The sequence below is a fragment of the Salvelinus alpinus genome, chromosome 2, assembly GCF_045679555.1.
Source record: "Salvelinus alpinus chromosome 2, SLU_Salpinus.1, whole genome shotgun sequence".
In the NCBI taxonomy this organism is placed as follows: Eukaryota; Metazoa; Chordata; class Actinopteri; order Salmoniformes; family Salmonidae; genus Salvelinus; species Salvelinus alpinus.
This window is the reverse complement of record NC_092087.1, coordinates 71,635,445-71,778,350: the sequence shown is the minus strand read 5'-3', so window position 1 is coordinate 71,778,350 and position 142,906 is coordinate 71,635,445. Positions and strand designations below refer to the sequence as shown.

Genomic DNA, 142,906 nt, shown 5'->3' with positions numbered 1-142,906 from the left:
AGCACAAGTACATTAGAGTGTCTAGTTAGAGTTACAGACGCCTCACAAGTCCTCAACTGGCAGCTTCATTAAATAGTACCCACAAAACACCAGTCTCAACGTCAACAGTGAAGAGGGCTCTGGGAGTTCCTCTGTCCAGTGTCTGTGTTCTTTTGCCCACCTTAATCTTTTCTTTTTATTTGCCAGTCTGAGATATGGCTTTTTCTTTGCAACTCTGCCTAGAAGGCCAGCATCCCAGAGTCGCCTCTTCACTGTTGACATTGAGAATGGATTTTTGCGGTTTTCTGCTGTGCTAACATAATTGCAAAAGGGTTTTCTAATGATCAATTAGCCTTTTAAAATGACAAACTTGGATTAGCTAACACAACATGCCATTGGAACACAGGAGTGATGGTTGCTTATAATGGGCCTCTGTACGCTTATGTGGATATTCCATAAAAAATCTGCCATTTCCAGCTACAATAGTCATTTACAACATTAACAATGTCTACAGTGTATTTCTGATCAATTTGATGTTATTTTAATAGACAAAAAAAATTGCTTTTCTTTCAAAAACAAGGACATTTCTAAGTGACCCCAAACTTTTGAACGGTAGTGTATATACGGTCACTGTGGGGACGTCGTCGTTGATGCACTTATTAATGATTCTGGTGACTGATGTGGTATACTCCTCAATGTCACCGGATGAATCCAGGAACAAAATTCCAGTCTGTGTGTGAAACAGTCCTGTAGCCTAGCAACTGCTTCATCGGACCACTTCCATATTAAGAGCGACACTGGTACTTCCAGTTGGAGTTTTTGCTTGTCTTTTTTATTACATTTTTAAAACATTACTGCGTGTGTTTATTTAATGAAAGTAACTGTAAATATTTTCTCTAATTTATTTCCCTGAGCCTCAATTTACTTTAAAATGATTCAAACCAAATCGAAACTGTGTAGAAATGACAATGGACCTAAATACATTCATACAGTTTATTGACTGTGTCTAGCTTGCTAATCATCACCGAAATGAAAGCTAGACAGTCAGGGATCATGGAAAATTCCCCAAACTCAAATGTAACCCATTTTCAGTGCGGCCCTCCGGACCTCGTTGAAAATCGAATGTTGCCCCTGGGGCAAAATGTGTTTTACACCACAGCTCTAGAGCCTACCCCGCTTGCCCCTTCAACGTAGGAGGACACATGGAAATAAAAGATGACTGGTCATTGGTCAGAATAATCAGATCAGCTCTTGATGTCATACTGTGGGACAGAAACTCCATCCCACCTAAACAGGCTGAAATTCCAGCAGTTTGTTTTTTTAACAAAAACTGAAAGGGTGTTTTCATAATTTTTCACAATTTCTGTGTTATTTCGACCTCATAGTGTGGAAATATGATGGGGAAAAACTGGAAAATCACCTTTTTTACTGCACTACCCCTTTAACATATAAAATAGTGAGCTTCCCCTTTAATACAGTATGTTCCCTCTCCTTTCCTATCCTAGGTGAGAAGCCCCATGCGTGCCAGGTGTGTGGCAAAGCCTTCAGCCAGAGCTCCAACCTCATCACTCGCAGCCGTCAGCACAGTGGCAATCAACCTTACCACTGACCTCGCTGCATCTTTGGCTTCAAACGCTAACTGGACCTGAGACAGCACCAGGAGAACCACTGCACATAGACTTTCAGGAAAATACCCTGCTACCAGCTGATCTCAGATCAATTTTAATAAGCAAGAGAACTCAGAGACTCTCACATGGTCGCACATTTTTTCATTCTTAGTCTGATCATTGTTTTATTCTTTTAGGTGATCAAACTCCCTTGATTGTCAGTGATTTACCTGTCAGGGGGTAGTTAAAGATATGTCCCTTTAAGATAAAATAAGAAGAACCTACGCCCACGTAGGTTCTCCGGAACAGAATCCTCCTCTTCAGTTCTCTGGAACATAAACATTTACCTGGAATGGATTGGGCCGAGAACTCACCACCCACCCTCCCTCCCTCTGTCAGCCCCTACCCTTTACAATATTGATTAATTGAAACCGTTATATCATATCGTGGAACACAATCTTCAAAAAGTAACCTCAGCAGGCGCTTACTTGTAGAATGTGCAATGACATAGCCTTTTTTTGTTAATTTAGCTAACAAGACACTCTTATTTCCTGAGCCCTTATCATAGTCAAGACACCTATTTTATAGTAAAAAATATATATAAATATATATGTAATATAACAGAATATTTTTCCAAATGAAAAATGTTTGTAGTATGAAGAGATGTGCAACTCATGTCTGGAACAGTTATTCTCATAGTGCTAATTTGAAACGGCTCAATTTGGCGAGTTGAACCACCATTTTTTCACGGTTCCAAACCAAAATCTGTCTTCTTTTCCATATACAGACCTTCGATGTAGTTGATTCTGTTGTGTTGAATTTTCTAAATGGACAATTCCACATTGAACACTGCATGGTGATGAATTACGGCCACAACATCTGTTTGTTGAACACAACAATTATTCCAAAACTGCAGCTTGTTGTTGGAACACATATTTCCTTACTTCAATCAACCAGTTCATTCTGAATTTGTGATAAAACTGTCTTAATTTGCTTGTGTGCGTACTTGGGATGCATGTGTAGAGGGAGTGGTAGAATGCAGTTGAGTGAGTGAGACATGGATGGAAAAGGGAATTTAGGGAGAAGGTCTGAGTGATGCTTTATGTCTATGTCCTGGGAAATGTTCTTGTTACTTACAACCTCGCATAAGCCTACGTTAGCTCAACCGGTAGGCTTATGCGAGGTTGTAAGTACTGGAAGGGAGGAGTTATGTATGATATAAGGTCTGAATACTTTCCGAATGCACTGTATTACAAAAGTATCGATTTAAGTGTGCATTAAAAACATGTTTTTTTTATGTTACCCACTTTCAGATTTGCATAACAACAATACTCATATTATGAATGAACAGTGTTTTATTTCAGTGATCAAAGTCTTTAATGATTTACTTGTGGCGATGGTTATAAAGATAAAATAAGTTCCTCAACCCTATCCACCCACCTGCTAATCGGATTTCACCAATAGTGTAACATGAAGAAACACGTTCATTCACACAGGTGAGTCAACATGTATTCTATGGGAATAGAGGTCTTTGTCATGGTCACAGTCTAAATGTTTTAGTAACTTTCAGTTAGGCTGTACCATAACAAGGTTATTATAGTAAAGGAACATTGTAACTAAAATTCTAATAAAAATTGGAATTAGATTTAGTGATATAAAATAAACATTGAAACATTTGAATAACTAAAACTATACTGAAGCTTATCTTTGACTGCAAAACAAAATTAAATTAAAACCATCATAAATGATGTTTAGTTTTTGTTTTTTTTCTGAATCTGGCGGGTAGATGCCCATGTTTCAAATAGGGCTATTTTGTGTATCACGATCTAGTGATAATTTACATTTGGTTGAGTTTTCAATTAATGTGAATTCAATGTGGAATCAACAAAAAATGTCATCCTGTCACTGGATTTAGGTTCAAAGGTGGGTGAAAAAAAGACAAATTCCCTTAAATTGATGACTTTTTTTCAAATCCAATCAGATTTCCAAGTTGATTCAACGTCTTCATTTAAATGTTTCAGTTGAAATGACGTGGAAATAGCAATGATTAAAATAGTTTTAGCCCGGTGGGTAGCTAACAGGGAAGAAATCTGAGGGTGAGCACAGAGCATGACTGGGACAAGATAGATCATATGGGGAAGTTGCTGGAGCCATTCGCAATCCACACTGACCAACTTAAAACTGACAGCCAGTTGCTGTCTAATGTGGTGCCATGCCGTCTCAACCTTGAGCAGCAGGACCCCAGGTAGATGCCAGCACAATGAATCCAGCAAACATCTCGACCACAGTGCTTCAGAAATATAGCTTCCTCGCATCAAAGATTCTCTGAGGTCACTGACCAGCTGGAGGGTCAACCTGGCAGGGAATTAAGTGGCCTGTGTGAGCTGCAGAAATACCTGGAAGAAGTAAAGGGGAGCATGTTTACAGAGTCACCTCTCCAGTTCTGGAAAGCAAGGATGGCTGTTTATCCAAAACTGTGCCCTTTGGCACTGGATCTGGTTTCTGCCCCTGCATCCCAAGTGTTCGTGAACAGAATATTAAAATCAAATCTAATGTTATTTCTCACATGCGCCAAATATAACAGATGTAGACCTTCCCGTGAAATGCTTACTTACGAGCCCTTAACCAACAATTCAGAGTTTGTAAAAAAGTAAATAAGAAAAATGTGCTAAATAAGCTGAAGGAAAAATAGTTACACAATAAAATAACAATAACGAGGCTATATACACGGGGGTAAAGGTACCGAGTCAATGTTCAGGGCTACGAGTTAGTTGAGGTAATTGAGGTAATATGTAAATGTTGTTAGTGCTAAAGTGACTATGCATAGATAATAAACAAAGAGTAGCAGCATATGTGAGTGTGTGTGTGTTTGTGGCGTCAATATGCGTGTGTGTGTGTGTGTTTTGGAGAGTCAGTGTAGTATGTGTGAAGTTGGAGTCCAGTGAGAGTACATCAAGCCTGTGCAAGAGAGTCAGTGCAAAAAGTATAATAAATATGAATAAAATAAGGGGTTCAATGCAAATAATCCAGGTATCCATTTGATTAACTGTTCAGGAGTAGAAGCTCTTAAGGTGCCTTTTGGTCCCAGACTTGGTGCTCCAGTACTGCTTGCCGTGTGGTAGCAGCGAGAACAGTCTATGACTTGGTTGGCTGGAGTCTTTCATCATTTTTAGGGCCTTCCTCTGACACCGCCTGGTATAGAGGTCCTGGATGGCAACGAGCCTGGCCCCAGTGATGTACTGGGCCGTAAGTACCACCCTCTGTAGCGCCTTGCGGTCGGATGCCAAGCAGTTACCATACCAAGCGGTGATGCAACCAGTCAGGATGCTCTCAATGCTGTAGAACTTTTATAGCATCTGAGGTCCCATGCCAAATCTTTTAAGCCTCCTGAAAATAGCCGTTGTCGTGCCTTCTTAACAACTATGTTGGTGTGTTTGGACCATGATAAGTCCTTACTGATGTGGACACCAAGGAACTTGAAGTTCTCAACCCGCTCCACTTCAGCCCCCTCGATGTGAATGGGGGCGTGCTCTGCCCTCCTTTTCCTGTAGTCCCCAATCAGCAGCTCCTTTGTCTTGCTTACGTTGAGGGAGAGGTTGCTGTCCTGGCACCACACTGCCAGGTCTCTGACCTCTTCCCTATAGACTGTATCATCATCCGTCTGTGATCAGGCCTACCACCGTTGTGTCGTCAGCAAACTTAAGGATGGTGTTCGAGTCGTGCGTGGCCAAGCAGTCGTGGGTGAACAGGAAGGGACTAAGCACACACCTCTGAGGGGTCCCCCGTGTTGAGGGTCAGCATTGCAGATGTGTTGTTGCCTACACCTCCTCACCTGGGGGTGGCCTGTCAGGAAGTCCAGGATCCAGTTGCAGAGGGAAGTGTTCAGAGGGAGGTGTTCAGCACTATGGTGAGAGGTATTCAGTACTATGGTGTTGAACTCTGAGCTGTAGTCAATGAACGAAATTCTCACTTTGGTGCTCCTTTTGTACAGTTGGGAAAGGGCAGTGTGGAGTGCAATAGAGAATGCGTCTTCTGTGGATCTGTTGAAGAAACTGAAGATCTCGTACAACGCTGTGTACTACTCCCTTCACAGAACAGCACAAACTGGCCCCAACCAGAATAGAAAGAGTGGGAGGCCCCGGTGCACAACTGAGCAAGAGCACAAGTACATTAGAGTGTCTAGTTAGAGTTACAGACGCCTCACAAGTCCTCAACTGGCAGCTTCATTAAATAGTACCCACAAAACACCAGTCTCAACGTCAACAGTGAAGAGGGCTCTGGGAGTTCCTCTGTCCAGTGTCTGTGTTCTTTTGCCCACCTTAATCTTTTCTTTTTATTTGCCAGTCTGAGATATGGCTTTTTCTTTGCAACTCTGCCTAGAAGGCCAGCATCCCAGAGTCGCCTCTTCACTGTTGACATTGAGAATGGATTTTTGCGGTTTTCTGCTGTGCTAACATAATTGCAAAAGGGTTTTCTAATGATCAATTAGCCTTTTAAAATGACAAACTTGGATTAGCTAACACAACATGCCATTGGAACACAGGAGTGATGGTTGCTTATAATGGGCCTCTGTACGCTTATGTGGATATTCCATAAAAAATCTGCCATTTCCAGCTACAATAGTCATTTACAACATTAACAATGTCTACAGTGTATTTCTGATCAATTTGATGTTATTTTAATAGACAAAAAAAATTGCTTTTCTTTCAAAAACAAGGACATTTCTAAGTGACCCCAAACTTTTGAACGGTAGTGTATATACGGTCACTGTGGGGACGTCGTCGTTGATGCACTTATTAATGATTCTGGTGACTGATGTGGTATACTCCTCAATGTCACCGGATGAATCCCGGAACAAAATTCCAGTCTGTGTGTGAAACAGTCCTGTAGCCTAGCAACTGCTTCATCGGACCACTTCCATATTAAGAGCGACACTGGTACTTCCAGTTGGAGTTTTTGCTTGTCTTTTTTATTACATTTTTAAAACATTACTGCGTGTGTTTATTTAATGAAAGTAACTGTAAATATTTTCTCTAATTTATTTCCCTGAGCCTCAATTTACTTTAAAATGATTCAAACCAAATCGAAACTGTGTAGAAATGACAATGGACCTAAATACATTCATACAGTTTATTGACTGTGTCTAGCTTGCTAATCATCACCGAAATGAAAGCTAGACAGTCAGGGATCATGGAAAATTCCCCAAACTCAAATGTAACCCATTTTCAGTGCGGCCCTCCGGACCTCGTTGAAAACCGAATGTTGCCCCTGGGGCAAAATGTGTTTTACACCACAGCTCTAGAGCCTACCCCGCTTGCCCCTTCAACGTAGGAGGACACATGGAAATAAAAGATGACTGGTCATTGGTCAGAATAATCAGATCAGCTCTTGATGTCATACTGTGGGACAGAAACTCCATCCCACCTAAACAGGCTGAAATTCCAGCAGTTTGTTTTTTTAACAAAAACTGAAAGGGTGTTTTCATAATTTTTCACAATTTCTGTGTTATTTCGACCTCATAGTGTGGAAATATGATGGGGAAAAACTGGAAAATCACCTTTTTTACTGCACTACCCCTTTAACATATAAAATAGTGAGCTTCCCCTTTAATACAGTATGTTCCCTCTCCTTTCCTATCCTAGGTGAGAAGCCCCATGCGTGCCAGGTGTGTGGCAAAGCCTTCAGCCAGAGCTCCAACCTCATCACTCGCAGCCGTCAGCACAGTGGCAATCAACCTTACCACTGACCTCGCTGCATCTTTGGCTTCAAACGCTAACTGGACCTGAGACAGCACCAGGAGAACCACTGCACATAGACTTTCAGGAAAATACCCTGCTACCAGCTGATCTCAGATCAATTTTAATAAGCAAGAGAACTCAGAGACTCTCACATGGTCGCACATTTTTTCATTCTTAGTCTGATCATTGTTTTATTCTTTTAGGTGATCAAACTCCCTTGATTGTCAGTGATTTACCTGTCAGGGGGTAGTTAAAGATATGTCCCTTTAAGATAAAATAAGAAGAACCTACGCCCACGTAGGTTCTCCGGAACAGAATCCTCCTCTTCAGTTCTCTGGAACATAAACATTTACCTGGAATGGATTGGGCCGAGAACTCACCACCCACCCTCCCTCCCTCTGTCAGCCCCTACCCTTTACAATATTGATTAATTGAAACCGTTATATCATATCGTGGAACACAATCTTCAAAAAGTAACCTCAGCAGGCGCTTACTTGTAGAATGTGCAATGACATAGCCTTTTTTTGTTAATTTAGCTAACAAGACACTCTTATTTCCTGAGCCCTTATCATAGTCAAGACACCTATTTTATAGTAAAAAATATATATAAATATATATGTAATATAACAGAATATTTTTCCAAATGAAAAATGTTTGTAGTATGAAGAGATGTGCAACTCATGTCTGGAACAGTTATTCTCATAGTGCTAATTTGAAACGGCTCAATTTGGCGAGTTGAACCACCATTTTTTCACGGTTCCAAACCAAAATCTGTCTTCTTTTCCATATACAGACCTTCGATGTAGTTGATTCTGTTGTGTTGAATTTTCTAAATGGACAATTCCACATTGAACACTGCATGGTGATGAATTACGGCCACAACATCTGTTTGTTGAACACAACAATTATTCCAAAACTGCAGCTTGTTGTTGGAACACATATTTCCTTACTTCAATCAACCAGTTCATTCTGAATTTGTGATAAAACTGTCTTAATTTGCTTGTGTGCGTACTTGGGATGCATGTGTAGAGGGAGTGGTAGAATGCAGTTGAGTGAGTGAGACATGGATGGAAAAGGGAATTTAGGGAGAAGGTCTGAGTGATGCTTTATGTCTATGTCCTGGGAAATGTTCTTGTTACTTACAACCTCGCATAAGCCTACGTTAGCTCAACCGGTAGGCTTATGCGAGGTTGTAAGTACTGGAAGGGAGGAGTTATGTATGATATAAGGTCTGAATACTTTCCGAATGCACTGTATTACAAAAGTATCGATTTAAGTGTGCATTAAAAACATGTTTTTTTTATGTTACCCACTTTCAGATTTGCATAACAACAATACTCATATTATGAATGAACAGTGTTTTATTTCAGTGATCAAAGTCTTTAATGATTTACTTGTGGCGATGGTTATAAAGATAAAATAAGTTCCTCAACCCTATCCACCCACCTGCTAATCGGATTTCACCAATAGTGTAACATGAAGAAACACGTTCATTCACACAGGTGAGTCAACATGTATTCTATGGGAATAGAGGTCTTTGTCATGGTCACAGTCTAAATGTTTTAGTAACTTTCAGTTAGGCTGTACCATAACAAGGTTATTATAGTAAAGGAACATTGTAACTAAAATTCTAATAAAAATTGGAATTAGATTTAGTGATATAAAATAAACATTGAAACATTTGAATAACTAAAACTATACTGAAGCTTATCTTTGACTGCAAAACAAAATTAAATTAAAACCATCATAAATGATGTTTAGTTTTAGTTTTTTTTCTGAATCTGGCGGGTAGATGCCCATGTTTCAAATAGGGCTATTTTGTGTATCACGATCTAGTGATAATTTACATTTGGTTGAGTTTTCAATTAATGTGAATTCAATGTGGAATCAACAAAAAATGTCATCCTGTCACTGGATTTAGGTTCAAAGGTGGGTGAAAAAAAGACAAATTCCCTTAAATTGATGACTTTTTTTCAAATCCAATCAGATTTCCAAGTTGATTCAACATCTTCATTTAAATGTTTCAGTTGAAATGACGTGGAAATAGCAATGATTAAAATAGTTTTAGCCCGGTGGGTAGCTAACAGGGAAGAAATCTGAGGGTGAGCACAGAGCATGACTGGGACAAGATAGATCATATGGGGAAGTTGCTGGAGCCATTCGCAATCCACACTGACCAACTTAAAACTGACAGCCAGTTGCTGTCTAATGTGGTGCCATGCCGTCTCAACCTTGAGCAGCAGGACCCCAGGTAGATGCCAGCACAATGAATCCAGCAAACATCTCGACCACAGTGCTTCAGAAATATAGCTTCCTCGCATCAAAGATTCTCTGAGGTCACTGACCAGCTGGAGGGTCAACCTGGCAGGGAATTAAGTGGCCTGTGTGAGCTGCAGAAATACCTGGAAGAAGTAAAGGGGAGCATGTTTACAGAGTCACCTCTCCAGTTCTGGAAAGCAAGGATGGCTGTTTATCCAAAACTGTGCCCTTTGGCACTGGATCTGGTTTCTGCCCCTGCATCCCAAGTGTTCGTGAACAGAATATTAAAATCAAATCTAATGTTATTTCTCACATGCGCCAAATATAACAGATGTAGACCTTCCCGTGAAATGCTTACTTACGAGCCCTTAACCAACAATTCAGAGTTTGTAAAAAAGTAAATAAGAAAAATGTGCTAAATAAACTGAAGGAAAAATAGTTACACAATAAAATAACAATAACGAGGCTATATACACGGGGGTAAAGGTACCGAGTCAATGTTCAGGGCTACGAGTTAGTTGAGGTAATTGAGGTAATATGTAAATGTTGTTAGTGCTAAAGTGACTATGCATAGATAATAAACAAAGAGTAGCAGCATATGTGAGTGTGTGTGTGTTTGTGGCGTCAATATGCGTGTGTGTGTGTGTGTTTTGGAGAGTCAGTGTAGTATGTGTGAAGTTGGAGTCCAGTGAGAGTACATCAAGCCTGTGCAAGAGAGTCAGTGCAAAAAGTATAATAAATATGAATAAAATAAGGGGTTCAATGCAAATAATCCAGGTGTCCATTTGATTAACTGTTCAGGAGTAGAAGCTCTTAAGGTGCCTTTTGGTCCCAGACTTGGTGCTCCAGTACTGCTTGCCGTGTGGTAGCAGCGAGAACAGTCTATGACTTGGTTGGCTGGAGTCTTTCATCATTTTTAGGGCCTTCCTCTGACACCGCCTGGTATAGAGGTCCTGGATGGCAACGAGCCTGGCCCCAGTGATGTACTGGGCCGTAAGTACCACCCTCTGTAGCGCCTTGCGGTCGGATGCCAAGCAGTTACCATACCAAGCGGTGATGCAACCAGTCAGGATGCTCTCAATGCTGTAGAACTTTTATAGCATCTGAGGTCCCATGCCAAATCTTTTAAGCCTCCTGAAAATAGCCGTTGTCGTGCCTTCTTAACAACTATGTTGGTGTGTTTGGACCATGATAAGTCCTTACTGATGTGGACACCAAGGAACTTGAAGTTCTCAACCCGCTCCACTTCAGCCCCCTCGATGTGAATGGGGGCGTGCTCTGCCCTCCTTTTCCTGTAGTCCCCAATCAGCAGCTCCTTTGTCTTGCTTACGTTGAGGGAGAGGTTGCTGTCCTGGCACCACACTGCCAGGTCTCTGACCTCTTCCCTATAGACTGTATCATCATCCGTCTGTGATCAGGCCTACCACCGTTGTGTCGTCGGCAAACTTAAGGATGGTGTTCGAGTCGTGCGTGGCCAAGCAGTCGTGGGTGAACAGGAAGGGACTAAGCACACACCTCTGAGGGGTCCCCCGTGTTGAGGGTCAGCATTGCAGATGTGTTGTTGCCTACACCTCCTCACCTGGGGGTGGCCTGTCAGGAAGTCCAGGATCCAGTTGCAGAGGGAAGTGTTCAGTGGGAGGTGTTCAGCACTATGGTGAGAGGTATTCAGTACTATGGTGTTGAACTCTGAGCTGTAGTCAATGAACGAAATTCTCACTTTGGTGCTCCTTTTGTACAGTTGGGAAAGGGCAGTGTGGAGTGCAATAGAGAATGCGTCTTCTGTGGATCTGTTGAAGAAACTGAAGATCTCGTACAACGCTGTGTACTACTCCCTTCACAGAACAGCACAAACTGGCCCCAACCAGAATAGAAAGAGTGGGAGGCCCCGGTGCACAACTGAGCAAGAGCACAAGTACATTAGAGTGTCTAGTTAGAGTTACAGACGCCTCACAAGTCCTCAACTGGCAGCTTCATTAAATAGTACCCACAAAACACCAGTCTCAACGTCAACAGTGAAGAGGGCTCTGGGAGTTCCTCTGTCCAGTGTCTGTGTTCTTTTGCCCACCTTAATCTTTTCTTTTTATTTGCCAGTCTGAGATATGGCTTTTTCTTTGCAACTCTGCCTAGAAGGCCAGCATCCCAGAGTTGCCTCTTCACTGTTGACATTGAGAATGGATTTTTGCGGTTTTCTGCTGTGCTAACATAATTGCAAAAGGGTTTTCTAATGATCAATTAGCCTTTTAAAATGACAAACTTGGATTAGCTAACACAACATGCCATTGGAACACAGGAGTGATGGTTGCTTATAATGGGCCTCTGTACGCTTATGTGGATATTCCATAAAAAATCTGCCATTTCCAGCTACAATAGTCATTTACAACATTAACAATGTCTACAGTGTATTTCTGATCAATTTGATGTTATTTTAATAGACAAAAAAAATTGCTTTTCTTTCAAAAACAAGGACATTTCTAAGTGACCCCAAACTTTTGAACGGTAGTGTATATACGGTCACTGTGGGGACGTCGTCGTCGATGCACTTATTAATGATTCTGGTGACTGATGTGGTATACTCCTCAATGTCACCGGATGAATCCCGGAACAAAATTCCAGTCTGTGTGTGAAACAGTCCTGTAGCCTAGCAACTGCTTCATCGGACCACTTCCATATTAAGAGCGACACTGGTACTTCCAGTTGGAGTTTTTGCTTGTCTTTTTTATTACATTTTTAAAACATTACTGCGTGTGTTTATTTAATGAAAGTAACTGTAAATATTTTCTCTAATTTATTTCCCTGAGCCTCAATTTACTTTAAAATGATTCAAACCAAATCGAAACTGTGTAGAAATGACAATGGACCTAAATACATTCATACAGTTTATTGACTGTGTCTAGCTTGCTAATCATCACCGAAATGAAAGCTAGACAGTCAGGGATCATGGAAAATTCCCCAAACTCAAATGTAACCCATTTTCAGTGCGGCCCTCCGGACCTCGTTGAAAACCGAATGTTGCCCCTGGGGCAAAATGTGTTTGACACCACAGCTCTAGAGCCTACCCCGCTTGCCCCTTCAACGTAGGAGGACACATGGAAATAAAAGATGACTGGTCATTGGTCAGAATAATCAGATCAGCTCTTGATGTCATACTGTGGGACAGAAACTCCATCCCACCTAAACAGGCTGAAATTCCAGCAGTTTGTTTTTTTAACAAAAACTGAAAGGGTGTTTTCATAATTTTTCACAATTTCTGTGTTATTTCGACCTCATAGTGTGGAAATATGATGGGGAAAAACTGGAAAATCACCTTTTTTACTGCACTACCCCTTTAACATATAAAATAGTGAGCTTCCCCTTTAATACAGTATGTTCCCTCTCCTTTCCTATCCTAGGTGAGAAGCCCCATGCGTGCCAGGTGTGTGGCAAAGCCTTCAGCCAGAGCTCCAACCTCATCACTCGCAGCCGTCAGCACAGTGGCAATCAACCTTACCACTGACCTCGCTGCATCTTTGGCTTCAAACGCTAACTGGACCTGAGACAGCACCAGGAGAACCACTGCACATAGACTTTCAGGAAAATAGCCTGCTACCAGCTGATCTCAGATCAATTTTAATAAGCAAGAGAACTCAGAGACTCTCACATGGTCGCACATTGTTTCATTCTTAGTCTGATCATTGTTTTATTCTTTTAGGTGATCAAACTCCCTTGATTGTCAGTGATTTACCTGTCAGGGGGTAGTTAAAGATATGTCCCTTTAAGATAAAATAAGAAGAACCTACGCCCACGTAGGTTCTCCGGAACAGAATCCTCCTCTTCAGTTCTCTGGAACATAAACATTTACCTGGAATGGATTGGGCCGAGAACTCACCACCCACCCTCCCTCCCTCTGTCAGCCCCTACCCTATACAATATTGATTAATTGAAACCGTTATATCATATCGTGGAACACAATCTTCAAAAAGTAACCTCAGCAGGCGCTTACTTGTAGAATGTGCAATGACATAGCCTTTTTTTGTTAATTTAGCTAACAAGACACTCTTATTTCCTGAGCCCTTATCATAGTCAAGACACCTATTTTATAGTAATAAATATATATAAATATATATGTAATATAACAGAATATTTTTCCAAATGAAAAATGTTTGCAGTATGAAGAGATGTGCAACTCATGTCTGGAACAGTTATTCTCATAGTGCTAATTTGAAACGGCTCAATTTGGCGAGTTGAACCACCAATTTTTCACGGTTGCAAACCAAAATCTGTCTTCTTTTCCATATACAGACCTTCGATGTAGTTGATTCTGTTGTGTTGAATTTTCTAAATGGACAATTCCACATTGAACACTGCATGGTGATGAATTACGGCCACACCATCTGTTTGTTGAACACAACAATTATTCCAAAACTGCAGCTTGTTGTTGGAACACATATTTCCTTACTTCAATCAACCAGTTCATTCTGAATTTGTGATAAAACTGTCTTAATTTGCTTGTGTGCGTACTTGGGATGCATGTGTAGAGGGAGTGGTAGAACGCAGTTGAGTGAGTGAGACATGGATGGGAAAGGGAATTTAGGGAGAAGGTCTGAGTGATGCTTTATGTCTATGTCCTGGGAAATGTTCTTGTTACTTACAACCTCGCATAAGCCTACGTTAGCTCAACCGGTAGGCTTATGCGAGGTTGTAAGTACAACATAGCTGGAAGGGAGGAGTTATGTATGATATAAGGTCTGAATACTTTCCGAATGCACTGTATTACAAAAGTATCGATTTAAGTGTGCATTAAAAACATGTTTTTTTTATGTTACCCACTTTCAGATTTGCATAACAGCAATACTCATATTATGAATGAACAGTGTTTTATTTCAGTGATCAAAGTCTTTAATGATTTACTTGTGGCGATGGTTATAAAGATAAAATAAGTTAAACAGTGTGCAACGCCCACGTAGGTTCTCTGGAACTGAATCATTATCTTCTTTCTCTTGAACAGAAACATTTTCCTGGATTTAAATACCTGTGGTGGGCTGAGAATCCACCCACCCTCTGTCAGCAGTACCCTATTAAAGCAGAGCCATCTCTCCACTCTGCACTAGAACACCTGATCCCTACAACCTTCAAGCCCTCCACTGCACCACAAAAGAAGAACACAGACAACAGGTAAATACATGATTTAAAATACATGCTTTAGGTTTAGGTTTTAAATCACTACTGGCCTCTTTGTATCCTCATACCTAGGCTGAATTGCTACAGAGAGAGTCAGCTGGGGACAAGATTAGCCTCATGGTGACATACATGGATGAGTAAGGGACCTTAGAGATATGTTGTGTGTATGGGTTACAGTGCATATATGGGATAGTTGCAATAATAGTTGTTAATATGATTTTTTAACAACTATTATTGCACACAGAGTAAGTCTATGCAACTTGTTTGATTTATGAATTAAATGTTTTTCCCTGAACTAATTTCAGCTCTTATCGAACATTTGTCTAAGACATTTTATCACTTTGACATTATGGAGTATTTTGTGTAGTTTTTCTGAGTACTTTTTTTGAGTATTTTTCAAAGTCAGTAATTTACTTCTACTTGAGTAAAATTTCATTAAATGAACAGTACTTTTACTTGAGTGGGATATTTCAGTACTCTTTCCACCCCTTGTTGTGACTGACAGTGTTAAATTAAAAAGACATCTTTGCTCTGTGAATTTGGTGGACAGTGTTTAATTACATTTATTTTAATTGAATCCTTTAGTTTAACCCATAATTTGTATTTTAGTATCTTAAATGCATGTTGTACCCTGCTTTACATTTACATTTGGAGCATCTCATTCTCTCTCTTCCTCTCACCATCTTTCTCTCCTCTCTCTATAGTAGCAGCAATGGGAAACCACAGCAGCACTGGCAATATTACCGTTGGCAATGTGTCCCGGAGCATCAGTCATACCGGTATGTATACCAGTCCAGCATGAGGGACTGTATAAATAAATTTATTAATTAATTAATATTTTATTGTTTTGCCATGTGGCCCATTCCACATGGGATTATAAAACACATTGATGTTAGACATTTCAAAGCATAAAGCAATTACATGTTCATATACATACACATTTAACAGCTCAGTTCCAGCACCAGCGTAAAAATACATAAAAATAAAGAATTATTTATTGTTGATCATAGCAGTGTTCTATGATCAGCAAACTCCTAATACTGACAACTGCATTTCTTTCAGCACTGTCCAATGACTCTCGCTCTCTTTCTCTTAGCTCAAGCAATAACTGTCGTACCCAGCATCACCATAGCCAACGCTACATGTGGGAAAGTGTGTCTCTACTACAAGGCAGAGAAGATGGCTCTCAGTGACCTCATCGAGGGGAGTCAACTCAAGAAGGGCGACTCCATCCTCATCCTGGAAGGCACCTTTGAGAAGACCCCCCTCACTCAGAACGTCTATGTCACTGGCTTTCAAGTAGAAAGTGGCAATGTACATAGCTGCCCTGAGAAATCCCCAATGAATGGGCTGAACAACCTCCTGGCAGAGCATGCTGAGGGTCACCCCAAGTCCTACATCCTCACTGTTGACAAAAAGGTGAAGTTCGCCAAGACCGGAGAGATCTGGGTGGATGAGGACGGGGTGGATCACACCCCCAAAAAGTAAAGCCACAAGGGAACCTCCTGTATCTTAACACCCTTTACTAAATCAAAGATTAAACTAGATAAAAATGATTACAGATACAAATTCAAGAGTGATTAAATCACTGATAAATTCAATAGGGTCTTCTTACTGCTGATGCTTCCAGATTCACTCTAATTGTATGGTAGAAATCAGCAATGAAATCACTTTACTTTTTGACAAATAAATAAAATGTTACCAAACTGAGAAGTGAGTATGTTCTCTGTAAGATGTAATTTTGACAAGTAACTCAACGTGTTTGTGTTTGTGTAAATACATTACATGATTGGGGTTGCCACCAGATATCCTACATACTGATACTTATTTAAAAAAAGGGTCAACAACACAAGATTGTAATCAAGTTGTATTTTAAAGTTGTAGTCATGTTATTTCAAGCATACACAGTGATGGTTTAAGAAACTAACAGGGTGCATAAATAGGTCAGAAACATGTTATGGAAAATCATGTGAACAAGAATGTTAGATAAATGCAGTGTTTCCCAACTAAAGGTTTGATGAGTTGAATCAAGTGTGTTAGTGCTAGGGCAAAAACAAAAATGTGCACCCCTTTGGGTCACCGGGACCAGGATTGAGAAACACTATATTTTAATGCATTAGTGGTGTTCTCATCCGCATGAGTGGACATTATCTAGTCCCATATTGAAGGCCACTAATCCTCCTGAAAATATAAACACAACAGGCTGTATCCACGTAACTTATGCAGTTCCATACTATACCTAACTTTGTATTCAATGAATGACTCATCTCTATCAAACTCTTGGCAAGAAAGGGTGAGGGAAGTGGTACCTTTCAGCTGCTGCTTGTGGTACATGAAGGGAATTTTCTACCATATCAATTCAGACAAAACACCACGTATTCTTTCAACCATTTTAGAAAGTACATGAGAATACATTGCCTCTTGGCAATAGGCTCTGCAGCTTCAGGGTAGCTCATTGCCATATCAAAGCGAAATCATTACCATACCACTGGTTGGATCAACGTTGTTTCCATGTCATTTCAACAAGAAAATGTGATAACGTTGAATCAATGTGGAATATGTTCAGAGATTCCGCCAAAAACATCGACGAGCTAACCACCTCCGTCACTGGCTTCATTAGAAAATGCATCAGCAACTTGGCCCACAGTGAAGGTTCACTGCTTCTCCAATCAAAAGCTCTGGATTAACAACAAGATTGGCACTAAGCTAAAGGAGAGGGCTACCACACACAGGGCTATTGCCGACAACACTGAGGCTGCGGCTGAGAACAGGAACAAGTACAAGAAGTCCCGCTATGACCTCTGCAGTGTCATCAAACAAGGAAAAGGAAAATATAGGAATAAGGTGGAATCATATTACACATGCGTCGACGACCGCCGCATGTGGCAGGGGCTACAGTCCATTACGGATTACAAAAGAAGACCCAGCCGTGATCTGCCCAACGATGCCTCTCTACCATACGAACTCAATGCATTTCTCGCACACTTCGACAATAACAACATCCTGCCAGGTATGAGTGCCCCCACCAACCTAGAGGACAAGGGGATCTCGCTCTCTGAGGCAGACGTGAGTCAGGTCTTTAATCAGATGAATATTCGCAAGGTCGGGGGGCCTGACAGTATCTGTGTGTGGAGTAAAGGTAGTCTCGAGTTTTTTTCCTCTGGTTGCACATTTAACATGCTGATAGAAATGAGGTAAAACTGATTTAAGTTTCCCTGCATTAAAGTCCCATCACTAGGAGCGCCGCCTCTGGATGCTTATGGCGGTATACAGCTCATTGAGTGCGGTTTTAGTGCCAGCATCGGTCTGTGGTGGTATGTAGACAGCAAAGAAAATAACAGATGAAAACTCTAGGTAGATAGTGTGGTCTACAGCTTATCATGAGATACTCTACCTCAGGCGAGCAAAACCTAGAGACTTCCTTAGATATCGTGTACCAGCTGTTGTTTACAAATATGCATAGGCCCCCGCCCCGTGTCCTACCAGAGGCAGGTGTTCTATCCTGCCGATAGAGTGTACAACCCGCCAGCTGTATGTTATATCGTCATTCAGCCAGGACTCAGTGAAACACAAGATACTACAGGTTTTAATGTCCCGTTGGTAGGATATACAGTTGAAGTCAGAAGTTTACATACACTTAGGTTGGAGTCATTAAAACTCATTTTTCAACAACTCCACAAATTTTTTATTAACAAACTATAGTTTTGGTAAGTCGGTTAGGACAGCTACTTTGTGCATGACACAAGTAATTCTTTCAACAATTGTTTACAGACAGATTATTTCACTTATAATTCACTGTATCACAATTCCAGTGGGTCAGAAGTTTACATGCACTAAGTTGACTGTGCCTTTAAACAGCTTGAAAAATTCCAGAAAATCATGTTATGGCTTTAGAAGCTTCTGATAGGCTAATTGATATCATTTGAGTCAATTGGAGGTGTACCTGTGGATGTATTTCAAGGCCTACCTTCAAACTCAGTGCCTCTTTACTTGACATCATGGGAAAATCAAAAGAAATCAGCCAAGACCTCAGAAAAACAATTGTAGACCTCCACAAGTCTGGTTCATCCTTGGGAGCAATTTCCAAACGGTACCATGTTCGTCTGTACAAACAATAGTACGCAAGTATAAACCCCATGGGACCACGCAGCCGTCATACCACTCAGGAAGGAGACGTGTTCTGTCTCCTAGAGATGAATGTTCTTTGGTGCGAAAAGTGCAAATCAATCCCAGAACAACAGCAAAGGACCGTGTGAAGATGCTGGAGGAAACAGGTACAAAAGCATCTATATCCACAGTAAAACGAGTCCTATATCGACATAACCTGAAAGTCCCCTCAGCAAAGAAGAAGCCACTGCTCCAAAACCACCATAAAAAGCCAGACTACGGTTTGCAACTGCACATGGGGACAAAGATCGTACTTTTTGGAGAAATGTCCTCTGGTCTGATGAAACAAAAATAGAACTGTTTGGCCATAATGACCATCGTTATGTTTGGAGGAAAAAGGGGGATTCTTGCTAGCCGAAGAACACAATCCCAACCGTGAAGCACGGGGTGGCAGCATTATGTTGTGGGGGTGCTTTGCTGCAGGAGGGACTGGTGCACTTCACAAAATAGATGGAATCATGAGGGAGAAAAATGATGTAGATATATTGAAGCAACATCTCAAGACATCAGTCAGGAAGTTAAAGCTTGGTCACAAATGGGTCTTCCAAATGGACAATGACTCCAAGCATACTTCCAAAGTTGTGGCAAAACGGCTTAAGGACAACAAAGTCAAGGTATTGGAGTGGCCATCACAAAGCCCTGACCTCAAACCTATAGAACATTTGTTGTTACGATGAGCGAAGGGGGGGAACCCAAGAGCGGACTCAGAAGAGGAAGCTGGGATGAATGCACAAAAAGGTTAATTGATTACAGAGAAATGGGGAGTGCAGAACCGGAGTAGCTCAGATGAGTTGCAAAAACCAGGAGTGTAGAGTGAGGTTGGAGTTGGCTGAGTAGAACTGGGGAACAGGTTCTGAGGGGAATCCAAGGTAATGGTGGTGAGTGATATCCAGAGCAAGGTGGTGAGATGAGGAACAGGAGACAGGAGCCAGAGATAGAGCGGTAACTGCAAGGAGAGGACAAAAATGGTGTAAGACAGGAAAACGAGCAAAGCAGAGCAACAGGATCTTGAGAAGAGACAAAAGGCTAGACTGATACTGACTGAGCAGAGATTACGATCTGGCAGAGTGGAGGTGGCAGGAAAGGGTATATGATTTATGGGACGATTTGCAGCTGGTAGGGATCTGCTCTGACTCCAGCACACCTGTCTCCAACCACACAATCACACCAAGAGAGAGAGAGAGAGTATACAGGGGGAGAACTGCAAGTTAGGATGACACCGGATGGACACCAGAGGGCGTAGTGGGAGCAGATGTGACATTTGTGGGCAGAACTGAAAAAGCGTGTGCGAGCAAGGAGACCTACAAACCTGACCCAGTTACACCAGCTCTGTCAGGAGGAATGGGCCAGAATTCACACAACTCATTGTGGGAAGCTTGTGGAAGGCTACCCGAAACATTTGACCGAAGTTAACAATTTAAAGGCAATGCCACCAAATACTAATTGAGTGTATGTAAACTTCTGACCCACTGGGAATGTGATGAAAGAAATAAAAGCTGAAATAAATCACTCTCTCTACTATTATTCTGACATTTCACACTCTTAAAATGAAGTGGGGATCCTAACTGACCTAAGACAGGAGCTTTTTACTTGGATTAAATGTCATGAATTGTGAAAATTTAGTTTAAGCTGCAAGCCCGGTGTCGTTACACATATGACAACAGCCAGTCCAAGTGCAGGGCGCGAAATTCAAAAGATATTGTTTTGAAATATTTAACTTTCACACATTAACAAGTCCAATACAGCAAATGAAAGATAAACATCTTGTGAATCCAGCCAACATGTCCGATTTTTTTAATGTTTTACAGCGAAAACACCACGTATATTTATGTTAGCTCACCACCAAATACAAAAAAGCACAGACATTTTTCACAGCACAGGTAGCTTGCACAAAACCAACCAAACTAACCAAGAACCAACCAAACTAACCAAGAAACAACTTCATCAGATGACAGTCTTATAACATGTTATACAATAAATCTATGTTTTGTTCGAAAAATGTGAATATTTGAGGTATAAATCATAGTTTTACATTGCAGCTACAATCGGAAATAGCACCGAAGCAGCTAGAACAATTACAGAGACCAAATTGAAATACCTAAATACTCATCATAAAACATTTATGAAAAATACATGGTGTACAGCAAATGAAAGACAAACATCTTGTGAATCCAGCCAATATTTCCGATTCTTTAAGTGTTTTACAGCGAAAACACAATATAGCATTATATTAGCTTACTACAATAGCCAACCACACAACAGCATTGATTCAAGGCAACAGTAGCGATAGCGACAAAACCAGCAAAAGATATTAATTATTTCACTAACCTTCATAAACTTCATCAGATGACAGTCCTATAACATCATATTACACAATACATATATGGTTTGTTCGAAAATGTGCATATTTAGAGCTGAAATACGTGGTTATACATTGTGAAAACGTAGCAAATATTTTCCAGAATCTCCGGATATATTTCTGACACTCACCTATTCTGACCAAATAACTCATCATAAACATTACTAAAAAATACTTGTTGTACAGCAAATGATAGATACACTAGTTCTTAATGCAATCGCCGTGTTAGAATTCTAAAAATAACTTTAGTACGACATGCAGCTTACGTTATAGCGAGACAGCGCCAAAAATCAAGGCGGAAAACACAACAACACATTTTCGACAGAAATAGGAAATAACATCATAAATGGGTCCTACTTTAGTTGAGCTTCCATCAGAATCTTGCACAAGGGGTCCTTCGTCCAGAACAATCGTTGTTTGGTTTGAGAATGTCCTTTTTCCCTCTCGAATTAGCAAGCAAAACTTGCCAAGTGGCGCGAAGCTGTCCGTCGTGAACAAACGCAGAGAACGGAACACGCCAAAACTCCCGAAAAAATTGCAATAATCTGATAAAACTATATCGAAAAAACATACTTTACGATGATATTGTCACATTTATCAAATAAAATCAAAGCCGGAGATATTAGCCATCTATAACAAAAGCTTTTCAGAAGCCAATGCTGATGTACTTCCTGCGCCTTCCTGAACAAAGGAATTTGGGGTCATGCCATTCCAAGCTCTCTCTTTTGACCATAGAAATAGCTATACACTCCATTTCACCTCTCACAGCCTATTGACATCTAGTGGAAGGCGTATGAAGTGCATGTATATTAATAGATTTCAAGCAAATGATTAGGGAGGCCCTGGAACAGAGCCTCGATTTCAGATTTTTCACTTTCTGACAGGAAGTTTGCTGCAAAATGAGTTCTGTTTTACTCACAGATATAATTCAAACGGTTTTAGAAACTTGAGAGTGTTTTCTATCCAATAGTAATAATAATATGCATATTGTACGAGCAAGAATTGAGTACGAGGCCGTTTGAAATGGGCACCTTTCATCCAAGCTACTCAATACTGCCCCTGCAGCCATAAAAAAGTTAAATGTATTTGGCTTATTTGTATGTAAACTTCCGACTTCAACTGTATGTCAATTAGATATTTATGGATTTAATTTTCAATACATTTGCAAAAATATGTTTTCCCTTTGTCATTATCGGGTATTGTGTGTCAATGGGTGAGAAAAAAAATCTATTTAATACATTTTGAATTCATTCTGAACACAACAAAATGTGGAATTAATCAAGGGGTATGAATACTTTCTGAAAGCATTGTAACCTCAGTTTCACCACCAGAAGAATCACTGCACATAATAGACCTTCAGGCTACGAACCTGCTACCAGCTGATCTGAGATCAGTTTCTACCACAAGGAACACTACTGCTGATAGGCTCACAAATGCTGAGTTCAGTTTTAATTTATCATTGGCCCAATGATTCTCTCATTACTGCTCTGTTTGGCACTAGCTGAACATTTTAACTTCTGTGGTGTTTTGGACTTTAATAATACCAGCATCGTGTTTTCCAGATTTTATCTCTGGCATATTGAGATGACCTGATCAATGGAGATATACTCAGAAATAGGTGATACTGTCAGTCTTGGCTCAATATGATACCACATATTATGAGACCAGTATCTAGAGTCATTATTATTGATAATTTGTTTTCTTCTTTTTGCTTACTAAGTTTCATAATAACCTGCCCAAACATATACAGTACCAGTCAAAAGTTTGGACACATCTACTCATTCAAGGGTTTTTCTTTATTTTTACTATTTTCTACATTGTAGAATAATAGTGAAGACATCAAATGGAATCATGTAGTAACCAAAAAAGTGTTAAACAAATCTGGTTGAGAGAATGCCAAGAGTGTGTAAAGCTGTCATCAAGGCAATCGATGGCTACTTTAAAGAATCTCAAACATAAAATATATTTTGATTTGTTTAACACTTTTTTGGTTACTATTCCTTGTGTAATTTCATAGTTTTGATGTCTTCATTATTATTCTACAATGTAGAAAATAGTAAAAATGTATAAAAACCCTGGAATGAGTAGCTGTGTGCAAACTTTTGATTGGTAAAGTATGTCTTAATGTAATGGATATCATAAGGTGAATGCACCAATTTGTAAGTCGCTCTGGATAAGAGCGTCTGCTAAATGACTTAAATGTAAATGTAAAATGATGTTATAGCCTATTTTGTAAGGTTGTTTTCTCCCCACTGGTTAGAAGACCAGTAAATGCATTGATTTCATACATTTTTATTTTATAAAAAAAAAAAAAAATGTTATCCCCTTTTCTCCCCAATTTTCGTGGTATCCAATTGCTAGTAATTACTATCTTGTCTCATCACTACAACTCCCATACGGGCTCGGGAGAGACGAAGGTCGAAAGCCACGCGTCCTCCGAAGCACAACCCAACCAAGCCACACTGCTTCTTAACACAGCGCACCTCCAACCCGGAAGCCAGCCGCACCAATGTGTCGGAGGAAACACCGTGCACCGTTGGTTAGCGCGCACTGCACCCGGCCCGCCACAGGAGTCGCTGGAGCACGATGAGACAAGGATATCCCTACCGGCCAAACCCTCCCTAACCCGGACGATGCTAGCCCAATTGTGCGTCGCCCCACGGACCTCCTGGTCGCGGCCGGCTGCGACAGAGCCTGGGCGCGAACCCAGAGACTCTGGTGGCGCAGCTAGCACTGCGATGCAGTGCCCTAGACCACTGCGCCACCCGGGAGGCCCTGATTTCATACATTTTAATTCATTATTTAAAAAATCTGTAAATATCCCAGAGTGGGCCTTTAAATTATGAAGGATGTGACACACCAGGTTTTTGTCATCTGTTCCTTTCAAGGGGCCAGGGTTCCGGTCTAGACAGTCATGGGTGGAAACTCTCCAGTTCACTTGAAAGGCAAGGCACTCTGGGAAATAAGCAAATAAGGCTTTACACTAAGCAGTCTGTTAATTTAACACTGAAAAGTGTGGACCCGTATGGACACCGGACCAGTGTTAAATGTAACACTCAGTGTTAAACCCCAAGCTTATTTACAAAGGTTATGGCTCCATAAACCAATGCAAAGTCCAGTCATATCAAAACTGAAAACAAAGTGATGATTTAAAGGTGCCATCCGGAATCTTAACAAATCCGTTACATATTGCACAAATTGGATTAGTAGCGTATCACACGAATTGCAAAATTTGGTTGATATATAAACAGCAAAATTCGTAACATTTCACACAAAATGGAAGACAGTACACAATTGGATGATGTAGTACACAAAAAAGGGGACCACTTTTGGCTCGTAAGCACCACTTTTAAAACTACTGGCTGAAATTATCCAAAAGTTAGACAGTGCGTCTTTAGTGGACTATGGCATAGGCTGAACACATTCTTATCTAAACCTTAACTGCTGCCTCATTTTAAAATAACAATAAAGGCTAGCCCACAGCAGGAAGAAACCAGATGTCATTGTTTTCTATAGCCCTTTATATACCTGGCACTAACATTCATCCTGATCTTGTCCACATACATTGTGCCCACATTTAGATAGGTGTAGACTATTAAAAGACCAGTTGTGAACTAATTGTGATCAGATCCACCTGACCAGCTCCAGAGGTGGTCCGTGACACATTGTATCTGGATATCTTACAAGTGCAAACAGATCTGGATGGTCAAACCATTTAAATCATCATTATAGCGCCTTCTAAATCGATTGATGGCACAATTGACTTAAGGCATCAGTTATTGTCTAAACATGTTTTTAAGTAATTCTTTTGAAACAATATCTTTCAAATAATTTGAATGTGTGAAGGGACCAGGAAATCTGGTCACAATGTGGACACAGTAGACGAATAAGAGACACATTTTAAAACCATGTGTTGTATCGTGGAATATTCTAATCAATAATGAGGAGAGACAAGGTCAATCACCAATCAGGATATTACTTTATTCAAAACGTATTAATAAGGCAAGCAAGTGCTCTGCAATAATGAGGCTGGTCGACCCAACACTCTTGAGCGTTGGGCTGAGAGCCTAACCTTTACAGAGGAATCCTGGTTCTTATATAGCTAACACTAAGGATGCTTAGTCATGGCTGGTTCCACCTCTCCCATACAGGTCGGGGGGAATCATAAGCCACCTTGGGTTCATCTTGTGGTTATCTGCACCTGGTGTTGTTTTAACCCCTAACCCGGCTTAGTCTCCCAGATGCAAGGATGATTAGACACAATTAAGGGTTTTTGTTCTACTCCTCCAGGCTATCTCTGTCTCGGGTCACACGCACCACATATTGTCTATGGAATGCAAGCTGTAGCCATCATAAATGGATTGTCAGCTCAAGCTCCAGAGGGCCAAATCAGTCCCACAGACACAGATGACAGAGTACTCATCAAAGCTATTCGGTGCATAAACAATATTATAACATAATCTTGTATTTTTCTTCCATAGTAGACATGATAAACCTGATCAGATAGTGATTTGATCATCTTGATCAGATCATATTTGTATATCTGACATTACATGAATATGAATATTTGTATATCTGACATAACATAGGATAAAATAACTCTTCTACCCTAGGTGGGAAGCCCAACATGTGTCTGGTGTGTGGAAAAACCTTCAGCCAGAGCTCCAACCTCAGTTTTCGCAACCAGGAGAATCACAGCACAGACCTTCAGGCTAAGAGCCTGGCTAAGAGCTGATCTGATCTACCACCACGAACACTACTACAGATAGCCTCCAAATGGCTACAGCTGCTGACCTCAATTCAGATTTAATTTATCAGTAGCCCAAAGATTGGTGCCTGTTTGGTGCCTGTTTGGCACCAGCTGAACCTTTTAACTTCAATTGTGTCTTGGATTTGTGCACTGGTTTGTGTCAAGAACTGCAACGCTGCTGGGTTTTTCACGCTCAACAGTTTCCCGTTTGTATCAAGAATTGTCCACCACCCAAAGGACATCCAGCCAACTTGACACAACTGTGGGAAGCATTGGAGTCAACATGGTCCAGCATCCCTGTGGAACGCTTTCTACACCTTGTAGTCCATGCCCGACTAATTGAGGCTGCTCTGAGGGCAAAAGGGGGTGCAACTCAATATTATGAAAGTGTTCTTAATGTTTTGTACATTCAGAGTATATTTTAGTGTAATGATGTTATTGGCTATGTAAGGTTGTTTTTCTTCAGTGATTGGAAGGTCCGTGTATGCATGTAAGTGATATTCTTCAAGAATCAATGGGTAGCCTATATTTATTCATTTGATTTATTAAAAAAAAAATGGCTGCAAATATCAGATTGGGACTTTAAATTATGGATGACGTGACACACCAGGTTTTTAATCGTCTTTTGTTCCTTGCACAGCTCAGATATATATATAAAAAAAACAGGATGGGTGTACTTGACGAGGGATTGTTTCTGGACAGAGCCGTGATTTCCTGGAAATCAAGCATACTAGTGGACACAATAGCTTGACTATATGAAAGAAAGCAGAGCTGCGTCTGTGTGAGGTTGAAGTCAGTGACTAACAGTCACATTTTCTTACAGCCTTTTGCAAAAAAACTCCCAGCTAGTTAAAAGCTATTATTTACAATCTAACAATAGATAGGACCTTTATTTGAACCCAGGTTTCCTGGAGACATAATATTCAAATGGTCGGGACCTGCTGGAGTGATCTTGACCTGATAGACTGATCACCTGCAGAGATGGAGCATCTTATGGTTGCTCCATCTCTGCAGGTGATCAGTCTATCAGGTCAAGATCACTCCAGCAGGTCCCGACCATTTGAATATTATGTCTCCAGGAAACCTGGGTTCAAATAAAGGTCCTATCTATTGTTAGATTGTAAATAATAGCTTTTGTGTTATTAAGGAGAAGTAGAATGAGGAGATATTTTTCTATTGTATGGTTATAGTGAAAGTAGACAAAATGTTTATTGTATACTAGGGTGGGTATGGTTTTTGGGAACTGGCTGTTAGAAGGATTTTTTCTGCCTGAATTTTTGTGCCACAACTCTTAACGGTATTGCGTGTTTTCTTGTAGGGAAACATGCACAGACAGAGACGAAAGCTACAAATCATTCCAAGCAAACAGTTTGAAGCACACTAATTAAATCTTCCTTGATCAAAATTATACTAAAAAGTTTATTTAATTTTCACGCCTTATCAGAATGTCTTTGATATCACGGGTAGAGGCTGAAGTAGCCTAACGGTGGTTCTGTTTAGAAAAAGTTCAATTGTGAAAGCAAGATGTGTTTACAGTCATAACATACAAACACAGTACACAGTACACAGACACACACACACACACAGCTTTACCGCAAGATCTAAGTGAGTGGTGTTTCACTTGTGCTGGCCAAGGTGATATTTCAGTGGCTGGCCCAGCACTCCAGTGGGTTGAGATGTGTTGGCTCTCCAGATTTGATTTCTAGGAAACCATTCCTTTGTCTGATCTTCCCTGTTTTTGTTTTGCTTAACTTTGAGGTTTGCTTCCTGTCTTTAAGTTTGGTGTGGGATTTTCTTTTGTTTGCCTCTTTTTGGGCAAATTTTGTGGGCACTCATGGTGGGTGTCTATTAGGTCCCAGTTGTTGTTGCTAGTCAACTTTCAGTGGACAACCCCATGAATGTCTTTCAGAACCCCTCCTAAATCCTCACCTGTTTAGTTTTATTTGTTAGTTCCCCCTTCTGTTTGAGCGAGAGAAAAAAATTTGGTTGTCTTGCTAGGGAACTTAACAGTGAGCTTGATATATTTTTAAAAAGATCATTAACCCAGTGTGATGACCATTGCACACCATACGATGCCCATATTATGCCATCTTAATATATGGGTTAAAATAATTCGTAATTCTATATTACAGTGAAACTTGAGCTAACATAAATATATTTTAACACAGTAAAAATGGATGGTAAACATTTTCTCACATCTGCCACTACAACATCACTAATCGATTATCATTAACATTGCACACCGTTGCTTCCTTGTGATCTTGGGGGAGAAGTTGAAGAAGATGAGATGAGAGGAGGATGTACACCATTGAAGCCAAGGAATAGAAGAGGAGCAGGAGACTCCAACCTGACTGCTGAAAGAGAAACCCAACATGGTGAGGAAAGGACACACACACCAATTCTCTGTAGCCTCTTGCATGGTGTTCATTTCAATACTTGCCCCCTGGTACTTTACTCCAGAGTGGCGCAGCGGTCTAAGGCACTGCATCTCAGTGCTAGAGGCGTCACTACAGACCCTGGTTTGATCCCGGGCTGTATCACAACCGGCCGTGATTGGGAGTCCCATAGGGCGGCGCACAATTGGCCCAGCATCGTCCGGGTTAGGGGAGGGTTTGGCCGGGGTAGGCCGTTATTGTAAATAAGAATTTGTTCTTAATCTTAACTGGCTTGCCTAGTTAAATAAAGGTTAAATAAATAAATAAAAAATAACTGTGCCTAAGATGAACATCTCTTGTCTCTCTATTTCCCTTACAGGTTTCTGAGGGGAACTATGGGGCGCAAACACAAGAGAGAGGCATCAGGCGGATGACAGGATAAAAGAGATGGAGGGCCCCCTACAGTCCTGAGCTGAGGACACACACACACTTTAGTTATTTTTTTATTTATCTTTGTACAGTGTGGTAGAGTTCTTAAGCTATGTAGAATAGTATCACATTACAATCTGACTCTCTGAACAAAGGTACTAAGGCAATTTGCCTACTAATGTCAAAAGTGTTGGAAGACACAGCTGGTGAGTACGGTTCACTAACAGGCACAGCAGGAACGGAGGCTAGCCTCGCTGTCTCTGCCTCCAGTTCCATCTGGCGCATTATGAACTCCAACTGCCGCTGTTCTCTTTCTGCCTCAAGTTTACACATTTCCAACTGCCGCTGTTCTCTTTCTGCCTCAAGTTTACACATTTCCAACTGCCGCTGTTCTCTTTCTGCCTCAAGTTTACACATTTCCAACTGCCGCTGTTCTCTTTCTGCCTCAAGTGTACACATTTCCAACTGCCGCTGTTCTCTTTCCTTTTCTGCCTCAAGTTTACACATTTCCAACTGGAGATTTTCTCACCTAATTTGGGCTCTCTCTTCCGCCTCCAGTTGGAGTCGTGTTGCACGGACATCCCTCATGGCATCACCGTTTGACAGTGGGGAGAGTGGATCAAAACGGGGCAATGTGGCTGGAGCTTTAGCCTCGCCCTCGTTCTCAGACACCAACGGGCTTACAGGAGCAGCAACATCCCCTACATGGGTAGTAGGCTCAGGCAGCGGTAACACAAGCACCTGCTCTTCCAACAAAACATTTAACACCAGTTGTTTAACCTCCGCTTTAACTAAACTCTGCGGAATAGATACAGAATAATGGTCAGCCATGGTCAGTAAATCAATTCTACAACATTTGTCAAAAACCTCCCACGTAGGGTTATCCAAAAAGGATTTCAAATCAAAACTAGCCATTTTAAACTACCACTAATACACAAGAGCCAACAAATAGCAAACTCTAATGCTACATCAGCTATTCCCAGCGGTGACGCTCAACATTGAACTAGACCACCACAATAATTTGTACGAGCGGCATGAGTGTCAGTAAAGACATATCCCGGATGAGCCCCCACTTATGTTAAAAGAAAGAGGTATTATGTAGTCACAAACCCAGTGTACTTGACTTCTGTAATAAAACATACGCACCGTTCCAAATCAAACCCAAGTGTAGATTAGTGTAGTTCCAAACACCCTTGCAAAAAAGACTAAGTAAATCATCAAAATACTGAGCTATATTGTATGTATGTGCCTTATTGTATTATAATATTTTACACTAATACAGTTTAACAGAGAAAGATATTTAGTTTAATAAATTATTAATTTATCTATCAAAAAGATATGGAGCAAAATGATTGCCACCCGTTTTCAATACTCCGGCACACTCCACTTGTGAGGATAACAGCACAGCCTTTTTATAAAATGTTTTATGAGGTTGGAGAACACATTGGGAACAATCTCAAGACTATTCCTCCATACAGGATTTTTCCAGATCCTTGATATCCTTCTGTCTGCTCTTATGGACTGCTCTCTTCAATTCTAACCACTGGTTTGAAATAAAGTCAGGAGACTGAGAATGTAGATGAGGTGAATTAATCGTTGCTTTATCAAGGATGCAAAGTATTTCAGACTTGGCTACATAAGTGAACTAGAGAAGATATACTTTAAGTAGGTGTCCATTTGGAATAGAGCAAGAGTCATGGTTATAAGCACATATCCCACCCACTCCTCCCTCCATTTCCTTCTCCAAGTACAAAGTTAAAATATATTTTTTTATGCAACAATACACTTATACAAATATAGGCATAAAAACCTCGTAAGCCTTTTGAAATCACCTATACTAATTTCTGGTGGAAATCCACCAAGTAACATTCTTTAAAAAGACTGAAATTAAGTCAGACCAAAAAATATATCATATTCACGCACAGTATACATGTATATCGTAATTCTTACGATTGTGTATTTGGATAGTAAGCAAGCATAAAACATCACAGGAAAGGTATAGACGGCTCTAACACGTGTGTCCTCAGATCAGGAGTGCAGGGGGCTGGTCCGGGCACGTGTCTTTAGCCCCTGGGCAACACCTCTTCTCTGTTTGTCCTCCCCTCCCTCTTTTTTTTGATAAGGCACGAAAATGAAATAAACTATATTGTATAATTGTGATTATGGAATATTGAATAAGTGTGCTTCAAACTGTTTACTTGAAATTATTTGTAGCTATCGTCTCTATCTGTGCATGGGACTGCATTCGACTCAGTATCCCTACCAGAAACACGCGATACCGTAAAGTGTTGTGTATTCGTGCACAGAAATTCAGGCGGAAACTAATGAGGTTTTGCAAAAGCTCCCGGCTCGGCTCAGTTTAACATTTTGAGGATCCTCCAATTTCAAGAATTTCAAGAGAAAACATCAACATGGGTGAGATTTCAAATAGTGTACTTGTGTTTAGTAGTTGGAAAATATTTTGTAAATAAAATATGTTGTTTTTTGGCATAGGCCTATTACCCTACAACAGGAAGTTCACCTCAGCTTGTGTTTGTCTTGTTGAGATAGGAATCTTTGGGTCAAAGTATGGAGACATTATGAAAGTTTAAACTAATGGTGCCTCTAAGGAGACAGCCGATGCTGACGGACATGCTAGAGCTATGTGGTCTATGCAACTACAGAACCTACATAATCAATACTTATCCATCTCATTGACAAAAAACATTGAAAACACATTTACTTTACAAAATGTTATAAAGGGGTGCGTGCATCTGAGAGAATGGCAGAGTATGACAAGGATGGCATAAAGAGGTACATTGACATCATCAAAGAGGTGGGGAATGAGTATAAAATAGCCCCAGCTCTCATCTGTGGCATCACCTCAAGAGAGACCAGAGGTGGGAGAGCAATCTGTAACCCGTCCCCAACAATCATCCCAGCCCAAGGCTGGGGGGACTCTGGAAATGGCTTTGGGCTAATGCAGGTAGGCACTCATAATTTCTTTCAGGGACACTGATGGCAAAATAATTAAATATCTATGTCTGAACTCTGAAACCCAGCCACTGTTTCTTTAACACAATCTGAGCTCGTTGACAATGCAATGTTACCACCATGTCGGCTCAATTGGAAATTACCTGTAAATGTCAATCTTGCCATAGGTTTCAGATTAAATACTGGCCAGTGTCTAGTATATTTGTATGGACTACTCAAATCTGAGCCTCGCTACTACAGTAAACTACATTTTTCTTCTCTTATATTAAAGTCGATGATTTGACCGAGATTGTCAGAATCTATACCAACATTGTGATTTATAAATCTTGAACTTGACATGATAATATGCAATTTACAAAAATTGTGCATATTATGTACACAACTTAGTGTGTATAGACATTTAAAAGCCTGTTTTATAAATGAGGCCCCTGGTTCGCAGGTGGGAAGAATGAAAACCAGCAAGGTGGTAGACCCTTAGACCTGGATTTGAGAGTAAGGCCAGGATTCAATCTGATCCCATGTTATAGGCACTGCGGCTTTTAAAGGCAATTTCAGATTAGCCGTCATATGCAGTGTTTGCCGTGAATGGGTTCGGTTTGCCCCTAGCAGAAGTCGGCTAGGCGAAGTAAACATATATGCTCGCATATTCCCTTAAAATACCTTCGCTTGAAAAATGAGGGAAATTAAAAAATACAAATAAATAATTCAACAATATTACTGTTTGCCCCTCTTGAGACGCCGTAACCAGTACACTTCCTCAAAAGTCTGAATGAGTCTAAGATAAAATGAATTACAGATTTCTTGAGTTGACGTTTTTGCAGAGGTCTTAGTCGCTCAATTTTACATATAACTAAGATATTTGGTGCAGTATTTCTCAAGTGAAAAATGTTGCTATAAAACTAGTCGTCTGTCGTTGAATGACAACAAACACTACATTAAAGAATCCCTACTGTTGACCAATCACTGACGTTGGGACGTAGACTTCGGCTTCCGAACTTGGACAAGCCTCAAGAAAAAGAATGGTGCTCTCGAACAGCCGAAAAAACATCACAATATATGCGTAAACTGTTTTGACTGTGACACACACATATGGTACGCTTTAGTAGCCTAGCACGAGTAAGCCAGAACAGCATATATCCTGTGTCTGTAGTATGAGGTAGGCTGATGTAAAAGTACACCCCCTGAACAGGATGTTAGTTTATCACATGGTCTTACCCCCAATCTATCTCCTTAATGCTGAGTGCCAATCAGAGAGGAATTCTTACAATTTTTATTATGACTCAACCGGGGATCAAACTTGCAACCTTCTAATCTCAGGGCAGAAACTCTAACCACAACGCCACTGAGTTGGTATCTGGATTTGTGAAGGGGGCTGTTCATGGAGTTTATACAGATTCATAAAGACATTGAATCGATTTGTGTTTCCATTACCTTTACGGTTTGATGCTGAATGACATGTTTGAATGGCATTACAACATAAGTGAAGTACTGTCCATTGATTTCCATAATATATTTCCTAGGTTGATATTAACCCAAATGGCGACAACCACAAGAGAAGGGGTGAATGGGACAGTAAGGAACATCTTGAACAAGACACTGGGATTCTAATTCGTTTCATCAAAAGAATCAAAAACAAGTTTCCTGAATGTACCAAGGAGCAGCAGCTTAAAGGTACAAAGTCTGATAGTTGATAGATGCTTGCTGTGAGTGGGGGATATGGGGGTGGGGGGAATACAAGGCAAAGAATTCTAACGAAATCATCTGCACTGCATGCCTGGTTGTTTATCTGGCCATGATTGTTACTTTTCAGGGGGAATAGCTGCCTACAACAAGGGGGATGGAGCGATCAGTTCGCTATAGGAAGTGAATAAGAACACCACTGGAAAGGACTATTCCAATGATGTTGTTGCCAGGGCTCAACGGTATCACACCAACTTGGTCTGAGTGTAAATAAACCAGAACATTACATTGTGTGGTTCACAGTTTTATCCAAAATATTCTCAGACGTTGAGTCTTTAAATTATTCTGATGTGTTAGCCTTGCAATTCAGCAAGAGACATACACATTTGGCAAAAACTTTTAGTCAAAGAAAATACACAGTTAAAGGGGCAATCTGCAGTTGCTATATCATGGAATGTCAGTCCTTGCAAATCAAATCAAATTGTATTGGTCACATACACATATTTAGCCGATGTTATTGCGGGTGTAGCGAAATGCTTGTGCATCCATAGCTCTGTCTAGGAATTTAGTGGTTACATTTCTCCAGCCCCATCCCTCAGCTTTTTACCTAAACAGTGCCGGCGAGAACGTTTTGTTATTGTTTCATCTAATGATTGCCCCTTTAAAGTAGGCTAACTGTAATCAATACTACAAACGCTCAATACTACAAACTCTGGTGATTGATTTATAAAACTGCATAGCTAATAGCTAAAACTTTTTCTTCTTCTTCTTCTTCTTCAGTTCATATCATGAAAGAGATAGTAGCTTTTGGACTCCCTATCATTGACCAGCATCCAGACCATGGAATGACAGAGGATCCGATAGGTTACATTGTGTAGTTCAACTCTTTTAAACTTCCTCAGGTGTTGGACCATTCAGTAACCTGCTATGATGATTAATGATACATTCACAATATGTTATACACAATGTAATATGAAGGTTTAGTTTGACGCATTTGTCTAACATTGTAATTGCAACGGTTTCTTTTCTAGTTCAGTAGTCTGGTTTTTCCAATCAACATGAAGATCAATGTAATGAGGAATGTGTAATCGTTAACATTGTGTTAAAAAAATAATATTATAATGTTATGTTTGAGTCATAAGAGGCAGGCAGGCATCAGGCAATAAAGCCTCATGTAACAACTTTTGGGATTTTTCTTTCTTTATTATATTTTTAAGTGTTTGAAAAATATTTTTAAAATCCTGAGCTATTCACAATATAATGGTATTTATTCTGTTTGAAATATTGAGGAAATGAGACAGGGAAATGAAAGACAACAAAAAGCAGCGAGACAGTAGCTGTGTAGATTGATACAACTGTCAGAACAAACCCTTTGAGTCATCCATATATGCAATACAAAAAGCATTGGATTTGAAAAAGTACACCATTTCCCCCTTGCAATAGAGCAAGTCATGCAATACTGCATTTAGAAACCCTAGGGAACACAAGCAAATGATTCTCTACCAAAACATTTTAAAACAGGGGTTCCACCTTGCTACAGAGTGCAGATTAAATACGAGTCCACTTCGGCATGTATTACTATTTCAGTCATAATATGCTTAAAACGTTGACTGCTAGTGTGTTTCATGAGAACAATTCATTACTTATTGTGTTTTAAAACCAATCCAAGTCTCAAATAATAGGAGCTAATTAAAGTGGTTGTTAGTATAGCACTATATCTCTAACACACCACCTACGCCTAAACGAACAAACACCTGCTCTCACCGTCAGGAAAACAGTGCCTGACAGGCGGGGGCAAAGGACACTGTCTACCAATGTACAGCTAGCTAGCTACCAGCTCCTTCTTCTGTGGGGTTTATTGGCAGCTGGCATCCAACGGTTTCGTGCATTAACGCCACCTACTACTGGAGCACCCCCGTCTTCCACCTGTCCTAGCTTAAAAATTTACCAATGGGAAGGCTTTATGGGAAGGCTTTCCACTAGATGTTGGAACATTGCTGCGGGGACTTGCTTCCATTCAGCCACAAGAGCATTAGTGAGATTGGGCTCTGATGTTGGATGATTAGGCTTGGCTTGCAGTCGGCGTTCCAATTCATCCCAAAGGTGTTCGATGGGTTTGAGGTCAGGGCTCTGTGCAGGCCAGTTAAGTTCTTCCACACTGACGTCAACAAACCATTTCTGTATGCATCTCGCACTGTGCAGGGGGCATTGTCATGCTGAAACAGGAAAGGGCCTTCTCCAAACTTTTGCCACAAAATTGGAATCACAGAATCATCTAGAATGTCATTGTATGCTGTAGCGTTAAGGTTTCCCTTCACTGGAACTAAGGGGCCTAGCCCGAACCAGGAAAAACAGCCCCAGACCATTATTCCTCCTCCACCAAACTTTACAGTTGGCACTATGCATTCAGACAGGTAACGTTCTCTTGGCATCCGCCAAACCCAGATTTGTCTGTTGGACTGCCAGATGGTGAAGCGCGATTCATCACTCCAGAGAATGCATTTCCACTGCTCCAGAGTCCAATTGCGGCGAGCTTTACACCACTCCAGCCAACATTTGGCATTGCACTTGATCTTAGGCTTGTGTGCGGCTGCTCGGCAATGGAAACCCATTTCATTAAGCTCCTGACGAACGGTTCTTGTGCTGACGTTGCTTACAGAGGCACTTTGGTAGTGTCCGTTAATTTGAAGGGGTGTCCACATACATTTGTATATATAGTGTATAAAGAGCCCACATGCAGGGAAGCCCTGAATTGCAGGCCGCAATTGCACGCATCTCTTCTGGAAGGTCTAGACAAGTCACTACTGACTGAGAGCCAATAGTGAGCAATAGCCTAGTTTTCCAATGCTTTTGTAGTTGTGTGTGTGTGTGTGTGACAATGGCAGAGGCTGCAGCAGGAATTATCAAGGAGGATGTAGTGGCTAATTTGTTAGCATCACCCTTTTTAAGACTAACTTTCAATCAGAAGTTAAATGTTGTAATTTTATTTAGAAATTTTTATTAGGATCCCCATTAACTAACGCCATAATGCTAGCTAATCTTCCGGGGGACCAACACCAATTAACAAGACATTACAAACAACCACAATCAAGACTTCACAAACATTCAACAAGTAGACAATACAGATAATTACAATACCTGACAGGAAACACATTTAATATTCAGTTGATGCTTTCTATTTCCTGTCCAGTCATATGGTCTATCGCATTAGATCTTTTTTTTCTTTTTTTTCTTGAAGGTGGATTTACTTTTTGCCTGAGAAATACAGATTGGTAAAAAGTTCCATTCAGCTATGGCTCTATATAAAACTGTAGATTTTTTGTCAATTTGTCCCTGGCTTGAGTTGTTTTAGCTGCCCTGAATTTGCCTGTCTGGTTTGGTGGTTATGCGTGTTGCTAGTATGTACTAATTGGACTTGAAAAATACTGTGTTTTTTGAAAAATATAACATTCCTAAAGAAAATCAGAAGACTAGATAGTAATTTGTTTTTAACGTGAAGCCATGAGAGATTCTGATGCATTTGGATAATATTCATTTGGTTAGAGCAATGAAGAGATAGTCTGGCAGCCCTGTTTTGAGCCATGGAGCTTTTTTATATACACTGCTCAAAAAAATAAAGGGAACACTTAAACAACACAATGTAACTCCAAGTCAATCACACTTCTGTGAAATCAAACTGTGGCTCTGTCCATGGAACTGGGCATACATGTCTTTTGTGCTTTTACTTGTGGCCATGTACATGTTGCTGAACGGGGTGTCCTTCAGCCACATTTATGCCCATGCCTCTCATGGCTCCCAGTCCAGTTCCAGAGATGTCTGTTTGGACGACGAAAAGCCGGGAACTTTAGCAAATTTTCAACTACTTACTACTTTTTAGTTACTTTTGAACTACTTAGCATGTTAGCTAACCCTTCCTCTAACCCTAACCTTACCCTTTTAGCTAACTCTTCCCCTAACCATAACCCTTTTAGCTAACCCTTCCCTTAACCCTAACCCTAGCCTAGCTAACGTTAGCCAGCTAGCAAAAATTCATAACATATCATATGTTTTCCAATTGTAACATATTGTAAGATTCAGATTGGTGGATATAACTGAGGCTTCAGTTTCAGGGAGAAAGACTAGGTGCGACTGTGTGAGGAGGAAGTCAGTAACTAACGGTTACATTTTTGCGACAGATTCTTGCAAAAGCTCCTGGCTGCACTTAGTGTATAGTTTTGAGTGTCCTCCAGTTTCAAGAATTTTAAGAGAAAACACAAAAATAGATAAGCTTTATTCAGTGCTGTCAAATGGTGTACAGTGGGGCAAAAAAGTATTTAGTCAGCCACCAATTGTGCAAGTTCTCCCACTTAAAAAGATGAGAGAGGCCTGTAATTTTCAACATAGGTACACTTCAACTATGACAGACAAAATGAGAAGGAAAAAAAAGCATGATGTTTCCACCCCCATGCTTCAAAGTAGGTATGGTGTTCTTTGGATGCAACTCAGCATTCTTTGTCCTCCAAACACGACGAGTTGAGTTTTTACCAAAAAAGTTCTATTTTGGTTTCATCTGACCATATGACATTCTCCCAATCTTCTTCTGGATCATCTAAATGCTCTCTAGTAGACTTCAGACGGGCCTGGACATGTACTGGCCTAAGCAGGGGAACACGTCTGGCACTGCAGGATTTGAGTCCCTGGCGGCGTAGTGTGTTACTGATGGTAGGCTTTGTTACTTTGGTCCCAGCTCTCTGCAGGTCATTCACTAGGTCCCCCCGTGTGGTTCTGGGATTTCTGCTCACCGTTCTTGTGATCATTTTGACCCCACGGGGTGAGATCTTGCGTGGAGCCCCAGATCGAGGGAGATTATCAGTGGTCTTGTATGTCTTCCATTTCCTAATAATTGCTCCCACAGTTGATTTCTTCAAACCAAGCTGCTTACCTATTGCAGATTCATTCTTCCCAGCCTGGTGCAGGTCTACAATTTTGTTTCCGGTGTCCTTTGACAGCTCTTTGGTCTTGGCCATAGTGGAGTTTGGAGTGTGACTGTTTGAGGTTGTGGACAGGTGTCTTTTATACTGATAACAAGTTCAAACAGGTGCCATTAATACAGGTAATGAGTGGAGGACAGAGGAGCCTCTTAAAGAATAAGTTACAGGTCTGTGAGAGCCAGAAATCTTGCTTGTTTGTAGGTGACCAAATACTTATTTTCCACCATAATTTGCTAATAAATTCATAACAAATCCTACAATGTGATTTTCTGGATTTTTTTTTCTCATTTTGTCTGTCATAGTTGAAGTGTACCTATGATGAAAATTACAGGCCTCTCTCATCTTTTTAAGTGGGAGAACTTGCACAATTGGTGGCTGACTAAATACTTTTTTGCCCCACTGTAACTGTGTTTAATATTTGTAAAACATCTTTAATAAATTTATTTCGTGATATCTCAATTGGCCCAAGGGGGTCGCTGCATCATTCGTGGGGGATGACATGTTTACTGTTGCCTTGTTTCTTTACAATCTCTGTCAATTTATATAAAGTGATAGGTTTGGTTTCTGAGCTTTAACTATTATTAATCATTAGTTATAAAATAGACATGAGGGGTGCCATAATGAAGCTTGGGAGGGGCTGAGGGCAGGGGAAACAATCACATGTGGCAGTACTGATAAAGAGACGAACCGTTTAAGGCCCAGATCACTTAGCTCCCTGCCTAGCAATAATGATGCAATGTTTAGCGATAAGGAGGAGACTCCACCCAAAGTGGGGTATGTATACTACCATGGGTGAAACCATGTCTTTGTCTAATGCAGCTGTATTGACCCTCTGGGTAGAATAAACCTGGTTTAAGCTTTCATAGTGTCCGGTGAGTTTTTACTCTGAGAATTAGAACCTAACAAAGGGATGCATGCATCTGAGAGAATGTCTGACGATGATAAGAATGACGTAATGAAGTACAAGGCCATTATCAAAAAGGTGGGGGAAAAGTATGACATAGACCCAGCTATCATCTGTGGCATCATCTCAAGAGTCCAGAGGTGGGAGAGCAATACTGGACAAGAATGGCTGGGGGGAACCATGGAAAGTCCTTTGGGCTTATGCAGATAGGCACTCAGACTATAATTAATTGATTGAAGTCGCTGATTGCCCAAACAATTCCAGTCACTTGGGTCGTATTCATAAGGGCAGGCAACACAAAGCATTTCGGAAAACCAAAAAAAGGCAGCTTTCTTATTGGACAAATCCAGGTAGTCCCTCTGTTTTCTTCCGCTTGTTGCCTAATGAATACATCCCTGGTGTCCAAGGTATGAATCAGGCCCTCGAAGCCCAGATTTGAGAGCTATGAATGGAATTTATAGCTTAATAAAGTTGTTAATCTTATTTCTGTTTCCATTACCTTAGTTTGATGCTGAGTGCCATGTTTGAATGAGATTACAGTGGAGGCTGGTGGGAGGAACTATAGGAGGACTGGCTCATATTAATGGCTGGAATGGAGTTAATGGAACAGTGTCAAACATATGGAAACCACATTTGGCTCTGTTCCATTAATTCCATTCTAGCCATTACAATGAGCCCGTCCTCCTATAGGTCCTCCCACCAGCCTCCACTGTAATCTCATTCAAACATGGCACTCAGCATCAAACTAAGGTAATGGACCACCATCCTCTTCTGATTACAATATAAGTGAAATGCTGTTCATTGATTTCCATCCTATATTTCCTAGGTTGATGTTACTCCAAACGGTGGCAACCACACTACAAAGGGAGAATGGGGAGGTCAGGAACATCTCAAACAAGGCACTTAGATTGTCATCAATTTCAACATAAAGATCAAGAGAAAGTTTCCTGACTGTACCAAGGAGCAGCAGCTGAAAGGTACGTTTGATAGTTGATACTTCCTGGACTAACCAAATTTGTGGCCTTTGTCAAGAACATTTTAGCCTCTTATGGAAAGCATTGCTAATACCTACCTTGTTTTTACCCTCGGATGACAAGTGTTATTTTGACTAATATTATTGTACTGCCAAATCTCATGAGAGAATGGACGGCTACACTACACGGAAGGACTATTCCGTGATGTTGCATAAACTTAATACATTGCATAATGGTTATTAAAAGTAAACTGTGGGACCTACCATCCTTTTGAGCCAGACCATTCTAATGACATGTCCTCTGCGGTCTGAGTAGCCTAAATGTATCTGGAGGTTAGGCCATACAGACTTAAACTGTTAACAAGATGTCTTTTTTGGTGAAGCAAGGAAACAAATCAAAAAGTTAGCTTTGTAAAAAATACTATACCAACCTTAGTTCATCCTCACTACATATTAGAAATGTTTCTATGATCTCAGTTGCCAAGACCCCATTTGTGTCAAAAGTAGAATAGAGTCAACAGGGGTATCCATTAAACAGTAAATCAACGTTGTTTGGCCTTAGGTTGCATTTTAGTTTAGTTTAGTTTATTAATTCGGCCATTTAAAAAACCAAGCATACATAAAACTTAAAAGCCATACATGCACAATAAAATCATCGAGGATAACACACAATAAAGTCTGGGACTTATTTCCATTGTGGTCCTCTTGAGACAAGATAGCTATACAAGATCGAACACAGTATGGCGGTGAAATAATAAAACAAAAACATAAAAGAAGAACATCTATCTCATCATTCCAGTTACATCATAGGGGTTATTCATATGGGCACGGAGGACATCAATTATATTTTTACTTTATTTTTAAAGCTGTCCAGAGAGAACGTTGTTTTTATAGGCAGAGGCAACTCATTCCATTCTGAGGCTCCAGTATACAAGAAAGTACCTTTCCCAGCATTACTCCTGAACCTGTATAAGCACACATCAGCAACACCTGATCTGGTGCTGTGATTGTGTGCATCCCTAACACGAGGAAAGTAATCACTTAAATATCTGGGCGCAGGACCATAAATACTCCTGTAAACCAAACCTAGTCCAATCTGGGACACCCTAGCCTCAACAGGCAGCCAGTTTAGTTCCTGAAAGCAGCTCCTGCCTATGTGAGTACGTGGACTCACCTTCAATACTACCCGGATCAACTTATTCTGGGCTATCTGGAGCTTCCCCTTCATAAGTTTAGATAAGCCCCCAAATCAGGAAGTACTAGCATAGTCAAAATGGCATTGAATGAGGGCAGTAGCTAGCACTTTCATGGAGTCCTTATCAAGCAGCTTGGACTTTCTAGCCAAAAACTTAGTCCTGGCATTAACCTTCCCAAGCACCTTATTGGCCATGCTCACACCTCCCAAGCTTCCATCAAGGATACACCCCAAGTAGCTAACAGAGGTTTTAGTAGTCAGCACCTCACCCCCTAACTCCACTCTGATTTCAGACAACCTACACAATTTAGGTCTGGATCCAAAAATAATTGCTTCAGTTTTCCGTAAGTGCAGAGATAGCTTATTATCTCCAAGCCATTTGCTAATGTTAGTAAGCTAAGTATGCTCTCCAACATAGTTTTACTTTTGTGAGACACCAGAAGTGTAGAGTCATCCGCATAAAGAAAAAGACGGCAAGAACAATCATCTTTCATATCATTAATATACAATTAAAACAGCAGAGGCCCAAGCACGCTCCCCTGCGGAACGCCACAACTCATTGGTTTTGCCTGAGACAGTTAACCTCTACTACTTGCTCCCTTCCTGATAAATAGGACTTTACCCAGCCTAGAGGGATACTGCTTAACCCCAGTGCCTCCAGTTTGGAGATCAGGAGACAGTGGTTAACTGTATCAAAGGCCTTCTGTAGGTCAAGCAGTACCAATCCACACAGATTTCCCTCATCAACCTCTTTCCTGATGAAGTCAGTCAAGTAAAGTAGACATGAATCAGTGGAGTATGTTTTTCTAAAACCCGACTGATAACCATACATTAGACCCTGTTTGTTAACATATTCATACATTTGCTCTTGTACAATTCTCACCAGGATCTTTGATGTTACACAGAGGATAGATACAGGCCTATAATTCCCAAGGTCAGACTTTATCCCCTTCTTATACAGAGGTATAACTTTAGCTTGTTTCATGTCCCTGGGAAAGGTGCCTTGTTCAAGAGAGAGATTAACAATATGCGTATTACAAGGGCCAATTTGCTCAGCAGAATCTATTAGAAACCTTGCAGGAATATTATCCAGGCCTGTGGCTTTGGAGCATTTAAGCTCTGCCAGCATACTGACTATTTTGGCTGTTGCTACCTTTGCAAAAGAAAAAGAGTTTGGCTGAACCCCTAACTCTACATAATACTTCTTGATTTGGTTGCTTCCATACAAACCAGAACTGGTGGGCAGCTTGCTAACCAGCTTGCTGGCAACAGAAGTAAAAAAAGAGTTAAATTAATTGGCAACCTCTGCTTTTTCATATACCATCTCCCCTTTGATGTTCAGTCCAATACTGTTTAGTTTGTTTTTGGTAGTACTACTACAGCCTAGTTCCTTAAATGATTTCCAAAGCTTTTTAGGGTCATTTTTGTTTTCAATTATTTTCTCAGCAAAGTAACCCCTCTTAGCTTCATCCATCCTGCTCTGTGCTTAATTTCTGTGATGTTTATATAGGACAAAATCATGCTGCTCTTAAGAGTTCTTACATTTCTTAAAGGCTTTATTTCTTGCTTGGATAGATTCTAGAATCTCATGATTAAACCACGGGCTAGGTCTCTGCTTTACCCTGACCCGTCTAATGGGAGCCATCACATTCACCACATCAAGGAATCTACATTTAAAGGCTTCCCAGGCACTGTCTACCCCTACACTATCTAGCACAGGTGACCAGTCAATTTTACCCACTTCCTCACTAAACTTTTCTACACAGTATTTTTTTTGTCCTCTGATTCTAACAGTTTTGTGACACTTAAATATATCTTTAAAAATACTCCTTGTGCAAAATGTAATAAAATAATCACTGATTCCATAGACTATTACTCCACTCTGCGATATTTTAGATTTATCAGACACTAATATTAAGTCAATTGTACTTTGCACTGTTTCACATATCCTGGTGGGATCTTTTATAATTTGGGTCAGAGCAAGTGATCTACAAAAGTGCATAAATACATTGTGGGTTGGGCTATTCTTTTTGCAGACATCAGTATTGAAATCGCCTAACAAAATGATTTCCTTCAACAGCGAATCATTACAGTTTGACACCATTTCAAGACCTTCATAGAATGCATTCTACTTGGGCGGCCTATAACACACCCCCAACAAAATCGGCTTGGTTTTGGGAAGGCAGATATCCAGCCAGACAATCTCCAGATCAGCGTTTAAATCTGATCTGACGTTAAAAGCAATGTCTGATCTTACAAACACACATATTCCCCCACTGTTCCGATTCCGATCCTTCCAGACAACAGAGTAATTACCTATCTCAATTTCTGAGTCACAAACAGATGAATCCAACCACATCTCAGTAAAACACAAGACACCCACCTCTGATTAGCAAACCAACAGGCGTATCTCATCGATCTTCGGTAGTAGGCTTCGGACGTTTAAGTGCAGAAAATGTAAGCCCTTCTTCCCAAAGGCCTCATTGAATTCCCGATCCACTTGTAACTCGCCTCCCACTGCCCTGCCTCCGGTGGCCTCTCTGTCGCCATGGAGCACCCCTCCCCAGGTGCCACTCCATCGTCCTCACCACCATGTCCCCCGTCACTCGCCTCTGGTTGCCTCCGCTCCGCACTCTCCACCCTCGTGAAGTCCTCTGATACCACTCCACCTTCAATGCTCACACACCCCGTGGGTACAGCACACTGACAGCAACGGTAAGCTTCATTGACCCCATGTCCAAAGCTAGAGTCACTGTGTTTTTTCAGTAGCTCGATCTCATGATCAATGTTAAATTCACAAAATGTTATGAAGGTTTAATTAAATGCATTTGTCTAACATTCTAGTTGTTTTCAATTGACACGAAGATCATGTAATAAGGAATGTTTCATGCTTCACAAAAAGTACAGCTTTTCCCAATCTATTTGTAGGACTCCTACTGAAAATACAGCAATATGCTTAAGCTTTATAAAACTAACATTGTTTGAGTCAAGAGGCAGGCAGGCTTCAGGCAATAAAGACTCATGTAACACATCTCAGCAACTTTTATTTTCTTTATTTGATTTGTCTCCAAAAAAATCCTGAGGTATTCACAATATAATGGCATTTATTCTGTTTGATATAGAGGAAATGAAACGGAAAATGAAAAGACAGCGAAAAGCAGAGTGAGACAGTAGCTGTGTAGATTGATACAACTGTCAGAACAAACCCTTTGAGTTATACATACAAAAAGCCATGGAATTGCAATGGATGGAAAAAGTACACAATTTTCCACTTTCATATCGAGCAAGTCATGCAATACCGTATTTAGAAACCCTAGGGAACAAGCAAATTATTATTCACCAACATTTTAAAACAGTTTCCACCTCGCTACAGAGTGCAGGTTAAATACGAGCCAATCAGTCCACTTCAGTCAGTATGCATAAAACGTTGACTGCTAGTCTGTTTCAGGAGGACAATTCATTACTTGTGTAAAACCAATCCAAGTTTCAAACAATAGGAGCTAACTTAAGTGGTTGTTAGCATAGCACTCTCTTTAATACCACCCATGTTGTAAATGTTAAGATTTAAACCATAACCTGTTTGGCTTGACTGAGCAGGATTTCAATGAAATGAGTGCACACACACTAAAGTATACAAACATGAAGACAGACATCCTACAGCTCAGACAAGCCAGTACTAAAAGAGCATACACCATCTAGACTTTAAACCACTCCATTATAATAGCAATGTTTCCTGTGGGTTAGTGTGGTTTGATATTTGGCTTTTGTATCAACGGCAAGGCCAATGACAGACAGACAATTCTCTCTACCATGTGTCTTGTTTGGCTTAAAATATATAAAAACAGACTAATAAATAAATAGTGAAAATACATACATTTGTTGAAATCAGTTTTTTTTTCTGCCAGTCGCAGGTCTGTGATTGGTCAAACTGGACGTCTGCAACCCGAAAGAGCTCCTAACGACTCCTCCCCACCCGACTCAAAAGCTGCCCAAGTGCAAACGCCATTCATGACAATTTCAGCATTAATAAGACGCTCTCTCATTGGCTTCGTCTCAAATGGCACCCCATTCCCGATGTAGTGCACTACTTTAGTTGCACCATTTAGGGAATAGGGTGCCATTTCAAATGTAGTCAAATTAGTTTGACCATACAGTTTAATACAGCATCAGAGAACCACAAAAACAAAGTGGGGCTTCTGGGTAGAAATAAAAAAATTAAATAGCACACAAAAGATTTAAACCAAGAAACATCAATCGCGATATTTTGATCATGGAAAGACATAAAACAAATTGAGTTAAGAGGATATCGGAGGACCAAGGTTTCACAGCGACACAGGGTGAAGAAGTGGCTAAACGGAGCAGTGAACGTGATCGCTCCGCTTTGCGAGAAAAAGACACCTTTGACCCTGGCGTTCCGGAACGACAGAAAGAAGACTTCTCCAACTACACTGTCACACTCTCGTCATCTCAACCGCTCTCTAGGATCATCTGGAAATGTATTTATTCAATTTGGTGTCATCTTTTCCCTGAATATAATAAAAGTTGTAAAAAAATATTATTTTTTAAAACAATGGACAAAAAAGGTAAATAATAATCATAGACTTTTGGTAGACAAAAAACTTCCAAGACACAGATCTTGCCCTCCATCCATCCTCACTCACAGCTAATTGAAAGAAAGACACACGGCACATTTAGGAACGGACAAAAAAAAAAAAAAAAAAAAGTCTGCTGCTAAGATCTACACAAATGACAACTCACTTTCGCCATGAAACCAACTAAATGACAATACAAGTAAAAATGCGTATTGCAAATAGCAGATTGAAAACAAGTCAAAAGAACATAAAGGCAAAAGTGTGTCTTTTCCTAAGTACACAATTAAACATTTCGCGAAAAAAATGTAAAAATATAAATAAAGAGTTTTGTGCCCCCCCAAACATAATCTAAAATCAATAGCAGTTACATCAGCGACAATAACATGCAATTGATATACTTACAGCATTGGACTAGCAACTCCCAAACTACAAACCTCATTTAACCCACCCCAAAAACTACAACCCGACAGCCCCACCCCAACCCCAATACAATCCTTAAATAGTCAGCTCACTCAAAAACAAATCTCGCTTTACTCATTTTCCCTCTGGACTAGCTGAAGGCATGATTTCAACCATACTAGGGAGAAGATCTCATATTGTCACCAAGTCCAGTTTCATCCCCATATGTTTATATACAGGAGGACTCCCTAACGTACAGCAAGCTGACGGATTTGAATGACTGCATAGTGAAAATGATATTTGGTTTTACTTACAGATGGGGCGATGACACACCCTCCCACCCCCAAGGTACAGCGCAGCAGCAGCAGACTACTATGTGCATCCAAAATGGCACCCTAGTCACTACATTGTGCACTACTTTTGACCAGGGTCTTATGAGCCCTGGTGATAAAGTAATGCACTACATAGGGTGTGATTTCAGAGGCACCCTACCAGAGTACATCTTTAACAGCGCTGGCTTTGCCACTGCCTGCTAAGAACACACAAAGCCACTAAACGGCAGTCAATCAGCATCACTGTGGACATACCGTCAGTAGCCTACATTTGGTGTGTGTGTGGCGCGCCACCGCTGTCCTTGGCAATGGGTTAGAATTAGTATTCAAACTTTTTTATTATTATACATTTTACAAACACACACTAAAACACCCAAGTCATTCGGTTTTGGACTAAACAAAACAAAAAAGTTCCTACCGTTTTCAGAAAGGTGAAGTGTGGCACAGTCACCTGTCAGGTGTTTTCAAACCACGTACAGACCACGTGTGTGTGCTTGTAAACAGACAACAGCAAAACAAAAGAGAAAGTTGACAGTGGGAGACTGGGTCTGACACAGCACTGGACAGCCAAGACTGGGGGAATAGGGTGCACTTTGAGTAGAGTGCACTTTCTAGTGATTTTGGACAACCCAAGGTGTAGAGAGCATGTAAATAGTACTAATAGAAGTACATAAAGTCAGTATTTTAAAACTTTGTTTGAGCAAGTGGGCCAGGCAGCCTAGATTGTATAATAATGTGTCTGTCATTACTACCCGATTGCCTATAGAAAGTAGGCACATTACTATCTGATTGGTTCAAAGTAGGTACATGATGATTTGTGGCGGGGCAACAACAAACAGAACGTTGCAGACTGAAACATTCCTCAAAGAACCAACACTGTTCTCTATTCCACAACGATAAGAGAACCATGTATATTCTACCTGCAACACAGCCAATCTCCTGAACTCTCCCAAGACTTGGTGATGGTGAGCAGTGGCTTATTACAGTACCAGTTTACACAGTAAATAGGTCTGTCTGGCTGAGTGGGTGTGATTGCTGTGCCCAGGCTTTGTCGGAGTACAAGTCTCTCCCTGTATTCTACACACACAGGCATTGCTACCCCTAAAGCGCCCCCTCCCCCTATCCCTCACTAGCTACAGAGAAACTCTGAATATATCGTAGTCCTAGTAATCAATTAGAAAATCAATAACTCGTTTTCGTTGATGACACCTTTGGTGTGTAACGTCAAGGGTCGAGCTTGCAGGAGGCCCACGGACAGACAGACAGACGGACAGGTAGACAGACCAGTCTAAATCAGGGTGACCCTGGACGACAATGTCCAAGGTCAGGGAGCAAAAGGTCAAGGTTCACAGGTCAGGACGGACAGACGGACACTCCTTCACTAATAACGACTAGACTTTGTAGTGCGATATAATTGTGACTACAACATACTATTACATTGTTAGATACAGGTGAGATGTACATCATTTGTGTGGATTAGTTTTGTGACGTTAACCTATGCTACTCATCTATGGGTTTAGCTCTCGATCAGTGTTCCCTCACACCATTCCCCATCATCAGACTTGCTTTTCTGTATTTGGTAAATGTAAAGACATTGCATTACTTCACTTATTTGGTTTAAAAGATAAGTATTTGTCCTTTGGGGAACAATTATCGACAGCAGAGTCTAAAGCAAAAATTTAGCAGCAGTAGTAGCAATGTAATAAATAATTAAATATATTTTGAAAGATACAATAATGAATAGAACAGCAAACAATCAAAACACAAATCCTAATTCACTCTAAAAATCATAAATCGGTATATTGGTGCAACACCATTGAAAGATTTTACAATGTCCAGCTAGGTTCAACATCTGATCCATAGCCTGCCTATGGCTGAAATCAGGGCTCCAAGATCTCTCTCCTTTACATCTCTCCGTTATCAAAACACTCACTTCTCTGCTCAGTCACTCCTCCCTCACTAGCTCGAGACGGCCCTTAACTTTCTGTCTCGTACCCCTCTTGACCTTCTGTCTCACTTTCTTATCCTTTTCTTCCTCCGCTCCTTTTCACCTCATCCCTTCATCCCAAATACCTTTTTATCCAACTCTTTCCTCGTCTTGCTTCTCTCTAGCGCTTCTTCTGCACATATTCATAGTCGACGTTTCCGGTTCCCACTCTTCATTTCTCTGACATACCGTTGATCTCTCTCTCTTATCATGTCTGTGTCTAGCAGGGATTTGGCTTGGTGTGTGTTGGGGAAGTCTGATCCCAGATCTGTCAGTGCCATCTTGCAACCTCCTAATGCTGGGGGGGGGGGGTAGTCTTCTCTACCTGGCTTTGGCTCTGGCCCTGCAGGAGGGGAAGCAACAGTCAGGAGCAACGAGAGGGCCTTGTGTGACACCCTCAACTGGCAACTACCACCTTTGGTTTGACAAAACTGTGGAGCCTCTAAAAGATGGAACAGCAGAAAGAATGAAAGAAAGAAGAGGGTGAGTGGCTGAGTGCCATTGAGAAAGAGCAGAGAGGGGGGGTTGAAATGCTCCACAGCCAAAAATATGTTATTGTATTATTTTAAAGGGCAAGCTCCTCTCTCTTGCCTATTTCTTAACAAAAATAACTCACGCCTCCCCTCCAAACTGTTTTTTTTTGGTAACACCTCTATTCAACAATAAGCAACACGGCTTTAAACCTAATCTACCTGGCAGTACAGTTTCCCTGACTGAGTTTCACCACAGCAGCTGGGGTAAATGCAGTAAACCAAGTCCGATAAAAGGCAGACTTTTGTCCTCTCCCCTCATCCCTTTCTCCTCCTCTGTATCCCTCCACCTGTTATCCAGTTCCACTCAAAACCATCCTGAACTCGAAATAAATAAATACAAAACACCTTTTCTACAGCGCTACGCATAACCCTACTTTTTTTGTATTTTTTGCAGTTTTTCCCAATTCAAAGCTGCAAGAACATGTACTTGTTGATATTCTCTCTAAGCATTTGAATCAAAGTTAATGTTTCTGTCATCTACAGTATTTTCAAAACTATGGTTAAAAACCAGACTGAAACAAATACAGCGGGTCTAGTTGGTCTGTTAGAGCTACAGTGGGACAGCTATTTGCCATCCATAATAGTGAGCGTACACTTGTGTCTTAGTACACACACTCATACACAACCTGTTGAAGAGTAAGTATAGAAATAAAACACCCGGCTGAATATTGCACTGAACCTTCCACTTCTGAGCCTAGCCATCACTGCGAATGAAACTGGGCCTCTGGGCTTGCCGTAGGGACTTTTACATTGTCTTAACACTACATGATGTAGCAGAAATTAGCTCCAGTGTGTATCGACTACCCCGTAGCTATGACTATGGCCTGAGCTGGAGCTGAACAAGATTATACAGGCGCGTGAGATATGACTAGTGAGTAGTATTTCTGTATGTGTTTAACCACGTAAATGCATTTACGGTATCACTACAGTACGTCAGTATCTAATGGATGGAAAAGTGAGCATGCATTAGAGTAACTTACAGTATGTGCCGATGTGTTCACGATAATAACGTACATGTGCTGATATGACTTCTGATGACGCCTAACTACAGTGTGAAGCTCTACTCTCCCGCGTGTCTGTCTGTCCTGATCCAGACTCAATCAGTCAATCAACCAGACTCAATCAATCAATTCACCGAGCCAGTCTGTCTGTCTAGGGTTATAGGCCTACTCTGTCTCTCCGTCCCTCTCCGGGGTCTCCCGGCTGCAGGCTCCAGTGGCTCCGGGGCAGGGCCAGTAGCTGGGGGCTACCTGCTGAAGAGCGAATGGAGCTGGTGCTGGCTGTAACATTGGCTGCTGCGCGGCGACTCAGTGCGCTCCATCACCGCCTGGAACCAGCCCGCAACGTCCACCACCAGCACCTCATAGCGCCGAATGAAACTGTGCTCCTGGGGGAGGGGGGGAGACAGAGGGATAACAATGAGAGGGAGGGGAAGGGCAGAAGAGGAGATCTAGGGTTAGAACACTGCGTCCATTTGCTTTCTCTAATGTAGAGATTTTTTTATTCTACTAAACATTTAATTCAGACAACATTCTTCCCTTTGTCTCTTTCTTGTAATCCCTAATCATGGTTTAGAGTGGTGGTGGTTAATCAGTGTGTGAATAGCTGGAGGAGAGACTTACGAGCAGCTTGTGGTATTTTGGCCTTTTTCTGTGATCCTTTGTAAGGCTGTGGAAAGAGGCAGTCAATGACGTAAAAATTAACAGACAAAAAGCACTTGATATTACTTAGCAACTGTACTGTCAGTAGAGACTGGTTTTGAGAGCAGTAAGACTGCATAAATATATAATAAACTCTCAATGAGTCACACAGTGTGTTTTGTCTCACCAGTCTTTGACGAAGGACTGGAAGTCGAGGGAGAAGTCCATGCTGAGGGGGAGCGAGGGAGGGTCTTCCTGCAGCACTTTGGTCAGGACCTCAAAGTCGGTCTTGCAGTTCTTATAGGGGAACTGTCCTGTGGCCAGCTCCACCTGCAGGCCGAGGTGACACATTACAGCGTTAAGGCCAGTTTATACTTGGTCTAACGACATGTCCGTAGACAATTAGAATGCGACAAGTGTCGCTGGTCAAAACTACTTTAAAATGTATACTCCAGTGGAATGTCTGTAGACCATCGCTGTGACTGTCAGTTTTCTTGTTGCGACTGTCGCTATGTCCGTTGTTGTGGTTACCAGACTGCCACAGCAACCAGACCAAATCGTTCTGTGAGTTGATGTATGAGTCCTAAAATTCTCAGATACAATGACCAACTTATTTGGTCACACTGTGGCAGGAAGTTAATTTTCTGTAAGTATACCATTACCTTGTAAATAATGGTGTTGAGTTTATTTTCATTATTATAGGAATAAAAAGTGGCTAAAGTTAAGACGTTGTCAGCTATACTCTGGTCATTATTTGAACTGGCTAACGAACCAAAACATTGTTTCGAAAATTGCTTTTAGTTGCCTGGCTTGCTAGGTTGACATTAACTAAATTCACTTTTAAAACAGATGGGTTTACTGGCATTAAAATAGAGAAAGTATGTTATTTTGAGCACCAGATTGCTGACGTCGTTGTGTGTTTATACTTTTCCATGACAAGTTTGATGTCGGACGACAATAGAATGTTCATGATGTCGCTACGTAAATTGGACACCATACGTAAACCTAGACACCATTTCATGTTCCCTTGAAGATGTGAAAAGCTGGATGGGTGTAAACAACATGGCGGAAAGTCTAAGCCTACCAAAAGGCTTGATGGAGCAATTATCATATTGCTTACACCCATTTTGATCCTTTCAGATGGATGACGGGACATTGAGAAGTGTCAAAGCGTAGAAGGTAGGTAAAGCTCTCAACTTTTGGCCAGGGCCACATACGAAGGCACAGGACTGACCAAAAGAAGTGCACTACATAGGGAATAGGGTGTGATGCAGTACTGTGGGTGTTTTACCAGAGAGATGCCCAGGCTCCAGACGTCTGCTCTGATGTCATAGTCAGGCTTGCTGGGATCTGGGGGGTCTATTCTCTCAGGCTGGGAACACACAGAAACAGGCTTGGGTTAGGGGGAAACTGCATTTCTTGTACCAATACACAGGGAAATTAAAAACATTTACAGAGGACAGCAGAATTCAGCATTTTTATGTGCAACCCAGGTGGAAAAATAGTGGCGCATTAAAATTGCAGCCTTCACTTCGGTAGGTTAAACGTGGTAGAGTGTAATGGTAGTGTGTGTGTGTGTGTCCACCAAGGTGACTCACAGCCATGTAGGCAGCACAGCCGGCGCTGCGGGTCTTGGCCTTTGAGTCGACGAGTCGTCCACTGATGCCAAAGTCACACAGCTTGATCTGGCCCTTGTTGTCCAACAGAATGTTGGAGGGCTTCACGTCCCGGTGGATCACACCGTGCTTCTCCTTCAGGTACAGTAGAGCCGACACTATCTGTAGACACAAAGGGTAACACACTACTACATAGAAGAGAAATTGAACAAACTTTTTACGGGATGGGGTCAATTCCATTTGAACTAAATTCAGGAGAAACTGAACATAAAGAATCCTAATTGAAAATGAAGGGCAATTTCTTATTCAGAATTTGAGTTTCAGTTCAAAGCCTGAAAAGAGGGTATGACAGAGCAAGAAATAATAGATGAGAGATGAGAGACTCACTGCCACAGTCATCTTTCCCAGGATGCGTTCAGGGATGGGCCCCTGGATCCTCTTCTTGAGTTTCTCAGCACACGTCCCCATCAGCTCCATTGCGATGAACACATCCGTCTGAGGACCAATCACAGTCAGTCACACAACATTGGCAATTTAAACAGAACAGTGGTTTAAATGTGACATACTAAATTATCTGTGCGTGTGACTCACGTTGGTAACTATGGCGCCATAGCACTGGATGATGTAAGGGCAGTCGTGGCTCTTCAACACAACATCCAGATCCATCAGAATCCTCTTGTTCTCGTCCTTGTTTCCTGTCCGGCGCATTTGCTGGTGACACACACACAATAAATCGGTCATCAATATTGAACGTTGATATTTCAGTTGAGGGAGAACTTCAAGCAACTGGATGGCATCACTAATTTACAACGCCGCCCGCCCCGCACACCTGTCTAGCACTTAACGATTAGCCAATCACATACTGCCAGTTTCCCGGACACCGATTAAGACTAATCCTACACTAATAAGGAGATTTAAAGGGGATTATCCACTATAAGTGCTTCATGGTCCAATCTGTCTCTGGGTAACCATAGTAACCTACATCACTCCAGAATACCAGCTGTTTCCAGCATCGTACCTCCACAGCCCCATCCAAACCAAAACCACCCCCCCCCCCCCACATCCAAACCTATTCCCACCACCCCCTCATCCAAATAGTCACCAGCTGGTGAAAAGTGAAACTGTATATGATTGAAAGATAGAGGTAGGCCTATGTATTTTTACAGAACACACTGATTATAATGTTTATACCAGCCAGTTAAGGCTGAAAAAAACAATAGCATGCTACATATTAAATTGCATCGCTATAATAGATCATTTACAGGCTCCAGTGGTCTGCCATTATCCCTGTAGGCCATGTTGTTTGTGCTTGTAACCATGACTGTGTATACCAAGAATAAGCATTGTAAGCAACTCCCCATAGACTAGTAGTGACTGACTTCCTAATAGTTAAACAGTTAAGATAAATGGGGGGGGTTTAACAATGCTTAATTGTAGCGGTGGCGATACAGTATAATTACTATCACTGTGTGAGGATAAACAATGGAAGGCAAAGCCCAGAGAGAAACCGATAGAAAAAAGAATAGTGATACTGAACTGACAAACAGCCCAGAGCTGCCTCCAACAGTTATATCCTCTGGTCAAATCGGCTGCTATGGAATTATGTGTTCTGCCACAGTAGGAAAAACCAATGCTATGGCCTTAACCCAAATAGCGGCAATAGAACATCCACACAGCACTTGCATAACAGAATAGGCCTAACGTTTCGAGCTGCTGCCCTCTGGAAGGCGATTAAGGGTCCCACTGTTCAGCAAGAATAGGAGCAAGGCTAGTTTCATGCCACTAGGCTGTTGAACAGTGGGACATAGGACAGATGCAGACCCAATACAGTCGGACAGTAGGCTGCAGAGACTTTGAATGTGTGAAAATGTGTACCAACTTTCCAGTTTTCTGTACTGCATGCTATGTGTTGTGTTTGTATGCTGACACCACTAAATTAATGTCCATCTAAATGGACAATAATGTATAGTGTATCGTAAGTGTCAAACTGCAACAAGACAATGCACAAGACAAGGACAACAGAAACAGAGCGGAGGCCGGAAGGACAGACTTTTCATCCTCAAGAGATGAGGTGCTAATAATGAAAGTGAAGTGACCCCCTGCCAGACAATGTAACGTGCTTTCAGACTGCCTGTTTAAAATGCAATCCAGTACTATTATATATTGTCTTAAATGCCAACAAGCTGTGGTTGGAGGAGGACAAGGCTTACTTTGACGGCGATGACGTGGCCCGTCTTCTTGAAGCGCACTTTGAACACCTGACCGCACGTGCCGCTGCCGATCTCCCCCTCGCTGATCAGGTCACTGACCTCGGCTGGGTACCGCTGAGGAGGGGAACAGGTGACGAGTCACAACATGTCAATGACAAACATACATGGCATATGTAGCATGATGTACTACAGTACCCATAATGCTCTGTGTATGATATCCAGTTATAATGGTGCCCCCTTGTCAAAACAGCACATTATTTTAATGAGTAGAGAGAAATACAAAAAACAAAATAACTTCAGGCAATTATATAGTCCCTTACCTGGCCGTCAATCTTCAGGTAGCCTGTCTGTTTCATGATCTCCTGCAGCTTCTGGTCTATCTCCGCACTAAGGGGACACGGCACAGGCACACAAAAAGGTTAGGTGTGTCATTTGACGCATGCGTGTATATGGAAGTGTTATTATTATTTTTTTTTTACTTTCTGTATCCCTTTCCAGAACATGAATGCTCCGTGTGTGTATGCTCCGTTTCTCTTACTTCTCCAGGCTCTTCACCAGGCCGTACTGTGGCGTGGGCAGGTTGAGCATGTGTCGCGGGCGGCTGGGGTAGGAATGGTGCTGGGGTGAGCTCTCAGAGGACGAGGAGCGACTCCCCCCTCCGTCGTTGGCCAGGGGCAGCTGAAGAGCTGGGGGCAGGTGAGGAGGATCATAAATAAGGTAAAAGAAGAAGACTGTGGCTGTCCTTTATTAGCCTGGGGCCAGTCTGTTTTATGTCGTTGTCAGAAACAGACTGGCACCCAGACTAGTGTTACTGTAATCAATTCCACTCTTTCCTCATCGCTCTTAATGATAATTGAGCTTACAGCATTGACGAGGGCAGCGTTGTAGTGGAATCTATCTAGCTCTTTGACCAAACAGTGACACAGAGAGAGACCTAAGGATAAGAAGCCAAATAGCAGAATCCCAGTGCTCCAATGCTAACTCCCTGTCACTGACGGGCTAATCAAAACACACTGACAGTTACAGGTCTACAGTGCATTCAGAAAGTATTTATACCCCTTGACTTTTTACAGATTTTGTTACAGCCTTATTCTTAAAAATTCCTTAATCTACACACAATACCGCATAATGACAAAGCGAAAACAGGTTTAGACATTTTTACAAATTTATTACAAACAAATATCAGAAATACCTTATTTACATAAGTATTCAGACCCTTTGCTATGAGACTCGAAATTGAGCTCCTGTTTCCATTGATCATCCTTGAGATGTTTTCACAACTTGATCAGAGTCCACCTGTGGTAATTTCAATTGATTGGACATGATTTGGAAAGGCACACACCTGTCTATATAAAAGGTCCCACAGCAGACAGTGCATGTCAGAGCAAAAACCAAGCCATGAGGTCGAAGGACTTTTCTGTAGAGCTCCGAGACAGGATTGTGTCGAGGCACAGATCTGGGGAAGGGTACCAAAAAATGTCTGCATTATTGAAGGTCCCCAAAAACACAGTGGCCTCCATCATTCTTAAATTGAAGATGTTTGGAACCACCAAGACTCTTCCTAGAGCTGGCCGCCCGGCCAAACTGAGCAATCTGGCCTTGGTCAGGGAGGTGACCAAGAATCCGATGGTCACTCTGACAGAGCTCCTCTGTGGAGATGGGAGAACCTTCCAGAAAGACAACCATCTCTGCAGCACTCCACCTATCATGCCTTTATGGTAGAGTGGCCAGATGGAAGCCAATCCTCAGTAAAAGGCACATGACAGCCCGCTTGGAGTTTGTCAAAAGGCACCCAAAGGACTCTCAGACCATGAGAAACAAGATTCTCTGGTCTAATGAAACAGAGATTGGACTTTTTGGCCTAAATGCCAAGCGTCACGTCTGGAGGAAACCTGGCACCATCCATACGGTGAAGCATGGTGGTGGCAGCATCATTCTGTGGGGATGTTTTTCAGCGGCAGGCACTGGGAGATTAGTAAGGATCAAGGGAAAGATGAACGGAGCAAAGTGCAGAGAGATCCTTAACACACAGCCAAGACAACGCAGGAGTGGCTTCTGGACAAGTCTCAATGTCCTTGAGTGGCCCAGCCAGAGCCTGGATTTGAACCCGATCGAACATCTCTGGAGAGACCTGAAAATAGCTGTGCAGCAACGCTCCCCATCCAACCTGAAAGAGCTTTGACAGGATCTGCAGAGAAGAATGAAAGAAACTCCCCAAATACATGTGTACCAAGCTTTTGCGTCATATCCAAGAAGACTCGAGACTGTAATTGCTGCCAAAGGTGCTTCAACAAAGTCCTGAGTAAACTGTCTGAATACTTACGTGAAATGTGATATCAGCTATTTCTTTTTATTTAAAAAATTTGGAAAAACAGTTCTTGCTTTGTCATTACGGGGTATTGTGTCGATTGATGAAGAAAAACAAATGTCATAAATTTTTGAATAAGGCTAACGTAACAAAATGTGGGAAAAGTGAAGGGGTCTGAATACTTTCTGAAAGCACAGTATAGGTTGGCTTATAAAATTCAATGTCATTCTACTTCAAGGTCTCACCCATTGCCTCTCTGTTTGTACACATTTAGCGTGCATCCCAAATGGCCCTCTAGTGCACTATAGACCAAAGCCCTATGAGAGCCCTATGGGCCCTGGTCAAAAGTAGTGCACTATAAGGGGAAATGGTACCATTTGGGACTCCATGTTTCTATTCAGACTTCGAAAGGAGTGAATGAAAGCAGTCCATGCTCAATTTGACCTTGACGGACAGACAGAGCAGGCCAGTGTAAGTAGAACGATATCAGTTCAGTCTCCAACAGAGGTCAGCTGTGAATGTCTATAGATCACAATACAAACACTTCGACAAGACATTCCTAAAGTATTAGCAATAGCAAGACAACCCTTAGCCTGTATATTAGCAAAGCATAGGAAAACAACTTCAATTGAACTTGAAGGCTTGTTCAATCGATCCATTTTTACTTCATAATTTGACACAAAGGCAAAAAGTGTTATTGTTCAAGGAGACAACACTTCAAAGGGATATAGACAGGGTGAGCACTGAGCAGTGGAGACCAGCTACGAGAGTAGTGTTAGCTTTGACCCGCCATGCAACTACACAAACAGACCATGCGTTCAGACTGCTGCGCAGTCAGTATCTAGCTAGCAGCACCACCACCAAATGGAGTGGACCCTCTGCTGCAGAACATTGGAGCGCTCTCAGTGATCTCTGACCTCAGAGACCACCCTGAATAGGACATGGAGAGGACTCCAAAATCCCCCCTAACCCTCAGTTCAGACCGTTCAATGTATTTACTTCAGATGAAATCAATCCATTTATGTTTTATACACTGTGTGAAGAGCGCACCATTCCTAATCTGTGAATGGTGCCATTTGGCAAAGGGCACCTTTGGAGACTTTGGTTTGTTTGAGGTTTTCAAAGCAACGAGGTAGTGTTGAGCAGTTCTTTAAAACGCCTTTTCAAGAGAAATGCACCGCCAGGCAGTAGCTTTAATCCTTGGTTCAATCACCTGTAGCCAGGACCTGCTCACTGGAGAGAATTGGTTAGTGGGGGTTAGTAGTAGACTCAGGGTAATTCTTGGTTTGGCAAAGACCAGACAGTCCTCCACACAGCTAGATCCAGACAGACACACACATCAGCCACTTAGGCACCTCTGGCAATTGACAGTGCCACTGCAAGGGGGATGCCAGGAGACCAGGAGAGAATGCTTAGTTAGCACACAAAGAACATTATCTGACCCTGAGAAAGAAAGCATGGAAGAAACAGACCGACAGACACACAACAAGACAGACAGAAATTGACCTGTCAGACAGCCTGAACTGCAGAGCAAAGAGAATGCCAGCTTGGACACAGACATAGGCCCAGCCTGGATGGAAGACATGACAGACAGACTGAAGGACAAGTCTACAGACATGAAAAGAGGAAGAGGTGGTCAGATTTGGCCACAGCAGCACTCCTGCAGACCAACCGGTGGTGGGATGCTGGATTAGACTGTGTAATAAAAACCGTGCAGGAAGCCACATGCACCGTGTCTCTGCATCCAGCAAAACAGGGGTTAATAATATCCTCACACACGCAGACCCAGACATACACACTCACTGCCCTGCCACTGGCACTCACACGGAGAAGAAGGGATGGAAAGATGGAGGGAGAATGAGATTAGAGTGGAGGTGAGGTGAGAGTGAGAGTGGCGACCAACTGGGGATACAGTGCAAATGGCCATTTGAAAAGAAAAAAACGGGTCAGAATAGTCTTAGAATATTTTAGGTGTGCTGTACACAATTGAGGGCTAAATATCAATTTTACACAGCAATAGCCTTAGCCTATTACACATATTTTGTGTGAGGAGAATACATTGGCTGTGTGTTGTGTACTGCAATTAATTTAGGTCTACATTCAAAACTAAGGACAATGTATAAGCGCTGGTAAGGTATCATTCAGGCCAGTCATTCAGGTTTGGTGAAACCATCTAAAGAATATATGAAGTTACTAGCGTCTGTACGTTCTGTTCTGAGCTACTGAGTGTGAAATATTCCCTTGCTATTGAATAGGAGGAGTGGCATGGAGATGGGGAGAGAAAGGAGAGTAAAGGGGAGGGATAAAGAATGGATTGTGAGAAAGAGAGGGAAGGATGGAGGGTGCAGTGGCAGAGAGAGAGAGCGATGATTGAATGATACCTGCACGCTGGGAAGGAGCTGGAGCAGGACTGAGCTGGATCACGATGACTGGACAGAGAAGAGAAAATACACACGTGCACATTACTGCACTGTTCAGTGCCAGGTACTCACTCACACATTCTCTGTGGGTGTTAGACAGGGTCTCACCAATAAACTACCACACACATACCAATGAACTACAACCCCATACTAACACACAAAACAAAATGAAGGAAGGTTCAATCAATCAAGAGCACCTCAGATACACCAGTTGATATGCTGTGTGTGCTAAAAATAAAAACCACTAGCACCTCAAATGCTAGTCAAAGATAAGAGGGAGGCATTACCACACCGTCTTTGCTTTCCCATGCCTTTAGCTTTCCAATGAGGCTGGTTGTAAAGCAAACACCACTGGATCATTCATGTTGTCAGATTTGGTGGGGAAAATAAGTGAGAAGAAAACACATCAAATACCTTGATTGAAAAGTATAGAAATTGGGGTGGGTATAATTTGTGGAACGTTCCAACAGGAATCTGTTCCAATAACTTCGTAAATACCAAGGTTGCCAACAAACAACGCACACAAAGTTGTATAGCGACAGAATAAAATACATGGTAGGGTGTGGGCTACTTAATTATGTTTTTCACTCATGTTTATTCTGAAAAATGTCTGTACTCTGGTAGGCTATTGACAAACATTAAAAATAAGTTACATGGTGAGTTGATGCCTATTCGGCAGCTAGTTAGCTAGGTGGCTTGATCTTGTTACTTTGTATGCGTCGTTTGTTGGCAACCTTGTACTTCAAAGTTTTTGGAACAGATTCCTGTTGGAACGTTCCACAAATTATACCCACCCGAGAAATTGACCTCAGGACAACACCACCACTATCAGCATAGGGTTGAGTACCCATATCACCACATTACACTGAATGTGGCTGGCATTGAATGGTGTAAGATTAAATTCACCCATAAGCATTGGGCTGGAGCCTGTTTGAAATGTTTGACCTTCATATCGGCTGTAAGCTGATCCTAAATCGGGGCTATTGGGATAAATTCCACATGGTGCATTTTGGTGGCTTGGCTGGCAAAGTCTCTAACTAGTTATATGTTATATTATACCCACACATTCTGCCAGATGTGTTCGTCTACATTCTGACCAAAACATTATCTGCCAAAGATGTTCAAGACTGCCGAAATAAAGAAATATCCATCATGCCCAAAATATGAGAACAACATTCATGCAAAACAAATTACGGGCTTATCAGACATATAGAATTGGTTTATAAAATGGAAAAAACAAAAAGATAACAGCCATTGTTTAGTGTTGCAATATTCGTGCAATTTGTGACGTGACAAGAGCCACTTTCAGGGGTAGGTTGCTAGCTATCTTGAACGTTATAGCTGACAAGTTTGTTCACGCAACTAACTGGCAAGCTGCGTTAGCTCGAAAAGCTAACGCTAGCTTAACTGGCTACTAACATTGACTCGGTCAAAATCATACTGGAAGTTTCGCTAGAAATGTATATACACACAAGCCATGTCTGCTTAATGAACCATATTAGACCAGATATACATGTCAAATACTGAAAGACAGCTAATTGTTCCATGCCGAGAAATTAACAACAAATTGTCTGACGGATGGATGATAAGGCCTGCTAGAGCTAGCTGCTAGCCAGCAGTTGATAGGACCGAACCAAAACACAGTTCGGGATTTAAATTGCGTTGTTTCTGTTACAACATTGCACTGATATCAAATGCTGGCTTACATAGTTTCAAAAAGTTTGTGATATGTTTATATACATACACACGCATGACACCTCTGGGCAGGGCAACATCCCGAGCTGGGGTATTTGTTTATCCATTTAGCCTGTTAACTAACAGCAGCAGCATATCCCTATTACACCCCCTCTCTCTGCCTCTCCTTTCGCCTATTTTCCCTGTCCTCTCTCCGTTACCGACTCCCCCACGGATACTCACTTGGCCTCGGACGTGAACGTTGTGGACTCATGTCGATATTGAGGTCAATTCTTCTACGAGCATCTTTATTTTCTTGCTTTAGTTTCTCCTCGATTCTGGAGAGTCTCTGTTCCAGCGACGACATCTTGAAAAATCGAACACTATCAAAGATGATCTATTATATTTGAGTAGATAACCGAGTGACCACTTTAACGATGGAAATATATGCCCTCAATGATTGAAGGCAGGCGCGATCAGGTGGGACCATTCTAGCCAATGAGAGGGCATATACGAGTGTTAACATGCACAACTAAGTAGTTTTTCTCAAAGTTGCCAGAATGCCACGTTCATTCTCTTATATCAATATATGTGTAATAGCCTAAACATTACGAAACTTCTATTCGATCAAATAAGCCTAACGTAATTCAACTTCTGACACTCTCATATACCTCCGTACAGAAAAAGGGCTTATCTCACTCGGACAGATTTTAAGCGGAGTAAATCCTCTCGATTCGCCTCTTCCTCTCTGGCACCATCGAGCGTAACCAGCTAGCTCTAGACTCCCTCTCTTGTGGACTATACAGGCAGGGACGGCTGATGTCCCAATGCCCTCCCTGATTGAAATATTCTCAGGTCAGACATTTCCATAGGAAATTGGGTTGCTTGCATGTTTGAAGGTGGATGTTGTTGTTTGCATCTATTTTTTTGTTTCATACATTAATTTGAGAGGACATGAGTTGATACTTTCAGGATATTCTTCATGAGTTTACATGGTAAAGCTTGTCTAAAAATTACTTTTGTTTTATGACCATCTTACTTGTGAAGATACAGTATTGCATTAATAGCAGGGAGGTGACAGAGAATGGTCTGATGATGAGACGCCCAATCAAACACAGTAAACCATATACACATGTTTTTCCACCAGATTTTCTTTATAAATAACTCCTCATACTTTCACTTCCTTTTGTATAGTGTACACGAGATAAGTAGTCTGCAGCCAGACAAACATGATTCACAACACACCCCCATACACAGAGACAAGGGAGGTCAAGTATGTTTTCTATTGACTTCTGCAGATGAGCATGTATTGTAGTTGGAGGATGAAGCTGCCTCTAAGTTCTGATCTAAGGTCAGTTTTCTTTTCCTAAAGGATGCGGTTAGAACAAACTGATCCTAGATCCGTTCTTAATGGTCACTTCAACCTGGAGAAGCATTGAGCATGATTCATTGCTTCAATGTGTTTCCGCTTCATGCCACTGATTGAATTTGAGTGTCTTGAGCATTAAAGTCTCTCAGTGTGTCTGTGTGTACGTTTGTGTGAATATTTAAACGTTAGGAACGAGACATGCATCCTTCAGCCTTTCTTTTGTGTGTGTGTGTTCAAATATGACCAAATGGCACAGGTGTAGACTGCCACATGACACACCCATATATAAAGTTCACAGACTGGACCAATTAAAAGGCAACAGGATAAATTCAATAACGCTCTGTTGCTTTTCTCAACAACTTCATCATTATCAACCAAAAACAGAACCAAAAGCACTGTCACCGTCATTTTTTTGTTGCCATAATAACAACTAAAATCAGGACATTTTAAAGAATGTTAAAAGGGCAACAATTGCCCATTGTGAATGCACTAGTGATCTGGTTGGATCAGAATTGACCATTCCTCCAAGCAGTGGTTCTTTACCCCTTTTGAGACACAAGACTAGTATTGGGTAACTTGATGGGTGATTGTTCACAACATTGTAACAATGTAGAGTAATATATATGATTCTACACACTGTTGATTCACCTTCCTTCAAGCAACCATTGATAGGCAGATGGAGGTACTTCCTTTTCTCCTCTTAGCATTAATGTAAAACATTATCACCCTTATTGCATACCAAGGACCACAGTTGGTTACTAAGGACCACAAAATAACAAAATGAAATGCATTTCTATAGATCCCAGTAGAAATGTAAGGCATCATTTCAAGCCATGCACCCACCCCACCACACCCTCTCCCAAATATTATTTGTTTTTTGTCACAGTATGAAGGAACCAGGGTTGGGGTCCATTCCATTTCAATTCAGGAAATAAACTGCAATTCCAATTGACTTCCTGAAATGGATCCCAACCCTGAACGTTCCATGGAGATCCTCCTCTATCCTCAGAGCAGACTACAACACTGGCACAAAGGAGGATGGAACTGGAAGGCAAAGTTAAAGGGGTTGACTGTGTAGTAGAAGTTACACATGTTATGACAAGTTCTTGTAAGGACACAGCCATTGGAGTGTTCTAGATAGGGAGGAGGTGGCACAAGCTTAACGGGCATCACAGCTTCTTTTTTTCTTTCTTCTTTTCCTTTGGAAAACATAGTCATGTCTCATTGTAACATAACTTCATTTCCCATCAACCACTAGTCCTCTTGATGGGCCCCTTCTCACAGTTATGTGAGATGCTGCTGCAGTGTCCATTTTTTATTTTTTATTTTTTTTACACACAGCCACAGAGTGTACATAGCAACACAGCCACAGAGTCTTGGCCTGGGTCTGCATTAATCTCCTCTAGTTCATACCTCCCACACAGACAGACTACACTACAGACCGACCCTTCTCAGTTTCTCATATCACATTCACAGTGTGGTGGATGCAGCAGACCACCCTTGCAGACTGCCGTGACCCCATGACCCTCATATGATGATGTGATAAGAGGTCACGACCTCTCGACCCCTAGCAGAGGTCGGAGACGTAGTCGAAGTCGCAGAAGCCGTCCTGGTCCTTGCGGGAGAGCGTGCGGGGCTCGCGCGGCGGTGTCAGGGTGGGAGGCTCGGCGGTGAACTCCTCGTCGAAGTTGCTGACGTCCTCTCGGCCCTTGATGGAGGGAACGAAGGGAGGGGGCAGCTTCCTCTGTAGCAGGGCCTCCCAATCCAGACCCTGGAGGAGAGAGAGAGAAAAAAAGAGGGTCAACAAAAATCTAAATCATGGTGGAAAAATATGTTCCTGTAAAAAAAAAAAAAAAAGTGTGGGATGAAGAGAAATGGAAAAAGATGAATATGGTGTCATGGATTTCTGACTCACCCGGAAGAAAGGCTGTTTCTTTATCTCATCAGCATCTTTCTCACCAGAGCCTAGTCTTCTCTCTGGGTTCCTCCTCAACAGCTGTTCACACACACGAATATTGATAGCCATTATAGAAGTCAAATTACCAGCTGTTATACTAAACTTGCTAAGGAGAGAATTATGGGGGTTATTGGGAGAGAGTCTTATCAGAACTGCTGTTCCCAGGTAAACAAAATCATGAATTTAAGAGACAATAACTACAACATTACCATCATTAAATGGACAAATCTGTGAGGTGCCACAGACCATGGACCTATGGTGTGAGTGTGTGTGTGGCCACTTACCCTCCTCATGATGGCGATGGCCTCTGTGGAGAGGAATCGTGGGTAGCGGACCTCGTCATTCACGATGCTGTCAAACACCTCCTCCTCATCGTCACCAGGGAAGGGCGACTAGCAGAGAAATACACTCAGACAGTTGAGTGGGAAACCCATTTCTAAATACCTGACCTCACAATAATAGACACAAACCAAACCCAAGGGGATTTGTCGCATCACGGAAAAGATAGTACATTTCTGTTCACTGTATGTATACTGCCACCAAGTGACGTTCATTGAATAGGTCTACTCAAATAAAGAGTGAATAGATATTTTCTGTCCTTCCATAGCTATATTTTGTCCAACTCTTCAATGATGTCTCACCTCTCCCACCAGCATCTCATAGATGAGGACTCCGAGGCCCCACCAGTCTACTGCTCTGGTGTAAGAGGTGTCGGTCAGGACCTCAGGGGCCAGGAACTCTGGAGTACCGCAGAACGTACTGGTCCTGTCCCCATAGCCCATCCCTATAGAGGGGGAGATGTTATTACACAGTGTTACGCGTGCAGGCAGGACGAGACGCACGCAGGCAGACACACACAAAACTCGCACTCACATAAGTGTTCACACACACACTAGGTATCCAGACGTACGCGTCATAGAAGTGTAAAGATTCGACAAACTTCTGACCACTCACCTTCTTTACAGAGTCCAAAGTCGGCAATCTTTACATATCCGTCTGTATCCAGCAGTAAGTTGTCTAGTTTAAGGTCTCTGGAGGAGATAGAAAATGTTACAGACCGGTCAGGGACTTGGATGGAACGCTAAGAGAGTAGATGTGTGTCGAGTGTGTCGTTGACTCACCGGTACACAATCTTGTGGTCATGGAGAAACTGCAGCCCCAGAACCACACAGGCTGAATAGAATCTGTAGACAGAGACAGAAACATGTAAGACACCTCTTCAAAAAACAAAATGGAGTACACACACACACTCTGGGACTACGTACACAGCCCGTGGTTCAGTGAAGACATCAGCGTGGATGTGCATCATGAGGTCACCGCCAGCCGTGTACTCCATGACGAAGCACACATGTTCCGGGGTCTGGAAACACGCAAACAGGTTGACCAGGAAGGGGTGGTGGGAGACGTTCACCGTCTCAAAGATACGCTTCTCACACATCAGACTGGAGGCAGGGAGAGGAGGAAAACAACAACGGAGGTGGTGAAAATGAGATCTGTGCTTTCAGAGTTCAATTTCAAGCCCTGTGTGCTGACAAATTGTTGCAGTCATGTAAAAACAAGTCAAGTTTGTAAATGTATAAATTAAAGGTCCACACACACACACACACACACACACACACACACACACACACACACACACACACACACACACACACACACACACACACACACACACACACACACACACACACACACACACACACACACACACACACGTACCTCTCCACCTCGTCCCGTGCAACAATATCTCCTTTCTTCAGGGCTTTGATGGCGTATATACTTCCTGTCTTCTTATACTCTGACAGCAGCACCTAAGAGAGAGGACAGGTAAAACAGAAAGGGTTCAAGGGTCACATTTCAGACTAAATCAAAGTGTTTATTTGAACTTTAAGGCCAGAGGGAGGTTAAAAAAGCATACCTTTCCAAAGTGTCCCCGGCCCAGCACAGCGATCAGCCTGAAGTCCTGGAGGCACAGGGGTTTCTTATGTTTACTGTAGAGAGAGACACACATTACCACAATACATACTATCTACACAGTAAACACAGTGACTGGTCCAGCATGGCCAGAGGTGTGTACTGCATTCAACAGTTCATATGTTAACGGAGGTGCCTGGAAGGCACATGGTCACTTGTAGCCGCCAATATAACATTGTTCTGTGTGTGAAACCATTGTGTGTGTGTAGGTGTATGTAAATGACTATTAATGTGTCTGCATAGTGACCGCATCCGTGGGAACAAGTGTGGGTGCACACCTGCTCAGAGGGGGGGTTTGGGCAGGGCGATCAGGGTTGAGGTCTGGGGGAGAGAAGGGCTCAATCACTGGCAACCGCTCCTGAGAAAAAGATAGCAGAGGGAGAAGAAGGGGATAGAGAGATGGAGGGAAGAAGCAAAGCCAGGAGTGAGAGAGATAAAGTGTGCGAGGTTCCTCTCACGTTGTATTTTGATATTCTTTTATTGGGTTTCGCGTCTTTCTGTCCATCTCTCACCGGGGTGTTATTATCAGAGTCTCTCCTGTAATCATGCCTAACTGGAGAGTCACTGTCCAGACTTAGTTTCTCCACTGAGATCTCCCTGAAAACACATGCAAACACACACACACGCGTATACGCAAACACACACATACATACACAAAAGGGTCGTTAGCTACAGGGTTCATCGTGCACAGCATGCTACATGGAGTTCATTCAACAAGTAGAGGGATTAACTTGAGGAGTAGATACTTGGGTACAAGTTGCTTATGTGGGCCACACATCAAGTCGTGTGTTTGTGTGTGTATTACCCAGAGTTGAGGTTGTGTGCATTTGGGCTGTAGGTTCCGGTGTTGTTGACGGTGGGGATAGCGTTCCTCAGCAGTCGGACCCAGGTCCCAATGTCAACGTTCATCTGACGAGCTCTCAGGAAAGCCTTGCCTGCAAACACACACCGGAACAGTTCAAACACACACCGGAACAGTTCAAACACACACCGGAACAGTTCAAACACACACCGGAACAGTTCAAACACACACCGGAACAGTTCAAACACACACACACACACACACACACACACACACACACACACACACACACACACACACACACACACACACACACACACACACACACACACACACACACACACACACACACACACACACACACACACACACACACACACACACACACACACACAATAAATCCAGCTGGGCACAGCAGCAAACGCACCCATTTTTTAAAAGACACCATGCTGTTAAATCTGTTATGACCACAAGGGGGTGCTATGGTGAGGTCAACCCTTCCATTTTCATCATAATAAAAAATGCCATAGAAATACAATCTCATCCTAGTTCTGTGCGAAATACTGTAGTAAGATATCCACTGTACCAGTAGGTCCTGGATTTCTCCCTGCCCTCTCTCACCGTGCTGTTTGGAGAAGACCTTCTTCTGTCTCTGAAGGCGTGGGACTCTCTCAATCACCGGGTTGAAGAATATCACCTGAACAACAAAATCACACACATCACACCTGCACTCTATATAATGGATCTATCAACTCAATTACCAAACACGGTTTTGATACTTCTTTAACGACATCAAGTTCACAGCGTGTGTGTGTGTGTGTGTGTGTGTGTGTGCGTGTTGAAACCTACCTCAGCCAGAAGCAGACCCTGAGGCTCCAGCTCCAGCTGAACTCTGTGTTTCTGGTTGTCCAGGAAGTCCTCCAGCTTCAGGTACTTGAGAGCGCACAGCGAGCGGTAGTCCTTCCAGTACACCGCTATCTCCATCTCCCTGGACTGGAACACACACACGTAACAGGTTCCAACTAAGATACACACAGACACATGATACCTCTTCAGAGAGCTGACTCCGAAGTGTAGGAGTAAGAGTGTGTGAAGACTTGTTTCTTTTGTGTTTGTATGAGTGAGTACGTACGTGCGTGTGAGAGACAGAGAGGACATTTGTACTTGTGTAAGCATATTTGAATGCACAATATTGTCTGTCTGTCTGTGTGTGTGTGTGTGTGTGTGTGTGTGTGTGTGTGTGTGTGTGTGTGTGTGTGAGAGACAGAGAGGACAGTTGTACTTGTGTAAGCATATTTGAATGCACAATATTGTCTGTCTGTGTGTGTGTGTGTGTGTGTGTGTGTGTGTGTGTGTGTGTGTGTGTGTGTGTGTGTGACCTCTCACCCTCTCCAGCTCCACAGTGAAGGTCTGGTCCCAGGCCTGCTCCCCTACACTCTTCCAGGCTGTCTGACCCACCACTGAGTTATCCATCTTCAGCACCGCACTCACCTCCGCTACACACACACACATACATGTATTATACACACACACACACATTACACAAATACAACTGTACATAAACATCCATTTAACAGCACAATCCATATGGGTAATTCCATGGTAACGATATGGTTAATTTGACACACACACACACACACACTCCACCCTAGCCACTCACAGGAGAGTTCGTCAGTCTTGCTGGGAGTCTTGCCGCTGACGCTCCCGCTGCGTGCGTACAGGTTGCTCTTGCTGCTGCGGTTCATGAAGGAGCGTCCCTCCCCAGGGCTGTAGCAGGGCAGCATGACCGCCGTGCCCTTACTGCGCCCCGGGACCACCTCCAACACCCCCACACAGCCCAGCAGCTGCACCTGGAGAGTACCTGAAGACAAGGGGGCGAGGTCAGAGAAAGACAGTAAGCACATGGGTCATGTTCCCGAGACACCACCATCTAACCTAAAGCAAAAGCTTAATCACTTGATGTAAAGATGCTCCTATCAAAGTTTATTTGAAATAATCTAGATATTGTGCCCGCTTTGGCATTGTGAAGCTAACCGCTATGAAACCACTATCAATAGTTCACAATCAAGAACAATCCATAAGCCAGGGCATGATGCCAGTGAAACAGAACGAGTGTGAATGTATGTAAAATGTATGCACGCATGACTAAGTCACTTTGGATAAAAGAGTCTGCTAAATGGTATATTATATTAGTAGACTATTGAATGTGTTGGATACTATTGACAGTGTGTGCGGTCAATCCTATTGACACATTTAGACCAGTGTCTCTCACCAGTGAGCGGGGAGGGCTTGCTGAGGGTGCTGTACTGGTTGTGAAGGTAGGGGGCACTGTGGCGGGAGCTGAAGGCCGGGGAGGAGGCCAGGACTAGTTCCTCCTTGATGAGGCAGGCCTTGGGGTGGTCCTCAGGCAGGTCAGCCAGACGCCGGTCCAGAGAGTCCTTCAGGACGTCCAACCGCTGGGACGCCTCGCTCAGACGACACTGGGCCTGGAGGAGATGAGAGGGGGGAAGGGGGGTGAGATGCTCCAAAATAGACCAGGTGTGTGTGTACTGTATAGAAGTGTGGGTTTACAAATGACTGGGCCTGGAGGTAGAGAGATTCAGGGATTTGGAAGGATAGGGGCGAGACCCTAAAGACCAAACCAGGGTCGTGCGCGGTAGGCATGAAAAAGTTTAAATGAACTTCAAAAGAAGGTTTGTTTTCGGATTCTGTTTGGACACATTTTCATCCGTTTGTACCCAATGAACACAACCCTGGAGAATGGGGTTGTAAGTGTGTGTTCAGCCGTGAAGGTAATTATGTACAGTATGTATGGACTCATATGCATCCACGTAGAGTGAGTTTGCACGCAATGAGTTCTGTTTTGTGTGATCATGTCCTGTGTGTCTGCACATATATGTGGTGTGTACCTCTGACAGGGCCTTCTTATCCTGGACCTTGCTGGCCCCCAGTAGCCGGAGGACATTCTTCGCTCCATCTGCCACAGCGTGTTCTACTCTGTAGTGATGCCTGAGCTCCTCAATACGCAGCTCCACACCACACATGTCCTGGTTACCTGGGGGGGGGGGGGGGAAGAGAGAGAGAGAGAGAGAGAGAGAGAGAGAGAGAGAGAGAGAGAGAGAGAGAGAGAGAGAGAGAGAGAGAGAGAGAGAGAGAGAGAGAGAGAGAGAGAGAGAGAGAGAGAGAGAGAGAGAGAGAGACAGAAGAGAAAGGTGGCTGGGTATGTGGTTGAATTCCTTTATCTCCTAATAAGGTCTTCGGCTGGGTGCCGGAGACCCTTCTGACTGACCGTAAAGGGGGAGTGTGTGTGTGTGTGTGTGCGCTTGCGCACGCATTTATGTATATACAGAGGGAGTGTGTGTTTACCTTTATGCGAGTGTGTGATGGGGGTCTGTTTTTGCAAGTGTGTGTGTGGAAGTGGAAGTCATTGGCTAACCAACCACTAAAGCCACTTAGGGTGAAAATCCCATCCTCAACACCACATTCACCCTGCTACATTTTAACAATGATCCCTCGTCATACATGTCTACATTTTAAAGTTAAAGAAGTTGCTTCTAACCAGTGACGAGGAAAACACCTGTTAGACATATTCCATAGGGAAAACACTATCCTCACTAGCCAGAGTTCCGTTGGGTACAGATGAGTACACCAGAAAACGCCTGCCCATAGGAATACATTATCCTTAAAATCCCTCCAAATAGCTTTCAGTTCCCCTCTCCTCCTTACTGCTTTCCTTCCATCTACCTCTCCTGACCTCCATCAATCCCTCTCTTCTCCAAATGACCCCATTAGCTGTTTCCTGAGGATGGAGGGCCCATAAAGGCCCATTCATGTGCCCTGCTGCCACTGAGATTCATCGATCGCCTGCTAACTCATAATGCACGATGAGTGCTAGTGTGCATGTCTGTGTGTGTGAGTACGGGTATGTCTGTGTGTGTGAGTACGGGTATGTCTGTGTGTGTGTGAGTACGGGTGTGTGTATGTAACATGTACTTTGAGAGTCCGTGTTTGTGTGCAAAAGCGTTTGTATGCGTGTTCTCTCCAGGTTCTGCTGAGCCCACAGCTTTGAGAGGGCAAGAGACAGACACACACGGGATGTCAATGAGTCTCGCTGCCCTCCTCACTCCAGGAGAGAACCATCCAGACAGTCCCTGAGGCTGTAGAGTATTGATCTGTTTAAGGTTAGCCTCGTCTCAGTCTGGACGGATACGCGGCTAGTTGGGGAGAGGTCAGAGTTGGGCAGTATTTATGGCCTTTTGACTGAACTGCCATTTGACGGTTTGAGGTAAAGTGAAATGTGCTGGCAACCTTCCAGCCAGAGGTACAGGTTACCTCCACAGTCAAAAATAGATAGATAGATTTTGCAGGCAGACAGTTGGACAGTGGCAAAGTGTGACCTGCAAATCAGACAAATAAACGGACAGAGACACAGACAAACAGAGAGAGGGCCGCCCAGACAGAGGGCCGCCCAGACAGATGGGCACACAGAGAGAGGGCCGCCCAGACAGATGGGCACACAGAGAGAGGGCCGCCCAGACAGATAAGTATACACTGTCCTACCCTGTGTGTCTTCGGTGTGCTCAGTGGCCTGCACGTTCTTGCGGATCTGCATGCGGATGATGTCGATCTTGGTCTTGCTGTCCTGCAGCATCTGCTGGGCCGTCTGCAGCATCTTCTTGTCCTGATTGGAGGAGGAGAAAGACACAGGAAGTCAAGACCCGGGTCACATGACAGGAAGTAGAAGATGTGATGAATCATCTTAAGTCTAAATTGCTTTCTTTTCTTTCCTTTTCTGCATCTGATGTGATATACACTGATGTGACCTACACTGATGTGACATACACTGATGTGACATACACTGATGTAACATACACTGATGTGACATACACTGATGTGACATACACTGATGTAACATACACTGATGTAACATACACTGATGTGACATACACTGATGTGACATACACTGATGTGACATACACTGATGTAACATACACTGATGTGACATACACTGATGTGACATACACTGATGTGACATACACTGATGTGACATACACTGATGTGACATACACTGATGTGACATACATATGCAGGTGAAAGCTAAATCCTGGTATGAATCCACCATGTTGCTTTTCCCGGTTTCTGTGTAATCAGATCACTGTAGATTAAGGAGAAGCGTGCATTTAAGTGGTAAGCGGGGAGGACATAGGAACAAGGACAATCAGAGACCCGAGGTGACAGGAAACAAGGACAATCAGCAGATGGGGAAGGGAGGAAAGAGGTGCGGTAAGTACAGAGGGAATGAATCAGCAGATGGTTGGTTAGAGAGGACAGTACCTTGGTGGATCCGTTGGCGTAGATTGGAATCATGTTCTCGGCTCCCTGTTTGACCTTGAGCTCGATGTTGAGCTGTCTCTCCAGGGCGGCAATGCGGTCCTGGCTTGCTGACGAGCGGCTCTCTGCCCCCGGGGACTGGGGTGGGTCATCTGGGGGTCAAAGGTCAGATACATGTTGTCATTGCAATACCAACACAACACCTTGAGGTAAATCTACCATGGCAACCAACATCTCCATAGCCTGGCTATGACTATGCATTGGTGACACATAAAACGAATGGAATCGTCTAAAAACATACCCTTGTTGTCGTCTCCTCCCTTGACCATGATGTGAGCGTCCAGCTCCTGTAACTGAGCATGCAGGTCTTCCAGCTTACGGTTGGAGCTGCGTAGTTGGGAATCCACCTAATAAATAACACACAACAACCGATGACATTCATATAGCGCCTTTCCAATGCTCATAGCACTTTACAGCAATGCTCGTCGGTGAATGCGTAATGTGTTGTGTCACTATGTTACTACACTTTATTTGAGGAGATCCAATAAACACAATAAAACGAAACAAAAACTATTATATTACATTGTAAGAGGGGGGACTTATACTAAGAGTGTAAGGGGAGGAAACCTATCCTACCTGGGAGGCATTCCTCTTATCGGTGGTGGCCCTGCGGAGGTTGTCAGCTCCCTCCTTGATCTTCAGCTCCTTCCTGATCTCCCTGCGGATCTTCTCCCTCTGCTCATCAAGACGCTGCTGCACCGTGGTGTCTGAGAAGTCCGAGCTCTGGTCCAGACCCAGCTGCTCTAAGACGGACAGCCCACCTGGGTCACTCTGGATAGGGGGAAGAGGGAGCGGAAGGATGAGGGGTGAAAAAGGGGAAGGAGAGAGAGGAAAGGGGGTAACAGAAGACAGAAAGAGGGAGAGGAAGGAAATGGGAAAGAGAGGATAGAAAAAATATTAGCATGTGTTTGTAGAAAACTCAAGTGCAGGACAGATACATATTTCAGGAGGATGATAGCTAGCTACAACGTTCAAGACTTCACATCTCTCTAGTCCATAGTCCCCCCTGCAATTGCCAATGTTTTGAGCTCTAAATCTGAACTTGACTGTACAGTCAGAGACACAGTGGTTACCACAAGCTGCAATTCCCTCAGGGAGAAAGTCAGCCAGCAAACCAGCCAAACAATCAGGGAACCAGCGGGAGACAGAGTGAATCACTGTTGGAGAAATCACAGCCCTGTCCCCCCAAAACCGTAAACAATACAAAAACAACACATCACCTCCTGGCTGTCGTCGTCCTCAAACAGCCCATCGCCATACCAACACATGGTACCCTTTCACCTTCAAATTACAACCGCCAGACCACAGCGACAGAGAACCTCTGACAACGCCGCCTGCTAAAACCATACCAAGGCTCATTGAGTTGGAGTAGAGAAACAGAAAGGAAAAGATAGTCAGGGTTGTAGAGGAGTAACGTTAGGGGGGGACAGGATATCCGTCCCACACCAGCTCAGGCCCTTCCTGTTTCCTGCCTGTGTAGCTCTGCTATCAGGGAGAGAGAGAGAGGGCCCCGTTCCAAACATACTAAAATGCATCCTTCCGTCCTGTCTTCTATGAAGTAAATGACTAACCATGTTTCCATCCACTGTTTTTACGTGAGTAAAATCATAGCGTATATAAAAAAATATTTAAAAAAAAAACGACAGCTGTGATGGAAACGGGAAGTGTCGGTACAATTTTATAAATGCCGACAGATCATTTGTCCGTTCAACACGGTGGGATCTTTTTGTGTCGGTAAAATGTATTATGCGAGAAATGGCGGTGGAAACACCATTATGTGCAAATATTGATATAATAACTTGGAGTCACGCGATGACATGTTGTGTGGTCCTCCCACTACGACTCTAGTAACCATGCAGTTTAAATTAGGCTACAGATGAAATATGTTATGAACTTCACAGGGTGGTGAAAGTGCAAGGTGATGAGCTTGATGCTCCTTTCCAATAAATACCCAGGGTCTCATTCTGGTGACATGATCATCAATGCTTGACTGCCGTTTGACAAATAAAAATAATCTTGAGCTTATCCATTAACCTCATCGTGTAGCCTACCCGCACTGTATCTGCAAGATTTTGACTATAGCGCACATACCAAGACCAGAGTGGGCACGTTCGCTATTTAACGCAACAGCAAAACTACCGGTAGAGTTGAAAATGCAATGCAAACACATTGACTGCACGACCAGGCACGACTTCAACACCATCATTAAGTTTGGCGATGACCCAACATCGGTTGGCCTGATCACCGACAACGATGAGAAAGCCTATAGGGAGCTGGTCAGAGAACTGGCCGGGTGGTGCCAGAACAACAACCTCTCCCTCAACGTGATCAAGACTAAGGAGATGATTGTGGACTACAGAAAAAGGAGGACCGAGCACGCCCCCATTCTCATCGAAGGGGCTATGGTAGAGCAGGTTGAGAGCTTCAAGTTCTTTGGTGTCCACATCACCAACAAACTAACATGGTCCAAGCACACCAAGACAGTCATGAAGAGGACAGAACAACACCTATTTCCCCTCAGGAGACTGAAAAGATTTGGCATGGGTCCTCAGATCCTCAAAAGGTTCTACAGCTGCACCATCGAGAGCATCCTGACTTGTTGCATCACTGCCTGGTACGGCAACTGCTCGGCCTCCGACCGCAAGGCACTACAGAGGGTAGTGCGTATGGCCCAGTACATCACCGGAGCGAAGCTTCCTGCCATCCAGGACCTCTATACCAGGCGGTGTCAGAGGAAGGCCCAAAAAATTGTCAAAGACTTCAGCCACCCTAGTCATAGACTGTTCTCTCTGCTACCGCACGGCAAGCGGTACCGGAGCGCCAAGTCTCGGTCCAAGAGGCTTCTTAAACAGCATCCCCAAGCCATAAGACTACTGAACATCTAATCAAATGGCTACCCAGACTACTTGCATTGCCCCCTGCCCCCCCCCCCCCCTTATTTTACGCTGCTGCTACTCTGTTATTATCTATGCATAAGTCACTTTAATAACTCTACCTACATGTTCATATTACCCCAACTAACCGGTGCCCCCGCACATTGACTCTGTACAGGTACCCCCTGTATATAGCCTCACTATTGTTATTTTACTGCTGCTCTTTAATTATTTAAAACTTAAGCGAAAAAGTAAATTGTGTGTGCACTACGTCATCACGCACTGATTTTTATCTGCAATAAGTCAGTTTGCTGGAAACACAACTGGTGAGAAAATGTTCATATTTTCTTTATGCAGATTTTAGAATATTCTCATGAAAATCTTTTGCCAATTGGATGGAAACCTAGCTACTAATAGACATGGCTGAGAGTGGGAAAGCTGTGAACCCTTGGCTTTCACCAATCAAAACGTGTTACATCCGTGATTAGTGATTACCTTATCGAAGGATGGAAGGACACACTTCAAAACTACTGGAACGGGGCCAGTCAAATAAGTATGGGAGGATGAGCCTTTTTGACCTTTGACTTCCTCTTGAGTTCATAATGTGCACTGGACTGAGTGCCGTGACCACTAAAAGCTAACCACTACTCTTTAACAAGAGGGACAAGAAGCAGAGTAGAGAGCAAGAGAGCATCCTTGCCCTGGCTGTCAGCTCACATTACAGGAAAGAAGGAGGAAGGGAGGCTAACGGTTAGCAAGCGCCTCATCCAGATCATATGACAGGAAAAGGCCAACGGTTAGCTAGTGCCTCAGCCTCTTCCTATCATATCTGTTGGATAACGGATAGCTAGCGCCAACATCCATCTGATATGATAGGAGCGGCTAATATAAAGTTAGCCCTTAGCACTTCCTGCCTGTGGTTCCTAGTGAACTCACTCTAGAACCCTGGGGCTAACGGCTAGCTAGCGCCAACATCCATCTGATATGATAGGAGCGGCTAACCTAAAATTAGCCCTTAGCACTCCCTGCCTGTGGTTCCTAGTGAACTCACTCTAGAACCCTGGGGCTAATGGCTAGCTAGTGCCAACATCCATCTGATATGATATGAGAGGCTAATGCTAGCAGTTAGGCTCTAGGACCCTGGGGAGGTGCTCCGGGCCCAGACTGAGTGGGTGGGAGGTTTGCAAGGTCTTCGGGCCGACGCGACCTGAATTAAAGATGACAAAGTTTGCTGCTGTGTCTGTAAAGCATGGAGGAGGAGAGCGAGGCGAGAAAACCTTTCGCTCTGCAGACTGGCTGGTGCACTCCCTGCACTATACTGTTAGCCTGGTTAGGGAAACACTGTACTGTAGTGTAGAAAGCAGTGGGTGTTGAGTTGACTGGGGTTTCAGCATGACTGTGCTGCTTTGTTGTGTTCTACTTCTGCCACATCACAGGTCTAGAGGACGCCTGAACTGAACCCATGTCTGTTTCTGCTTCAGGAACTTGGTTTGCTGGCGAGGCAATGTTGTTGAACGCAGAAAGAGTCTGGTACACAGGATGTCTGAACTGTAGCCGTGCTGCCAGTCTGTTTCTGCTTTAGCAAACTTGTTGTCTAGCCACATCAGTGTGGCAACTGGCAGGGCAATGATGTAACCAGTGTTGTTGAATGTAGAAAGAGTCTGGTACCCAGGTTAGCTGAGCTGGCCCTTAGCACAGGAAGGCCAAGGTTGATTATTTGGTAAATATTTTCTTAACTCTTCTTGAACTGCACTGTTGGTTAAGGGCTTGAAAGTACAGTGAGGGAAAAAAGTATTTGATCCCCTGCTGATTTTGTACGTTTGCCCACTGACAAAGAAATGATCAGTCTATAATTTTAATGGTAGGTTTATTTGAACAGTGAGAGACAGAATATCAACAAAAAAATCCAGAAAAACGCATGTCAAAAATGTTATGAATTGATTTGCATTTTAATGAGGGAAATAAGTATTTGACCCCTCTGCAAAACATGACTTAGTACTTGGTGGCAAAACCCTTGTTGGCAATCACAGAGGTCAGACGTTTCTTGTAGTTGGCCACCAGGTTTGCACACATCTCAGGAGGGATTTTGTCCCACTCCTCTTTGCAGATCTTCTTCAAGTCATTAAGGTTTTGAGGCTGACGTTTGGCAACTCGAACCTTCAGCTCCCTCCACAGATTTTCTATGGGATTAAGATCTGGATACTGGCTAGGCCACTCCAGGACCTTAATGTGCTTCTTCTTGAGCCACTCCTTTGTTGCCTTGGCCGTGTGTTTTGGGTCATTGTCATGCTGGAATACCCATCCACGACCCATTTTCAATACCCTGGCTGAGGGAAGGAGGTTTTCACCCAAGTTTTGACGGTACATGGCCCCGTCCATCGTCCCTTTGATGCGGTGAAGTTGTCCTGTCCCTTTAGCAGAAAAACACCCCCAAAGCATAATGTTTCCACCTCCATGTTTGACGGTGGGGATGGTTTCTTGGGGTCATAGGCAGCATTCCTCCTCCTCCAAACACGGCAAGTTGGGTTGATGCCAAAGAACTCCATTTTGGTCTCATCTGACCACAACACGTTCACCCAGTTGTCCTCTGAATCATTCAGATGTTCATTGGCAAACTTCAGACGGGCATGTATATGTGCTTTCTTGAGCAGGGGGACCTTGCGGGCGCTGCAGGATTTCAGTCCTTCACGGCATAGTGTGTTACCAATTGTTTTCTTGATGACTATGGTCCCAGCTGCCTTGAGATCATTGACAAGATCCTCCTGTGTAGTTCTGGGCTGATTCCTCACCGTTCTCATGATCATTGCAACTTCACGAGGTGAGATCTTGCATGGAGCCCCAGGCTGAGGGAGATTGACAGGTCTTTTGTGTTTCTTCCATTTGCGAATAATCACAGAAACTGTTGTCACCTTCTCACCAAGCTGCTTGGCGATGGTCTTGTAGCCCATTCCAGCCTTGTGTAGGTCTACAATCTTGTCCCTGACATCCTTGGAGAGCTCTTTGGTCTTGGCCATGGTGGAGAGTTTGGAATCTGATTGATTGATTGCTTCTGTGGACAGGTATCTTTTATACAGGTAAGAAACTGAGATTAGGAGCACTCCCTTTAAGAGTGTGCTCCTAATCTCCGTTCGTTACCTGTATGAAAGACACCTGGGAGCCAGAAATCTTTTTGATTGAGAAGGGGTCAAATACTTATTTCCCTCATTAAAATGCAAATCAATTTATAACATTTTTGACATGCATTTTTCTGGATATTTTTGTTGTTATTCTGTCTCTCACTGTTCAAATAAACCTACCATTAAAATTATAGACTGATAATATCTTTGTCAGTGGGCAAACGTACAAAATCAGCAGGGGATCAAATACTTTTTTCCCTCACTGTAAGAATTTCACGGTAAGGTCTACACTTGTTGAATTTGGCGCATGTGACAAATAAAGTTTGATTTGATACCACAAAGAGATGTCCTTTATATAGAGAGTGTGTGTGGGGGAGGGGTTGCAGGTGAACACAAAAGATAGTAACCCTGATAGAGGAAGTTAGTGTGTGAGGTTACTGTGGGTAAAAGTTGCACTTCGGCACAGATCTAGGATCAGCTATGTCCAAATCCTGACCTTGACCATTAGTGGGGAAAACACAAAACTGACCTCAGATCAGTGTCTAAGGGCAACTTCGTCCCACTCCAGTTACTGCACCAACAGAGCTCCAATTAAATGGCAATTGAATTAGGCCTATATCATCGTCAACACTGCAAGTTGTCCAGCTGCTCCTAGACCCGCTCGGACTTTCACACAACTGCACCAATGTGTAATAAGTAGCCTTCAGGTATCCCCAACGCAGTTAGTACCGATAGAGGTCATGACTGGCTAATTCAATAGATAGTGGTGCCATTAGCTATACGCTAATAGAGGTTAATTCAATAAGACCAGCGGAGGACAGAGAGAAGAGACGGAACTGAAGAGAAGGAGAGAACATGGTCAGAGTGCATTAGAATGTCACGATGGAAAACTTCCTGCTCCGAGATAATGATTTGAACAGAGATACTGAACAGAGATACTGTCAACACACACTACTGGCACGAGATACTGTCGCCCACGCTCACACACACACACACACAGAAAGCTGACACTCACTCACATACACCAAAATCCCTGACTTAAACGCTCTACATTACAGCAGGTCTCTGGAGTGTGTCGACACCTATGACCCATTGCCAGGGTATTGTTATTGTAGAGGGTGTGATCTGTGTACTGACTGGACTCATACTTCATCCCGTCGTGTGTGTGTGTGTGTGTGTGTGTGTGTGTGTGTGTGTGCCAGAGAACCCAGATACACCGCCGTGAACCATTGACACTCCCCTGCGACTCCATTCCATTGTGATGTAATGGAGCTCACAGGTCGTCCATCTTGGGAAGTCTTCTAGGGTCACCAGACATACACAAACTTCAGTGAAAAACGTGATCAAGGCGCCAAAGCAGAGGCACTGACAGAGTCTGTGTGTCCTGGTTGCCGGTCCCAAATAAAGAGCAGATATTTATTACACCCGTCTTTATGGTACACAGAGTCTATCTGACAGGAGTGTGTGTGCGACTGTGTGTGTGTGTTACATCCAGAGGGAGTGTGTTCTGTGTCTTGATGGGGGAGAGAGTACAGTCAGTATACAGTTAGAGCAGAGGGCCTCTCATGAGGTAAACAGACAGTTTCTCTCTCTGTGCTCACACTTCTTGGCAGTCTACACAGTGTATAAACACACACACACCCTATGTATGGGGCCGTGGCTGGTGAACACACACACACAGGCACGTATACAGAAAAATGTGTGCGCGTATGCAGGTACAATGGCTGCTTTTTGAAATAGGGTTTCTGTACTAACTTAGTACGCCTAATCAACTTTCCCTCTCATCAAGTGCAACATGGTCACATCTTTCTGTTTGCCTACTTGCAACAGCAGGAAATAACCAGTTACCACATATAAAGTGGATGAGAAGGCAGACGGGGGAGATGTTGAGAGACAGGGAAAACAAGTGGAAATAGCATGTCATCCCCAGGGCTTGGAGAGAGAGAGGGAGAGAGGGAGGCAGGGCGCAAGTGCGATAAAGAGAACGAGAGCGCACACCTGCAGCTGTACTGCCCGTATGTCTCTCAGTGGCTCCAGCCCCGCAGTAACGAGAGAGAGAGATGAAGGGAGAGACAGAGAAATAGAGAGAAAAGCAGCCAGACTAGTGGAGGACCGTGAGAGAGCGAGAGTAGTGAGATAAAAGATTCTAGGATAAGTCGAGACAGAGGGAACACAGAATGCAAGAGAAAGAGAGGGAGCCAGGGCGAGCAGTGTGAAAGAAAGAGAAAGACAGATAATGGCTGTAGGACGAGCGGCCAGAGAGAAAGAGAGGGAGCATGCGGAGTGAAAGAGAGAGGGGAAGTGGAAAGCCAACACAAACAAAGAGAAACAGCACGAGGGGGACAGGAAGAGAGAGGCAGATGACGCACAGCTGGGCCAATGCGACATGGAGAGAGAGGACAGAACGAGACGGACGGGGGACAAAACAAATGTAGCCAGGAGTACAAAGAGGAGAAGGAGACCCAGACAAGAGGAAAAATAGCCTAGTCATTCAGCTAGAGACAGAAAATAGAAAGCAATTTAAAAACATTATGAGAAGTGGACATGGAGGGAAAGAATAGTAAGCAGACAATAAAGGAAGTAAACAGCTGCCTGTAAGGCAAACTGACATAAACAAGAGAGACCCAGAAACTCAAAAATACAGACACTTGTGAATTGAATGTACCAAGACACAAAATGAAACACATATTGGACGGACGGACACAGACAGACCCACAGCCATGGGAAAGAAGGCACAAACACTGACTACAGCAACAAACAGACAGTACAGCACAATATGTACATACGCGCCCTTTGAACCCTACCGCTGTGTCAGGGTGACCTCTGTCTTCCGACCGCTCCCCCGGGCTCTCCCCCACCGCCTCTTCGCTCGCCATCACCCTCCTTCTCTTGCTCCCTCCCTTCCTACCTCTCTCTGAAAGTCTCCCCCCCTAGAGCACTGCTTTATCTCTCCCTGCTCAAACCCACCGCCAACTTCCCTCTTCAAAAGGGAAGAGAGAGAAAAAGGAAACTACAGGGGAACTAGAGAGGGAAAAGGCTGCCTGGTCGAGAGACGAGAAAAGAAAGAGAGCCCTTAGACGGACGGAAAGGAAAAAAAGAGACAGAGTGTGACAGATCTCTACCCTGCACAGCTTCCTGGTCTTTGAGAAAGAAAGAGAGAGCAAGAAAGAGAGCCAAAAAGCGAGAGGGAGAGAGAGCAAGAGTGTGTAATTGTAAACATTCATTTAGGCAGGGTCGTTCTAGAGACTGAACATCAGAGCGAGAGGAGAGCAGTTCTATGTGCTCATTGTGTGTGACAGAAAATATGACCAGAGGGCATAATAACAGAGGTACTGAGAAAAAGAGGTAGGGGGATGGCGAGAGCGAGAGGAAACAGACAAGAGAGTCTCTAGCGCCACTACATCACTCATCCTCCCCCAGCTCAGATAAGGCCTGACGGATGAAGGGAAGGAGGAAAGGAGATGGGGGAGGGGGAAGTCGAGAAAATTATCCTGGCGCTTTCTCCTTCCATCTCTCCCTGGCTTCCCCATCGTGTTTAAAAAGCACATAGTTCAGCACGTCAGAGGAGAGCGATGTTCCGTTATGCAAACTCTAGGTACAGTGCCTTCGGAAAGCACTCAGACCCCTTGACTTTTTCCACATTTTGTTACATTACAGCCTTATTCTAAAATGGATAAAAAATTATAAATCCTCATCAATCTACACACAATACCCCATAATGACAAAGCGAAATCAGGTTTATACATTTTTGCAAATTTATTACAAATAAAAAACAGAAATACTTTATTTACATAAGTATTCAGAACCTTTGCTATGAGACTTGAAATTGAGCTCAGGCGCATCCTGTTTCCATTGATCATCCTTGAGATGTTTCTACAACTTGATTGGAGTCCACCTGTGGTAAATTCAATTGATTGGACAAGATTTGGAAAAGCCCAAACCTGTCTATATAAGGTCCCACAGCAGACAGTGCATGTCAGAGAAAAAACTAAGCCATGAGGTTGAAGGAGTAGTTCGTAGAGCTCCGAGACAGGATTGTGTCAAGGCACAGATCTGGGGAAGGGTACCAAAACATTTCTGCAGCATTGAAGGTCCATTCAAGAACAGTCCGTTCTTAAATGGAAGAAGTTTGAAACCACCATGACTCTTCCTAGAGCTGGTCACCCGTCCAAACTGAGCAATCGGTGGAGAAGTGCCTTGGTCAGAGAGGTGACCAAGAACTCGATGGTCACTCTGACAGAGTTCCTCTGTGGAGATGGGAGAACCTTCCAGAAGAACAACCATCTCTGCAGCACTCCACCAAATCAGGCTTTCATGGTAGATTGGCCAGACGGAAGCCACTCCTCAGGAAAAGGCACATGACAGGTTCACCTTCCAACAGGACAACAACCCTAAGCACACAGCCAAAACAACGCAGGAAAGGCTTCGGGGCAAGTCTCTGAATGTCCTTGAGTGGCCCAGCCAGAGCCCAGACTTGAACCCGATCAAACATCTCTGGAGACCTGAAAACAGCTGTGCAGCGACGCTCTGCATCCAACCTGACAGAGCTTGGGAGGATCTGCAGAGAAGAATGGGAGAAACTCCCCAAATACAGGTGCCAAGCTTATAGCGCCATACCCAAGAAGACTCGAGGCTGTAATCGCTGCCAAAAGTGCTTCAACAAAGTACTGAGTAAAGGGTCTGAATACTTATGTAAATATGATACGTTTATTTTTTATACATTTGCATAAAAAAAGTAATTATGGGGTATTGTGTGTAGATTGATGAGGGAAAAACAAATTAATCAATTTTAGAATAAGGCCGTAACGTAACAAAATGTGGAAAAAGTCAAAGGGTCTGAATACTTTCCGAATGCACTATACGTCCCAAATAGCTCCCTATTCCCTTTATAGTGCACTAGTGCCCTTTTTAAAAAAAAAAGTAGTGCCCTATAAAGGTAATCGGATACCATTTGGGACGCATCATATGGGTGGAGCACTGACTGGCTTATTGCTGGCTTATTGCTGGTTTACTTGGCTTATTGCTCACATGCTACATTAGATCACACTCAGTTGATTCACATACACATACTGGGGCGGCAGGTAGCCTAGTGGTTAGAGCGTTGGACTAGTAACCAGAAGGTTGCAACATCAAATCCCTGAGCTGACAAGGTAAAAATCTGTTGTTCTGCCCCTGAACAAGGCAGTTAACCCACTAGGTCATAATTGAAAATAAGAATTTATTCTTAACTGACTTGCCTAGTAAAACAAAAAAAAACACTTAAGCCTATCAACACACAGATTTAGCCTAACATAAGACAATGTCAAACACAAGGGGTTTAACACTGGATATTCTCACCAAAAGGCACCGAGTTACAGCTAATGACAGTGTTGTCATACCAAATTGTTAAGCTGGTCCGCACTCAAAAAGGAGATTCAAGGTTTATTTTTAGTATTAAATTCATTCAGGTGTAGGTAGAGAGAAAAATATTTCTGCCTTCGTCAGCCGCACAGTCACAATCTTCAGTGGAAAGAGTTCTACATGGGACTGAAAATAGTTATTCAAAGGGTTCTCCTATGGGGACAGCCGAAGAACCCTTTTAGGTTCTAGATGTCACATTTTTCTAAGAGTGTATGCCCTACCCTCTGTAGCGCCTTGCTGTCGGATGCCAGTTGCCATACCAAGCAGTGATGCAGCCAGTCAAGATGCTCTCGATGGTGCAGCTGTAGAACTTTTTGAGGATCTGAGGACCCATGTCAAATCATTTCCGCCTCCTGAGTGGGAAGAGGCGTTGTCGTGCCCTCTTCACAACTGTGTTGGAGTGTTTGGACCACGATAGGTCCTTAGTGATGTGGACACCGAGGAACTTGAAGCTTTCGTCTCCTTCCCACACTCCTTCTGTCCTCGCTATCTATCTTTTCTCCCCCTGTCCTCTGCTCCATGTTGTCTGACACTCCTCCCTGCTGTCTCTGTGGGAGTGTTGGTGATGGATATTGCTCTCCTCTGGGAGTGATGGGTGAGGTCCTCCCTGAAATATAGGCATGATGTCACAAAGAGCCAAAGGTCTGGGCGATATGACGATGAATATCGTGTGACGATAGATTATGTGTGACGATGTATATCGTGTGACGATGTATATCGTGTGACGATAGATTATGTGTGACGATATATATCGTGTGACGATTATACTCTATCGTTTATTTTGTTGATTCGCAAATCACACTCTTTACAGCAATAACACATGCCATGTGGAAAGAAATTTGCAACACAAACAAACATGGAGGAGAGTGAACGTGACACAGAGCTCGTAACTAAAAGAGGGGCTACTTCGGTGGCATGGATGTGGTTTGGGTATGAAAAGTCTGACACGGACCAGAAAACCATCCTCTGCAAAATATGGCGCAGGCCGGTCCCAACAACAGGCTCAAACACCACTAACCTCTTTTACCACCTACACAAGAATCATGTGAAACAGTACGGAGAGAGTCTACAGATGAGACCCAAAAAAATACAGTCGAGTGCTCAAAACAAACCCCCGACTCAGACGTTGCAAGAGGCTTATGCCCGCGGCACACCATATGGCAAAGAATCACGAAGATGGAAGGAGATAACAGCTGCGGTTACAACCTATATCTGCAAAGACATGGCCCCAATTTACATTTACCTTTATATAAATTTACATTTACCTTTTTCGATTTTATATATTAATATTTTATATTTTGTTACATGCTTATTTGAAAATTTGCACAAAGGTTCTAAATAAAAGGAGAAATAATCAAATATGAGTAAGTATCTTTTATTAGTTTTTTCAACATGTAATAAGAAATAGGCCTTTACATGTGGTAATTTTATACAAACTATTTATTCATTGAATTTACAGAATGTGCTTTATCATGTTACGTATCATTATTGGGATATGAAATGACCTATAATCGGGATATGAGATTTTGGCCATATCGCCCAGCCCTACCCCCAAGTCATAAGACTGCTGAACAGTTCATCAAATGACTACCTGGACTACTTGCATTGACCCCCTTATTTTTTGTTGCACACTCACTGGACACTACACACACATACTACACTGACACACACATACTCTCACACAAACTACACTGACACACACATACTCTCACACAAACACGCATACTACACTGACACACACATACTCTCACACAAACACACACGCCTGCAAATTGACGCCACACACACAGACACACTTTCACACTCGTTGCTGCTACTGTGTTTATTATCTATCCTGATTGCCTAGTCACTTTAACCCCTACCTACAGTTGAAGTCGGAAGTTTACATACACTTAGCCAAATACATTTAAATTCAGTTTCACAATTCCTGACATTTAATCCCAGTAAAAATTCCCTGTTTTAGGTTAGTTAGGATCACCACTATTTTAATAATGTGAAATGTCAGAATAATAGTAGAGAGAATGATTTATTTCAGCTTTTATTTCTTTTATCACATTCCCAGTGGGTCAGAAGTTTACATACACTCAATTAGTATTTGGTAGCATTGCCTTTAAATTGTTTAACTTAGGTCAAACGTTTTGGGTAGCCTTCCACAAGCTTCCCACAATAAGTTGGGTGAATTTTGGCCCATTCCTCCTGACAGAGCTGGTGTAACTGACTCAGGTTTGTAGGCCTCCTTGCTTGTACACGCTTTTTCAGTTCTGCCCACAAATTTTCTATGGGATTGAGGGCAGGGCTTTGTGATGGCCACTCCAATATCTTGACTTTGTTGTCCTTAGGCCATTTTGCCACAACTTTGGAAGTATGCTTGGGGTCATTGTTCATTTGGAAGACCCATTTGCGACCAAGCTTCAACTCTCTGACTGATATCTTGAGATGTTGCTTCAATATATCCACAATTTTCCTCCCTCATGATGCCATCTATTTTGTGAAGTGCACCAGTCCCTCCTGCAGCAAAGCACCCCCACAACATGATGCTGCCACCCCCGTGCTTTACGGTTGGGAAGGTGTTCTTCGGCTTGCAAGCATTTTCCCTCCAAACATAACGATGGTCATTATGGCCAAACAGTTATATTTTTGTTTCATCAGACCAGAGGACATTTCTCCAAAATGTCCTATGGTCTGATGAAACAAAAGTACGATCTTTGTCCCCATGTGCAGTTGCAAACCGTAGTCTGGCTTTTTAATGGCGGTTTTGGAGCACTGGCTTCTTCCTTGCTGAGCGGCCTTTCAGGTTATGTCGATATAGCACTCGTTTTACTGTGGATATAGATACTTTTGTACCCGTTTCCTCAAGCATCTTCACAAGGTCCTTTGCTGTTGTTCTGGGATTGATTTGCACTTTCGCACCAAAGTACGTTCATCTCTAGGAGACAGAACGCGTCTCCTTCCTGAGCGGTATGATGGCTGCGTGGTCCCATGGTGTTTATACTTGCGTACTATTGTTTGTACAGATGAACGTGGTACCTTCAGGCGTTTGGAAATTGCTCCCAAGGATGAACCAGACTTGGAGGTCTACACATTTTTTTGTGAGGTCTTGGGTGATTTCTTTTGATTTTCCCATGATGTCAAGCAATGAGGCACTGAGGTTGAAGGTAGGCCTTGAAATGCATCCACAGGTACACCTCCAATTGACTCAAATTATGTCAATTAGCCTATCAGAAGCTTCTAAAGCCATGACATATTGTTCTGGAATTTTGCAAGCTGTTTAAAGGCACAGTCAACTTAGTGTATGTAAACTTCTGACTCACTGGAATTGTGATACAGTGAATTATAAGTGAAAAAATCTGTCTGTAAAGAATTGTTGGACAATTTACTTGTGTCATGCACAAAGTAGATGTCCTAACCAACTTGCCAAAACTATAGTTTGTTAACAAGAAATTTGTGGAGTGGTTGAAAAACGAGTTTCAATGACTCCAACCTAAGTGTATGTAAACTTCCGACTTCAACTGTACATACCTCAAATCACCTCAACTACCTCGTACCCCTGCACATTGACTCGGTACCGGTACTCCTTGTATATAGCCTCGTTATTGTTCTTTTATTACTATTCCTTTTTTATAGTGGGAGGGAGAAAGGCCCGCGGAGAGGAAAAGTGGGGAGAGATGTTTGAAGGACAAACATTCCCACCTGGGATGTAAACAGAGCGAGGTCTGGTGGTGAAGTGGCTCATATCCATAAACAGTGAACCATCTGAATAACTCATACTGTGGCATAGAGGGAGGAGAGAGAGAAGGGAGAGACATGGAGGGAGTGAAAGAGCAAGGGAGAGAGAGATGGACAGATGGAGAAAAACAAGCCCTAGAGAAGCCCACAGAGACTGAAGGCCTTGGCAGCAGTTGCAACAGTATAACACACACACCGCCAGCTGAGCCCATGGCTGTTCACTCAGCAGCGGGGGGGGCTCACCACACCAGCCTGTCCATCACTCACCGTTTCTCTCCCATGCTGAGTCAGTGAGTGTGCTAGACACCTGTCAATTATCCCAAGGCCTGGAGTCAGTAGGCTAATACATCTGAGGGCGGGATTAGTTGAACTTGACACTTGTTTGACAAGTGGTGGAAGGTTTCCTGCTGTGAAGGCATGTTGGCGGTCTTGTTGAATTAACACTGTTCATGAAGAATACGATACAGGCCTATGCCACAGTATGCTGCACAACGTAGTAAATATGGCCTCAGTTCTGTTCCAAGACAGGTCTTGTCATTTTAGTCTTTATGATAACAGAGGTAGTAACAGCTGATCCTAGACCAGCCGTTAGGGTAGAATCTCTCCCTGGAGGGCCCTTACATGCTATTACACCATGCACCGTGCTGTGTGTCCCACTACTAGACACCTGTGAAAGCTGCATTCACTCCGCAGTGATGAGGTGTGAAACTAGTGTAGCCAACAGAGCAGTGACAAGTGGATGCACAGGCCTTTCACACCCCAATGTGTGTGTGTGTGTGTGCGTGCGCACAATGCCAAATGGACTTTGGCAGAAGTCCTGTATAAAGTACCTATTTTAAATACATTTTATATGCTTGTACCTAATATCAAATACTGTACACGGATAAACACAGACATGCAAGACCTAACCACAGACAAAGACAACCCAAAGGCACAATGACACAGAGACACACAGTCTGTGTGTGCGCTCGTACGTGTGTTTTTGTGCATGCACAATGTGCTGTCTGGGAAGCCTGACTTGAATGAAGATTTAATGGAGTGATTGACTATTAAATATGTCCTGTGTTCTGTCTGAGTCCGGGTCACGTTGACACACTGGGGGAGATCAGGAGAACCAATTCTCTACTATTGTACTGCTCTACAACAGAAAACCAATTAAGTTCAACAACACACTCCTGAGACTTCCTGGATAGCTAGGAGTCACAAATAATAAACAGCATCAGAGTGAAGAGAATGGGGGAACAGCAGCATCAAGGATACATTTTAGATAGGGTTAAACAGTCTCATCAAGACAGACAATATTAAAACATTGATTTCTATTGTGTGGCAAGTACACCCGACTCAACTGGGATGATCTCGATGGGTGAGTTCCATATTCACTCTAATCAAATCAAATTGTATTTGTCACTTGCGCCAAATACAACAGGTGTAAACCTTTCCGTGAAATGCTTACTTACAAGCCCTTAACCAACAATGCAATTCAAGAAAGAGTTAAGAAAATATTTACTAAATAAACTAAAGTTAAAAAATAAATAAAAATAGAATCAATCAAAAAGTAACAAAAAATGTACATAACAATAACGAGGCTATATACAGGGGGTACCGGTACAGAGTCAATGTGCGAGGGTACAGGTTAGTCGAGGACTCTGTCAGAAATCTACATCTGTGGTTTGTCTCGACCGAACATTATTATTGAGTAAACATACAGACTGAAACCTGTATGGCTCCCGCTCTCCCTCCCCCACATCCCTACGTTCGCTCTTCCTCTGTTAGTTAGAAGTCTGGCCCACAAGGCCCTGAGGGAGCCACACAACTCCCCTCTCTATGTCTCCTCTCAACCACAACAATACACTATTGTAGAAGAATAACACATTAGGGCCTAAATACAGAGGAATTATGACTTGTTATAACCGGCTGATGAAAATTACATAACGCAGGATGTTTCTGTTCCCACGATATTTCACCTCTACAAACAGACAATTCTCATAAGCATAATTAATGTAGGCCTCTAAGTGTGTAATTCACTCGCTGTACCAGATAAATAAGTCAGTGTGTGAACCTGAACTTAACTAAATCTCCTTCTCTCTCTCTCTCTGCATATAATGTAGGCAATGCAGAGAGTATCGAGGTGAGGATGTATAAGCACTAAGTAGGGGGGAAAGATTAATTATAGAGACTAGTTATGAATAAACCAGTGCGAGCTAGCTGCAGTGTTACTGCGTCTGCTAGTGGAAGAGACTGGGATGAACTGTGCTCCTAATTGGAATGACAAGCCCAGAGTTAATCCTCCAGCCTACACTGAACTGAGTACCCCCCCCCCCCCGCCCCCCTCCTTCCTCTCTGAATCATGAGTCATAGTAGAAACATCTGGAGGGGTGGATTCCTGGGATGCCTGTGTGGTGACGTCAGCAAGACCTTGGAGGGATCCACAACCACAGGATAACTTATATTGGGGATAAATGATGCAAGTCCGTCATATCTATGTGTCCTACTGTAGATGAAACTGTACTGTGTGGTGACAGCAGCAGGACCTGGGAGCGATCAGGCTTAGCAGGCAATCACATCTACTAGGAGTGCAGATAGGCTCACTACACCCCTCTACATAATTTGCTCTGTCGCCTGTGGATACCAGGCTAATGTACACTGGACTGTAGTAGGATGTACCGTCACAAAGGAGAAAGTACAATACAGCCTTCTGGAGGTGATACGGTCCTTCAATATGGTCCACTTCTAACTCGTTTTACTTTGATATTCTACAGGTAGCGGCCTCCTGAGCCACCGTGTGTTGTTTACTATCCTCCTCAGTCCTTTACTCCGCTAGGCTGAGAGGAGATGAAGACAGGTGACTAAAGGTTGGGAAGAGAAGGAGAGGTTCTCCCAACGAGGCCTTCTATGTGACAGGCCAGGAGAATCTCTGAACAGACAGAGATTGGGCAGGAGGAAAGAGACTGAGAAAAGCGTGTGAGTGCTAGGTCTTGTAGAGAGAGAGCGCGAGAGCAAGATAGAGAGAGGAGAGCAAGAGAGAGAGGAGAGCGAGAGAGAGGAGAGCGAGAGAGCGAGACTCGGTAGATGGAGAAAGAGACCTGGCTCTGGAAAACCCCTGTAACAGAGGGCAGTCGACGAAAAGGACGGTTGGGATGACGAGATAAAAGGAGGACCATAGAAAGACAGACAGTGACAGAATGAGGGATATGAAGATCAACTTTTGAACTTTACCATAAGCCTCATGTCCTCTCCCGCTGTACCGAAGCCGTCAGTACATCTGAGAGGGAGGACAGGGGACATGGAGGCTTCAGAGCAGTAACCCTACACCCTGGCCTGACAACAGAGAGAGAGAGGGAGGATTTACTCTGGCAAGGAGCCCGGGGACAAAGGCAATGAGACAGAATGAGAGGGAGGGGGAAGAGGGAAAGAGAGATGGGTAGAATGGTTGTTTAAGGGAGTGTGAGAGATGTGGGAGAGGAGAGCGGGAATCAGACTCATTTCAGCATGTGTTAGCTAGACAGTGTGAGTGAGTGAGTGAGTGAGTGAGTGAGTGAGTGAGTGAGTGAGTGAGTGAGTGAGTGAGGAGAGTGAGAGAACCCGCTGGCGCGAGAGGAGGCAAGCAATGTGGGATTCAGAGTTAATGCAGCTTGTGTTGCTGGGTGGAGGAGAGTTCCCTGCAAGTGAGGCAATACATCACCACCACCAACACCCAGCTGCTCAGTACTGGTTAGCTTTATTTTCCTCTAACCCTACCATGATCAACAATACTTAGGCTTCCACTTCCAGCTCATACATACTACGTACATGTCACGGACAGTATATTTTACCTCAACCTCTCCCATCTATCTCTGAAGAACATCCAGTTGGGATTTCTAGCTGCCATATATTTTTTCAACTGGTACAACAGTCACACCCTCTTAATCGGAGACGCTCTCTTGAGTCAACGTGAGTCTCTCATCTGGCCAACAGGTGACCGTCGTAATCTTGATTTCAGCACCGCAGGCTACAATCACAGCCAGACACACCATGTGTCCTGTACAACACTACACCAACTACAAGTCTGTCTTTGGTGTCTATTGAGGTCTACTAAGTTCAGAACTTCTCTCAGACACACACACACACACACTTCCTTAGAACTCAGGGCCAGTGGTGGCGTACCGATACACACAGCAGCAGAATAAGAGAGCATACACACACAAGTGTCTGAAGCTGGAGAAGCCAAGGAAAGTGGGATTAAGGGAAGGATGGCGGGTGAGCAGTGAGCACTGGGCCGCGTGAGCCTTGGGTCTTTAGCTGGAGCGCTGTGAATGGATATGAATGGCCTCATTGTACCCCGGTCTGCCCTCTGAGGGAGTGCCGTATGTGTGTGTGTGTGTGTGTGTGTGTGTGTGGTGCGTGTGTGTGTGCGTGTGCATGCGTATTCCTGTACGACCTCTTGAATGGTATTTGTATACTGTATCGGGAATACTGCATGGGGTGGACATACTAAACTCGCTGCGCTCCATAGCACTCTGGGTAATGGTGTGTGTGTGCGAGCAAGACCTCTTAAAGTGGTACTGTAACTAGAATGACTCTCCCCAGTGTTTCTGTGTGGTCACAGCTGGACTACTGGGCTCAGGTCCTTGTGTTGTTTTAAAGACTCCTCAATAACAGCTGGATCACAAGTAGAAAATACTAGTCCTTGTGTGTGTACAGAAAGTGCATAATAAAAAAAGTGCATAATAATAAACTAAAAAAAGAAACGTCCTCTCACTGTCAACTGCGTTTATTTTCAGCAAACTTAACATGTGTAAATATTTGTATATTTACAGAAAGTACAGAAAGTGCATAATAAAAAAAGTGCATAATAATAAACTAAAAAAAGAAACGTCCTCTCACTGTCAACTGCGTTTATTTTCAGCAAACTTAACATGTGTAAATATTTGTATGAACATAACAAGATTCAACAACAGAGACATAAACTGAACAAGTTCCATAGACATGTGACTAACAGAAATTGAATAATGTGTCCCTGAACAAAGGAGGGGGGGGGGTCAAAATCAAAAGTAACAGTCAGCATCTGGTGTGGCCACCAGCTGCATTAAGTACTGCAGTGCATCTCCTCCTCATGGACAGCACCAGATTAGCCAGTTATTGCTGTGAGATGTTACCCCACTTTTCCACCAAGGCACCTGCAACAGGTCTCAACAGGTCTCAGACGTGCTCTTTTGGATTATGATCCAAGCTCTTCGCTGGCCATGGCAGAACACTGACATTCCTGTCTTGCAGGAAATCACGCACAGAACGAGCAGTGTGGCTGGTGGCATTGTCATGCTGGAGGGTCATGTCAGGATGAGCCTGCAGGAAGGGTACCACATGAGGGAGGAGGATGCCTTCCCTGTAACACACAGCGTTGTGATTTCCTGCAATGACAACAAGCTCAGTCCGATGATGCTGTGACACACCGCCCCAGACCATGGCGGACCCTCCACCTCCAAATCGATCCCGCTTCAGAGTACAGGCCTTGGTGTAACGCTCATTCCTTCCGACGATAAACGCGAATCCGACCATCACCCCAGGTGAGACAAACCCCGCGACTCGTCAGTGAAGAGCACTTTTTGCTAGTCCTGTCTGGTCCAGCGACGGTGGGTTTGTGCCCATAGGCGACGTTGTTGCCGGTGATGTATGGTGACAACAGGCCTACACAAGCCCTCAGTCCAGCCTCTCTCAGACTATTGCGGACAGTCTGAGCACTGATGGAGGGATTGTGCGTTCCTGATGTAACTCGGGCAGTTATTGTTGCCATCCTGTACCTGTCCCTGATGTTCGGATGTACCGATCCTGTGCAGGTGTTGTTACACGTGGTCTGCCACTGCGAGGACGATCAGCTGTCTGTCCTGTCCCCTGTAGCGCTGTCTTAGGCGTCTCACAGTACGGACATTGCAATTTATTGCCCTGGCCACATCTGCAGTCCTCATGCCTCCTTGCAGCATGCCTAAGGCATGTTCACGCAGATGAGCAGGGACCCTGGGTATCTTTCTTTTGGTGTTTTCCCAGAGTCAGTAAAAAGGCCTCTTTAGTGTCCTAAGGTTTCATAACTGTGACCTTAATTGCCTACCATCTGTAAACTGTTAGTGTCTTAACGACCATTCCACAGGTGCATGTTCATTAATTATTTATGGTTCATTGAACAAGCATGGGAAACAGTGTTCAAACCCTTTCACAATGAAGATCTGTGAAGTTATTTGGATTTTTACGAAATATCTTTGAATTGATAGGGACCTGAAAAAGGGACGTTTCTTTTTTTGCTGAGTTTGTGTGAATCCTGGAGATTACCACACTAAGCTTTACCAGGGTGGCTCAGGGTTGATTCCCTTGGCAGAGTAGACCTATACTGAACAGAGGACACACACACCACTACCCAGTGTGCTGTGGGGCGCAGTGACGCGGAAGGGGAGGAAGAGAGAGGACGAGGTTAGTTTCCAGCAGAGTGGCTGGCTGCAACACGGTGCTGCTGAACCGTTACTACCAGCCAACTGAGAAGGCCTACTGCCTGTCTGCCTGTCTGGGAGCTCACACTGTGCCAGAGGATAGCAGATATCTCTCACAGGGGAGAATACAAGTGTGTGTGTGTGTGTGTGTGTGTGTGTGTGTGTGTGTGTGTGTGTAGAGCTGGGCGATATGGACAAAAAGTCATAACGCGATAAATGTAACCTATTTGCTCGACAACAACAAATACAACAATTCAAAAATTATTTAATGGCCAGTTACTTTACATTAGAGGCAGGGCTCTATAATTTTTTGCCCAATGCCAAGTAAGACAACTGGGATGGTAGCCTATGATTAAAAAAAGTCAGCTATTTCATCTAAAATATCCAGGAAATGTATGATATATTTTGATGTGCAACCTGTCAAAATAGGATCCAGAATTCTCAGATTTCTTTTTGGCTCTTCAGAGAATTTTCCAACATCTTTGTGCATATTAGCCTAGGGGAGAGTGGGGTAAGTTGAGCCATTTTTTACATTCAGCATCACTCCGTCAAGGGAAATAAAGTATTCTTTCTAACAAAGTTATCTACATATTAGAGCACGACCGATTTATCGGTTGACCAATATTGTCGGCCGATTTGAGCCTTTTACGGATGTTTTTGTATTGCCGTTTAATCCACTGAAAAGGACCGATATAAGATGCAGATAAAATGAACACAAAAAAACATTCATAGAAGAACTTTTTTTTTGCATTCACTATTAGTCCTGAAGAGGGTCCTCTTTACACGGCAAAAAAAGCCTATCTTTCCTTGTCACGCTACAGCAAGACTGGACACTATCACCCAATACAACACCACCAGTCAGAGAGGAGTGTCAACTACTGTGAACTTACTGTTACTGCTTCTAAGGTGAGCTGAGTAGATAGAAGCTTGCCAGCTCAATAAAGTGCCAAAATGCACACTGGCCATATACCGTTACGTGAAGTGTAACGTGACGTGCTAAGAACGTTCAACTCTGTGGTGACGTTAAATCCCTTTAGTGAAGCCCCGGAAATCTGGTGTGTTATATTTGCTCTTTGTGAAGAGTATTCCTCAAGCTCTGTCATTTAGAAAGACACAAAAACCATAGCAGGTTACAAAGTAGCGTTTTGCAGATACGTTTTGATGTATGGGTTGTCACTTGCCAGGGATTCGTCCAAATTCATGTTACGCCGCCCCCATCTAGCCAACTAACTAGCTGTGTGAGAGTAGGGCTGTTGCGGTGACCGTATTACCGGCACACCGGCAGTCATGATCGCAGTAAAATTCGACGTGACCGTTGAGTCACAGTAATCTCCTCCTATGCATTCTGGCTTTGGTAGTACCCAACTTGTAGGGCTAATAAAATGTCTTTAATGTAGGGCTAATAAAATGTCTTTAATGTAGGGCTAATAAAATGTCTTTAATGTAGGGCTAATAAAATGTCTTTAATGTAGGGCTAATAAAATGTCTTTAACTTCTTACGGATCTTTGGGACGCTAACATCCCACCTGGCCAACATCCGGTGAAATTGCAGAGCGCCAAATTCAAATTACAGTACTCGCACTCACCGGAGCGCGCTAGAAACACCACAGCCAAAATGGGAGCCACTTAGAATTTGTAGTTTTTCTATCTCATTTTTCAAAAAACAAGCCTGAAACTCTTTCTAAAGACTGTTGACATCTAGTGGAAGCCCTAGGAACTGCAATCTGGAAGGACTTCCTTTTATATTCCCATTCCCAGCCATTGTAATCAATTCTGGATGGATTGTCCTCGGGTTTTCACCTGCCATATCAGTTCTGTTATACTCACAGACATTAGTTTAACAGTTTTGGAAACTTTATATGCATATCCTAGTTTCTGGGCCTGAGTAACATGCAGTTTACTTTGGGCACCTCATTCATTCAAACTTCCAAATACTGCCCCCTAGCCCAAAGAAGTTCATGTAGGGCTAATAAAATATCTAATGTAGGGCTAATAAAATGTCTTTAATGTAGGGTTAATAAAATGTCTAATGTAGAGCTAATAAAATGTCTTTAATGTAGGGCTAATAAAATGTCTTTAATGTAGGGCTAATAAAGTGTCTTTAATGTAGGCCTAATAAAATGTCTAATGTAGAGCTAATAAAATGTATTTAATGTAGGGCTAATAAAATGTCTAATGTAGGGCTAAGAAAATATTTTTACTGTTGGGCTCATCAGGCTCAGGTAGCATCAGGCTTGAATTTCAAATCAAGACATAGGCCTATTTATATGCTTTCTAATGCTTTTGAATTACATTTTCGGTTTTGGCAGGGAATACTGGGTTACCTGGGAGAAAAGTGATTTATTCTCGGGATGGAACATTTGTAAAATACAGGGAAAATATTCAAATCCTAGTTGAAACTGAGTGTAAGACATGGTCGTTGTAGATGTTATTTCGAGCCTAGCACAGCGAAATGGACAGCGCTTTCTAAGGTGACGATTAATTCAAAACACCCATATGCATACATTAACGGTCAATTACTGTGAGACCGGCTGACTTTTAAATGAAAATATCCGGCTGACAAAATGCCATGACCGCTACAGCCCTATGTAAGAGTACTTGGTGCTATCTGGGATCCTTGGGACTTCCCTATGCTTAATCCCTACCCTAGCCATAACCCTTACCAAATCCAAATCTTAACCTTTACCGTAACCATTTTAAAATGTAAACTTCAATGGGGTAGGGACGTCCCAAGGATCCCGGATAGCATGGACAGTTCAGAGGCAATGCTTGGGGCGAGAGGCAGCGCTGCGTCAGCGGCAAATGTTGTGATTGATGTTTTTCCTTTCAAGTGACAACTACCAGAATTCAGTGGCTACAGCCCTACAATCAATTAAAACATAGCAAGATATCAATACACTGAAAATGTGTCTTATGCTGTTGTTTTCCAGCTGGCTAGCATGAGGCAGCTCAGTCTTCAGTGTCCAGGCAAAATATTTTGCTGGAATCGGTGCAGTTTATCCTCCTTTCACTAGCGTGACACACAGTTTTTCCTTGAAAAAATCTTGTCTTTCGGGAGCTCCTAAATTTTATGCGGTGCTTACATTACATGTTCTTTGCTCAAATTTAAGAAATACCCTTTGAGTATCTTTGTATGGCTGTTTTAAGCACAATCCATACAGATTTTGTTTTGTTTTCATTCCAGCTATAGTAATAAAAATATCCTGGCACACGTCAGGTCCCTTGATATCAATTGAGCAACGTTTGGGCGCTTTTTACTCAAACCACCGGTTTGATACCTCTGGTTTAGATACAAGTATCATGAAATCTCTAACACAATAAATTAATTTGATTTAGAGCATACCACCCTGGCTTGCCTCAAGCTAAGCAGGGAATGTCCTGAATGGGAGACCAGATGCTGCTGGAAGTGGTGTTGGAGAGCCAGTAGGGGGCACTCTTCCCTCTGGTCAAAGGATATTCCAATGTAACAGGGCAGTGAAGAGGACATTGCCCTGCGTAGGGTGACATCTTTCGAATGGGACGTTAAACGGGTGTCCTGATTTTGTGCATGCTCAAGAATGTGCTGGTTCTCATACCGCTGCTGCCATTTCAATGGGATTTGAGAACATGAACACACTCCTAACTCCATTCGAACAACTGACTAGAGAAATAAACGAATGAACTGCGTCTGCAGCAGACGTGATACCCTCTGTCATGGCATTGAAACGCCTCCTCAACAAAACTGCCGACAGACGGTGTGGTTAAAACTTAGAAAAGTACTTGAGGCTGTGAACATGGCAGTGGCATTCTCTCTGAAGCTCTTTACAGTCTCCACCATGCTCGATGCTAGATACAAGGACCGCTACTTCGATGCAGACAAGAAACAGGGTTTACGTGAAGTTACTTACACAGCTGGACAAGATGGAAACGGACACATTGACAGTGCGCACCGAAGAAGAGAAGCCACGGACAGACATAGCTGAAACTTCACTGCTTGACACGTATGATGAAATCCTGGTTGAGAATGAAACGACTGAACAAATAAACAGCACAGCAAGTAAGTGAAAGAAATAGGCTTTGATTATGTTTTACTGGTAATAGGGAAAAAAGTAAATGCCAACAAAATAACTTTTTGGTCAGTGTGGTGTGTGTGTGGTGTGTAACCTTTATTTAACTAGGCAAGTCAGTTAACCTCTTGACGCTAGGGGTCAGATTATTATATATATATTTTTTAAATAACGTTCCCAAGGTAAACAGACTATTTCTCAGGTCCAGATCGTAGAATATGGATATCATTTACAGATTAGGATAGAAAACACTCCAAAGTTTCCAAAACTGTCAAAATATTGTCTGTGAGTATAACAAAACTGATTCTGCATGCAAAAACCTGAGAAAATCTAACCCGGGCGTGATTTTTTATTTTTTTATCTGTGTTTCCGGGCCCGTCTTTCTTCCATTTAAAGGGGTATCAACCAGATTCATTTTCCAATGGCTTCCTCAGGCTGTGACCAGGCTTTAGACATAGTTTCAGGCTTTTATTTTGAAAAATTTGCGAGATTTTTCAAAACTAGTCAGGTGTCCTCTGATTAGTTCCTGCGCGCGAGAGGGTAGCTCTCCATTTTCTTTTTCTCTCTTATTGAATAGGTTACGGTCCGCTTGAAATATTATCGATTATGTATGTTAAAAACAACCTGAGGATTGGTTATACAAAACATTTGACATGTTTCTACGACCATTACGGATACTTTTTGGAATTTTCGTCGAACGGAACGAGGCTTTGGTTTTCTGAAAAGAACGCGCAACCCAAATGGCGTTTTTTTATTATAAAAGTAATATTTATCGAACAAAAATAACATTTGTTGTGTAACTGGGAGTGTCGTGAGTGCAAACATCCGAAGATTATCAAAGGTAAGCGATTAATTTTATTGCGTTTCTGACTTTCGTGACCAAGCTAACCAAGCTAATATAAGGCTAACTGTTCTAGCATTGATTGATACACTCACAAAAGCTTAGATTGCTTTCGCTGCAAAGCATATTTTCAAAATCTGACACGATAGGTGGATTAACAACAAGCTAAGCTGTGTTTTGGTATATTTCACTTGTGATTGCATGATTATAAATATTTTTTTTAATATTTTTGAATCTGATACGTTTGGGAATTTTCTTCTGCCTTTCAGGACCAGAACGAGGCTGTAGTTTTCTGAACATAACACGCAACCCAAATGGCGTTTTTTTGTTATAAAAGTAATATTTATCGAACAAAAATAACATTTATTGTGTAACTGGGAGTCTCGTGAGTGCAAACATCCGAAGATTATCAAAGGTAAGCGATTCATTTTATTGCTTTTCTGACTTTCGTGACCATGCTAATTTGGGGCTAGCTGTTCTAGCATTGATTGATACACTCACAAAAGCTTAGATTGCTTTCGCTACAAAGCATATTTTCAAAATCTGACACGATAGGTGGATTAACAACAAGCTAAGCTGTGTTTTGGTATATTTCACTTGTGATTGCATGATTATAAATATTTTTTGTAATATTTTGCGCCCTGCAATTGAGCGGTTGTTTAGGAAAATGATCCCGTAAAAGGGATCCGTAGCGCAGAGAACTTAAGAAGAAATTCTTATTTACAATGACGGCCTACCCCGGCCAAACCCGGACGACGCTGGGCAAATTGTGCGCCGCCCTATGGGACTCCCAATCACGACCGGATGTGATACAGCCTGGATTCGAACCAGTGACTGTAGTGACGCCTCTTGCACTAAGATACCGTGTGTGTGTTAACTAATTAACTGTACTAGAATGCTTAAAAAGGCAGCTAAAATTTTTGTTATCGGTATCGGGTTTTTTTTGCAAGAAAAATATTTGATATCGGTATTGGCCAAAAATGTCATATAGGTGGATCTCTACATCAAACCCATAATAACTACAGCCTACTCCGGTTGTAAAGTGTTGCCATGAACTCAATATTAAAAGGTGGTGAGACATACATTATTTACTCACAGAAAGCTGTGACTCCTCTCTGTAATAGAACAGCAGTGGCTTTGAAAACGGTCTCTTTCCAGCAATAGCATTTTGAGGAACGTTCATGTGCTTCTCAGAATGCATCTTTCCCTCCTCCGTGTGCACAGTGGAGAGAGGGAGTGAGAGTCAGCAGCCGACAGTGAAACAGGGACAGGCAGATACTTTTATAACAGGATTCAACATAATGCATAGGCTATTACTGTTGACCAAATAATGGTTTTTGAACAATTAGGGCTGACCCCAATTAGCCAAATGGTCGATTGTTTGGTCGATAGGCTGTTGGCCGGCCAAGATTTTTTTGTTTTCTATCAGTAGCAAATATATATATATATATATTTATTTTATGGCACAAGAGACACCTTTCTTATTCGCGCCCATCTCAGTGAACTAATCCATTGCGGAGGCTGGGGGATGGCACAGTCCAAGAGGAAGAGGAGTGTGGCCAAAATACACAATGCACGTCTCTCTCCAGAATGTGCTCTCTCCCACCAATTTGTGCACATTCATAGTCTCATAACTTCATTATGTGAATTGTTTGCATTTGATGTTAGTGTCAATCAATTATCCATTACATATACACAAAAGTATGTGGACACCCCTTCAAATTAGTGGATTCGGCTATTTCAGCCGCACCCCGTGCCTGACAGGTGTATAAAATCGAGCACACAGCCATGCAATCTACATATACAAACATTGGGAGTAGAATGGCCTTACTGAAGAGCTCAGTGACCATCAAAGGATGCCACCTTTTCAACAAGTCAGTTTGTCAAATTTCTGCCCTGCTAGAGCTGCACCGGTTAACTGTCAGTACTGTTATTGTGAAGTGGAAACGTCAAGGAGCAACACCGGCTCAGCGGCAAAGTGGTAGGCCACACAAGCTCAGAGAACGGGACTGGCGAGTGCTGAAGCACGTAGTGCATAAAAATTGTCTGTCCCCGGTTGCAACACTCATTACCGAGTTCCAAACTGCCTCCGGAAGCAACATCAGCACAATAACTGTTCGTCGGGAGCTTCATGAAATGGGTTTCCATGGCCGAGCAGCCACACTCAAGCCTAAGATCGACAGAGCCTGGACTCGAACCAGGATCTCTAGTGGCACAGTTAGCAAAAGTGATGCAGTGCCTTAGACATTACATTTACATTTACATTTAAGTCATTTAGCAGACGCTCTTATCCAGAGCGACTTACAAATTGGTGCATTCACCTTATGATATCCAGTGGAACAACCACTTTACAATAGTGCATCTAACTCTTTTAAGGGGGGGGGGGTTAGAAGGATTACTTTATCCTATCCTAGGTATTCCTTAAAGAGGTGGGGTTTCAGGTGTCTCCGGAAGGTGGTGATTGACTCCGCTGACCTGGCGTCGTGAGGGAGTTTGTTCCACCATTGGGGTGCCAGAGCAGCGAACAGTTTTGACTGGGCTGAGCGGGAACTGTACTTCCTCAGAGGTAGGGAGGCGAGCAGGCCAGAGGTGGATGAACGCAGTGCCCTTGTTTGGGTGTAGGGCCTGATCAGAGCCTGAAGGTACGGAGGTGCCGTTCCCCTCACAGCTCCGTAGGCAAGCACCATGGTCTTGTAGCGGATGCGAGCTTCAACTGGAAGCCAGTGGAGAGAGCGGAGGAGCGGGGTGACGTGAGAGAACTTGGGAAAGTTGAACACCAGACGGGCTGCGGCGTTCTGGATGAGTTGTAGGGGTTTAATGGCACAGGCAGGGAGCCCAGCCAACAGCGAGTTGCAGTAATCCAGACGGGAGATGACAAGTGCCTGGATTAGGACCTGCGCCGCTTCCTGCGTGAGGCAGGGTCGTACTCTGCGAATGTTGTAGAGCATGAACCTACAGACCCCTGTGCCATTCGGGAGGCCCGTGAAGGGCAATCTTAACGCTACAGCATACAATGACATTCTAGACGATTCTGTGCTTCCAACTTTGTGGCAAGAGTTTGGGGAAGGTCCGTTCCTGTTTCAGCATGACAACGCCCCCGTGCACAAAGCGAGGTCCTTACAGAAATGGTTTGTCGAGATCGGTGTGGAAAAACTTGACTGGAACTGCAAATAGCCCCAACTTCAACCCCAGTGAACACCTTTGGGATGAATTGGAACGCCGATTGCGAGCCAGGCCTAATCACCCAACATCAGTGCCCGACCTAACTAATACTCGTGGCTGAATGGAAGCAAGTCCCCGCAGCAATGTTCCAACATCTAGTGGAAAGCCTTGCCAGAAGCCTGGAGATTGTTATAGCAGAAAACGGGGACCAACTCCATATTAATGCCCATTATTTTAGAATGAGATGTTCAACAATCAGGTGTTATGAGAACTTATAGTTGCCCATCTTTTGATTATAGCTAGCTTAATTTCAGTCAACTGCTCCTGCAGAGGTCAGGCTCCGTTCAATGTTAGCTTCTAACTTCCTCCCTCTAGCCAGCTAGTTATAGCTAGCTACCTGGCTAATGGCCAGAGTCTTTGAGCTACCTAGACATCTGACTGAAATATCAGCGACTATTTACCAGTTTTACACTCATTCTCCAAGAGTCAGTGGTTCTGTTGACACGACAGGAGTCAAGGGATGTTAAAAAAAACGGCCCTGTCAGCGGCGTCTCTGCTACTTGCCAGTGTAGGTCTGGGTTAAGGTAGTTTGTTTCACCGCTCGGCCTATGTCGTGGGTGGAGTTTCCCGTTGGACAGAGTGGTGACTGAATGTAAACATGTATCTTCCTCTCTGGTTTTAACTACCAAACATAGAAATAAACCATTATCACATATGTAGATGTTGTGGTGGTGCAGGAGATGATGAATATGAAGTTTAACAATTTTGAAATGTCCCTTTAAAGTTAGGCTGACGTCTGTGGCTAAGTGAATCCAGGACTTGCAGAGACAAGTCAACACCACAGCAGGAGTGGATCCTGAGGTTGAGTGACACATTAGTTAAAGCTAGAATCCTTCATTGAAACAATAACAATAACTTATTTTCCACCATAATTTGCAAATAAATTCATAAAAAATCCTACAATGTGGTGTTCTGGATTTCCCCCCTCATTTTGTCTGTCATAGTTGAAGTGTACCTATGATGAAAATTACAGGCCTCTCTCATCTTTTTAAGTGGGAGAACTTGCACAATTGGTGGCTGACTTAATACTTTTTTGCCCCACTGTACATAAAATGAATTTATATGTCCAAAAATTGATGTAGCAAATAATAATTCTAGCTTTAATAATAGTAGTTGGCTATGTTCAGGCTAAAAAAGAAAAAAAAGGCTGCGTCTAAAATGACACCCTTGTAGTTCACTGTGGGGGAAAGGCCACAGGGTGCTATTTCAGACGCATGCAAAGTCTAACCATTTCTGGAACATGTAAGTGGGCGTGGAAGAGATGGGTTTATTTTCGTGCCAAAAACCAATGCGTGTTAATGGGATGAGGACACTGGTTCTCTACTTCAATTTCCTGCAGGATACTTATTCAATACAGCATCAAGGTTTAGTGATGGGTCATGGACACTGGCTTTAAACAACAAGGCATGACTGTGTGTCAGCTGAGACTCATCCTGTCCATAGATTGAGAGGTAGAGAGATGGGCATGTGTATTATGGCAGGCAAAACCAATTACACACATAATCTCATGGGAAAATAACATTATGGTTGAAGGGAATGAGAACAAGGAGTCGAGAACCGATCGACATGTTCCAGGGTGGTTAAATGTGGTTTGGGTTGGTAGTGGGGAGGATTTCTCTACTAATCAAAAATAGATTGCAGGGTATATGACGTGATGGTGGGATTGCTACGGGACGGGATGTTATCAATTCATACGTTGCATGGATTACTGTTAGGGAAGGTTACTGCTGGATGGACACACACTTCCATGTTATTTCCAATGATAGATTTTAGCCACAACTAACAACCCTTTAGAACTATGTGGTAAAGTAATACAATGCTTAAAAACATTACATCATGGTATTTGTATGGAGAATAGTGTATGGGGTGGACACACCAACCTACTCCTCTCTCTTCCGCCTCTGCCGAGTCACTGCGCCCCACAGGACTCTGGGTAGTGGTGTGTGTGTTAGTGTGCACAAGACCTCTTAAAGTGGTACTGTAACTAGAATGACTCTCCCCAGTGTTTCTGTGTGGTCACAGCTGGACTACTGGGCTCAGGTCCTTGTGTTGTTTTAAAGACTCTTCAATAACAGCTGGATCACAAGTAGAAAATACTAGTCCTTGTGTGGCAGGCATATTCATGTGTGTGTGGCGTGCATGGATGTGTGTACAGTAAGTGATAGGAGGTTCGTTTCAAGGAGAGTGGCGGGCTGCAACGTGGTGCTACTGAACCGTGACTAACAGCCAACTGTGAAGAACTACTGCCTGTCTGCCTGGGAACTCCAACTGTGAAGAACTACTGCCCGTCTGCCTGGGAACTCCAACTGTGAAGAACTACTGCCCGTCTGCCTGGGAGCTCCAACTGTGAAGAACTACTGCCCGTCTGCCTGGGAGCTCCAACTGTGAAGAACTACTGCCCGTCTGCCTGGGAGCTCCAACTGTGAAGAACTACTGCCCGTCTGCCTGGGAGCTCCAACTGTGAAGAACTACTGCCCGTCTGCCTGGGAGCTCCAACTGTGAAGAACTACTGCCCGTCTGCCTGGGAGCTCCAACTGTGAAGAACTACTGCCCGTCTGCCTGGGAGCTCCAACTGTGAAGAACTACTGCCCGTCTGCCTGGGAGCTCCAACTGTGAAGAACTACTGCCCGTCTGCCTGGGAGCTCCAACTGTGGAGAACTACTGCCCGTCTGCCTGGGAGCTCCAACTTTGAAGAACTACTGCCTGTCTGCCTGGGAGCTCCAACTTTGAAGAACTACTGCCCGTCTGCCTGGGAGCTCCAACTGTGAAGAACTACTGCCTGTCTGCCCCAACTGTGAAGAACTACTGCCTGTCTGCCTGGGAGCTCCAACTGTGCCAGAGAATAGCAGAGCTCTCTCACAGGAGGAATACAAGAGTGTGTGTGTGTGTGTGTGTGTGTGTGTGTGTGTGTGTGTGTGTGTGTGTGTGTGTGTGTGTGTGTGTGTGTGTGTGTGTGTGTGTGTGTGTGTGTGTGTGTGTGTGTGTGTGTGTGTGTGTGTGTGTGTGTGTGTGTGTGTGTGTGTGTGTGTGTGTGTGTGTGTGTGTGTGTGTGTGTGTGTGTGTGTGTGTGTGTGTGTGTGTGTGTGTGTGTGTGTGTGTGTGTGTGTGTGTGTGTGTGTGTGTGTGTGTGTGTGTGTGTGTGTGTGTGTGTGTGTGTGTGTGTGTGTGTGTGTGTGTGTGTGTGTGTGTGTGTGTGTGTGTGTGTGTGTGTGTGTGTGTGTGTGTGTGTGTGTGTGTGTGTGTGTGTGTGTGTGTGTGTGTGTGTGTGTGTGTGTGTGTGTGTGTGTGTGTGTGTGTGTGTGTGTGTGTGTGTGTGTGTGTGTGTGTGTGTGTGTGTGTGTGTGTGTGTGTGTGTGTGTGTGTGTGTGTGTGTGTGTGTGTGTGTGTGTGTGTGTGTGTGTGTGTGTGTGTGTGTGTGTGTGTGTGTGTGTGTGTGTGTGTGTGTGTGTGTGTGTGTGTGTGTGTGTGTGTGTGTGTGTGTGTGTGTGTGTGTGTGTGTGTGTGTGTGTGTGTGTGTGTGTGTGTGTGTGTGTGTGTGTGTGTGTGTGTGTGTGTGTGTGTGTGTGTGTGTGTGTGTGTGTGTGTGTGTGTGTGTGTGTGTGTGTGTGTGTGTGTGTGTGTGTGTGTGTGTGTGTGTGTGTGTGTGTGTGTGTGTGTGTGTGTGTGTGTGTGTGTGTGTGTGTGTGTGTGTGTGTGTGTGTGTGTGTGTGTGTGTGTGTGTGTGTGTGTGTGTGTGTGTGTGTGTGTGTGTGTGTGTGTGTGTGTGTGTGTGTGTGTGTGTGTGTGTGTGTGTGTGTGTGTGTGTGTGTGTGTGTGTGTGTGTGTGTGTGTGTGTGTGTGTGTGTGTGTGTGAAACAGCAGGGCCAGAAGGCATGAGCCCCATGCAGGAGACACAGCTCTTCAAAATGAACAGCACAGCAGTGACAGCAGCACTACATCAGCAACATTATAGGCTGTTATAACACAACGGTCTGAACGCCGGAGAGAGTCAAGAGATACATTTCATCAGAGTTAACATGGAACATATCTTTGAGCACCTCTGCAAAAGAGAGCTATCAAATACTAGGCAGATAAGAGAAAATATGGCTCAACTTAGTTGACTTGTTCATTTTAGCTCCTAGTAGAGCAAAGAGCCTATGAACTAAAGATCAATTAAGCTTATGGCTCAGAATGCACTGTGTGGGCTGGGGGCCGATACTTTACATTGCATCACATCAGTTACCGTTAAGGTTAGGCTACAGGTTCCATGACAAGTTCAGCAGGTCTGCGGCTAACTGAATCCCGGACTTGCAGAGACAAGTCAACACCACAGCAGGAATGGACCCTGAGGTTCGAGTGACACATTGATTAACAATAGTAGTTGGACTTGTTCAGCCAGACAACATCAAAAACAAAGGCTTCATCTGAAATAGCACCCTAGCAGTGCACTATAGGGAATAGGCCACAGGGTGCCATTTTAGACACATCCAGAGTTAAACAATTTGTGGACCATGTAAGAGGATGTGGAAGAGATTGGTTCAACGTTTGGTCTATTTTCTGAGACCAACGCTTGTTAATGGGATGAGGACACTGGTTCTCTGATTCAATTTCCTGTTGAATCCTTATTCAGTAAATATAGCATCAAGGTTTAGTTATGGGTCATGGCCACTAACTTTTAAACAAGGCATGTGTGTGTGACGGTTTGCGTGTTTTTGTGATTGTGTGTGTGTGTTGCGTGACAGCTGAGATCCTGTCTATAGATTGAGTGGTAGAGAGATACGCATGTGTATGATGGCAGGCAAAACCAAATTACACACATAATCGCATGGGAAAATAAGATTATGGTTGAAGTGAATGAGAACAAGGAGTCGAGAGCAGATCAACATGTTTTCGGGCGGTTAAATGTGGTTTGGGTTGGGAGTGGGGAGGATTTCTCTACTAATCAAAAATGGATGACAGGGTGTATGAAGTGAGGGTTGGACGGGAAGTTATCAAATCATTACGTTGGATGGATTACAGTTAGGGAAGGTTACGGCTGGATGGACACACTTCCATGTTATTTCCAATGATAGATTTTAGCCACAACTGACAACCCTTTAGAACTATGTGGTAAAGTAATAAAAATGCTTAAAAACATTACATAATGAGTCATTACATAAGCAACTTATCCTTTAAGGTCCTCCCATCTAATTCTATCCCCGTCCCCCACCTCATTCTTTCCGCGTCCCCCTCCTCTTTCCATCCTCGTCCCCCACCTAATTTCATCCTCGTCCCCCACCTCATTCCATCCTCGTTCCCCACCTCATTCTATCCTCGTCTCCCACCTCATTCTATCCTCGTCCCCCACCTCATTCTATCCTCGTCCCCCACCTCATTCTATCCTCGTCCCCCACCTCATTCCATCCTCGTTCCCCACCTCATTCTATCCTCGTCTCCCACATCCTTACATCCTCGTCTCCCATCTCATTATATCCTCGTCTCCCATCTCATTATATCCTCGTCTCCAATCTCATTATATCCTCGTCTCCCATCTCTGAGAGTGTTTAAGTCTCTGTAGCTTCACATCCCGCCTTAACCACTAACCCCGCCATCGACTCTGAATGGGAAGACATCCCAAAGGGGCCTCTAATCTGCAGTAAATGGGCCAGGTAGTGGTGTGTGTGTGTGTGTGTGTGTGTGTGTGTGTGTGTGTGTGTGTGTGTGTGTGAGTGAGTCAGACACCACAGGGTAGACTAGGCATAAAACTATGAGCTCATCCTCCCCTAATAGCCATTGCCATGGCAGCACAGCTCCAGGTAACACACTTGATACACCTGTCTCCTGTCCTCTGCGTGTTCCGACTGTCCACCCAACTGACTCAAGCCACGCCCATTTCAGAGGCAGGTGGATATTCAAGTGTGTGTGTGATACTGTGAGAGAATTCATTAAAATAGTTGGAGAATACTGATACTCTTACAGGAAATTAATTCAAATATTTTGTTATCTTTCTACAATGTTTACCTTCATATATTATTTTTTTCATTCGACCACAGAACAAACACTGGGCTCTTTTACACTGAGTGAACCAGCCTCTCTAAATGTCATCTGTGTAACCTGATCTGTAGTAGATTCAAATAAGAGGATTGTTTAAAGAGAGAGGCCTTATTCCCTAGAGTCATTTATACCCTCATCGCCAAAGAGTAGACAGGGGACTGAGAGTGGGTGACACACACACACTCAAAATCATATTTACAGTCCTGACTGAACAACCCAAACACAATTTCAATGTTTACTTCCCGTCAATAAATAATACCCCTCCTACCATGCAATGTACACAATCCATAGCAGTCATGAAAAAGCCCATCTGGGATATAGACGTCTGATTTGAGCTAAACTCTGCTGAAGTAGTGCAACTAACGTCCAGCACCTTTGAAGATAAAATCGGACACAGTCACACGATCTGCCCTGAAGTGAAACAAAAAGGCTAACAGTGGGAAAACCAACACCGAACATGTCTAACGACACAGTGACAAACTGCTGTAAAAGTGCTTAAATGGATAGTTTGGGATTTATCTACTTTCCCAGAGTCAGATGAACTTGTGGATACCATTATGAAGAAAGTTAGAAGTAGTTTCGCGGGCCAATGCTAACTAGCGTTAGAGAAATGACTAGAAGTCTATGGGAACAGCTTAGCGCAATGGCGAAGTCTACAGTCTTCGAGTCATTGCGCTAAAGCTAGTCAGCAACTTCCTTCAAACTGCCCGCAGAGACATGAAAATGGTATCCACAAGTTCATCTGACTCTGGGGAAGTGGATAAAGGGCTTCACTGCCAAAACCCTGAACTATCCCAATAAAAAAGACTTCTCTCATCTAATTATATCCATTGGATAAGATCCTGAGGCCCCATCCCTCCATACTCAGCGTGGAAAAACGAGGAGTCAGCGAAAGAAAGGAGACGGGGAGAGCAGCTGGTGCATGACCACGTTCCATCAGAGGCTCCATTGCCTGTGAGTGGACACACACACACACAGGGTCAGACAAGGCCCCCGGGGCAGAGGCAAAGTCTGGCCACGGTGTATGGCATAAGAGAAAGAGGAAAGGAGAGAGGAAAGAGGAGAGGAAAGTGTAGAGGTGATGTCATGGCAGGGTGTGACCTGTGGATGAGGTTGGGACTGGGGAGGGAGGGGCTGCAACAGAGGGGCGAGGTCATGAGGTCATGAGAACGGCAGGATGTTCGCACGGGGGATGGCAGGGAGCGACATAGGACAAAATATGCAGGGGCACGTGTATGGACATTGGACACACATGCACACACAAAACTAGGGCTTCCCTATGCAAATCAGATGGCCCAAATAGGCAAACACATCTACACAAACAACACACACTCAGAGCACACACACACATCTACCCAAACACACACTCACACGTGAAAGCATGTCAACACAAAAGTGAGTACTCCACCTCAACCTGTGGGCCATTGACAAACACACAAACTCCCACACAAAACAAACAGACACAGCCATGATGCCACACCATGGGGCCTTGCTTTAACCTATTAGTGAGGGTGTGGCCAACCAGGATAGGATGGGGAAACACAGTGCATTGGTGAATGTGATCTGGGGCTGCAGTCAGGACAATGGTGGCCGTTGTGCTGCTATGGAACCTCATCATCAGCATAATGCCCTTTACAGCCCCCCCACCACCATCACACTCACACTGTGCTACTGGGAATGGGACACAGACAGCCAGCATGGACACCGTATGGAGACACTGTCTGACAGTGGCCAGTAAGAAAACAGTGCATGAACTGTGTCGACCAGCAAGAGCCAAGATCAAAGATAGCCAATAGGGACATCAAATGGAGGCAGTCAGTGACAGCCAGTAAGGACACAGTCCTGTGCGTGGGACTGTCTCAGTTAACAAGAAAGGTTCTGCTGATAAGAGTCAACAAGGAGATACCATTCTCCTACAAATATTGAGAGCATAAGGCCTATTCCTCTTAAATACAAAAGAAAAATAATCAAAGAAGTAGCTTAAGCAACACAATTGTGAACAGCGAGGCTCTCATTGTCTCTGGTAGCATGTTGTTTATTTAACTAGCCAAGTCAGTAAAGAACAAATTCTTATGTTACAATGACGGCCTAATGCATTAGCTAGTGTGAGTCTGCCTACATGGCCACAGGGCCTTGGCTTGCTGAAAAAGCTTGAGATATGTGCATAGCAGTCTCATTACGTCATGCAGCTGTTTAGGTGAACGATCCGTATGCATTACTCTGAGTGTCTGTCTTTAGTGTGTGTGTGTGTGTGTGTGTGTGTGTGTGTGTGTGTGTGTGTGTGTGTGTGAACATGCAAAACTGAAAAAAGTATAGATTAATGTATGTTCAGGGACATTTAATCCAACGTTCTCCTTTCTAAAGCTTCTGCTATCACAAACTAACATCCCACTAGTTACAATACATTTACATTCCTGTTCCCCCCCCCTCTATTATTGTTGCCATCTTTTACAGTGTAGTTAGAAACATCCCTGTGCCCCGCTCCATTCTGGTTCCCCCAAGACCTTTAGGAGGAAGTGTGACGCTGTTTTGGTTCAGATTCTTACTCGGCTTATTTTGTATCAGTCTTCCTGTGTGTGTGGGAAACAAAAGGCGTACTCTGAAGAAGCTAAATCTCCCCACCACTGAAGACATTGGAGTCTGATTATGACAGACTTTTTCAACTGCCAGGCCAGCAGAGGCCTTCAGTTTGAGTCACCAGACCAGTGTATGTGTTGGCTGAGGGGATAATGGCTCCCTGTCTGTGCCTCCAAATCAGAGTTCCCACTTCGTCACTGTGGCTTGAGTCAGTCCCCCAAGCTTGCCCTCTCTCAGCTGTGCCATCCTCCATTGTGTGTGAACCTGCCGAGGTTATGGAAAGGGCAAAACCGAACCCGAGAGAGAGAGGTGACTACCTCCTGCCTGGTACTGCTTTCTAGTATTAACTTGTACTGTAGCTATACAAATAATTTGGCTACTATGCCAAGTATGGAATCGTAAGCCAGTTAGGCCTATTTGGGGGAAGAAGTTTTCAGTTCCAACAAATGAGAGAAATTGGAATAGGTTTGAAAATGTGAATGAATAAATCAGCCCTGATAAGAGAGTCTGATAAAAGATGAATGTTAAATAGTACAGCAAAACCACGTGGCAAGCAGTGTGACTCGATGACATCATCAAGACTAGTTAGTAAAGAAGGGTGAAGTAACTTACTAACCCAGTACAGAGCTTTATCAACAGTCAGATGAGAAAGCAGCACTTAAACAGGAAGCATTATTCAACACACTTCTTGCCTTACTTTACTACAAACAGAAGTTGGGTTCATGACTTGCTGATACGCACAAGATAAATGCTGAGGTAAAAAGAGGGCCGACTGCTTACTTGTCACTAAACTAGAGCAGAGGCAAGAGGAACTTACGTAGCCTACAGGACCCACTGTTAGGATATTTCCAGAGTGTCTGTGAGTGGTGGTGACACCTGTGCTGAGTTGTTCATAACCCCCACTGTAAAGAACATCAGTCTTGATGTTCAAATACATAGGCCATTGCACCAACTCTGTCAAATACTGTATCAGGATACAGTCAAGTAAAGTACTCTAAATGACAAAATTACCTCAGCTCAATGTCAGTCACTTTAGTGGTGTGAATTTCCTTTTCGTATTTCACATTCTCCTTAATATTCTTCAAAGTCCTTGTTATAGTCGAAGCGCATTACTCAAACTGTCAGTTAGCAATAATGACTGTTGCCACAAACATGTTTTTTCCCCCCTCTTGAAAAGGGTCCATTCCAAAAAGGTTGGAAACCTTGTGACTGCTATTGGTTCTTCTCAGACTCAAGATGGTTCTGAGAACTGGTGAGGTCCACTGGGATGTGTCTGTATTTATGTGTTTATGTGTGTGTCAAACACCCGCCCAGTATTGTGCTCGCCCGGCCAAGAGCTCTTCGCATATGCATTTGGCTGCAATGAGGAACCAATGAGGAAACATGCCAAGGTTACAATGCAGGACACCACAAGTGTCTTGACAAAATACAGAGCATAAAGAGCGTACTACATCGTCGTAAATCCAGATAAATGATTATTTTGCAATATAAAATAGAACACCGCATTGAGTTTCCATTGATGTCGAATGGTAGATACCCCAGCTATTGATAACGTACATTATAGCACCGTTGTTATTACACTGTAACAGCAATGTAAAAACTTACTTGTATCGAGTCATTCGCCATCGTTGTTCTTTGTGTCGTGTTCCAGTGATGATGCCGTTCTAGACCAGACCAACTGGACATATGCGATTGTACGGAGAGTACTCACAATGGTCTTCTCCACGAATTTAGGCAGCTAGATTATCAATTCATCCAATTGTCGCTCAAATATGCGCTCTGTAAAAAAAAACTCACCACTATATTCTCTGAGATAAATGAACTTTTAAAAACAATTCTCAACCAATGGTCAAAAATAATCCCATTGTTGTGTCGCCTCAACGCTCCACTGCCCAAAGAAGCTGGTGATCCCAAAATGTTTGTCTAGCGTTAGTTGTTCGACTAATGGTTCGTTCAACAAATACAAAATGTTCCCGTGTGATTGTCTTTAAAATATCAGTACGATAAAAGCTTAAAACAAAACTGTTTGATTCAGTTCATTGTTCTTTTCTTTGGAGGCTAGCTATCAACAGCTAGAGCACAAGGGGAACAGACGGCACGACTCCCTCCCTATCAGCGTAACAGACTCCGAAGAGGGATAGAGATCCATTGCTAACATAAAACGCTACAGAGGCAGAAAAACTGTCGAGCTCCGTCTTCGTAGTAACATCCGTGAAACACGAACACGCGTCAGTCTCCCAAGTACCACATGCAACAAAATCCTTCTTTCAAACGAGACTACCTTATGCTTCCCTCGAGCAAAGTACCGAATGACCGAAGGGTGTCACCGGTAAAAGCGTTGTTGTTTGCTCTTCGTTCTGTTTTGGAGGGCAGAGGAATATCGCCTGGTATGTCCGCGCATTGCCGATGATGACTTGAGCGAGAGGCTACACTTTTTTTCTGATGGAGCTGCGCGCGGATGCGTTGGCACAAGGTATCATGTGACCATGTCCAGACCATGGATTTGTCATTTCCAACTTCTCCTAATGAACACTGTTGCTTATCTTTCCCCTATCCCCGATTTGCAATTTAGCCAGACACAAAACAACTGTTATTGGTATTACTCTGCTTACAAGTAATAATGTGCCCATGTAATCACAACCAGAAGATACATGGAGTACAGTTACAGTAGAATCAAAAGTATATGACTGTAAAGCATTTAATATCACAAATCTACAAGTTAAACTCATTATCTAATATTGAAAACAAACCCAAATATATAGTGGATATATACTAGCCTACATTAAGCAAATGCCATAATGGGGCACCAACAAGCCATTAGGTCAATACATAACAATAATACCAAAGACGAGTGTTGTGCAGAAGAAGTGAGAGAGAGAGAGAGAGAGAGAGAGAGAGAGAGAGAGAGAGAGAGAGAGAGAGAGAGAGAGAGAGAGAGAGAGAGAGAGAGAGAGAGAGAGAAAGAGAGAGAGAGAGAGAGAGAGAGAGAGAGAGAGAGAGAGAGAGAGAGAGAGAGAGAGAGAGAGAGAGAGATGCACTCTATTGGGCAGCAGGTAGCCTAGCGGTTAAGAGTGTTGGGCCAGTAACTGAAAGGTTGCTGGTTCGACTTCCAAAGCCGGCAAGGTGGGAAAATATGCCGTTCTGCCCTTGAGCAAGGCATTTAACCCCCAACAACAACTGCTTCAGAGGGGTTGGGTTAAATGCAGAAGACACATTTCGGTTGAATGCATTCAGCTGTGCAACTGACAAGTTATCCCCTTTCCCTATTGACCTCCTTATCCCTACATAAGCAGAAACTCAAACTATAGCTGAATAAAACTTTTTAAAAATCGCAGGGCATGCAAATGGGAGATTTGCTTACCATAGAATTTGATACTGCCAGAGGGAGACTGAGACGGAAGAGCAAAGGAGCACCTGGTCATAGGTGATGATAGGTGAAAAACATCACACAAAGGCTATGAAAATGCACACCAGAAACAGCCTGCTTACATCTGATAGCGGTAATGAGCAGGCTAAATAAACATAGCCTACATACACATCATCAAGTCTTTCATCCTATTTCCTTGTGGGCAGGTGTTTATTTTATTTTACCTTGGTCAGTTTCCAGGCTATTGCTTGCTGGAGTATATTATGGGGAATACATCTGCAATATACTGCTAATAATGTTAATCTAAAATGAAAAATACTTCTGGACATGTAGAAAGTAGTATAGATCATATTCTTGCCTTTGACCGTCTTAGGCTGTGTTTGCACAGGCAGTCCAATTCTGATCTTTTGCCCAATTCTTGGCAAAAGAGCTGATCTGATTGCTCAAAATACCAATTAGTGGAAAAGATCAGAATTGGACTGCCTGTGTAAATGCAGCCATAAACCTTGTTTTTACCTCCATAATCTCTGCAACCCAGAACAAAATCTCTCATGAGCGCCGGGCCAGCTACTCAATTAGGTTCCGGTAGGGAGAGGTTAAAATATTGGACTAGTGCAAGCGAGTGGTGGAAGCAGGATGGACTTTGGTAGCCGTCATAAAAGACTGTGAACTCCACAACCCTGAAGTTATTACATTTGAATGATCTAAACTGTCAAAGGCAAGAACATGATCTATTCTACTTTGTAAATATCCAGAAGTATTTTTCATTTTCGATTAACATTATTGGCAGTATATTGCAGATGTATTCCCTCAGAAAGACCAAATTAGAAAATACTCAAATGTAACTCTTATTGTGTCAATGCCAATACAGTTAAGAGTGTTAAAGTCTAGATTGACTACAATGACTCGCACAGTGAACTCATAATGACTCGCAGTGAACTCATAATGACTGGCACAGTGAACTCGTAATATTGATGCAGTACACACATCAATTTGCATTTAAGAATTTGGAGTCTACAGTAGGCCTATTAAAAACTAAAAAAGAGGTTCAAAATAGATGCAAGTACATGTTTATTTAATTAAATAGGTCCGGGCCGGGTTATTGGGGGAATATTCATGGCTTGAACTTTTTACCGCTTCTCTTTTTGCAAGGGATGCAAAATAATTTTGCCAGGGCAGCTGTAATCCGCAGGAGGAAAGACTGATTTTTTTCCGGCTCATCAGCCACGGTATCTGAACAGGTGACAGAGAACAGGGGATGACATCAATTGTTAGATTACTTGTTAGATATTACTGCATGGTCGGAACTAGAAGCTCAAGCATTTCGCTACACTCGCATTAACATCTGCTAACCATGTGTATGTGACAAATAAAATTTGATTTGGTTTGATTTACTTTAAAATAAACTTTGGCAACGGAAAACAAAAACACATTTTTTTTAGTTCATGGAAGTTCCTCCCTGTTACTGCCGTTTAATGAATAAGACCCTGATAACTTCATCATAGTCTCTTCCCCTAACATTACAATGTGGTGAAATAATATAATTTTGTTGAAGACATATAGACATGTGGACTAACAGAAAGGAGGACTTACCATCAGTGCCAAGGGGAGCCACCTTGTTCTTCTTCAGGGTCTTCTTGCAACCATGCTTCCCCTCTCCTGACTTCCTCACTCCTTCCTTCACTGCCTCGTCCTTCCCTGTCTTCTTAGTAGAGAGAGAAACAGATATGAGTTGGTGCCTCACAATCAAAAAGCCCCAATAACTTAACAACCTACTGGTTAATGGTAGTCTGCTTACCTGTGTGGGGGTGCTGTCCACAAGGTCTGTGGAGAGAGAGCTGCTGCTGGCCTTCTCCAAGCTAGCAGAGTCACATTTCTTGTTGTCGTCGATCGCAGCCACATCCTCTTGGTCCTCTTCCAGGCTTTCCCCCTGGGCCAAGAGTTCCTCTGTGAGGGTGATGTCACTCTTTGAGGAGCTTGAGGAGGAGCGTGACCTCCCACTACCACGACTCCTACTCGCTCCAAAATGGCCATCAGAACTCCAGTCCTGGGCGTGGTCCTCTATGACAATCGCGATGGTGTCTGCCATGCAATAGATGGCTCCCTCGCCACCATAGCGTACGGCGCGCAGTTGAGCCCGGTTGGAGTCCGAGCGCAGGGACAACCTTTTAGCCGCAGCCTTCACGATGGCCTTCATTGCATCTTCCCCCCTGAATTGAATGCTCTCCTCCAGGCTGAAGAGGACAGAGATGTCAGCATACTTAAGGGCATGCTGGACCTCCAAAAAGAGATTCTTCATCAGCCTGAAGGGGTCATTGGCCCTCCTGGCCTGGGGGGACTCTGAGGCCTCCAGTCGGCGCATGATGCCCTGGAGGATGAGCTTCAGGGTCTGGGGGCTCATAACGGTGTCCCTGGGAGTGCTGAGAAGGGGGATGTCCTCTTCGATGAGGATCTCACCCGGCATGAGAGAGGGAATCTTCTCCAGGAGGTCCTGCCTGGCCTCAGTGGGGGTCAGGGAGCCGATACTCACCTCAGAGATATCAGCTCCCTCAACCTCTACTTCCAAGGTCTGTGCAGAAGCTGCCCATGCTGCCTTGGTTGAGGTGGAGGGCTCCGAGTGTAAGACAGTCATGACACTCGCGACCACCTCATCTTCTTCCTCTGATGAAGAAGGACACGGAGTGTCAGGGAAACTGTCCCTGGCACCAGAATCCAATCCTAATAAAACACACTCAAATTTTGAACTGGTTCAAAGCCACAGCCACATCCATGTATAGCACTATGCGGTATCTAGTACATTTACTATAATGGTAATACACTGGTTAATACACAAGTTATTATATGGTTATTACAGGGTTAATACTGGTCATAATGGTAAACAGGTTATAAATGGACCTTTCTGGATGATGACACTGGCCCTGTAATCGTCGTTGCAGGTCCTGTTCAGCATCTGTTCCATCCAGGCAGTCAGGACCTGGCAGATGGCCTCTAGTCAAATCAAAATTTATTTAAAGTGTTGCTTCACACACACAACATGTCACAAAACACTTTACAGAAAAGTAGAAAAAACAGGAGAGAGAAGAGAAAAAAGGAGACGGAATAACAGCCCAGTCATAGCTGCAGGAAGTAGGGGTGTTGAGGGTGCTGCACCCCCGATAAATGAATATATATATATATACAGTACCAGTCAAAAGTTTGGACACACCTACTCATTCAAGGGTTTTTCTTTTCTACATTGTAGAATAATAGTGAAGACATCAAAACTATGAAATAACACATATTGAATCATACAGTAACCTAAAAAGTGTTAAACAAATCAAAATATGTTTTATATTTTAGATTGTTCAAAGTAGCCACCCTTTGCCTTGATGACAGCTTTGCACACTCTTGGCATTCTCTCAACCAGCTTCATGAGGCAGTCACCTGGAATGCTTTTACAACAGTCTTGAAGGAGTTCCCACATATGCTGAGCACTTGTTGGTTGCTTTTCCTTCACTCTGCTGTCCAACTCATCCCAAACCATCTCAATTGGGTTGAGGTCGGGTGATTGTGGAGGCCAGGTCATCTGATGCTGTGCTCCATCACTCTCCTTCTTGGTCAAATAGGACCTTCTTGTCTAGGTGTTTGTATGTCTATGGCTGCCTAGATTGGGTCTCAATTAGAGGCAGCTGTGGTTCATTGTCTCTGATTGAGAGCCATATTTAAGGCAGTCATAGGCATTGGGGTTTTGTGGGTAATTGTCTATGTAGAACGTTTGTAGCTGTTGTATTGCACTTACGTTTGTAGCTTCACGGTTGTTTTGTTTCGTTTTGTTATAAGTGTTCGTTTCGTGTTTCACTCGTCTCAAATAAAAGAGATGTATTTTTCACACGCTGCGCCTTGGTCCACTCTTTCTCATCAGGATGATCGTGACAGTTACTTTGAAGAATCTCAAATATAAAATATATTTGGATTTGTTTAACGCTTTTTTGGGTTACTACGACTCCATATTTCATAATTTTGATGTCTTCACTATTATTCTACAATGTAGAAAATAGTAAAAACATAGAAAAACCCTGGAATTAGTAGGTGTGTCCAAACTTTTGACTAGTACTCTATATTTATATATGATTATTATTTTTCTCACTAAATTAGTGAACTAGGCCTTTATTACTCCTGTATGAACGGAGAAAAATACTTCCTCCCCTCATCGACAACGCCCTCACCCCAAAACATCTTGGTCACAGTGTAAATGGCAATAACAATAATAACAATGGGGTAAAAGGAGACAAGACTACATCATAACTAACCTAGTGCCCTCTTGTCTTGATTGGAGAGTGAGGTGGAGGCCTGCGGGGTCAGGATGAGGTAGCTGCCCCCCTCCGACATAGCTGCCAACCTCACACGAGGCTCTGCCCCCTCCTCCTCCCCAACCCCATGAGACCAGGTGGAGTCGCTGTCCCACAAATCCTCATTGCTGGATGTGGGAGTGCTGGGAGGCTGGTTCTGCTCCATGTCCCAAGTGCTGGTCGGCCAAATCTCCCCTGGCCTCTCCCCGAGCAGGGCAAAGACAGGGAGGGACCCCTCGCTGAGGGCTTTATAGACATCCCTTCCCTTGGCCCTCCTCTCTGACCCCAGTTCTCCCACACTGACGCTGGAGTGGAGTGTGCCTCTCTGGAGATAAACCCTCTCCATCTCCTCTGCCTGATGACAGAGGTTGAACCGTCTTGATCTCTGTGATGACCCAGAGCGATTCCAGCTGTTGTTCTCCCCTTCCTGGAGGGTTTCCAGGGCCATAATGGTGTAGTGGGCCCTTCCCTCTGAGGTCACATCTGGAGAAGACAGGCAGGTGGTTGGATATGAGGTAGTGGATGACCCTGACAACCTGTAGGATGAGCTGTCGTCTCCATTTTCCAGTGGCAGAGGTCTGGTGAAGTTTTCTAACTCGCCCATGTCTGCCTCAATGGTGGACAACTGACCTGGGGCTGAGCCAATATGCTCCTCCATCCAGCCCTGCTCTGGAAGGGGGTGCAGGCCACTTCTGTTGGAGCAGGACACACTTGGATGTTCCAGAGATAGTGGCTGAGAATCCACACACTCTGCCAGCTGACAGAGGTTTAACGCCAACTCTGGCATGTTGGATCTGCTCGATCCCTGTGACCCAGGCCAACTCCCATTCCGGCTGTTGTTGCCTCTTCCAGACCTCATGTAGTGGATCCGTCTGGCAGCCTCCTGGGCACTCTCACAGGCATCCCTGAAAAGCTCTGAGAAGATGCTGGAGAGGCTCTCTTTGGTTAGAGCGATGCGTGGATTGATCGTCTCCAGGTCATTCACACCAGAGGTGAAGAAGTCCCCCTGGGCATTCCTCAGGATGTTACTCACAGCCATGTCTGCTATACCCTGAAGCTCCTTGTCTGTCTCAGAATTGAGCGTGGGGGGCTGCCCGCCCCAGAGCCTCCCCTTCGGCTCAGAGCTCCGCCGGTGGAACGTCTCCGAGACGATCTTCAGCACCCCTGACCCCCGGTAGGAGGAGTGGGAGGACTCTGGGCTGGAGATCCTGAGTAGAGCTATCGCTGGCAGGAGGGCCACATAGGACATGTCCTCCAGGTCCTTTATGGTCACATTCTTAGAAAGAAATACGGAAAACAACAACTTTAAGTGACAGAATTTCCTTTTAGTTTTTAAGGTACACGTTTTTTGTTGTTGTTGGCATGATTAGAGTCGGTTAAGAAGTATAAATGGGGGACTTACCTTTTGTTTGAGGAACTTCCTGATGAGCTTTCTCTGACTGGAAAACAAACAACAAGAATCCTTGGTGATTAGACTGGCTCCTAGATTATACTTTTTCTACTGCACATAACATGGTTCAGAGCAGGACTCACGGGTGAGACTTCAGGAAGTCCTCCAGAGAGAACGCCTCCTCTACATTCTCAGGTGTCATCTCACAGGGTGGGTCCGCCAGAGAAGTGGCATCGGAGGTGACATCACTCTCTGGGGTTTCTGGGGTCAGGGGGTCATCAACAGATGGAGAGGAGTTCATTCTCACCCCATCCTCAGGTGTCAGGGGGCCTGGTGGCTCTGAAACAGAAGACAATCAGAATTACCACCAAACAAGCTAGTAACCAAGGCAACGATTCTATTGAATAACCATTGTGTCACCAAAACCCACCTGTTGTCTCCACCTTCGTCACTTTAGTGCCCTTCTTGATAGCTGGCAGGACACCTACAGAAAGAGGAGAGTCAAGTCATTAGTTGATCCTTCCACCATATTGTATGTCCTTTTATAATTATATCAATAAATCCAGGTATTTTGGAAGTGGTGATCAATACTCACTGTAACTGGTTCTCGGAGATAGAAGAGGTGGAGGCAGCGCCAACCCACCAATGACTTGGCGGCTTGTTTTTTTCCCCTCTGCATTGGCCTCCCAAGCCTTTCTGAGCTCAATGGCCTCTCTGGCGTTCTTTTCGGCCTTGGCCATCTTGGCCTGATGGCTCAGCCTGGGGCCTTGTGGGGGCTTCGGCACAAAGTTCTGAGAGAAACATCAACAGCAGCAAAATCATATCACCATAGAAACCACCTATTTCACCATAGGCATGGTGGTACTAAGTGACCTTAGAATTAGAATCAGAATTAGAATTAGAATTCCAATGCTATTGGTTCTAACTAGTAAGTGACCCACACATCATTATCTCGTTTTAAACAAATTTCTGGTTCAGAACATGACATATTTCAAAACAAAGCGTCCTTATACAACCAGGGGCGCGTTCAGCAAGACGGAATGTTGAGCAACATTCAGTGACCAAAAATGGACAAGTGTGTCTTAGCCCTATACATCATTAGCATATGAATGACAGCATTATCCACTTGACCAACAAACCAATCAAAATAGATGTCCAATTAAGGCAAAGAATTTCTGAGTGGATGTGGCCTCCCAAGTGGCACAGTGGTCTAAGGCACTGCATCGCAGTCCTAGCTGTGCCACTAGAGATTCTGGGTTTGAGTCCAGGCTCTGTCGCAGCCGGCTGCGACCGGGAGACCCATGGGGCGGAGCACAATTGGCCCAGCGTCGTCCGGGTTAGGGGAGGGTTTGGCCGCCAGGGATGAACTTGTCCCACGTCGGGAGCAGTACACGCTGACACGGAAGCCAGGTGTACGGTGTTTCCTCCGATACATTGGTGCGGCTGGCTTCCAGGTTAAGTGGGCATTGTGTCAAGAAGCAGTGCGGCTTGGTTGGGTTGTGTTTCGGAGGACGCACGGATCTTGACCTTCGCCTCTCTGAGTCCGTATGGGAGTTACAGGGATGAGACAAGACTAACTACCAATTGGATACCTCAAAATTGGGGGAAAAAAGGGGTAAATAATAAAAATTTAAATAAAAATCAAACAATTGAAGTGGGTGTTGCTTAGAGTCAACCAGTCCGCTCTGAGAGGTTTGCCTGGAGTGTATTCAGCATGCCTAACATTGCAAAACATTTTGAACGTTTTCCAATTGAATAGATACGTATTTCACTCTGAACTGTTCAAAATGTTTTGCAACAAAACTCAAAGCAATTTCTAACCTTTAGGGGGCTCTTCTTGGTGCAGTCCACCAGTGCTAGCAGCCTTGGTCCATCATGGTCGTCTGTCTGGGGCACCGGTTCTCCAACACTAGCTTGGAGGGTCCCAGCCTGGGGCATAGGTACAAAATGAACTAAATTACACTTGAGACCTCCATGTTGAGTCCTCCATTCCAACCATAAAGCATATCAGTCTGTTTTTGCATAGGCCAGTGTTTTTCAACCCTCTCATTGGGGAACCCCAGACGTTTCACAAATTTGTTGTAGCCCTAAACAAGCAAATCTCATTAAAACCTATTCAAGATTTTGATTAGTTGACCCGTTGAATCAGGTGTGCTAGCTGTGGAATACAATGGAATGTCTGGGGGTCCTCTAGGAGAGGTGTTAAAAACCCTGGCATATGGTTGTACTACAACAACAACAAAATCCCCATTACGGAGACACACAGATAAACATGTTTTTCTTCATATATGAGACTTACCTTTAGACGAACTCTCCTCAACCGTTTCTGACTTTTACCCATTTTATTTTAAGACGTCCTTCAGACTGGACCTGTACAATGATAGAAAAATAATAAACAAATACATTTTTTATAAAATGTTTGAACATTTTAAATACAATACTTACAGTTACACAGAATGTATTGTCCAGGCAAAGTAATGTCTTTGAACATGAGGATGACTGTCCTATGCAAACTATCAACTCAACTGAGCCAATCAATTTAATAATTTTTGGACTGCGTCATAGGCTTATATATTATGCCATGACAACATACACTATTACGTCAACTACAACAGCGCACAGTGACCACGCCGGGAGATTAATACATTTTCTGATCACACGAAATCTCTAATAAATTTAAAATGTAATGTAACCCAAATCACGTTGATTCATTGAGGTTTTATATATCAATGTTTCCCTCTGGTGGCAAGAACCGAAAGAGCCATCAATCGATGTCGAGCCGGTTGTCATCAGTCTGCACTCCGCACACTCACATTCTGAACTTTTGATAGTTAGAACAGAATTAGTATAATAGAGTTTGAATAACTTTAGTCATGTAGCTAGTATGGATACTAATATTGACAAATCAAAGCATATTTTTTTCATACCAGTGTTGTCAAACAAACGATGATATTTGGCTTGACAATGACAGTGGTGTAAGATATATGGTAATTTTTGTAATTTTGCAATAATTTATTTATTAGTCTCCATAGGCAGAATTGTTGTCTATCTCCAATTATGTATATAAATAAGCCCACATAATTGTCAAGAGGTTTTGTGCATGTTTCGGCCAGCAGAGGGCTCCGCTCGCTCTTGTCTAGTGGTAGCTTCACGCGTTCACGGTAGTAGTTATCGCGCTAGGCTAGCCTGCAGACTGACAAATTCAGTTGAGACGGTGCTGAGCGTCAGATGTAGAAGCCAAGGGAAAGAGAGGAGGTTGGAGACGGAGACCGGTTGAAAACCGTACTTGTCAAGTTCTTGGACCGACGGTGCAAGGCGCCACACATGAGCTCTACAACGATTCAGAGGAGTGGGGAAAGTGGCGTAGGTGTAACTTAGTTAGCTAATAGCTAACTATCCTCAACTCGTGAAAATACTGGCTAAGTACCCTCAGAAAGTTGTAACAACTTGTGAAGTGTTCAATTAATACAACACACAAGAAAACCGTTTCTTAAATTGCAGTTGCTAGCTAGCTAACAAGCTAAAGCTAGCTAGCTAATGAAGGATGAATGATTTCGAGGTTTCAACCGAAAGCGAACATGGGTTATTATTAATTGTTTTTTACACTTACTGATAATTTCAAAATAATATTTTAATTCTATCTTAAACAATGTTTAGAGGGGTTTGTTCTCTGCCCACTTAATTTTATGGACAAATAATCTGACATGAAAAATAAACGAATGAAAGTTAAATCAGGGTCCATATCATTTGGATCAAAAAAGAACATAAGAGTCTCTCAAATTAATATTAATTGTCGTTTCTTTTCAAATAAAATATTCTAATTCACTCCCAAATCTTCTGACATAAGAGCAGTCCCAAAATAAATGGTCAAGAGTTTCTGGGTCACAACCACAAAATACACATTTGTTATCAGTAACTATTTTGAGTCTGTGTATATTAATGGTCTTTCTATGGTAGATTCTATTAATTAATTTCTATGATACTTCTTTCACCTTATTAGATACACAATATTTGCCAGACAACAGCGATACTTTGTTCCAGTTCACTTGTCCTAGGGCTGCATTCCAGTATATTTTAGCAGAGGGAATAGTAACATCTTGACATAGTTTCTTATATACATGTTATTACATTTATAGTTTAAGATGTCAATTCCTTTTAGCTGTATTGAGGCTACAAAGAAAGCATGGAACAGGGGGAGACGAAAAATAATCCTGAATCATCACCAGACACAGGTGAGTTACTGTCAAAATGCATAGGTAGCTTAATAATTATGTACACAAAAAACGTGCTACACTCGCAATAACATCTGCTAATCATGTGTATGTGACCAATACAATTTGATTTGACTCTGCTAATCAAACTCAAGTCAACAAATAATTGCCCGAAATTTCTCAGACTCTGTGGCGCATGTAGACGATAGTGCTTTGGCGCCCTCATGTGGCGACCAAATGGACAGCACAGGTGATGCGAATTTGACGTCCATGTCGTCATGCCAGGATATCAACATGATGGATCAGAAGCTCAGACCCATTGAACAGCAATTTCAGTACCTGCTGAATAAGGCGGATGAGTTTCATACAAACCTTGTATACAGGTAACGTTAGAGTCAGGAAAGTTGTTAATGCAGTTTAAGATACTGATAGGTAGAGGTTAGGTGAGTCAATGAATAGTGCAGCTTAACTATGCAATTACATCTAGTAGGGTTTCAAGTTATTGTTTATTATTTATCAAATGATTGAAGTAATGCATAATGAAGCCCTGTCCTGTGACTTAACCGTGTGTGTGTTGTCTGCAGGTATGACATTCTGCAGAAGGAACACTTTGCTCGCGTGGTGCCTACTTTCCTGCGGACCTGTCAGCCCTACTTCACTTACCTGGAGTCGACCGCTCGCAGCACCCTGCCCCAGCGCACGCCTCTACCCATGTACATCCGCTCACGAGTAAGAGCCTCGAAACTCAACCCTACTCATCTGAATCTGGGTAGGACAAAACTGTCACTCTTTATTGAGTGACAGTGTCTGCTCTATCCTCAATTCATGCACCTTGGTTGGAAAGTGAGGTAGCGGCAGTGATCCCTTCCCTTTGCACTCTTTATTGATATTAAATGTATTCTACACTTCAAACCAACATAAATGTCTCTGTGAATCAACTCTGGACAAGAATATAGGCTTATGGGAGGTTTGAGAACTAATAGAGAAGGATCAAGAGAGATGTTGTAGACTGAGAGTGGTGTGTATTGAGTAAGTCAAATCAAATCAAATTTTATTTGTCACATACACATGGTTAGCAGATGTTAATGCGAGTGTAGCGAAATGCTTGTGCTTCTAGTTCCGACAATGCAGTAGTGTGTGTATTTGTCTGTATTTATGTGTTTGTCCATCTCTCCAGTTGTTAGACTTCTCCCAGCAGCTGTGTGCGAGGCTGGAGCACCTGGTCTTGACATATGCCTCCTTTGACTTTCTCTCTCTGGAGGAGGCTGAGCCGGCCAGGTACTGTACTTACCAGAAGAGGCTGGTTGGAGGAACTATTGGAGGATGGGCTCATTGTAATAGATGGAATGGAGTCAAACATGGGTTTCCATATGTTTGATGTGTTTGATACCGTTTCATTTATACCATTCCAGCCATTACAATGAGCCATTCGTCATAGCTCCTCCCACCAGCCTCCTCTGGTACTTACAACATAACATCTGAAGGCTGTGAGCCACCACAAACACACAGATGCACATACAAACGCATATCGCTGCTGTCGGGTAAAAAACGAATCTCCAAAACAGACACTTTTCAAGAAATTGAAAAAACTCCCATATTATTATTATTTTTAACAAACATTACATTTCGAAATTTCTGAAGCTGTTTTGAATAAAAAAAAATGGTCCTAGAGTCATGAAACGTTCAGATTACATTGAGGAGAGTTAGTGCTTTCAACACGATTTTAATTGCAAGGTTTTCATCTGACAGCGATGATATGTACCAACACCTACTTGAATACCTGTATTTAGATCCACAAATGGAACATTGTGGAGTATGACCCAAATATATAGAGGACAGATGCATGGACTTGTCAACCCTTATTCGTCTGACATTCATTCCACAATCCTTCATCCAACCATTTATGTATCTATCATTCTCCCTCTCTCCATTCTAGTGTCTCCCATTTCTACATTGGCAAGTGTCAGATGGACCGTGTGGGACTGTCCATATACAGGTACTGTCGTCTAGCCCCGTACCTGGCTGGGGTCCACACTGGCCTGTACAAACGCATGCGCTGGAATGTGGAGAGACCCAGCGAGAGCCTACAGGAGGAAACGGGTGGCGAGAAGGAGGGACATCCAGAGGAGGACAGGCCAGTAGCAGGGAAAGAGCGAGCCACCGAGACAGAGTAGTGAGTGGGGGGGCGGTAGAGAAAGTGTTTACTGGCATGTTATGCCTTACTTTAACCATCATTGTAATATTAGTGCCAAGAAAACTTTGGGACTCTTTTGAACAGATGTTCGATGACAATGTACATTTTGGAATTCAGGCCTAAGAACAGTTGATCAGATGGCATCTCTCACTGCCTCTGTGTGACTGTGTGTGTTTCTCGAGCAGCTACTTCCTGTGCTACGAGGAAGTCCCTGAGGAGCCTGCTGAGCGGGGTGATGGAGAGGGTAAAGGGGAGACGGTTGCTATAGGCAATGTGGTCAAGATGTGGTCAATCGGTCAGTGGGTCCAAACGCAGCCTGAACCCATAAAAGATGACATCTACGAATGGTACAAAGTCACATTCAGATCGCTACGCAACACTCTTTCATCTTTGACGTTTAAAGAATACTTAAGAGTAACTTTTCTCTGTATACATCAATGTTGTCGCTCTTGCTGCTGGTGATTCTCTGATCCACCTCTACACAGACGACACCATTCTGTATACTTCTGGCCCTTCTTTGGACACTGTGTTAACTAACCTCCAATCGAGCTTCAATGCCATACAACTCTACTTCCGTGGCCTCCAACTGCTCTTAAATGCAAGCAAAACTAAATGCCAGCTCTTCAACCGATCGCTGCCCACACCTACCCACCCGTCCAGCATCACTACTCTGGACGGTTCTGACTTAGAACATGAGGACAACTACAAATACCTAGGTGTCTGGTTAGACTGTAAACTCTCCTTCCAGACTCACATTAAGCATCTCCAATCCAAAATTACATCTAGAATCGGCTTCCTATTTCGCAACAAAGCATCCCTCACTCATGCTGCCAAACATACCCTAGTAAAACTGACTATCCTACCGATCCTTGACTTCGGCAATGTCATTTACAAAATAGCCTTCAACACTCTACTCAGCAAATTGAATGCAGAGGATAGTGCTTTGGCGCCCTCATGTGGCGACCAAATGGACAGCACAGGTGATGCGAATTTGACGTCCATGCAGTTTTGTCACCAAAGCCCCATATACTACCCACCACTGCGACCTGTATGCTCTCGTTGGCTGGCCCTCGCTTCATATTCGTCGCCAAACCCACTGGCTTCAGGTCATTTATAAGTCGTTGCTAGGTAAAGCCCCGCCTTATCTCAGCTCACTGGTCACCATAGCAGCACCCACCCGCAGCACACGCTCTAGCAGGTATATTTCACTGGTCACCCCCAAAGCCAATTCCCCCTTTGGCCACCTTTCCTTCCAGTTCTCTGCTGCCAATGACTGGAACGAACTGCAAAATCACTGAAGCTGGAGACTCATATCTCCCTCACTAGCTTTAAGCACCAGCTGTCAGAGCAGCTCATAGATCACTGCACCTGTGCAAACCATTCTGTAAATAGCCCATCCAACTACCTCATCACCATATTGTTATTTATTTTGCTCCTTTGCACCCCAGTACCGCTACTTGCACACTCATCTTCTGCACATCTATCACCCCAGTGTTTAATTTGCTATACTGTAATAATTTTGCCACTATGGCCTATTTATTGCCTCACCCTCCTTATCCTACCTCATTTGCACACACTGTATATAGACTTTCTCTACTGTATGTTTGTTTATTCCATGTGTTGTTGTTTGTGTCACACTGCTTGCTTTATCTTGGCCAGGTCGCAGTTGTAAATGATAACTTGTTCTCAACTAGACTACCTGGTTAAGTAAAGGTGAAATGAATACAAATTAAAAAGTACCGTGTGTGTTCGTTCCAGGGTGCTGTGCTGGGTTCCACAGGCTGGGTACCACAGGCTGTTGTGTCTGGGAGCGGAGGAGCCCTCTGCCAGCGCTGCTACTGACTGCCTTGTGGGGGTGTTGTTTTCTCAACAGAGCCCAGTGGCAGGCCCCAGTCGTGAAACAACATAACAGAGACAAGCCACTGTTCTAGTACTGACTTTGGCCATAACATGTTCTCGTTGATTAAAGGATTTAACATGACTTCTTGTTAGCTTTACATTGTGTTATGTTCGGCTAATGTTTTCAAATCTAAGTAACTATTGGGAAGGACTGAACACTGACATAGCTCTCGTTCCTACTAGCCAATGTTTTCCTTATGGTTCTTTACGTATTGTATAAAAACTAATATAATTTATAAAGACAGCAAGTTTTATTACCAATTCCCTACCAGCTAGTGATACATTTGAACTGTATCTGATGTCTGTTCATATTCAAGGTTTTATTGAGCACTAATGTATGTTACTGTATTGTGTGGTTGTTGGAAATCATTTTGTATGATGTTAAGAATAAAATTATTGACCTGTCATTCATTTGCGCGGAAGCATTATTTTATGAAATAAAACAATTTATTGAAAATATATTATTGTGTTTCATTAAACAAAAATACTTTTATATTTTAAAAACATGGGGTCTCAGAACTGTACTTAAATTGTAAATGATTTGTTTGTAAACAATGGAGTAAATAGCCAACTGTGACAACTAGGCACAACTAGGCAGAATGAAGACCGTTCTTTCAGAATACTTATCCTTGCCGCGGTTATTTTTTGCTCACTTGAACCATCTAGTGGTGACATATACAGTGGGCTCCAAAATTACTGGCACTCCTGACTGGCAATGCACAAACAATACTTAAAAAAATATAAACAATATAATTATAGAGAGAAACTCGAAATACTGTACTTTATTAATGTTTTAATGGAACCCACCAAAATAATTTATTGATTTAATTAAAAATCAATGTCCTCCAAATCAACGTTTCACAATTAATGGCACCCTTAAATATTATTGTAAATAACATCTACCAAAATTAAACCAGGAATTAAATTCCACTTATTTAAGTTTATCTAAGTGTTAAGGAACTATATTGAGCCATTACATCACTTCCTTTTTCACTAGGGTATAAAAATGAGGTAACACGCATGCAATATCCATTTGTCATCCAACACCATGAAGAAAAGAAAAGAACTGGCAGTTCAAAAGGGACAGATGGTCATAGACCTTCATAAATCTGGTAATGGCTACAAGAAGATCCACAAACGATTGAATATACCACTGAGCACTGTCAAGGCAATTATTTAAACATTCAAAAGATATGGAACAGTTGAAAGCCTCACGGGTAGGGGACGCAAATGCATTTTGCCCTCCAGGATAGGGAGGAGGATCGTGAGAGAAGCAACAAAATCCCCAAGAATCACTGTGAAAGAATTGCAGGCCTTGGTGGCGTCTTGGGGTCACCAGGTTTAAAAAGACACCACTCAGACGCCACCTCCACAACCACAGGCTCTTTGGAAGGGTTGCCAGAAAAAAGCCCATAATGACCCCAAGACACAGATGCAAGTGCTTGGAGTTTTCCAAACGTCATTTCAATTATGATTGGAAGAAGGTGCTCTGGTCAGATGAGACCAAAATTGAACATTTTGGTCAGATACAGCATTGGCATGTTTGGCGTCGAAACAGAGATGCATACAAGGAGAGGCATCTCATACTCACGGTTAAATATAGTGGTGGGTCAGTGATGTTTTGGGGCTGTTTTAATTCCAGAGGTCCAGGGGCACTGGTTAAGATTGATGACATAATGAATTCCACCAAGTATCAGGCAATTTTGGCTGACAATCTGGTTGCCTCTGCCAGAAGGCTGGGACTTGGCCGTATGTGGACTTTCCAACAAGACAATGACCCAAAACATACCTCAAGATCCACGCAGAAATGGTTCTGTGACAACAAAATCAATGTTCTGTCATGGCCATCTCAGTCGTCCGACCTCAATCCAATCAATAACCTGTGGGCTGAGTTGAAGAGGGCAGTTGATAAGCGCAAACCCAAGAATGTGAAGGATCTTGAAAGGATCTGCATAGAGGAATGGTCCAAAATCCCTCCAAATGTGTTCCTTAACCTTGTCAAACATCACAGGAAAAGACCATGCTGTTATCCTTGCCAGAGGTGGTGGCACTAAGTACTAAATGAGGAGTGCCAATAATTATGAAACCTTGATTTTGGTGAAATGTATTTTGTATTAAATAATTGTATGATTTTGGTGGGTTCCATTGAAACATAAATAAAGTACAGTATTTCTCACATGTTGGTATTTTGAGTTTATCTCCATAATTATATTGTTTATATTTTTTAAAGTATTGTTTGTGCATTGCCAGTCAGGGGTGCCAGTAATTTTGGAGCCCACTGTATGTTTGCCAAAGATTCTAAAGTTCTATATTTGAGCATTCTATACTTCTATATTCATACACATGTATTCTGAATTCAGACTGCTATAATACAGCACTCATGTTGGTTGCATTGCTTGATTGTTTAGCTCTTATTTAGGATTTAGTTCTAGCACAGTTTTGACATTTTTAGTTGAGTTTTCTGTAAATAAATATTTTCTAGCTTACTGGTCTCCTGGGGATAACTTGGAGCAAATATGGATGACTACATCCATCCAAGGGTCTTCTTGGGTCGATTGTTACCTTGATGAGCAGGTAAGTTTGCCATTAATTATACAATAGCTCTCATGTGTATATGCATCTGTTTTGATGTTCTCCTTTACTATTTAATACATTTTGGGCTGACCACATTCATTATAAATCTGTGATATCCTGAACAAAATGACATTGTCATGACCATAAAATAAAATGTCCTGTGTGATTCCACTGCTAATATTAAACTCCTACTGTGTGTACAGATGCTGAAGGTGAACGGTCGCCAGAGACTCCATGAGATTGAGCAGGAAGTTCATAGAGAGCTGAGCGTGACACCAAGCCAATGTCACCAGCCTCCAGGGAGAGGTATACTCATACTTTTCCGTTCCCTAAACTATAGTACACCATTGCTATGTAGTATACCATTGCTACCACCCACATAGACTGTTTATTTACCTGTTATTGCACCTTTAGTTCACAAAGGAACAGTATGAACTAATGTCTTCTTCCTCTCTTCCTTCTGAAGGTAACCATGGAGGGGCAGCAGATCCTGACTGACAAGGCCAAGCCATCGATTTCTTCCCCTGAGCCTCTTGGTTCTGCAGTTCTGATGAGTGGCGACACAGCAGATATGCTCCCAGAGAAACAGGCCCAACCTGAGATCAGGTCAGATGAGATGCTCCTGGTGGAGTTCCTCAGCCAGACCCAGGTGGAGATTCCACAAGAGGTCAGGGAGGTCATGGACAGCCTGCTGGCAGATGGAGAAGCCCAGGAGAAGAAGGCTGAAGTCCTCGTTGCAAACCTGATCCCTTATTCTCTCTCATCCTCAGAATTTTATGTCATGAAGGTCCTTGAGAGCCAGGTAGACAAGGTAAGACTGGATCCTTTATTTGTGCATTTTTGTTGTATACTACACTCTTAAAAAAGGGATCCAAAAGGGTTCTTTGGCTGTCCCCATAAGAGTACCCTTTTTGGTTACAGGTAGAACCCTTTGTAGTTCCAGGTAGAACCTTTTTCGTTTCCATATAGAATCCTCTGTAGAAACCAAAAAGGGTTCTTCAACGGGTTGTCTATGAGAACAGCAGAAGAACCCTTTAAGGTTCTAGATAGCACCTTTTTTCTAAGTGTAGTACTATACCTGTACATGTAATAAGAAATACACTACAAGACGTGATAGGTAGTAAAGACATTACAATGCCTCTCTTTCTATTCTATGTGAAGGAGAAGACGGTTGAGGCCCTTGACCTTAGCACATGTCCCATACTCCAAACGGCCCTCACAGACACTGAGACCGCGATGAAGACTGCATACAAGATCATGCTGAAGCAGATTGTGGTACTTGGTTCCACCGTCAAGCATATCATCACCCACGTGCTTCTTCAAGTAGATCCCCAAGCCTTTCAGGGGGGAGTCTATTTGGAGACACTTGTTATCATCAACGACACCCAAGCTCTTCTGTGGTCTATTCCCTGGGTCGAGGTCACTGAGGAGGAGGAGCTGTCTAACGGTCAGCAGTGCATTGACGCTTATGAGGTGGCTAAGGCTGTCATCAACAACCTGGAGCAGGTGCTAAGCCCAAAACCTGTGCTGGCGAGAGCACTGGGAATCGGGTCACACATCTTGACAAGGTACATTGTTCATCTCGTAGGTCTATGCATTGCTAAGACAGTGCCTGTTATTTATGCTGCCAACGAAGAGGAGAGACGTATTAGTCAGGATATGGTGAACATTTGTCCTCTACCTGCTAGATTTATCATTAGTGGAGAACTATTCAGTGACTTCGTAGTGAAGTTTATATCTAAACTTCATCCAATGAACGGACACGGTACTAAACAGCTTGACCAACAGGCTCTGCTCTTACTGGTCATTAAAATGGCCTCAGTTGCATTTAACATCTTGAGGAAGATTCCAGGTATTTCTGTAGATGAAAATCTGTGCCCCCCCCCCTTCTGCAACATGAAGCAGACAGTGTTGCGCATGCAGAGTGCCATGATACATCAGTTTGGCACGACAATCAAAATTTAAAAAAATGGTTGCCATGAAGGACACGGTGGTGATCATCTCCACCATCCCCAGCGCTATCTGTGAGGGGATCCTGATGGTGTACAAGGGCATCAGTGACACCTATCCGCTTCAAGTCCTCGGCCCACAGTGTCCAATAGCTAGGAGCTGCGAAGAGGCTATGGAGAGCAAGCTCTTTGCAGTAGCCCTACCCGAGGACCTTAGGAAGACCATCTACATTCACTACGGGTCCCGGGTCGGGAAACTGGCACTGTTCCAGAAGACGTTCCACCTGAATGATCACATCATGTTGGAATACATCCATCGTGTTTCTCTGCCTCGTTCCTCCAACAGAGATGTAGTCTGGATCGACCCCAAATACTTTGTTGCGGAAGACGATGAAGAGGTTGTAACATCAAGCAACACAATACCTGATAATCTTCTTGCTCTCGACGTCAGTCAGGCTGCCTTTTTGAAGCAGTTCCCACAGACTGATGTTTTCGAGTCAACCACAAAGGACTGTGGAAAGCCTGTGCAAGACCAGGCTCAGAAGGAGACGGAGAGGAACAAACCAAAGGTGACAAACCTTGATATTGTTCCTGTTATTCTTGTCAGGAAAGTATTTGACTCTGTCTTCCCAGATACATGTACAATCAAGCAGCAATACGGTTCATGGTAGGACGTCCCACTTTGCAACGATATGGTAGAGCACATACAGTGGGGAGAACAAGTATTTGATAAACTGCCGATTTTGAAGGTTTTCCTACTTACAAAGCATGTAGAGGTCTGTAATTTTTATCATAGGTACACTTCAACTGTGAGAGACGGAATCTAAAACAAAAATCCAGAAAATCACATTGTATGATTTTTAAGTAATTAAATTGCATTTTATTACGTGACATAAGTATTTGATCACCTACCAACCAGTAAGAATTCCGGCTCTCACAGACCTGTTAGTTTTTCTTTTAGAAGCCCTCCTGTTCTCCACTCATTACCTGTATTAACTGCACCTGTTTGAACTTGTTACCTGTATAAAAGACACCTGTACACACACTCAATCAAACAGACTCCAATCTCTCCACAATGGCCAAGACCAGAGAGCTGTGTAAGGACATCAGGGATAAAATTGTAGACCTGCACAAGGCTGGGATGGGCTACAGGACAATAGGCAAGCAGCTTGGTGAGAAGGCAACAACTGTTGGCGCAATTATTAGAAAATGGAAGATGTTCAAGATGACGGTCAATCACCCTCGGTCTGGGGCTCCATGCAAGATCTCACCTCGTGGGGCATCAATGATCATAAGGAAGGTGAGGGATCAGCCCAGAACTACACGGCAGGACCTGGTCAATGACCTGAAGAGAGCTGGGACCACAGTCTCAAAGAAAACCATTAGTAACACACTACGCTGTCATGGATTGAAATCCTGCAGCGCACGCAAGGTCCCCCTGCTCAAGCCAGCGCATGTCCAGGCCCGTCTGAAGTTTGCCAATGACCATCTGGATGATCCAGAGGAGGAATGGGAGAAGGTCATGTGGTCTGATGAGACAAAAATAGAGCTTTTTGGTCTAAACTCCACTCGCCGTGTTTGGAGGAAGAAGAAGGTTGAGTACAACCCCAAGAACACCCTCCCAACCGTGAAGCATGGAGGTGGAAACATAATTCTTTGGGGATGCTTTTCTGCAAAGGGGACAGGACGACTGCACCGTATTGAGGGGAGGATGGATGGGGCCATGTATCGCGAGATCTTGGCCAAAAACCTCCTTCCCTCAGTAAGAGCATTGAAGATGGGTCGTGGCTGGATCTTCCAGCATGACAACGACCCGAAACACACAGCCAGGGCAACTAAGGAGTGGCTCCGTAAGAAGCATCTCAAGGTCCTGGAGTGGCCTAGCCAGTCTCCAGACCTGAACCCAATAGAAAATCTTTGGAGGGAGCTGAACGTCCGTATTGCCCACCGACAGCCCCGAAACCTGAAGGATCTGGAGAAGGTCTGTATGGAGGAGTGGGCCAAAATCCCTGCTGCAGTGTGTGCAAACCTGGTCAATAACTACAGGAAACGTATGATCTTTGTAATTGCAAACAAAGGTTTCTGTACCAAATATTAAGTTCTGCTTTTCTGATGTATCAAATACTTATGTCATGCAATAAAATGCAAATTAATTACTTAAAAATCATACAATGTGATTTTCTGGATTTTTGTTTTAGATTCCGTCTCTCAGAGTTGAAGTGTACCTATGATAAAAATTACAGACCTCTACATGCTTTGTAAGTAGGAAAACCTTCAAAATCGGCAGTGTATCAAATACTTGTTCTCCCCACTGTACATATCCAGGTTCAGAAAGAGGCATTGAAATACCAGAACCAAAGACTGTTCTTACGCACTCTGAAGAGGCTCAACGATGAGCCAGACAAGATGGCCAAATTCTTAGACGTCTCACTCTCTATCAGGAGCAAGTACTTCAGGACTTTCCATGAGTGGCCATTGGTTAAAGCCCAGCTATACCCAGACATACGGTCTCTGCTGGTCTGCGATATCATGGTCCGAGAGGTCATGGCTCACCTGAAGCCTACCTTGACCTTCGCCAAGGACACCAAGAAGGGTGATGACCGGCCATACTGCATCAACATCCCGGTCAAGAGAGAGACCAGCACCCCGGATGATACAGGTAGAACAATGCTACTGTTGGTGTGGTACATTCAGAATCAGGCCTAGTCTCTTGTAAATGACTTGTATTCCACAATGTTCTTTCATTCACAATTTCACGACAATATCCGATGTAGAGTAAACAGCTACATGTAACAGTCAGCTAACCAGTTGGACAAGAACAACTTGAACTCTTCACTTCCGTTCAAATGTCCTATCTTGTCACATTTCCATGTCCCCTAGACAAGACCAAGCTGGAGCTTTGCATTGAGAAAGCCAGCGCTGACAGAATGAAGATTACTCCTCACCCCACTTGAGAAGGTAAGCTACACGGTATTCTGTGTTGTCTCATTGATAATAGCAGTCAATTTGAAAGTTGTCTGTCCTGTACTGAGCTGCAGCTTCAGCATTGAACGGTTGCAGATGGTGAAGGCTTCCTGAGGTTTTTTTCCACCACAGGAGGCTTCTGAGGAGAGGTGGGCTAATAATAATGTCTGGATTGGAGTAACTGGAATGGCATCAAACACATGGAAACCGTGTGTTTGATGTGTTCGATACCATTCCATTGACACTATTCCAGCCATTACTATGAGCCAGTCCTCCCCAATTAAGGTGCCTGTAGTTTCCACTCACCATCTCTGTTCACAGGAACCCGAAACCTTCTGGATGAAGGGATGGATGGCAATGATGGAGGAGGAAAATAATAAAAAGGAGAAGGAGAAGAAGAAGGGTTGCGGCTGGTTCTGGGGTTTGTGTTTCCGTAAGAAAAAAAACTGCGAAAGAATTGTGGATGGAGGATTGTCGCAGGCGTGGATACTAGAAATCACATCCACACAAACCAAACGTATGGACGCACACACATTTACACGGAGGCAGATATAACAACAAAGCCTACCTCAGATCCCAAACAGACAACATGCGTGGCCTGTCTAATAGCATGTCTTATTTTCCATTTTGGGATACAGGATGTGTATTTATAGCTTACCAGAGGCTATGTTTTTGCACCAAACAATGTTCTCTGTAAACTTTTATTTGAAATATAAACATAGTCTATTTTATGTATTTTGCATGACTTTTTATTCTAAAGACATGTCTTTTATGACTTTTATTTCTGATATATTTCTTTAAATCCATCTAGAGTAGCCTGATTCTCAATGTAACCAATAACCATCCATTTTATTGTTTTATGGTGTAGCCTGAAAATCTGTGTTTTTAACATGTGGTTTTTGATTAGATTAACACATTTACTTTGCTGAAAATACAGTATGTTTAGAATTTTGGGCTTTTGCGATAATTTAGACAGTAGACTTTTCAAATTAATTGGTTAATTAACAGCAATTAACATTTGGTGAATAAATACGCTTTAAATAAAAACACTTCCATGAATAGTCTAGTTATTGTCACGCCCTGACCTTAGAGATCCTTATTATTCCCTGTTTGGTTAGGTCAGGGCGTGACTCGGGTGGGAAAGTCTATGTTTTCTATTTCTTTGTTTTTGGCCGAGTGTGGTTCCCAATCAGAGGCAGCTGTCTATCTTTGTCTCTGATTGGGGATCATATATAAGTTGTAATTTTCCTTTTGGGTTTTGTGGGATCTTGTTTTCTGTTTAGTGTTTCTGCCTGACAGAACTGTGTGCTTTCACGTTTGTTATTTTGTTTGATTGTTTTTATATATTAAAATCATGAACACTTTCCACGCTGCGTCTTGGTCCACTCTTCCTACCACCAACGAGAGCCGTAACAGTTATCTGAAACGGATCATTTACAATAATAAATGGTACAAAGAGTAGAATATGAAATGCTGTAGCTGCTTCTGAGGATTGTTTGGCCGAAAGTGTAAAAAAATCTAGTTGGACCCCTGGACATTTCTAACACTTCTTGACAATCTTGCTCAGAAATGCAGCAAGACCATAGCTGTAATGTAAGGCAGGTGTTTGCAAAGGAGAGCTCACCTCTACATACAGTAGTCTACATGATATGACCAAGTAGTACCATAGTGGGGCAGCATGGGATTATAACTTCGCAACCTCGGTGATGACGGAACTCTTTCAATCATAACCATGCTAAGATATTTTTCTTATTCTTTATTTAAAAACAATATAACACTTTGTACAAACATATTACTTGTAAATTAGAATGCATATATGTTATGTAGTCTATCAAACGTATCAGGTCTGAGGTTTTTAGGAGTACATTCATGATGTGATTCCAAGTAATGAAGGGAATTATTAACCTGGAGAAGGTCTTTGTAAGTCCGGGTACCAGTCTTGCTAACATTCCACTCCTTGTCACTCCTGTCAAAGACATGGTGCCCAGGCTAGGTCTTTGTACCTTCTTACATATAAATACAATTCAAATAAAATTCAAATGACACACAGTATTACATATAAGACTTCTGTAACATTCTTGCACTTTGCACATTGACATTCTTAAGTCTCCAAATAGGGACCAAACTAAAACAACACAGATACAGGAGGGTTGAAAGCATGGTATGGCTCATACAATGTGTGGAAGTAAAAATGGGGGATCACGTGTTTCATTTAGGAGATAAAAACAACGCAAATTAATTGCATTTTATTTTTTGTATTGTTGAAGGAGTTTTATTTGCCTACTGTAACCTACGGTTTGTACATAGTCAGCATATGTCCTCTCTAGAGAATCTAGATGTACTGTATCCTGTACAGCCAGTCAATGCAATTTCCAGCTTTTATGCAATTGCTCACTCCTCTGTGTAGAAAGCTGGTACCCACAAAAGATGAATTCAGGTCTGATGTTTTTACATAGTCCATTGAAATCCCCTTATTCTAAAGAGCTTGCTATATTGAGTCCCTTCAAAAGCAATCTCTTAGTTCTAGTCAGAAATTATACCATATACCCTACTCCCTACATAGTGCACTACTTTTAACCAGAGCCCTATGTGGGCTATATAGGGAATAGGGTGCCATTTGAGAAACACTCCCAGTGTTCCCCAGTCACACGTAGCGTCCACTGGACTTGATCTCCGGACACAGGCGGGCCTCCAGGTCCTCTATCTTCATGGACTCTTTCCGGCTGGTCAGACTGGTAGCACGCGTGATCTTGGTCATCGTCTCCTCGTAGGGCGGCGGCAGGTAGACCATGACGAACACACTGTCCGACATGTCAGAGCTGGTGCTGGTGCGGCGTTCGCCGTGGCTGGTGAGCGAGGAGAGGAACTCAACGCTGCTCTCGGGGTCCTGGAGGTCCAGGGTGATGATTTGGGCCAGGCTGAGCTTTCGAGAGGAGCACCTCCAGTAGGCCAGGAGTACCAGGAGGCCCAGCATGAGGAGGGAGGTGACGGGGAGGACCACGTAGAGGAGCAGCTCTGACCTCCCTTCCTGGTTGAGGTTCAGATCATTCCAGTTGTAGCCCTGGTGGTTTTGAAGGGGAAAGGGTTAATATATCACGTAAATTGAAAGGACAGAAAAAGGATTCCCATAAAATACATTCAGGACTATTTTGAAGATATGAAATCAGAAAATCAGTAATGTGTTCCACCGGATCAGTGTTGATCCTCTTCCATCTTCTCAAAACTGAACATACATGGTTGTGAAATCAAGATATCCTACAGAGGCTCAATAGAGCTTATGCCTTTTGATATTGCCTGAGTGTTATATTCCCCTGTTGACACAATCAGTGTCCCAAATTCACCCGACCAATCGGTTTCAGTGCTCAGATAACGCTGATCCTCATCTGGATGACTGACTAAAGACCCATCAACATCACTCCACTCTGCTGAAAGTCCCGAAAAGCTTTCCTTTGCCATTGCCCTGACATGAACTGCACTCACAAGCACTCACCATAGTCATGACATCCAAGACTATTTTAAGGCACTCAACTAACAACAGCAAGAGTGTGTAGCCTGCAAAAGTCTGTATAGCCAACAGTATGTGGAGGCTGGCTGAAGTACCTTTCCAGTAAGGAAAAATAAAAGATCATATAAAATATAAACAATCCACCTAAAAAAGTATTTTTCATAATGATTTTCAGTCTGCTCTTTAGATTGTTAAACCAGTATGCCACCTACCTACTCTTAGGTGTCTAGCAAAAAAGTAATCTGCTGCAGCTCTCCAGGACTCAGGTTGCCTACCAAAAATATCTGGGTCTCACAGCAGTCTATATGTAAAGACAACTACTGAATCAGACTCACTCAGTAACAACAAGCTGATGATCCCTTACCTGTAACTGTCTCTCCACCATGGGGGGAGAAGGTGACCCAGTCACCCAATCGATGGACCCTCTGCCGGCTGGCCCAAACTTTATCCAGCTGCTGTCCAGTAGCGTTCTCATGCTGCCGTGGTGTCGTGGTAGGCAAACAAGGGCCAAACTGAGTAGCAGAACTCAAGACAAACACGTCTGACTACTAAGAGAGCGCGCGAGAGAGAGAGAGAGGGAGATTCGGTCGGTAGCGATCCAGCTGTGTGTCCCTTGGTTCGACAGAGAAAGCAGTGCAGCCAGGGGTAAGGGTGGGGTGGGGGGGAGGTGTCGTGTGATATAAGCAGGGCACAACAGGATCCAGGCCAGGGAACCGCCCAATGACGGTGGAGCTAAAAGTCCAAGGGCAATCTCCTCTTGGGGGGATTTGAGGTAGCTAGTGTTGGCTTTATTGGAGAGAATAGAGGCAGGGGACAATGGTTGTCCCCATTTGTCAGTCAACATCGGTGTGATGATGGTAGCTGTATCGAGAGTTTAGACTAGTAGCCACGTGGAAATGACTTGGGCAAGATAATTGAATATCTTACAATACAGACGGTAAGATTAAATATAGATTACACAGCTGCTGCTGGACCATTGAGTTTGGTGTTGTTTTGTTTTATTGTCACATACACCAGATAGGTGCAGTGAAATGTGTTGTTTTACAGGGTCAGCCATAGTGGTACGGCACCCCTGGAGCAAATGAGGTTTAAGTGCCTTCCTCAAGGGCACATCAAAATATTTTTCACCTTGTCAGCTCGGATATTCAAACCAGCGATATTTTGGTTACTGGCCCAACGCTCTAACCGCTAGGCCCCTCAAACTCAACTCTAGACCTCGAAGGCAATTCCACTGCTCTTTTCATTGTTCCTTTCTAATCAGGGACTGATTGAGACCTGGGACAACAGGTGGGTAGGGTAAGAGTTGACCTTGTGGGGTAAGAGTTGAATACCCCTGTGTTAGGCTATCTGCCGTGTGTGTGTGTGTGTGTGTATGTGTATGTGTGTGTACCATGCAGATTTTACATGTACTTTCAGGAATAGCCTGCTGGAGCGTGACAAACATTTGCTGGATAGAGTGATGAGAGGAGGAGTTAATATACTCTTAAGCAGATCTAAAGAGACATGGGATGAGATTAAAATAATGACATGGCACAAACCTTAGAGATGAGTGAACCATGGTCTGGTATGGTGGGATGCTTGTTGTTATTGATGGCAGTGCGTGCTCTTCACCTTAATCCATTGTGATTGAAGTATTGCATTAGGCTAAAGAGACAATATTTAAGATTAAACATCGACGACGTTGTTTACCTGCTCCTTGGATTAAATGACAGCATCAAGATCATCAACCAGGTCGTCTTTTATTAACATTATTAAAATAATGGGACGGAGATGGAGAGAAGAGATCATATAATGGAATGAGATTTACACCTAATCAGGCACAATTCAGAAAGCCTGATATTATGGACGGCCCAAATCGCATCTTCTTTTCATGGGGCTCTTTAAAGGCAACATCAAATGGCACGTTTTGTCCCGAGCCAGATCTTTCACCAGAAAGTCTACTACCGGCCCAGTCCAGTCTAAATCCTTAACACACCTTCAGTCAAGAGATTAAGATTCCCATCAGTTTCTGGGTAGAGATGAAGAAGAGACACTGCATGGAAGAGAGATAAATGTCCCTCCCTGGGTGTTGTTGTTGTTGTTGGTGTGTGTGTGTGTGTGTGTGTGTGTGTGTGTGTGTGTGTGTGTGTGTGTGTGTGTGTGTGTGTGTGTGTGTGTGTGTGTGTGTGTGTGTGTGTGTGTGTGTGTGTGTGTGTGTGTGTGTGTGTGTGTGTGTGTGTGTGTGTGTGTGTGTGTGTGTAAAGTCTTCTCATGTATTGTCAACCTTCGTCAGCACTGCATTGTAATGAAGAGAGGGACTCCACCAGGTTATTAATTAGAGGTTGTTAAGTTTTCACGAGTGGAATCGAGTTCAATCAACTCAAACAAACATTTTTTCAGGTGTAGATCTATAAACAACCTGTTATTAACCAGTGATCATCTCAAATATAGTGGTTTAAACAGCAAGAATAAATGGATTACCAGAGGAGTGGGAAGGAGGTTGTCTATCTCCGTATCTGCGTAACCAAGAGCAAACATTTGATGCCTAATGACACAGATGATAAATGCAGGCCCTACCCTGTCTTGCCCAGTCCTACCACTGATCTACACTCTAGCCTTGATTGACCTGTCTGGGTTGTAGAGGGTTTTATTTAATATATTAAGACCTATTCATTTATTTATGTATATATCTAATGCATCTGACTCATCGCCTGTGTCATTAAACCATTGGGACGTTGCTTTTGTTTTGGGAACGCTTTACACACAGACACATACACACATACACGCACGCACACAAACACACGCATGCGCAGGGCCTGCAAACTATTACGGACTACAAAGGGAAGCACAGCCGCGAGCTACCCAGTGACACGAGCCTACCAGACGAGCTAAATAACTTCTATGCTCGCTTCGAGGCAAGCAACACTGAAGCATGCATGAGAGTATCAGCTTTTCCGGACGACTGTGTGATCACGCTCTCCGTAGCCGATGTGTAAACAGGTCAACATTCACAAGGCCGCAGGGCTAGACGGATTACCAGTAAGTGTACTCTGAGCATGCGCTGACCAACTGGCAAGTGTCTTCACTGACATTTTCAACCTGTCCCTGACCGAGTCTGTAATACCAAGATGTGTCAAGCAGACCACCATAGTCCCTGTGTCCAAGAACACCAAGGTAACCTGCCTAAATGACTACGACCCGTAGCACTCACTTCTGTAGATATGAAGGGCTTTGAAAGGCTGGTCATGGCTCACATCAACATTATTATCCCAGAAACCCTAGACCTACTCCAATTTGCATACCGCCCCAACAGATCCACAGATGATGCAAATTCTATTGCACTCCACACTTCCCTTTCCCACCCAGACAAAAGGAACACCTACGTGAGAATGTTATTCATTGACTACAGCTCAGCATTCAACACCATAGTTCCCTCGAAGCTCATCACTAAGCTAAGTACCCTGGGACTAAACACCTCCGTCTGCAACTGGATCCTGGACTTCCTAACGGGCCGCCCCCAGGTGGTAAGGGTAGGTAACAACACATCTGCCACACTGAT

At 43.2% G+C, this 142,906-nt stretch overlaps 5 protein-coding genes and 1 pseudogene across 9 annotated transcripts; 2 read left to right on the top strand and 4 right to left on the bottom strand.

Annotated features, from left to right (window-relative positions):
• The first annotated feature begins 31,231 nt into the window (after positions 1 to 31,231).
• On the top strand, positions 31,232 to 33,737 carry LOC139541281 (lysozyme g-like; annotated as a pseudogene).
• A 15,995-nt stretch (positions 33,738 to 49,732) lies between these two features.
• LOC139567658 (dual specificity mitogen-activated protein kinase kinase 7-like) lies at positions 49,733 to 61,674 on the bottom strand. 2 transcript variants are annotated; one of them, XM_071389053.1, is made up of 12 exons: positions 61,470 to 61,674; positions 59,514 to 59,561; positions 55,363 to 55,510; positions 55,145 to 55,211; positions 54,825 to 54,938; positions 53,206 to 53,325; positions 53,002 to 53,109; positions 52,597 to 52,776; positions 52,290 to 52,370; positions 51,186 to 51,328; positions 50,981 to 51,026; positions 50,375 to 50,745 (listed from the first exon to the last, which is right to left on the bottom strand). In XM_071389053.1, the coding sequence occupies exons 1-12, from the start codon at positions 61,591 to 61,593 to the stop codon at positions 50,605 to 50,607; spliced, it is 1,320 nt and encodes a 439-aa protein (XP_071245154.1). In that variant the 5' UTR covers positions 61,594 to 61,674; the 3' UTR covers positions 50,375 to 50,604. The 2 variants fall into 2 exon arrangements, with proteins under 2 accessions (XP_071245156.1, XP_071245154.1); XM_071389055.1 differs by lacking the exon at positions 59,514 to 59,561 and having other exon boundaries at positions 49,733 to 50,745; positions 61,470 to 61,673.
• A 679-nt stretch (positions 61,675 to 62,353) lies between these two features.
• Positions 62,354 to 113,430, bottom strand: LOC139567657 (serine/threonine-protein kinase N1-like). Of its 3 annotated transcripts, none has more exons than XM_071389050.1 (23): positions 112,593 to 113,430; positions 73,296 to 73,490; positions 72,961 to 73,066; positions 72,663 to 72,811; positions 71,889 to 72,009; positions 70,238 to 70,383; positions 69,601 to 69,814; positions 68,989 to 69,189; positions 68,715 to 68,824; positions 68,178 to 68,321; positions 67,950 to 68,025; positions 67,332 to 67,461; positions 67,039 to 67,123; positions 66,805 to 66,884; positions 66,471 to 66,543; positions 66,272 to 66,363; positions 65,818 to 65,994; positions 65,674 to 65,736; positions 65,507 to 65,583; positions 65,194 to 65,336; positions 64,837 to 64,944; positions 64,511 to 64,591; positions 62,354 to 64,366 (listed from the first exon to the last, which is right to left on the bottom strand). In XM_071389050.1, exons 1-23 carry the CDS (start codon positions 112,671 to 112,673, stop codon positions 64,163 to 64,165), a joined length of 2,856 nt encoding a protein of 951 aa, XP_071245151.1. In that variant the 5' UTR covers positions 112,674 to 113,430; the 3' UTR covers positions 62,354 to 64,162. The 3 variants fall into 3 exon arrangements, with proteins under 3 accessions (XP_071245151.1, XP_071245152.1, XP_071245153.1); XM_071389051.1 differs by lacking the exon at positions 112,593 to 113,430 and adding an exon at positions 81,513 to 81,762; XM_071389052.1 differs by lacking the exon at positions 112,593 to 113,430 and adding an exon at positions 73,940 to 74,089.
• A 2,038-nt stretch (positions 113,431 to 115,468) lies between these two features.
• LOC139541273 (uncharacterized) lies at positions 115,469 to 122,187 on the bottom strand. Its single transcript, XM_071345739.1, has 9 exons — positions 121,894 to 122,187; positions 120,668 to 120,863; positions 120,503 to 120,556; positions 120,216 to 120,411; positions 120,085 to 120,121; positions 118,644 to 119,958; positions 116,153 to 117,072; positions 115,948 to 116,056; positions 115,469 to 115,587 (listed from the first exon to the last, which is right to left on the bottom strand). The coding sequence occupies exons 1-9, from the start codon at positions 122,008 to 122,010 to the stop codon at positions 115,469 to 115,471; spliced, it is 3,063 nt and encodes a 1,020-aa protein (XP_071201840.1). The 5' UTR covers positions 122,011 to 122,187.
• Positions 122,188 to 123,162: 975 nt separating this feature from the next.
• LOC139567655 (UPF0575 protein C19orf67 homolog) lies at positions 123,163 to 128,783 on the top strand. Of its 2 annotated transcripts, none has more exons than XM_071389048.1 (8): positions 123,163 to 123,435; positions 124,232 to 124,304; positions 124,468 to 124,666; positions 124,868 to 125,012; positions 125,461 to 125,561; positions 126,220 to 126,456; positions 126,663 to 126,824; positions 128,236 to 128,783. In XM_071389048.1, the coding sequence occupies exons 2-8, from the start codon at positions 124,256 to 124,258 to the stop codon at positions 128,384 to 128,386; spliced, it is 1,044 nt and encodes a 347-aa protein (XP_071245149.1). In that variant the 5' UTR covers positions 123,163 to 123,435; positions 124,232 to 124,255; the 3' UTR covers positions 128,387 to 128,783. The 2 variants fall into 2 exon arrangements, with proteins under 2 accessions (XP_071245149.1, XP_071245150.1); XM_071389049.1 differs by having other exon boundaries at positions 123,165 to 123,435; positions 124,486 to 124,666.
• An 8,821-nt stretch (positions 128,784 to 137,604) lies between these two features.
• Positions 137,605 to 139,991, bottom strand: LOC139551217 (small integral membrane protein 28-like). The gene is made up of 2 exons (XM_071362691.1): positions 139,733 to 139,991; positions 137,605 to 138,924 (listed from the first exon to the last, which is right to left on the bottom strand). Exons 1-2 carry the CDS (start codon positions 139,841 to 139,843, stop codon positions 138,508 to 138,510), a joined length of 528 nt encoding a protein of 175 aa, XP_071218792.1. The 5' UTR covers positions 139,844 to 139,991; the 3' UTR covers positions 137,605 to 138,507.
• Between the last annotated feature and the right edge of the window lie 2,915 nt (positions 139,992 to 142,906).

Bases quoted from the DNA above. Each gene is read 5' to 3' on its own strand.
- LOC139567658 (XM_071389053.1), bottom strand. From the start codon at position 61,593: ATGTCGTCGCTGGAACAGAGACTCTCCAGAATCGAGGAGAAACTAAAG. The intron at 55,511-59,513 runs GTATCATTCAAT...ACCTGCCCCCAG, and splicing joins AGCTCCTTCCCAGCGTGCAG to CTCTTCAGCTGCCCCTGGCC. The intron at 53,110-53,205 runs GTGAGTCACACG...ATTGGTCCTCAG, and splicing joins ATGGCGCCATAGTTACCAAC to ACGGATGTGTTCATCGCAAT.
- LOC139567657 (XM_071389050.1), bottom strand. From the start codon at position 112,673: ATGTCCAGTTGGTCTGGTCTAGAACGGCATCATCACTGGAACACGACA. The intron at 65,584-65,673 runs GTGAGTCAACGA...TATCTCCTCCAG, and splicing joins GACCACAAGATTGTGTACCG to AGACCTTAAACTAGACAACT. The intron at 65,337-65,506 runs GTGAGTGGTCAG...CCCCCTCTATAG, and splicing joins CTTTGGACTCTGTAAAGAAG to GGATGGGCTATGGGGACAGG.
- LOC139541273 (XM_071345739.1), bottom strand. From the start codon at position 122,010: ATGCCCCAGGCTGGGACCCTCCAAGCTAGTGTTGGAGAACCGGTGCCC. The intron at 120,864-121,893 runs GTTAGAAATTGC...TGTTTCTCTCAG, and splicing joins CCAAGAAGAGCCCCCTAAAG to AACTTTGTGCCGAAGCCCCC. The intron at 117,073-118,643 runs GTTAGTTATGAT...GTGTTTTATTAG, and splicing joins TCAAGACAAGAGGGCACTAG to GATTGGATTCTGGTGCCAGG.
- LOC139567655 (XM_071389048.1), top strand. From the start codon at position 124,256: ATGGAACAGGGGGAGACGAAAAATAATCCTGAATCATCACCAGACACA. The intron at 124,667-124,867 runs GTAACGTTAGAG...TGTTGTCTGCAG, and splicing joins CATACAAACCTTGTATACAG to GTATGACATTCTGCAGAAGG. The intron at 125,562-126,219 runs GTACTGTACTTA...TCTCCATTCTAG, and splicing joins GAGGAGGCTGAGCCGGCCAG to TGTCTCCCATTTCTACATTG.
- LOC139551217 (XM_071362691.1), bottom strand. From the start codon at position 139,843: ATGAGAACGCTACTGGACAGCAGCTGGATAAAGTTTGGGCCAGCCGGC. The intron at 138,925-139,732 runs GTAAGGGATCAT...CAAAACCACCAG, and splicing joins TGGTGGAGAGACAGTTACAG to GGCTACAACTGGAATGATCT.